General features: G+C 38.5%; 3 protein-coding genes across 6 annotated transcripts; 2 read left to right on the top strand and 1 right to left on the bottom strand.

The window, feature by feature from the left end:
- Positions 1-1,827: 1,827 nt before the first annotated feature.
- ARL13B (ARF like GTPase 13B) lies at positions 1,828-52,324 on the bottom strand. 4 transcript variants are annotated; one of them, XM_072885144.1, is made up of 12 exons: positions 51,942-52,324; positions 46,756-46,927; positions 44,916-44,986; positions 41,373-41,622; positions 17,534-17,639; positions 14,058-14,260; positions 11,531-11,627; positions 10,088-10,319; positions 9,484-9,600; positions 8,956-9,024; positions 7,311-7,354; positions 1,828-4,035 (listed from the first exon to the last, which is right to left on the bottom strand). In XM_072885144.1, exons 2-11 carry the CDS (start codon positions 46,812-46,814, stop codon positions 7,347-7,349), a joined length of 1,212 nt encoding a protein of 403 aa, XP_072741245.1. In that variant the 5' UTR covers positions 46,815-46,927; positions 51,942-52,324; the 3' UTR covers positions 1,828-4,035; positions 7,311-7,346. The 4 variants fall into 4 exon arrangements, with proteins under 4 accessions (XP_072741245.1, XP_072741254.1, XP_072741263.1 ...); XM_072885136.1 differs by lacking the exon at positions 7,311-7,354 and having other exon boundaries at positions 1,834-4,035; positions 51,942-52,322; XM_072885153.1 differs by lacking the exons at positions 7,311-7,354; positions 51,942-52,324 and having other exon boundaries at positions 1,830-4,035; positions 44,916-44,982; positions 46,756-46,888.
- On the top strand, positions 32,051-32,929 carry STX19 (syntaxin 19). Its single transcript, XM_072851526.1, has one exon. It carries the CDS (start codon positions 32,051-32,053, stop codon positions 32,927-32,929), a length of 879 nt encoding a protein of 292 aa, XP_072707627.1.
- Positions 52,325-52,838: 514 nt separating the features above from the next.
- On the top strand, positions 52,839-89,279 carry PROS1 (protein S). Its single transcript, XM_072885124.1, has 15 exons — positions 52,839-53,019; positions 57,595-57,752; positions 58,843-58,867; positions 59,199-59,285; positions 62,887-63,009; positions 63,169-63,291; positions 65,188-65,313; positions 73,360-73,481; positions 76,008-76,126; positions 78,217-78,406; positions 79,358-79,525; positions 80,851-81,019; positions 82,626-82,774; positions 83,610-83,823; positions 86,825-89,279. The coding sequence occupies exons 1-15, from the start codon at positions 52,941-52,943 to the stop codon at positions 86,968-86,970; spliced, it is 1,998 nt and encodes a 665-aa protein (XP_072741225.1). The 5' UTR covers positions 52,839-52,940; the 3' UTR covers positions 86,971-89,279.
- The last annotated feature ends 15,163 nt before the right edge of the window (positions 89,280-104,442 follow it).

Here is a 104,442-nt window from a genome sequence, read left to right as displayed (position 1 = left end):
ATGTGAACAGTAGGGGGAGAAAATAGAAAAAAAAAAAAAAAAAAAAACAACAAACCCACCCCCAAAACCCCTCACAAACCCAACCAAAAAAGAAAAAGATTCTTCTGTCCCACAACAAACTTGCCTCAAATTACACTTACTTTTAAAATGTAGTTCCTCACTCCATTTACAGGTCCATCTATTGACACACTGTGGGGTACATTCTGTTCAAAATAGTAAAGTACTTTAAGTTGAACGAATTCCAGAAGCTAGGAAGCTAAGAGACAGTATGCCAATTAGTGGATAGCATCCTGAAGTTACAGCACTAAGCTTTCAACTAAAATACTAGAATATCTAAGTGGAAAAAATACTGTTTGAATGTTATTTAAAGAAAAAAAAAAAAGCCTATGCTGCTTGCTTTGTTACCGTCCATCCATCTTTTCTAATGTGACATCATTATATGCAAAAATAACTGTTCTCAGGAAATATACTGGTTTCTACTGGAGAAGAAAATTGTCATGAGACCACTCCTGGCAACCTTATTTTAAAAGTCATCTAAAATAGCAGAACTGAGAAATCCATTTTTAAGTGACAGATGGGTCTCCAGAGGATAGAGTTACGGTTCTTTGGGTTTCAAGGAAAGGATAATCACCACAGCCTTTATGAAGCTTACACAGAATTCACAGCCCAGAAAGTGAGAGATAACACGGGCTTAAAGCCTGTTGCACAGGAGCTTCCGCGGCCCCACTGATAGCCAGTGGGGTGATTGATGTGCTCGAGGACTGCCAGTTACACTTGCCTCGCGGCCCTCTCTGCGGGTGCCTTGCTGCTTCCACCTTGATCCTCATAACCAGGGCTCACGAGGGCCATTAGAAAGCTGGCATCAGCTGTCTATTGCAGGTAATCCTTTTAAAGCTTTCTAATTCTCCATCAGAACTGTGGAATTGAAATAGAAATCTCACAGGATTATCAAATAGCTTCCTCTAAAATGGCAGTGTTTTTGTCTCACCTCAATATGAGTGTCCCTCACTTACTGTGCATTACTTACATGGAGACACCACGTCACAGATGTGAAACTAAACCTAATGGATATCAAATATACCTACCTTTAATAATACAATTATAGTTATTATTTTCTGTTTAAAACCTTTAAATCTCTGAGTAAGATCCTTCTGTGAATGCTAGGTTTTGGCTAAAAAGGAAGACAACAATGAGAATGACTTATTTTGAAGCACAGATTACCTTTTACATTAATTTGGCTCATGAAAATTATTATTCCTTATCTTAGAAGATACATTTAACTTACCTCTAAAATATTTCATCTAAAATGTATTTAAAATGTTGCACATAGATAATGCAAAATTTTCTGCTTATGTAGCATATTTCTGTGTACTTACCACTCATGTATTTAAGTACAAATACTTAGCTGAATGCACTGATACATTTTGAAAGTGACGTTATTGACAACGAAAAGCATCAGTACCTGATGAAATCTTCTAATTTGTGAAATAATTATTACCTCTCAACTTACAACTGTGCAACTTATTACCTCTCAAATGTTAAATGCACTATCAAAGCACTTTATATGTATACATACATACATAACTTAGTGCTAATCTATCAATTTATTCTAAATTTGATCACATTGCAGCTGCAAAAATATGCAAAGATTCCGAGTACAAGGTTGCTGTTTTGTAGATTTTAGCAATGTAAATGAGATTTGCAGCCATTAAACATTTGTGACTATACTTGCTTCCAAAAAACTGTACATTTATGATAACATGGGAAACATGTTGATGCTGTGCATTAGTTTTATTCTATGCATAAATGTCATCTTGAGCAAACAAGAAGTCAAGGTAGTATAAATTACTGAAAAAACTACTGTAGTAAATAATTACAGAGAATACTAATAAACAAAACTGTATGAAACATTTTTTAGTACTTTGGTCACAAATTGGTAAAATTTATTTTAAAAGCAGAAACAAAACTGATACACGTGCCCACACACATAACACGCATAACACACATTTTACATATAAGTATCAACATCTTCCATTTCAGTTTCTCAAATTTTGTTTCCACAGCAGTATTTAGCTTTATTTTTAATAAAGACTTCCATTAATTTACTTTAGATTAGTGTTAAAATAAAAGGGTAATACATTTCTAGAAACTGAAGCTATAAAAAAAATAAGCCTGCAAATTTAGAGCCTTTAAGCCAAAAAATTTAAGTGGTAACATAGCTAAAGACAGGAAGATTGAGATTGCACAAATAAACTTTTATGCACGCCCCCTCCACTTAACAATGTGTTTGTTTGAAGTGAAAATGACTAAATCCTGAGAATAATCAAACTGAACCAGATTACACTATTAGAATACAACAAAAGTATTCTCATGCTGACAGTCACATACAAATTGTTTCATCCTTACCCTAAACTAGCAAACTTGGAATATGCCTCTCCACCCATTCCAAACTTAAGATTCTTAAGATGGATTTCCCCCCCCACACATTCAAACGTACTCTTTTAAAAATCTTAGTTAATAATTTCATTGTCATTAATATGGTAGATGTTTATTTGTGTAACTCATTGCTGTAAGGGGTATATGGTAAAGATTTCTAATGTCAAAATGTTGAATATATACATTGCATTGTTTTAACATCTACTAAAACCTTTGGGAATAACATGTTATGGAAGACCGAAAGCATAATAGAAAATCATCAAGTAATGCTTCTTCAAAAAACCTTTGAATGGGGGTTTCGTCCTTGCTGTAACTAAGTGGCGTAACAATACACCTTTACACAATACGCCAATGGTTGTCTCCAATGTAAGAGGAAGAACAGCATATACAGAACATTTAAATAGAAATATATCCAATTGTAACCCTTGTTGTTTATGTATCTCTTGTATGTGATTTTTTTTAATGTAAAATTAACACATTACGTGGAAATATTATGTAAGTCCTTAAAAATCTTTTGTTTCTTTTGTTTTCAAGTTAGTGTTTTATTCTTACTGAGATTAAAAAGTGCTGGAGCTTACATGCATACTGGTTGATTCAGTTTTCCATCAGAACTGATGACTGAATTAGTGCAAAACTTTCACTATGTGCAATTTGATTGTATGATGTAGCAGACAATACAACATTCAGCTGTATTTTTCCAACTGCATTTTTTACCTATGCCAAACTCAGTTAACAAAACAAAGAAAACAACACATAAGAAAACTTCCAGACAATTCAAATAGCATAATTTTGTATAAAATGTATTTATCTTAAACTTCCCTTTCTACTTCCTCCCCCTTCAGATTACCAGAAATACGAAATATGCATCTGGTAATGTAATCCCTAATAAGAGGTATTGCTACTGTAAGAGAAACGTAAGAGTCAAACAGACTCTACTTGTATGCATTTGACTATCAGCTTTCTAGGTATAATTTTATTGGTAGTAGGTATGCGTGTCCACACAAACTTTCAAATAATTTTATAAAAAGTTAGAAAAATAGACTTAATATTTGTTGCATAACCTTCCTATATTCACTCTATCAGACATGAATCTTACAAAATGCTCTAGAACCATTTATTAGCTGCAAAAATACCAACCACTGAGCAGCACCTGGAGAAAGGTCTTGGTGAGAACATACAATCCAGTATTATGTGATCTTGAAGGTATTTTTCTTCAGGTTTACAGCTATGTATTTTCACAAGTGAACCCAATAAATATTCAATACCATGTTCATATGAGCATCCATGGACACATAGACCTTTCTTTATTTCATGCTAAATCCTGAAGAAGAGCTGGTGATGTGAAAAGTAAATGACAAAGTCTGATCAACTAAGTACAATCGAATGAACTCCGTGTTTAAATGTCACCAAGTTATTTTGAACAAGCTGGTAGACCGTCATTTAAAAAATTTTCCTTCGAGGGCAAAAAAAGTTTCTGATATAATTTTTTAATAATGTTTTTTAAATGCTATTTGTGATCCAGTTAAGCAATGACATCATGGGTATCACTGTTGGGTCTTTGGCGTAGAGTCAGCGGGGGCAGAGGCTTTCCATGGAAATCTGCGTAAGAAATGCCAGAGAAGAAAAACACATTAATCTGTTATTTACCATCTCCCTTGTTTAAAGGCTGTTTAAATAAGGTAAATTCTTGCCTCCTTAATGAAAGCTAGGTAGCCTACAAGTTTAGAGCTAATTCCTACAAGCAACTTTCAGACATAGTGCTAATTAATGTCTGGAGGTGTATTGGCCAAAACAGGGTTTAATTGCATTTTGTTACACATGCATCAGCATTTGCAAGATCAAGCCCAAAGGTAATCTGTAAACATCCCTAAAAATAGGAAATGAGACATCCAAAGTGTACAAATAATAATTGAAAAAATTAAGTATCAAAATTTGAATGTTGCTGTAGTCAAGTCTGCATTGCAATAAAGTTTTAAGTGACAGTAATGCTATGCAGCATCCAAAATTTTGGGACCATTTATGCATCTATCCTGAAAGCCATACTAACTTTCTAAAAGAACTATATTAAGAACTTTTAGATAAAAGTACAACATTTCCTTTTGTCAATAAAGGAGTTTAAAGTAGTTTAAATTGTTCAAGACAAAGTTATTAAGTACCCCAGAACAGAATAACAAGTATTTCTCAAACATTTGTAATTGATATAAAAGAAAAAAAAAACACATGCAGAGTGGTACATGCAAAGCATTTCACAAGCAAAATAATATAATGAAATATGGTAAGGGGAAACATGCAGAAATCAGAAAAAATAAAAGCAGCTTTTTGAAACATTCAAATCTCAATTTTGTTTATACAGACAACCTCCTCCCCAACAAAGCCTTGATGGCCTGCCAACACAAAATTCAGCTTTAATAAATCATAATTTTCTGAGAAAAATATATTCCACTTGTTCTATATATGCAATAACTTGTGTTAAAATTGCATTCCAGAGCTAAAATTAACAAAAGCAGGCAAGTTGGATTACATTACTCTAAGAATATGTGTACATGTCTGTAGGATCAAAGTTTTAGTCATCCTTACATTTAATCAGTAAAATAATAAAACTTTTATATTATTGTTGTAAACCCTTTGATTTTAATAGAGCTAATTCAGTGTTACAGCAGCATGTGAAAAGCAACAAAACTGCAACAAATGATGATAGGGTAAATGAAAACCTGTACAATGGATATTTTTATTAGTCACTTTCTTGAGGTCTGGCAAACAACTTTAGGACTGGCAGGCAATTTTATCTCCTATAATGAGAGAGGTTTATCTTTCTTGCAAATGTATCCTCCAGTGACAATAAATAGACACTCATTACCTAGTGTTGTGCTAGAATCATTAGCATGACTGGAAAAATTGCAGTCTTTAGTGAAAATAAGTGTATAATTAAAGATTTATATAATTGACTCTACTGCCTGTTAACTCTGCCTAAACATCCAACATAATGTTCTCTGCTAAGAATGACATGAAAATGACTCAATATATATACTAAACAGCCTGCTCACTAGCACTTGAATTTTTCAGTTTGCACATTAAATCATTAAGACAGATTTATGTCTCTGAGAACACCTAGCATTAAAAACCAGACCTTTGGAGGTTGTTTCAACATCACACTACACTAATTTTACATATTTCATCAGCAAGGTCTACCACATGTCTGTGACACTTTCAAAAAAATAATTTTTAAGACAAAACCAAAGGAATAACTGCTATCCTAACTAACAAAGACTTGTACTAGAATGCATGGGAATACTGAGAAACACTTGTTCCTATGTTTTTCCATGGACTAGCAGAAATCAACACTACAAAAAGTCATATCTGTTTTGAAGCTTAAGGGGGTTTCTTGACTTATATTGAGGAGCTATCAAATGTTTCATTGATACACTCTTGGACATAGACTTTGAGAGTACTCTTGAAAATAACCTCTATGCATAACCAAGGCTCTTTAAACTTTTAAAAGCAGACTGTTAAATACTTTTTTCTTTCCTTGCTCTTATGGACGCTAACAGTTTTACCTGGAGTCCTGACAAAAGCATCTACTGGACATTCTACTGGAATTGAGGTTTTACAGCCTCGTCTACATGAAAGTAGGTGCTCATTTGCCCCATATACAAAGACTTTTCAGCCACTTGGACAATCACAGTTTGTCAAAGCAAATTGTTCAACAGAATGCAGTATTGCTATAGCAAACAGTGCACTTCAGAGAATCCAAAAAACCCACAGAAAAGAAAGTCTTTCTAAAGTCCCAGCTAAAGGAAATAAAAAAACCCAAAACCCCAAACGTCAAGCTTTCACTGCAAATTGTGCCTTCAAGACATTTATATCAATTAATCACAAAACCAATAAGGAAACCAGGCCTTTTTATTTCACAAAGGTTGAATGGCTAAAAAACTTTTAAAGCCACCTTTACAGTGAATTTTGGGCAAAGCTGGGGGGGAAAAAAAAAATATCAAAATTTTGATTGGCCCCTCTCTGTTGAAAGGCCAGCCAAAAATAAGTTGGTTTTCAGAAAGATGCAGTTCAGGGAATATTCTAAACAATGGATCAAAGGTAGGCTCCACTGGTCTTAGGAAAACTCAAATGAGTTTCCAAGCAGGAGCAGGTTCTCCATCTGCAAAATATTTAAAAACTCATTGAAAAACACTGATGCATGACAGAAAACGGGCAAGGACAGATGGCAAGCTAAAATCGGTGCAAGATGGACTTGGTAGTGTTGGTAGTCAATGATCTTAAGGGTCCTTTCCAACCTAAATGATTCTATGGCTCTCAAATGGTCTGAGAAAAAAAAGGCAACTGCTTTAAGCAAAATAAGTAATTGATGCTCTTTGATATCAGGACCTAACTAAAGGTTTGACAATGCTGGACCATGTGTTTGAAGAGCTTCTTTCTATTATAAATAGTGCTTTCCTAATAGATGTTTTCTTGCTTTCTCAGTATTTTCTGTATCTGTGTGAATGTTCTGAGTGTCTCAAAATTCCTGAAAAAAAACAAATCTCAGCAAAGAGCACGCAATGTCTTGAATTCAGCTGCAAAGTTCTGAGCACTCCAAGTTTCCTCTGATCTCAATGGCTGCACCTCTGGTCAAGAGATCACTACCCTACCAACATTTTTTCCATTGTTAGATTCCAAAAAACTTAAATTATTATCCTTATTTTACAAATGGACTAAATTAATATAGATCTCAGGTTACTAACTTACACACCTGTGAGTAGGGAACCTAGCTTAAGCGGTTTTTTCCTCTTTGCCCCACCCATGCTCTTGCTACAAAATGCATCACCTCCCTTAGGCACAGATAAAAAATGGGTATCACTCCTTCCCTTTCTTCCCCTCCCTACCTCTTCATCTGGCTTTTCTTTCTTGCCGCCTTCTCTCTATATGCCTTTAAAAAAAAGAGCAAGATGGTTTTATGATTAAGACTACAAATTACATTTTATGCACATGAATTACGCTCCTGTGAAAATAAGTATCTAGTTTTTAGAGATCTTAATTCCCCTTTAGGCATCTTTTGATTCTTTGGCAGAGAAGCTCCAAGTTCTGTTGCTTCAGAACTTCAGCAGGTACGTCCACTGTACTACATGATACAATTAGTTCAAGACAGGGTTAAGCTCAAGGATCGCTATAGTCACACTGAGCTCCTTTCTCTATAAGTTCCTCAATTAATGTTCTCTTTGTTCAATTTGTATAAGTGTTCCCATTGCTTTAGTTTGGTTATCCTCCCCTCATATTACTCCAGATGTCTCCACTTGGCTTTTCAAAATTTGAAAAACAAAAATTTAAGAAAAATGAAGAAATTATAATCTAAAACTGAGAAAAAGATGCAATATGAGCATATGAAAATCAATCTTCCATGGTCTTTCAAAAATAGAAAATAGTCATTATTGAAGAGAGAAATCAAGAATCTGCTTGACATTTCCAGTTATTAAACTTATTTTTCCTATCAGTTTGTGAAATTTCAGGGACACTGGCTCTTCAGGTAAAGCAGCAGAGCCCAAGCTTTATCACTGACACCTCTCCCTGCAGACCAATAACCTAATTTTCAGTTGGAAGTCTCACTACTTCTGCAATCAAATTTATGTTGGGCTTTTCATCATAGCTGGGATGGCAGTCCCACATTCAGAGTTGCTAACATAATGCACTTAATTCAGAGGTGCCCACACGTCTTCAGCTTTCCTTCTCACAAGAAAACGCCCCCAAATCAATGACAAAAATCTTACAGACTGTGCTTTTAAAACCATCAGTAGCAGTGAACAGAAGAAATTTTAGACTATCTCAAGAGGCAACACAAGGAGTCAGCTTACACACAGCAAATTCATCTGGAGGTGGGCTATGGTTCACAGAACTACAAAAATACGCGGCCCGTTTGGGTTCAGTATTATGAAGTGATTAGCACTTCCAGATCAGATCATAAGATCAGTGTGGAAATAAACAGGCAGCTTAGTGCAGAACCAGCCAGCATGTGGAAGAGCCACTACGGATCCCAAATTAATAAGCCCTGAAATATCCTCTCTGCTGAGTGCCTCGGACTTCTTCCAGTGTCCAGGTAACTCAACTCCTGTCCCCATTGCATCAGATAATGATGAACTGTCTACATATGGATGATGGAAATACACTTTGAAAACTTTTATTTTGAATGCAATATGTGCTTGGACTCTTAAAGTAACTGGGTCTGTTACTCTTTGTGTTATGGCACATTATAATATTTAGGTGTATGCTGCTGTGCAAATAACTTCAGATCGTTAATAGCGTCTAATAGCCCGTGCCACTTTAAACTTCATAAGGGAATCTAAGATAACTTATTCTTTTTGCTAAGACTTGAAAAATCAAAAAGATGCTTTCTACTAAGCAAAGGGGTTAGGCTTTTGGTCAATGAAAATTGGCATTAAGAAACTAAAAAAAGATGAAGAATGAGATGAATGTAGAAGTGAATGAACAATGGAGAATGCTTTAAAAAAATACAAAACCCAATATATTTTCAATTACCAGCATGATGTGTTTCACCAAGAGGCTCAAGTTTTCGAAGTCTATTAAGTTTGGGAGTTCCCCAGCCAACTAAAGGAAAACAAAGACAGTCAAAACACGCCACGACTGCACTGGATTCTGATAAAATGTACAGAAGCCAGTTCTCTTTGGGAGAAATCAAAGCATTTAGAAATGCCAAAAGTATGTAATATATTGTATATATGGTGAATAATAATGAAATACTTTAAAAATAAACGGATTTACCCTTAAAAATATTGATTTTTTTAATCACTTTTTTAGTGAGTAGTCAAGTTTCTGACTCTTTTTTGTGAAAATAATAACATCTTCCCCCACAGAATAGATCAAATCAATACTGCTGAAAGTTCATACCATGAAGTGGGAAACTGCATCAAAGATTTCCTAGAGAGTAAGGTTTAGTAGCATATCTCTGTATGAAGACCATTCCAGTTTCATCATTCACAAATGAATATTTTAAAGGATTAATAACCACAAATTGAGACATTGATTATTGTTTTTTAGTACACTTACCTGGTGGAAGAGCTGGTGGTGGTGTAGGATTTTTGGGAACAGTGTCCTCTGCATTAATAGGTTCTACTCTGTGGCCCCTTTTTAATTTTGGCTTTTTATTTTTTTTCTTGCTGTTGTCTATACCAAACAGAAATAAAGCATTACCTATCATACAGTTATATTCAGAGAATCTCTTAGATCATCTTTTAATACAGTTGTTGGGGTGAGATACATCAGCGTTTTCAGTCCAAACAACACAAAATTATGTGAAATATAAAATTTACAAAACATCTTGCTACAGAAAATAAACTGTAAGCATAAAATATATGCAAACTTCATGTTTTAATAAAGAAATTCAGCTTAGCTTGGTACTCATGGGAGGTGGACCACATATTTGATTATGATAAAAATGAACCTAGTTTCAGCTACAGTATCAGTCACACCAACAAACACGCACTTTTTTAAAGCAGATTTTCCAATACAATAACCTAATTGTGCATTTTTATGTTTTCAATAGATTAAATTGACGTGTGGTATCATGATAAATGATAGCACAGAGGGAGACAGAGGGAAGAAGTATGTGAAAAATAACATTAAATGACACATTAAAAGGAAGCAGTTTTACCTGAGTCAAGGCATTCTGAGGCTTGCTGCTCATTCTCTTCTTCATGCTGCAAAAGCTGTGTAGTTGTAGAAGTGCATGTTTCTAGTATACTATCATTTGTATTTTGGCTACTGCTACTTGATAAGTGCTGGGCATCCATTTGTTCCTGCTCTGTTTGTGATTTCAAGACAATCGTAGCCTTTTCAGTCTCCAACCTTTGCCGCTTCTTTTCCTTTTCAATTTGTTTTTCATTCTAACAAAAAGTATAAGAAATTTTTTTAACAGCTTCTAATGCTGTAAACTGACTAATAAGACAGTAAGGTTATTTTAAAAATCAAAATATTCCTAAAATATTTTTCTGTCCCACATCTAGCATAGAAAATAATTTCCAGTATCCTGTCCAGAGGAAAGGGGTGTGGGGGGGAAACATTAACAGCAAAAGAAATGATCTTTAGGTTTATAGCCTGTTTTCTTGCTTTCTTTTTGGTCATATGACAAAAAAAATGCTAGCTATATAAACAACATCAACAGTCCTGAGCAAAAGGTTAGAAAACTCCTAATTTCTTTCTCCTATTTTTTTAAGTGTTTTAGTTAAAACAAAATACACATGCAACGAGTTTATGTATCCAGAAAGTGCTACCATGATTTGGTCAAATAAAATTGTGTCATACAGACTCAATGAAAGGCTGTTTCACAGGTTCTATATCACTAAATCACCGTCTCTGCAATGCTGGCCACTATACCCTTCTCTTCTTACTCTGTTTGTTATTATAAAACATATTATTGTGCATGTAGCTGACTTTACAAGATATATGGATATGGGTGCTTTTGTCCTGGAGAGGAGCAAATGTTTGAATTACTTACTGGAAAAGTCTCTGAGAGTTTACGTGTTTCTTGAGATTATGTTATCTCAAGTCAACTGAATAAAAAAACCAACAGTACAATAAATAAGAACTACCTGAACTCAGAAACACAGGTTAAGTAAACTTTATATATTAATATGCTTTTCATATTTCAAAGCTAAGAAAACTTTGCAATTGTCTCAGTTTTCAACAGAAAACAGGTTATGCTTAGAAATCTAAGTAGCTGAAGTAGTCAGGGAGATTTTATACGACTCACTAAAACACTTTACAAGAAACTAATAGACCTTGAATATTTTCTACTCCTGAATATCCAATAGTTTAATTAGGATATGTGTTCAGTCATCTGTTTACAATACCTTTATTTTACTGTGTCTACAAAACTTTTTGTGCCTGAATCAATAATAGGGTTTTTTCTTAACATGAAAGCATTGATTCAATGCACACAAATTGATTCAATGCCAAAATTTAAAAAATAAAATTAAATAATGCTGTGCATACAGACTTAGAACAATTCTTTTAAATGAACTATTTTTCTCATTACCTCTCAGACATTTGTTAGTAGTAGGTCTAAAATGATCCACATTTCCACATATTCTCATACCTCAGAGATTACAGCAGATATAGGCTGGAAGGGGTTTTCAGAGTTCCCAGGCTCAGGGTCTTCCTCATCAGGTACACTTCTTCCTTCTTCTCTTTCCCTTTGTTGTTGTTGTTGGGTTTATGTTGTTGTTGTTTTAGTGTTTTGGGGGGTTGTGCATTGTTGTTGGGTTTTTTTGTTGTTTTTTTTTTGTTTGTTTTTTGTTTGTTTGGTTTTTTTTTTGGGGGGGGGAGGGAATATGAACAAAGAATTAGGAAGAAGCCAAGCCATAAATTTCACATAATAGAGAACACTTACTAAGTCATCTAACTCATCCTCCAATTTATGCCAGCTGACTTTCACAATATGCTTCTGTATTTGAAAAACATTCTACAGAAATCACAATGACAGGCTTACATCAATAAAGCACAAGTATATGTTATGGCAGAGGTACAAACACATGCTGCTATGTGTCTGAAAGTTCAATCAGCACTTCAGGAAGCAGAAGCAGTTTCTGAGGACAGGATATATGACAGAATACATCTGTAACTGGAAGGTTTTGATTGTTCAACACTATGCTGAAATTTTCATGCTGAAATTTTCACCCTGGTAATCTTTTATAACAATTGTTTCAAGGTATTCAATCGTTAAAAAAACCAAAACCAAAACCAAACAACTATGTGGTGGGAAACCAGACTATCTAAAACCTGTTCTTCTATTTTTAATACACCTCCATTTCTTATAATTCTAGATTCTTCTTAATATACATAAGGCAGAACTGGTGCCAGACTGTTCAGTTTATGTAGTAACAGTTAGGGAATCATACTTGCTTCAACTAGATTCAGAAAAGTTCAGAAAGACACATAATGCTCAGTATACTGTTCTTGCACCAGCACTAGTTATTTTTTATGTACCAGATCTTTATGTAAGAAATACTAAATTACTGTGTATTAAATAACATCTCATTAATAAAGTATATGCTCATCAGATACTTTTTATCAATCGATCTGATGGTACTTGCGCATAGGAAGTGACTGTTACACCTACTTTACAGTTGCAAGTACTGCAAGAGGAAGTAACCCCATTGTTCAGAGGCACAGATGGGAATGAAAAGGGGGTCACCTATGAAACCATACTGCTTGCAAGGAATGGCCACTGCTATGTTAAAATTTATTAGCACTACCTTTCTCTCTGGTTTTCCATTTGGAACATGACGATTGCTACTAACATATTGTGGAGGAAATGCACTTTGAAAAAACATTCAGGGAAGCAAATCCAAACAAAAAGCAGTCTGAGGAATTATTCAAACACAGAATGAAAAAGAATTACACTTGAATCAAGATTAACCTGTTTCTTATGGTAAGAAATCGATTTGATGAAAAACAGCAAAATGAGAGTTAATGCCATCTCTCATATCTGAGACAAGCCCTCAGCTACAGGTAAAACCAGCAGAAGTTACTAGTTAGCTTTCCTCTAAGACACAAGAAGTTTAGCAAAACTTTAAAGCCTTTAATCCAATTCAGACTCAACCAATTCTTCCAGTGAACAAAAACAATCAAGATCACTGAGCGGGAACAGAATACATGGAAAATGCCCATATCATCAGACAATCTCTTTGAGACATGTTTCAAAGTCAGTCCTCCTCGCTTCACCTCTCAACATGGCATAAACCCAACACAATCCAACATGGTCAGAGGGTTTTGTCTATGCAGAGACATCTGGCAGACTAATAGCATATGATTTTTTTTTTAAGTTTGTGAAATATGTATGAAGACTGTGTCAAATTCCAGGTGTTTAAGATGTACTTAAGTAATTTACTTGCTGAAGTAAACCAAATCAGCAAGAGTACAAGCCAAGACACTTCACAGTTACTTCTCACAGTAACTGAGAGTCGCAAATCTCTGCATATATAGGGCAGATGGGGGGACAGGGATGCTCAGCGAATTTAAGAATGGCCCAGTAAAATTATTCACATCAGTCTCTAATAGGAACCGTGGTGGGCTGCTGATGATGACAAAGAGCTTTGAAGGGAAGTAATAAATCACTTATCCTTCTTGCCTCCCTGCATCATCTTAAGTCTCTCCATGCCTCACCTGCTGGATATCCTGAAGTTTATTAAGCATAGTGTTGAATAAAGTTTCACATCTAGTGTTTGATATTCACATATGGGTTACAAAGTCTAACTTAAGTTAATAAATGTTTATTTTAGAACACACTTGAAGGTAGCTTAAGGTTAATTTATTTTTTAGGTTAGCCTCCTGTGAAGTTATATTACCAAGGCCAAATTTATTCCACAACTACCTTGCAATTCTCATTCATGGTACATTTCCAGCATAGAGCGAATAAAATAAAGGGGATGAACCAGGCAAAAACTTGTACGTCTTAAAGAAAGGCTCTAGCATTCAGGTCCATACTTTTAATAAGGAGAGTCTTGGCTTCTAAGCTTTAAATCCTTGACAGCTTGGTTCCCGTAAGGTCTATGTACAGGAATGAATCAAGTGTCTTAGAAAAAGGGAGGAAGGGGAGGTAGGAGAAATTACAGAGAGAATACCTTTCTTCTCGTATCCTTCTCACTCGCTCAGCTCGTTCTAGTTTCTTTTGTTCTTCATATGCTTTTTGTTCTGTAGTGTCTCTTTGGATGCGCTCATTTAAGGCATCAAAATCTTTTGCTATGATATGTAGAAGCCAATATAAACCCTTTTTTATTGATTTATCAATTTTTTTCCCACAGCCCATGATAGCTGAACAAGGTTCCTGTAAATATAAGGAGAAGGAGAGGAAAATTATTTGCAGTTCAGATCACATTCCTTGACTGAAAACAAGAAATCAGCCAAACAATTACTGTTTACTGTGAAGCTTGCAAAACACTGAGAAGTATGGGAAATAAATTTGCATGTAGGTATTTTATAAATTTAGGTGCTTTTTTTGCCAAGATACAAATCACATTAGTTCTACCAAATTCCATTATTTCTAGTCCCATTTCAAAAATACTAGAATACTGCACAGAAGAACATGTTTACACGTCTATCTCTAGACATATATATATACCTGTTACGTATACACACAGCTGTTACATATACACCTGCTATGTGTTTATTTACACACCTGTTTCTATACACATCCATATGTATGCATCTATATAGAAATATAATTTATCAACCCCAAATATGTATGTTGTGTTTTGCTGCTGGTTTATAAATAGTCCATGTTATATTTATCTAGTAAAATGGAAAAAATGAGATGCAAGAGAATCAGCTTCGCTTCACTTCATGAAAGAAATGTTCAACTTGTTCATAAGCACCTAGGGAATAAATAAAATCCAGTGTGAATTTGTCAGAAAAACTGTCAAACCAATTCATTTTTTTAGATCAGAACAGGTATTGTGGATAGGGGTGAAGCAAAATATTAGGCATCTTGATTGGAGTAAAACTTTTGTCATGATATTCTCATCAGCAAGCAAGAGAAACATCATCTAGGCAAATCTATTGGAAGATGGGTGCAAAACCCATTGCTGAATTAGTTTGGAACACTTTATCTAGCTTGGATGCAACAATTTAAAGAAGTGGATTGACTGGAAGGAATCAAGAGGAGCAAAGTGAGAAAAATCAGACAAAATTGGTTATGAAAACACATCTGGTAAGAAAACATTGCAGGAACAGGAATGTTTCTCTTCAGATCAAAAAGCTTCAAGGACATATGATTATAGCCTTCAAAAACATAAGGCATAACTGCAAATAGGAAAAGAGTAATTTGCTCTTCATGTTCATTGTCAGGAGGTCAAGTATAATAGGCTTTAATTGGAACAAAAGAGATATGGCTTGATTCTAGCTTAGAACATGGAAAAGCACTAGATAACCTCTCAACATCTCTTCAGAACTACTTTCCAGTATGTTTTGGAGCACTGTATGGGTCTTTTTAAACTGTTCTCTGAATAATAATTGAATAGATCCAGCTACGTATTTGACATGAAGAAATGATACTTCACACTGATTGTGTTCAGGATTTGTGTTCATGAATGAAGGAAGATTAAAAAAGACTAACTCTCCGGTGTCAACACCTAAAAAATTCTTTGTGTTATCTTTTCATCTGACAAGCATTTAAATGGCACCATAGTCAGATATGGTATGTACAATTTACAAGAGAAAAAAATAATTCTGACCTGTTATGTCCCCCCAGAGTGCCAAACCTAGTTTGCATTTTAATACATTCCTACTTTATCTAAATTAAGGTTCAAACATGAGCGTTGTTCACTATGGAACATTACAATACTCTCTAGCAGAACCTAATCAAGGAGAAGATGTATAGGCAATAATACCTTGTTTCTCTGAGAAAACTAAGATAAAACAATAGACAGCCCTGGGGCGATTTTCTTCTTGGTTTGCACCAAGATTATTGTTGCTGTAGTTCAGTTATAAAATATAGAAATTTAGAAATATAGAATATACAGACACATTAAAAAAGAGAAAGAGGAAGGCCATTCTCACTGACACTGTGTGACAGTGAGACAAATGGCTCCTTCCATTTGCTTTAATATTTTGTGGGGAAATTTAAAGATCCAGAAGAAAACTAATTCCAAGAATAAGAACAAACAAAAGGTTTTTTGGTCCTTGCCTAATTTTATTTAAATCTTGTTTCACAACACCCCTGTTTAAATTCACCCCAGGAGTCATCATATTGAAATAACTTGGGACCACGTTTACCTTTTATGAGCCTTTTAAAGAAGCTGCCCATTTGAGTATATAAGACACTCAGCCGCTTTCAGCTAAAATGACTTACGAGTATGTGATCTAGTTTCTTAGTTAATTACACCCAAGATATAAATGGAGAACAAGAACAGCATTTTCCTGGAACATGTCATAAATTAAGTAATTCTAAAGTATTGGAAAAATACACTAGAATCTTTTAGGTCTTTTATATTGATAATGCTTTGCAAGAAAATATTTTTAAAGATTTCCCTTGGGAAAAAAAACAGTGAACTTGCAATTTTTATTTTTATGATTGCTACATATGCATAATGCAAAGTCCACTGACTGAAGAAAAGCACTCAGAGAGTCATGACATAGTGAACATAGCTATGCCCTGCTATAACTCAACTTTCTAGAGAAAATAATAGCAATATATATTACCCTATGAATTTTGCAACTCTCCCTAGGGAATTAAAAGTCTTTTTTAAATTTTAAAACCCGAATACCAGCTGGAATGGTTTTGCAAAATTGCCTTCTAATTTTGGTTAATAACAGCATAACTCTCATTATCTTTAAAAATGTTTCTTATTGCAATTATAAAAAGATTATAAAAGTGAAGCCCCTGAATATTTAAATAACAAACTGGTTGATTAAAACAAAGGCTTAAAGAAAACTTCAGGGACTACTGTTTTGGATAAATTATCTGAAATATTGACCAATATTAAAAAGCTTTCACACAGATTTCTGGTTTTGACCCCCCCCCCAATGACTGTGAATACTACATCTGAAATGTAGTTATTTTAGGACAAATATTAACTAGCAATTAGCTCTAACAGTGTTCTTTGGTGACTGTTGTGCTGGGAATTAGATGCCCTAGGAATTAGATTAAGTTCTCACTGTTTGCCAGATGGTGACTCAGACTAAACGATGGTTTTAGCTATGAAAAGAAATGAGACAAACATCATATCCAAACAGTGATCCTTCTTGAATGTCAACATAGGCAAATTCCATTTCCTGTTTCTTTTTAAAAAGGTGGAATACTAAACTTGCTGTCCAGTTAAACAAGTTTTAAACCACATCAGTAACTGATTATTCTTACATGGTTTCAGAATGCACCAGCAGGTACACTTTGAGGATCGTTGTTATAAAGATTTCTTCAAAAGATCCAGAAGCAGAACGTCAACGTGAACAGTAGAATTGCTTGCAGAACAGATATATGTACTGTATCTTTGCTGGGATTGCAGGGTTTTAGATTCAGTTTTACACTCTGAGGCACAATCTCCTACCTTATTGCAAGCTTTACATATATATTAGAAAATTAAGCATCTTAAAATATACTTACAATTTGACATAGACACTTGTGTTCATTGACAAGCTTTTCCAGAGATAAAGACTCTATTACATCTGCTTCTGACAGAGCTCCTTCTCTGTCCTGCTTATTTGCCAGCCTAAAGAAAAGATCAAAAGAAACACTTAGCACCCTGACATGAGAGAGATTCTCAGATCTCTAAAAGATAAGTTTTTGACAAAAGTAGGAAGAAGGGGAAGAAGGAGAAAGTAAAGGGAAAATGCCTTGTTTCAGCTTTAATTCTTAATTGTTCTTTCTACTTAATAAAAATGTTAGTCCATGCACTATTTTCAGCAGATACTAACATTAAATAATTACTAAGGTGCTCACTAATTATTTAATATTTATTAATAGACAAAGCAATTATATTTTACAGCTAAGAAGATGGATGTAAAAGACTGTACCATTCTACATCTAAAGCTACACAGTACAATCCGTTGGAGTCTATGGATCAAAGTTCAGAACTTTGCAACTTCCCAAACCATGCGCATTTCCCTGCATAATACTGCTTCATGATCATCTCGGGTCTGCCTGCTATCCAGAATTTCTCTCTAATGCCAAATAATTTGATATGTAATGTTTTGAACCTGCTCTTTGTAAGTAAAACTTAAAGCTTGGAGGGAGGAACTTGCATGAATGGCTCTAAAAAACACACTTTATTAATTAAATAGAGGGAAGCAAAAAAAAAAAAAAGGTATTTGAAACACATAGGTTACAAAGTAAGTATTCTGTAAGATGAAGTGCCATCACGGTCTTATTTCTTAGAGATATGGTAGCAAAGAGGACTCCAAAAGAGAAACATCTTAAGTTTTTTGAGGAGTGTTATTCTTTATCAGATTTGTCTTCCATATACTCTGTAACTGCATCCAATGCTACAGCCAATAATGTGTGTTTTTCAAAAGGCACAAACCAGATCTGTTTTACCACCCAAAGAATGTTATTCATTATTTCATACTTTAATATGGACATACACCCTGAAGCAGAGGCTGTTATGTTCCTTTCAACACTGTTATCAATAGCTACAACAAAGATAAGAGGGGTGTCCAGAATTATAAACATCCCAAATGCTTAAGTTCTTCACCTCAGCAAACTCCTGGTGATATCACATTCTAACCACAGAAATGAAAGTTACTTCCTTTTATCAAGACTAATTTTTTAATGTTTCACTGAAAACTCCTCTATATATGAGATGAAACTGGAAAAGATTCTGATCTAAAGCCCTAAAAGGTACGTCACAAACTACATGTTAGAAAAGGCAAGGGTAATTGCTAAAACCTGTATGGAACCACCTCTCACAGAAAGGCAAAATCTTTTCCCTTATGGGGATTTCTCTCAGCTATCCAGGTAATAATTTTCATGAAACTCACAGGATTTGACTGTCCTCGAGACCTCAATTTCTTGATTAAAATGGATTTAAATTGGTAAACATCCACGAAGGTAGGATGGATTAACAAGGTAAGTTTACCTAAGTATTTAGGAATGTGTTAGCCAAGCAGATGCATCCCCTAAGAAGAAACTTAAAAAAGAAAACTTGCAGTCATGTTGGTCAATGGTTTTCTGAGTTCACTTACAAGCAAATTTTAATAACAAATGGAGAAATTTAGATAGAAATCCAAAATATATATCTTAAACAGACCAACAAAGATGACAAAAAGAAACACATAGGAAATCATTCATGTTTCTTGAGGGTCTGAGAGTTTTATAAGGAATAAACAAAACTTCACAAAACAGGTCAAGTAAAAAAAGAGTTGTTCCCATCTTCCATAAAAACTCTTTGTGACAATAGGATATATGGTCTTTCCTCTCCCATTACCTGCTTTTAATTAAAAGCTAGTATGGTAAAACTCTAGGAACTATGAAAAGATATTAAATAATAGTTTATGAGCAATAGACTACTTGTGTTCAAAGTTACTATTTTTCAGCATGAAAACTGGTACTGTTTGCTTTGAACCAGTGTAGACCATTTTGGGATATAAGCATACAATGCAATCTTATTTTGCACTTTCTACAACAGTAATAATCCAAGCTAAGTGCAAAAGCTGCAAAGAGGAGTATTGCATAGCATTAGGAAATCTGAAAATTGCACTTGCCTCTCTGTAACAAAGGAATTCCACTAAAATAATGTTGTTCTGAAAGTTAGCAACCCTTCCATTATATGAGAACTCTGATTCAACTTTCTGGATAAAATCACCAATATTTGGCTTCTGTGAATGCAACAGCAGATGGTTTTGGAACCAGACATCATAGCCTTTCTTCTGAAATCCCAAGTCATCATCATTAACTCAAATGGCTTTTAAGGAATGTTAGGCCAAAGCTTGTACTTTGGATCTATCATACTCCTTGCTGGGAAGAAACAATGGTAAGAATTCACTCCATAGTTAGCAGAACTTGTCAGCACTTCAGTTTGACCTGAGACCTTATTCCTTCCTATTTTCCAGGATCACAGTATGAAAGCCTCAATTCTTAATTATTTTACTCCCAAGAGAGTTTTTAGCTTCAAAGAGACATAAAAAAACAAGCTGTGGTGCATCCACGGCTCAAAAAACATTCCTTGTTACCATTAACCTCATGCACTATGATTAATTATCTAATCTTTCTTTTCAAGAAGAGTTTATGAAGGAGACCATAGAAAGACAGCTTCTCAAATGTCCATTCTCTATCAATCTTCATCAGTTTTAACTGTTTGTGGTCCTAAAGATTCACTTATTTATCATAATCTTGGGGATAAAAACCCCTACATCCTACTGATAATCAAAACTTTTCTGACTTGCCTGCAGAGCTAGAAAGAGCATAAGGCTCTCCTCCCCGCCCCTCCTTTGATAATCCAGTCCCACCTCTCAACCAAAAGAGTACTTCTACAGTACTTTGTATGATTTAGTGCAGAGATTCCCTAACTGTTGTTCAATGCATATACAGAACCTATGACATTTTCAATATGCTTATGATACTCTGGCACTATTCCTTCTCACCAACCAGCTAGAACAAGTAATGTCCTCTCAGTGTTTAGCTATGAAATAGGGCCAAAGCTAAACCAGGGAAAAACTGAAATGAAATTAAAGAAAACTATAGAAAGTAATTAAAAGATTGGAAATTATTATCTCAACTTTTTTTTTTCCCACGTAACCCACCTTTGTTACAGTCTGAAAATCCTACTGTGCTGCCCCTTAGTCTCAAAAAGCATTCCTCAGCAGTGCTGTCAATTCATCTAGATCTAATTGAAGAAAATATTTCTGAACACAGAGTTTGTTGCCACAGCCTATTCCTTTCTCACCTGAAGATTAAATAACTGCATTATTTACTATGTTATTGGACTGCACATTCTACAAAGCACAGCTGAAGCAGAATGAAATGTTGGTAAACTGCATAGCTCAGTGTGAGTGTGACACTAACATCCTATAACTTGCAGTAGCTGCTGATTTGTAACCTCTAATACCTTGAAAGGTGTAAGATTTGTCTTTTTGGTCAATTAGCTTCCATTTTCTCCACAGCACTCCTGTTGCAATACTGACTGTATTCAAAAAATACAGCTGAAGTGCTGTGTCTGGAAAAGTAGTATATCCAAATAGCTGTCTCCACCTTATGCTCCCCAAGAACTGAAGTGGTTTTGCACAGGTCATACATTTCCTGCTGTACACCCCTGCCTGCTTCAGCCTTTAGGTCAAACTTATAAATGGATTTAAAATATTTTTAAGGTACTGCCTGTGATATAGGGTATTATTATGCTGGATTTTTTTCCCCCCTTTCAAGTAAATGTATGAATGAGTTAGCCTTGCTTCCTTTTTCCTTCGTGCTTCAGCGTAGAAGAAAGCAATCCCTGCACTTACACTTGTGCTTCATAGGTAGGTAGTGCTCCACTCCCAGCTTACAAGGCCTCTATCTACTAGGGAGCTGCTCCTAGACGCTTCCTGCTACTGGGCAGCTCCAGCAGTGATCCGCCTCTCAGCAAGGCTGGGTTTCAAACAGGCAGAACCAGATTCCCCAAGTAGAAAGTAATCAATTTGCCTGTCTACTGTAGTTGAAGAAGTCAGCTTCTCTCTCACACCACCGCTCCTGAGGATGAACCCTTGGACAATTATTTAAGAACTAGAAGCAGAAGGCATGCAGAAAATACTTAATGGAATGTCACTCAAGACACATTACTTAGGCAAATATTCGAAACAATGTTTTTCAGATTATATTGAAGCTCACCCTCAGGACTTCCTCTGTAAAGGATAAAACAGAAAGCCACCAGCACAAGATTAAAAGGTAAAGACTTTTCTTTTACTTAATGTTTATAAAGTTGCAAATATCAGGAAAAGGCTGTGTAGTGTGGTTTAGAATGGAAATGTGCCTAAGTGTCAAGACATACAAATAATGGATGTTGACCCTGCAAAGAATTGGATATTTCTCTGGGTGAATATAATCTCGGAGCTCTGCTGCTCATGCACAAGAACACTAGGTTTTGAGGCAAGTTTTATGCTTAAAACGTCCTTCTTTAGGGAATACGTCAGAGTTATCTTAAAGAATAGACCTTGATTTTAATTTTCCAAGTCAGTAGAACTTCATATATAGCAATTTTTCATGTTTAAAAAACTGTAGGAGGTATACATCAAAACATACTTGAAAGCACAGCAGAGTGTCTGTTGGTTTATCACATTAAGTTTGCTGAGTGAGAAGCTTTCACATATAAAATCATGCTTGGCTTATTTCAATTTCACATAAAGTATATTTGGAACCTTCTTAGTGTAACAAACTTTCTTTACGCAGGAAATAAAGAAAAGGTAGGCACCAACTCCTTTTATATCAAGTAGGAATTTTTAAGCAACTAGAGAGCTTTTGAACTTTATTTTAAGAGTCATGGGAAACAATGTGGAAAGGGAGTGTATGTGTGCCTTGGCACAACTGACATCTACAGTTCAATAACAATATTTCTCTTAGAAGCCAGAAGACATGCCAGACAAAAACAAGGTCTGAATGCCAACTATGTGTGTTCCTTGACCTGTTTCTAAAATGTAAGTTACTGAGCAAAGAGGAAAAAGAAAAAAAATAATCAGTGTTAAAGTTTACTTTACAATCCAAAAGATTTGGTGAAAAAAAATCCAGTATGAAAAGGACACATTTGTATCTCAGATTTCATCAAAAATCCAAGAAGCATTACAGAAAGGATTTATTTGGGAAGAGGGTATTTTGTGTGAGGGTACGTGCACACACATGTGTTTGTTTTCTTGTTTGGCAGACTTGGAGTTGGTTTTTTTTTGTTTGTTTTGGTTTTTTTACACACTGTTACTTTCCAACTTACACATTTCTCTCCACTTGTGTGGGATTCTCATACAGTAACATAACACTGAAAACTAAATACTGTAGAGGGTACACGCTGGGGGGGGTAATCTGTAAAAGTGTCTCAGAGATGCTGCTTTTGGGGTTAAGTTTAATCAGAGTCACTTATCACAAACAAAATTTTGGGTCAAACCTCCATGGTGGCCATCAAAATTAAGAAAGAGCAAAGCATCCCTGAGGTCAAAATATTACAGTATGAGAACTTAGATTAAATCAGATTAAAAGCAACTTAAAGAAAATGTATCTTTATGAGAATGATTTATCTAAGATCAAGAATGTTAGTCTTCAAGGCTACTTCAAGAAGCCATAGCTTTGAGTGACTGAATTAGCATTCCTGGGAAAACAAAGAAGAGAGAGAACCTTTGAATTTAACAGCAGTCTACACAAGGGAAAGAACAATGCCGTATTCTTCAGTCTATGGTCAATCTTCAATTTAAAAATGCTGTTCTACCTTTTTTCCTTCAGAAATTTCATCTCTCATCTATTAACTTTTTTCTTGGGCAATCCTGTCAACAGCAATCAGTAGGATGTTTTATCCTAGAGAAGTGAGGCCTCAGCAGATACAGCAAGAAAAGGTTTGTTAGCCTCTACATTTTGCTTATGTTAACATCCATGAAAATCAAACTCCTGATACACAAACAGGCAGAAAGTTGTCAGTTTGTCAGATTGTTTTGTTTGTTCTTTCCTCTTCAATTACTGCCAGTTCATTAGCTTTTCGAGGAAGTCACAGAAAACAAAACTCTTAATATTTTTGACAAACAAGCAGATAGGAGAACTAGCCAACAGTTTCAGGCCTCCCATGGAGACCATAAGGCACTCTAAGATTAAGCTCTGAGCCCCCTCTTTCTGCACACTTTTTGCAGATTGCCTTTAAAAGCTTTTAACTACACTGAAATAATCCAAATGGTGGGTGTTAACAGATCTTAAACTACATTCTTCTTTAGCACTCTAAAGCCCCTGCACCTTCTGGATTGTTGACAACAATTACAAACCCACCAGTAACTTTTTACTGATTGACACTAGGCTCTTTCTCAAATAAGCTGGCTTATTTCATTTCTCTAGTTTGCTTTTCATGCCTTCAATTCTTACGCAAAACAATCCTTTGACTGCTAGGGTAAGCTGTACTGAAAAACTGGTGAATAAAGTGCTACAAGATTATCTGCCTGCAAACATAAATTAAGAGTTTGCTTTCATGCAGTTGCAGCAAGATACAAGAGACATTTCTCTAATTCGACCTTTTCCCTAAACAGTTCCTCCAGGTCACATTAAAATAACAGTTAGAAACTCATCCTGTTTATAATATCTCTACGCAACTCTAGAGCAACTTCATTCTCATACTACCTTTTGAAGTGGTCACAAGAATGTCAACAATTATTTGTTTCATTTTGGTTAAGTGGCCTCATTCTCACCTCAGGTCTGAATCATCATATTCCTATTTACTGAAAACATATTTCTCTGACACACTCTGCTCTGCTATCAGTTTAATCATACCTATTGATCAAATAGGCTGCATACAAAGAGATGTCTGAGCTCACATCGAGAATATTAGGTTCAGCTTCCACATGTGTAACTCCAAAAGTAATGACAATAAATGATATTGCCATATATTTTTGTAAGAGATTTTAAAAAAATACAAATATTAATTATTTTCTTATACTCTATTTCACCTTGATATGTCAATACTTAGGCAAACATTAAAGTTGTTTAGTCAAAGTTGCCTATAAGACATGTTTTTAAAAAAGCTGCCTGGAAATCCTTACATTTTTTACAGGTGAGTTCCAAGGCTGTGATACATAGCTATATGGTCTGACAGAGATGAAATGGGAATGCAAAGTAGGTGGGATGTCGGACAGTACAAATTTTGAGCCTGCAATTCTACTGTCAGGAAGATAAAAATCTTGAACCTGATTTATAGCAATACAAAGTCGCTAACTAGGAGTTCAAACTATGTATCCTATTAAATGGAAAGAATTTCACCTGTCCTCTATCCTGTTGCAGCCCTTTCTCTTGGTCCTAATTTTATTTTCAAATACTGCTTTAAAATATATCAATATTTGGGCCTTAATTATGTGATCTTTTGGCAGAGGAGATTATGATTTTCTTTCTGGATTCCTGGGACCTGTAGGTGGCCATCATATTTGCACCAGCTAATTAAGTGAAGGTGCTGATTTCTAGTATTATTCTTGCTGAAAATAAACAAATAAACCCAGGTATCTACAAAGTATACATTTACTTCTCTCTACTGCTCATTTCTGAGGTCTCTTAAAGAGTACTACTGACAGTAAATCTCTAGTTTAATAGGTGAAAACACCATCAAAACATTAAATAAGTTCTTCACTTTTGCTTTTAATCAAGGCATACTCCATTCCCTTACCAATTACAGAGAATAATGTACAGACTAACTGATTTGCAGAGTGAGATCATTGTTTTGTCAGTCAGGACTTGTAGGTGCAGTATGCGTCACCGTAACTGTGACTTATGTCAGTGCAAAAGTATGAACTCACCACCTTCCACTACCCAAAGTATCAGTAGGGAACGTGAGAATTGCTGTCTGTACATGTGGAAGTGGTGGTAGATGCTTTTCCTTAAGTCTGTGGCATCTGCAGCCACACACTGGTAACAAAGGTTCCAAAACTCCAAGGTACAATCTCAGATTTGCCACTGATTCACTGTGCATCTTTGAACCAAATACTTAATAAAATAGCAACAAAACCATGTTTTTCTAATTGGAACGTAAGAGAAGTACTGACAATTGTAGAAATTTTGAAAGTATAAAAGCTTGTAATACAGATGATTCACAAACTGCTATATTCTCCCACTCCACTAATGCTAAAGTTTATACCTTGTATCGTTCCCGTCTTTTCTCTCTCAGGATTCTTTCCCATATCACACAACACCACACAATCAACACAAGACAGCTACATCTCCGACAACATGATTGTGTTACAGATTTCTGGCCAAATGCCCAAGAACATCTGAATTATTTTAAGTAACTAAGGTCTATTTTCCCCCTCTACATCCCCCTTGGAGGGTTTACTCCAGCAGCATGATTTGGTTACACTTTTCCAGCAACTTTGGACTCATTCTTACCCATCTTACGAACTCCTTGAATACTCAGACCTGTTTTATTCCATTTGAATCTCATGTTTTCATTCAGTATCAACATTTCTCCACCTCCCATGATCTATTTCACACTAATTAGAGAACTCCCAAGCTACTTTGCTTCAAATGCACCATTTCTATGCTCCTGCATATTGGTCATTTTGGGTTCACTGGGTAGCCTTATGGCAGTTATGGTCGGTAACATTGTCTCAGGGGGACAAGCAACCTGATTGTATTTCCTCAATGTTACGTAGTGGGCAATGCCAGAAGCAACATGCTACAGGTTATTTCCCAGAGACAAAGGCTGAAAAATACAAATGACCTTTGCATATTAGTATTTTTTTATATTAAGAATGAGATACCCATTAACACTTAAGTCCCCTGTGCTGAAAATGCTACTGATTTTGCACTATCATATCGTATATACTCTGATACAATTTAGCTACCTTCCACATCTAATGGCATCTTTTTTTAGGCTCATACCAGAGCAAGCTCTCTGCCTTCGGTATTTTCGTGTTGAACCACTCCCACACTTCCCACAAACAGAAATTTGAACTTAGAACTATTTTTAAATATGTTTTTCCAAGGACTAATCCTTGGTTTAAGCATGTTTGCTTACAAGGTATTTAAGTTAAAGGAAAATTTTTAAACAAAGGAGAAAATAAACGTAACCTGTAGCAAGATTGCTTACTTTAGTTACTTAAGATATATCTTCAGGTAATAGGGCAAGATTCCAAAACACCATCAAAGAAGTTCCTTCCTTTCTTGTGAGAATATACGAGAGCACAGCCTTTGGAGCAAACTGAAATTTCAACTCAAACTGAAATTTCAACTCAAACCCCTAGTTTTCCCCACAGACTACTATGAGTATCTTAAACTGTAGGTATTTAAATGGTATATGTGTCTCACTAATTTTTTGTTGCTAAACTTAAGACACTTAAAGCAGTAATCAAGTTCCAGACCAGAGTATGACTCCAAACATTACTCGGAGCCATTGTACTCAAAAATAACAGTTATATGGGCTTGTTGGCACATTATAAAAGAGCTATAATGTAACTTCACTGCAGCCTGGAAATGGACTAAAAGAAATAATAATAATAATAATAAAAAAATTACTGGTAACCTGAAATTCCTCTGGGACATGTTTCTTCAAAGTGTCCTCTACCCCGTGCCTTTAATTGACTCATAAAAAAGAAACAGGAAAACAAACTGAGCCTTATTTTTGTTGCAATCATAAAAAAAAAAAAGTAGCTATTTCAGCAGAGGTAAAGAAAGGAGTATGATGCAGAACACAGATCATACATCTCAAAAAAGCTCTTAAAAGAGAGAATTCTGTCCCTTGATTGTCTGCAAGTCCTCTTCTCCTGGTAGACTGCAGTATGTTAAAATTAACGTAAGAAAGCATGCAAATTGCATCAAAGATCAAATACAAACAGAGCCTTTTGTGTCAGGCATTTTAATGAAAGTGCTGAATAACCAAGAAATTGTGAATAAAACTATGGAAATTAAGAAAAACAGGAGTTTTTTGGTAAGTCGGGAGGTGGGGAGGAAATAAAACAATTCATCAAAGCCAAAGAAAAAGCCATTCAATCTAATTACAACCAGTAACAAGAGTTCCATATGATCAGCTTACCTACTTCACATACCCATTTATGCCTTTTAACTTAATGCAGCCCAAATCTCATTTTTGGATGTTGGCTCCATGTCTACTGATAAATTAGATAGGTGGAAGAATATTCTATGTGGCTGCTTTGCAATTAAGCAAAAGGACCTTTCAACTTGCTTCCTCCCCCCCCTAAAAAAATGGGAGGAAATAAAATAAAAATTTTCATTTCCAACAAATTCATTATCTTTGAATTTAGGACATACTTTATCATCATGACAGATTAATAACAGTAGTCCAGTCATGAGGATCTATTATTCCCCTAGACAGTGTGCTGAGGTAATTGTCATTATAAAGACTTTCCCAGCCACATATGTCATCAGTTTGACTGGAGAGATTCATAATCCTGATGAGCAACACAGTAGTTATCAGAAGGCAAAGACTCTTGCAATACCCTTAAAATGTATTTGTCAAGGATGTGAAAATTGTGTTCCTGAACCTGTCAAGTATAAATAAAGATGCCTACCAGAAGAATAAATACAAACTTAATCACCAGTGGATCTGCATGATAAAAACACTGTGAGGGGCAGGGGGGGAAAGCCTTTTAGAAGATAAGGTATGCCAGAGTGACCAAACTGAAATGCCGCATGTGCATTCCTACTTTTTCTCCCCAAATATGTGTATGAACGCACATCAATAATCCTTGAACTCCGCGTACAACTAAGGTACCGGGCAAAACTGGGCCGGATTCTTCCTCCTTTCCCTTCCTTACCCCTGCCACCTCCTCCCCAAATCCATCCTGTAGCCCTCTGTTCTTTGGCTACATTTTCAATCTTACATTGCTTCAAAGTATGAACAGAGAAAGCACAGTGCCACATCAGTTTGACTAAGTTATTGCAGCCATATTATTAGAGCAACTCCATTTCTACAGACTATCTTTTATTAAAGACCAGCTAGCAGCTTGTGATTCTGTCTCCAAACATATGGTTTCAGCATCAGTAACAGTTCAGATAAAAAGATGACACAGCAGCATGTATGACTGAAGAATGGCCAGAAACATGGGCAGAGCTCACCGATGCTCTTCAGATTTATATGTGTAAGAGCATTCAGGGCCATTTCTAAACATAGTCAATAATTTGAAGCTACAGTTTAACAAGCTAATGCTTTCCCATCCACTGATTTGTTTTGCCTTTACTGCCGTCAGTTTCTTACCTATTTAAACCCAAATTTTCCAACCTTCAATGAAGAAAAAGTCTGATGAGGACGTGCTAGGCTGTGCTACTTTATCAATTCAGAAGGATCATCTTTTAGATTTTAATCTTAGATTTTAAAAAGATTTTTATCTTTTTTTGAATGTAGGGGACACACTAAGTCACTGGAGTGCTTTCAGACCACATATTCCCTTTACTCAGCTCTAAAAGAATAGGCATATTCTCCCTTTATTGACAAAAACTTCAAGGAAATAGATCTTTCATCTCAATCAAAAGAACAACAGGACATGCCCCTATACATATACACAAACACGTAGGACAACAAGGACTCAGTATATGAACAAAGCTTGTTGTGAAACACTCAAGAAGTCAAGCCAACAATTTCCAAGGTTATCTTTGTCCTGAAGACATCCTTGTTTATTTGAAACCAGCATGTGTTTCAGTTGCCAGTATAATCAACCGCATTTATTGACAAGCACATTCAGTGGCAGGTTTTGAAGGCAAGCCCAATAGGATATAAGATATGAAACTACGGTTCAGTTGCTTACGTTCCACTCTTTACTGAGACTGGCATTTAAACATGGAAAAAAAAATCAATTAACAGCAATCTTAAGTGTTTTCTGCTTACTTCTTTGCAAGTTTGATATTTGAGAATATTTGCAGATTTGCAATTCTGCTGTTTTTTTTCCTCCCAACCCCACCCCAAGGAATACAGCTACTTCAAGATCAATGCACCCAAAACATTGAAAAGTAGATGTCAATCATTAATGGATACACAAATTGAAGATGAAGCCCAGTGTAGTTCTTGTGCTCCTGTGTTTAACTTACTTTCAAACCACAGGAGATTAATCATATGAAAAATTGGTAACTGCCCTTTTGAGAAATTTTACTGTGTTCTGAAGGAGTAACTGGATGACTGCACGCACGTTTTAGAGCTTTTCAGTAATTACTTGCATTCTCTTAGATACAAGAAAGTCTTGCCACCTCACATAAGCATTAATGGTGCCCTTATAACTTGCTTTTAATCACAGGCTTGTCAAGCCATGCTAAATTAACATGGGTCAACAGATGTGTTAGGCTATACCAAAACAGATTTTCAGGTCACTTCTCTGAAGCCTTGTTTAGCACTCCTGGTTCCTTTCACATGCCCCAGACTGAACTTTCCCTGCGGCAGTCTCAGTGGTGCCAAGCAGCTCTGAAACATTCCTAAAGAATGTTATCTTGAAGAAATTGCCTGACTTCTGCTGTAGGGAGATAAACAGCAAGTTAGGCAATGAAGAGGAATTACTGTAACAAAATTAATACACATTGCATTTTTCTCACCCCAAAGCAGTGTTTTCCAATAAATTACTTGCAAGCTTGCCTGATCACAAGTCTCAGTACATTACGGTAACTTCTAATGACTGCCAGGCTTTTTGGATTCTCTTGATGTGAATCAACAAACACTAAATTCAGATATGAAGGCATTAAGGGGGGGGGCGGAAAGTGGTAAGGGAAATCCACACTGGGGTAGAACACCAACATTCTTTCTCACGATTGATCTCTGTAGCATTTCAAGTTTTGTTTTTCAGCTAATCCTCCTGCAGACAGCCAGATTTAAGTCTGTGGAAGACATGTTCACACTGTTCAATTCCTTGATTTACATTATGCAAAAATCTATTTAGGGACTGTAAATATGCATCAGGGGTCAGAGATACCACAGCAGTATCATTTGAAGCTGTCCAAATGTAACAAAATCATTTGCATATTGACAGGTTACTGGATTGATCCTTTGCAGTTATTACAAACACATCCTTTTGGATACTATAAAGAAACACTGCATTTGCTTACTAAAAAAATAAAATAAACCAAACCCCCAGCCCCCCCCAACTTTAGAATTGGGGTTTAAGAAGAAATGTACTTATAAAACACTACTATTCCAGAAGACTGCCCTGAAATCTCTGAAAACAGCCAAAAGATACTATTGTACTGTTTAACATTTGTGCTTGAACAACCCTTTGAAAGATACACATTTGACTTAACCAGAAGACCCTAAGTAAAAATCCCATAATCTTCTAGTCCTCAACATTTTACTTTTTACTGAAATTTTCCATTCTCAATCATAGTCCAAGGCAAACATTCACGCAGAGTTTGAGGAAAATACTTTCTTCCCTATAATTAAAAATAGTTGAACTTAGATATTTTCTAAAACATACACATTAGAAACTTTCTCTTAATTATATCTTCAGAAAGCTTGCATAACAGCTAGGGTAGAAAACAGAACTAAATCCACTTTCTATTAAAAAAGAAACAATACCGAATTGTATCCCACTATGGTGTACAAAGTACATTTGCATAAATTTTATGAAGACTGCAAATGACAATGTAAGAATAAATGACAGTAATCCAAAAGAGGCTTAGAAAATCTTCAAGCCACAACATTAGTGATATGGATCCACCTCTATGAAAACTCAGACATTAAAAATAATATGTATTTTCATGCTAAATTATTAGAGTTCTGTTTTGCTGTAGAGTTAACTGCTTCATTTACTATCAGTTTAACTCTCCAGGCAAGGGAAGGCAAGGAAAACGGAGAAAGATTTTTCAGTGTGGCTAAACTAAAAGCCTAAAGTAGCTTATTCATGCCAGAACTCTGATTCATTAGATAGACTATCTCATAACCTCAAAAGCTGAAGTGTGTGTTTCCTACTGAGAATGTAAACATGCAGCAGCAGATTCACTTCTATTTCCAAAAAGATTTAAAAGTTGATTAGTTTTCATCAAATAAGGAATTGCGATAAAATAAGAATTTGAGTTACTACTCTCTTTCTCCCCAAAATAAAAGTCCTCTCCACATGCCATATTCCTTATTGTTCTAAGTTCTGGACCCTACACCACAAATCTACCACAAAAATGGGCTTGGCCTACAAATTGCTGTATGTGGAAAAAACACTATAGTGAAGAAGCTCAGAAAAGACTGTTAACCGTACCCATCTGAAGATAAATTAAAAACTTTAGGTTATGATTAAGTCCTACAGAAACTGGATTAAATGGTGGAGTGCACTGGCACCACCTATCTTGTACATTTGTTCAGAATACCTACCATTTCAAATTCACTGCTACTTTTCATTACTTTTGTGCAGAGGGAAGTAGCTCTAACCTCCAAAACTAGTTTTCATGTATACAGATAACTGCTAACATTGATTGTTGTTACACTTTGATTACAGTGAAACAAGAAAAAAGATACTCGAGTTAGCTCCCTGTGTTGCAAGAGGGGAAAAAATCCTGAACACAAAAACCATGAGAGACCGCCTCCAAGAGCTTAAAGTGAGAGCTAAGGAACTACAGATAGCTGGAGAAAACAACGGTGCAACTGTACAAGAAGAAGAGCAGGAGAAGTTTGAACAGCAGGCCATTATTTATGAAAAAGAGCCCATAACTGAAAGGCACTTGCAGGAAATCCAGAAGCTTCAGAATGAAATTAATAATTTGGTGGAGGAAGTCCATAAATTCAGTCAACAACAAAAAAGCCTAGTATCTTCAATGAGAAGATTCAGTGTTCTTAAAAAGGAATCTAACATAGCAAGAGAAATAAAAATTCAAGCAGAGCACGTACAAAAATGTTTGGATGAACTGTCAAAAACAGTGAAAAAAGCTGAAAATGAACATGGGCCATCACGTGCCACAGTAAGAATTCTAGCTTCCCAGCACGCTTTCTTATCCCAGTGTTACCTAAACGCTATGCTCTCATACAATGATGCTATAACTGCTAAGCAAGAGAAATGCAGAAGATTTATTGTCCGTCAGCTTGAAGTAGCTGGTAAAGAGGTATCTGAGGAAGAAGTCAATGACATGCTCCAACAAGGAAAATGGGAGATTTTCAATGAAAATCTGCTCACTGAAGTCAAAATTACCAAAGCCCAGCTTTCGGAGATTGAACAGAGACACAAAGAACTAGTCAATCTGGAGAATCAGATCAAAGACTTAAAGGAACTTTTTATCCAGATATCAGTTCTGGTGGAGGAGCAAGGGGAGATGATCAACAACATTGAAATCAGTATGAACAACACTCAAGAATACACTCAAATATCTAAAGAAAAATTTGGGCTTGCAGTCAAGTATCGAAAAAGAAACCCTTGCAAAGCAGTATGCTGCTGGTGTTGTCCATGCTGCAAATGACAAAATAAATGAACTGTTTGAAATATCAATGGTTCCCATTTAGTAAACTGAGCTTATAAAGCAGTCTCAAGATCCCTCAATTGCTTCATTTTTCTTCCCATTTCTCCCTCCACACAGCTCTCAGGAAAAACTGCATCAGTTTTTCCAAACAGACTTAGAAGAATGCAAAGAGGTCTTCATCTGTCCCTCACACAGAAACACACGAACTAGAGGAAAGGATCATAGGACACAAGTGACACTTTTTTGTTCTTCCATTAATAAGAAGCTAAAACAATGTGGCAACAAACCACCTGTGCTTTTGGGAAGCATCAAACATACTGTTAATCTCAAAGACAGGATTCATAAGAATGGTTTAGTTACCTTTTATAAAATAATAACTAGTGGGTTTAATTGCCTTGTAGGTTTTTAGCACTCATGTTTACTTGGTTCAAATTCTAATATTTTTTTTCAGGAATTGTTAGTAACAATCCAGAACCTGATGCCTAAACCAAACAACAAGTCAGAAAACAGTTATCAGGAGTGTTTCAATACTGCCTCTATAGGAAAAGTTACTTACAGGCTTACTTACCTACTTAACACCATGAAATAATGTTCATGTTATAGTAAGACAGCATGCACTCTCTTATTGAATGCAAACCAGACATTGGGTTATTTATTTTAATAACACCATTCTGTATTTCTTACAGATATGTGTTGAGCTGATATTTTCTGAACACATTAAAGATCACTAGCAGCAGAAGGTCACATCACCAAACCTACAGGGACATTTGTTAGCAGCCTGCTGAGAAGCCAAGCATTAATAAACTGACACAGAGATATTTACATTATTCAACTACACAGGCAGACCTCTAGCAGGTAAGGATAGGGGAATATGATACTTTATTATACAGTGATAAGACATGTTCTTACTGCTGCCTAGCCTATCTAAATATGCAGTTGCCTCTGCAGTCTCACTTTTGCTGGTACAAAAATGAACAGGGAAAAAAAAATAGAACTCCATCCCTATAAAAATAAACATAATCTAGAACCAGAGAATGATTTAGCTTGGAAGGAACTTCTGGGGGACATCCACACCAACCTCTTGCTCAAATCAAGACAGGAATTTCCCTGGTTGCAGCTCGTCACCATTTTTCATCCTACCACCACGCCTCTGAGAAGAGCCTTGTTCTGTTACCTCCACACCTTACTAGTAGGCAGCAGGAAGACCTCTCTCTTAGTTTCTTCATCTTAAGTCTGAACAAACAGAGCTTTCCGACTCTCCTCATATGTCACACGCTCCAATACCCGAGCAGTCTGGACTTACTATAGTATAATTAATATTTGTCTTCACGGTCTTCTTGTAGTGGGAAGTCCAGAACCAGACACGGTATAGGACATTCATTTATTTGTACCACTACAGGAGTGGCCAGAAGAACTAGTCAAGGGTTTCCAGAACTCTAAATGGTTGCATGAAATTCTGCTAATTGTAGAAGCCTAGGATCCTCATGTAGGTATGCAAGTCAGATGCCTAAAGTAGTAAATATGAATACCTCCCCTGAGTATCTACAACAGAGCAGCTAGCCATGGACTCAACCCATCCCTGAAGATAACTTAGATGTTCTTTATAAAATAGCTGAATTAGCAAGACAGGAGGTACACCACTGCTTTATTTTGCAGCAGCAGTTATTTCTGCAGTGAAGAGAAGCAAGCAGATGCGGAATGCTTTTGCTTTCCATAGTCTCAATGGTTGGCTTCTGCCCTGTACCCAACCCCTTTTGGAACTGAAAGAGAAATAGTGCTCTAATGCAATTTAACAGAAAATAACAAATGCAACTGAGATAAAGTTATTTCCAAAAAGAAAAGAAAAAACACCAAAACCAAACACCAAACCATGAACGTATTTCTGAACTCTATGCTGTGCAAAGACACAATCAATACCACTATATCTGGATACAGTCAAAGAAGGCAAAGCAAATTGCACTGCAATTCTGCAAGACATTAAATGAGCTAGATATCTTTGATTTTTTTTTCCACTAGATGCAATTAATTTTTCCACTAGATGCAAAAGGGACTACCGAATTATTTTCACATTGCAATATTTATAAATCCTTGCATTCCTTCCATCCCAGCTTAAAATTGCAACTGAAATTAACTGTTATCAAAGTACAATCAGAGGTCTGAACCTTAAAGTGAAAAAGATTGTTTACACAGTAGCGACAAAAAATGAAATTAGATAATGACACCTCTGATACTATTCCATTAAATAATCTCCCTTAACTGTTACCTATATGGAAGCTACCTTCACATTCCAAGGGCAGAGTAGAAACTAGACAATACAGAGAAAAAAGTTGCTATGGCCAACATGCTCTTTCATATATATATATGTATGTATATAAACATATATAATACATACAGAAATATGCATTACATAGAAACACCACCCCACCTTCTTTTCCTGTTTTTACTTTTAGGAAAAAAACAAGGGTACATCACAGATAGCCCTTTCCTTCTCTCCTGGGCCCTTAAAAAGAAAGGCATTACAGTACTTCGGTGAAGGATTATTGCAGCCAGCATTGACAGAAGAGAAAACAGAAATACAACAAAAACCACCTGTTTACACAGCATCCCCCATGCAGGAGTGTTCACACAGGCATCCTTATCTGAGAGAGAAATGTGTTCCTGGGCTAGCCCTTCCTCTTCAAACAACAGATATGTTTCTTTGAAGTAAATATGGCCTTGTTAAACAAGAGCTGTACTTCAAATCCTGGAAGAAAACTTGAGTTTCACTAATACTCAGGAAGGCCGCTGACCATCCATACACAAGTAAATAATTCAAGTAGTTTTCAGCTGTATATTGGTTAGAAAATGGCAAAACATAAACATGCATAACACGCTGCAGAAGAACTGATAGAAAACCAGAAAGACTTGTGGAAAGTTTTTTCTTAATACAAGGTGCTATTAACTGAAAGTAATTAGTATTAACTACAACTTACATTGACATCATGAGAATTTGATATTGAGCATTCAAAATGACTAACAGCAGAAATTTTGCAGTAATCATTAAAATAACTTTCCAATTTTTTTTTAGTTACATAGTTATGCAGAAGAGCAAACAAATTAACGCAGAGCTGCTAGTGTTCTAGTAAGAAATGTGAAATATTAATAGCTATAATCCCTCATCACCAAAATAACAGGTAGAAGGTAGCTTTCTACTAAAAAAAATACCTGCCCAGCAATTTCTCTGGTATGAAAATATCAGCCATAGCACATGGACTTGTATTTCCTTTTGCATGTGTTTCATGTCAAAGTAAAAAAAAACAAACCAAAACAAAACACCAAACACAACAATAACCCCAAACAAAACCAGTATTTGCCTACATAATATGAAGTCTAAGTGTTCCTTTCTGATAAAAGGAAGGAAAAAAAAATTCTAAGGGAAGAAAATTTAAACTTGCATACCTATATAAGTCTTGAGGATGCTGACAGAATTGACCCATGAACATAAGAACTTCAAGAACTCTTACTTTCTACAACTCAATTTCCCCATACCTAAGTGATTAACTACTTAAGCACTTGAGTGTTAATCGAGGCCTACATGAGCAAAGCAAACATAAATTAAGTAGTAAAACTGAACAGTAAAAAAAATGCCAAATATAAAGTTTAACGTCTTCAAGTAATTTGTACTAAGAGTCAATAACAGCCAATACCATCAGCACTTTAGGAAAACTGTCTTAAAATGATACTGTAATACTTCCATGGGCGGTGATAGATAATAAGATGCCACAGTACCAATTCAATTTGAATGAAGTACCACACTCAATAATATCAGAACTCTTATATTCCCATATTACTGTAATAGAGTGTCTTGTACCAATCTTCTGTCCATATTGCACAATTCAGCCTATTCTCTTTCCCGGCTGTTGGGCCTCCACTTCTCCCTGAACAGTGCCCAGGCTTGCTATCCATGCCTTTATCAGGGAGGATGAGGAGCAAGAGTTGTCTTCCCCTTTACTTTTCTTCTGTCAGCAGTGCATCTTCTTACCCCTGGCAAAAAGGAGAGTTGCCACATGCATAGGTGTACTATCAGATTAGGGCATACCATAATACAATAGATTGGGATGGAAGAAAAGATGGCAAAAGGAAGAGTGGGCCAGTGACTCCAACTCTACTTTGCTCTGTAATGAAGACGGCATCTCAAACTCTTTAGAGTAATGGATCCTGTTCTTCATTGTGAAATGAGACCCATCTACCCATGATAATTCACGGCGGTATCTTGCTAGCACTACTTTCAGTACGAAGTTGATTACGAACAAAAGACATCTAAGACATGCAGTGACGTAAATTGACATCAATTACCAGTGCTTTTCAGAAAGGACTGCTGCTTGTTTTGGCAGATGTAAAACAAAAAAGGAAAAATATTCTGGGGAAATGTTCTGTTATTCAAAGAAATAATAGAAATAGTATATTTACTGGGAAAAGCTAGCATTTAAAGAAACCCAGATTTTTAACTTTAAGAAAAAAAGTTACTTTTGCCAGAATAAAACACATATATTTTTCAAGGACCTACTCTTCTACTGGAAAGATTTAAAAGTATTTGTTGTGGATATAATTTCCCACATACTTCATGAAAGAAGTGAGGCCCTCATTTGCACACCTCCCTATACATTATGATTAAAATACTTTTACTGCGCACATCACAGTCCTAGCTGGACAACATATCCAAAATCGTTCCCCCACCTCTCCTCCCCTCCTTTTTCCAAATACACACATTAACTTAGTTGCTCACCTGGGTGATAAATTATAACTACACTGTCTTTGTGGACAGTGCCAGAGAGCAAGCTCTGGCCCCTGGATAAAGTGGTGTGGACTGGCACCCATGTACACTGTTCAGAGTGAAGAGCTTTTGGAGATCCCCTTCTGGAGAGCACTGGTCACATCCACACTACAGCACTTGACCCCAGTCTCTTGTGGGCTGCATGTGACATCCCTCTGGCCTTAGGACTTACATATATAAAACTATTTTATTTTTAATTCAACATGTCCAAACTAATGATCAGTGCAATGCATCTCATGAAAGAATTGTTCATGCTGATATCATATGCTTAAAGTTTTGGGACACAGCATGAGGGCATATAGTGTTCCAAGACCTGCTGATGCAGTGTTGGAGACCTGTCCTGATCAGTAGGAGCTGAAGTTGGTACGGTCTACGCCCTTACTACCTGACCAAACTACAGTGTTATACAGTCATGTCTTCTCAGGAAGAGGGAGGACACGCAACTGTTTCTCTCCAAGAAGGAACAAGTGAATCAGCTACCACATACACAGAATGGCTCATTGCGGTGACAGCACCCAAAGAACAACGAAAAAAAAGGGGAGAGAGGGGAGGAAGTGAATGACTAAATCTCAGTGTAGACAAACCACGTCATTACTGTGCTGTTCAAAATGGGAAAAAAAAAGAAAAAAGTTTGATTTGTCTACTTTAATTACTATCAGGTACACACAATGATACACCTGATACTGCATATATAGCAACTTGTGCTGCTGCCTTCAAAATCCAGAATGGGCTTGCATCCAATCTTACAGCATACTTATATATACTTCATTGTACAAGATACCTCATATAGCACAAGTTAGGGTAAATAACATTAGACTAAAATTCAGTGCTGACTGTTGAAATTTTGGTACACTGGTTCAAACTATGCTTAAAAAGAAACATGAATATCCAGTATAAAGATTTTAATTGTTTCATTCTGATCAAGTCACCAATACCTCTTTCATCATTCTTCAGCACACACACACTTTGAAATTCTAGCTCACTCCTTTTCATTCCTTTAGAGTCTAGTTTCTTTTAATAGTTTTTAAGATGATAATTGGTAATTAATAAAACATTAATGAATAAGCGCTTTGTATTTAAGCATACAAATAACATAGTAGAGAAATCTGTGCACCTACAGACAGCAGAGAGTAAACAAATTACACTTGTTTTTCTGCTTCTCCTTGTTTATTTCAAGTGCTGGAAGAACAAAGCAGTAGTCCAGACCAGAGACGCACCTGCGGAGCGTGGAAATCACAGAGAAGGAATCTCTCTCCTCTGGCATGAAATTATAACAGTATTCTGTGAAAAGAGAAATAGATTGTGCTCTGCACTGCAAGAGCATGGGAGAGAAGGGAGTTACTTAAAGTTCAACTTTCCTGGATGTAATACTCAGAGGTGACTGTATTGTTTTCAGTAAATACTGGCCTTCACACATACATGCATAGACTAAAATGCATTAATTAGAAACTTAGCAAGACATTAGGGAACTTATTGCTACATGGATACCAAGTACCTCATTATTTAAAAAAATAAAACAAAAAAAAACCCAAAACAAACCAACAAAAAACCCACACACACAAAACTAAAGCTGAACGTCCTTAGAAGAGGGAAATATTAAAAAAGGCTAACTCTCACCACAAATTTGGAAATCCACTGTTTCTTTTATTCTGCTCTTGATACATTTTCATTTTTCAGTTTTAGGGACTTAAGGGGAAAAAAAATTATGCCACAGAACTCTTATTTGGCAAGTACGAGTGACAGGGATTTGCATCTCCAACCAAAAGCATCTTCAGGGAAGGGAAGGTACATGAAACCGGTTCAATCTCATTTGCTAAGCACTCAATTTCCATACCGTAAACACCAGTGCTTACTGACCAAGCCTTCCTGTTTCACCACTTGCAGGCTTCACAATATAAGAAGTGCTTCAAGTACTAGAACAAATTCTAGGGTTTACATGATTTGAACATGCCAAGAATGGCATAGCTATGCCATGAACACAGAGACCAAACAGAAAACAAAGACTATACAGCAAGGAATTCATAACTCAAGATGCAGGCTTGTATAGGGAGCATAAAACAAAGAACTACTGGATCCCTTCAGAACTGGGACACTGCAAGAGCAAATTCTGTTCATAGGCTTGAGGCTCAATCAATTAGAAGGCAATAACATCAAGAAACTTAGTTTAGTCAGCATTAGACTCAGTTAATACACCCTGCCTTCTCATTAGCTACTGACATGGATCAAAAAGTAGGATCAAGTCCCAGGGAAGTGAGTGGGCTTTCTGCACATACAGCCAGCCAGCCAAATAAACTGTATTACCAGATTAGGGCACAGAGATTTCTATGAAGAAAACCCTAAAGTTGTATTTATTTAGAAATGCTGCACAGTTGTCAACTGTCACGGCTGCATTTTCAGAACAGATTTGAGTTAAACTAGCTGCATTAAGTTGGTTTTATTGCCTTCCCTGTACTAATAACATTAAGATAGCAACGAAAGTTAAAATCTAATCTATTTTTCAACATATACACTATTAGCTTGCTGAACTACACTCCACTTGATCAAAACAGATTAGCCAGTTCCACCCTCAAACCACCAGAGCATCACTACTTCTTAAAAGTAAGAGGCCTCTCCTCTTAGCTTTACAGTTTCTTTATGATATCATAAAAATGTTGTGTAATTACTGCATTATGGAGGTCTTACGCCCACCAGACATAAAGATATTGTCCTGATAAACCATTTTAAACTTTCATAGTTTATTTTGTAACTTCAAAAGGACGTTTGTCCTCACAGACCTTTTGTGTGGCTCAACTTAATAAAATGTTATTTCTAATATTTTACAAAACCTAATTTTTAAGCAGAGAAGTTAATGAATCTATCTGTTCTGTGAAAGAATGTCTCTAGACCTTTTGAAACTTTAATGTTGTTTTTTTTAATTAAAACACATGCACTGAAACAAAAGCACATGCCAAATACTATTAAAGTAAGCTGCCTTTAATGAGATTTTGCTCACTATGTATCAGCAGCACCACCGTGTGTTAAGTGAACAAGACATTTATTGCTGAGAGATTACTGGTATTGCAGAATATAATCAACCACTTACAATTTAAGTAATTGATGTAGGCCTAAATAGTAACAATATTTTTACACCATGTTGCCATGCCAAACTTGCAAAGCCTTTAACCTATCATACCATTTTGAGTAATACTAGAATTTTTAAGAGCTAAAAAAACCCCCAACCTTATTATTTTTCCACTGCTAATGAAAGAGAAGGGAAATAAATATCCCTGAGAAGGACTAAAGATCTAACGTCAGATGCAGTGAATGGATTCAGTGTATCACTATGTACAACTCAAGAGGGAAAGAAGAAGGGAGGGAAGAAGGAAATAAAGAAAGAAAAGGCTTTGTTCGCTAGTATGATACCAAGATTGGCATAAATAAATACTTCAGAAATAATGTAAAACTAATTGTAATATTGCTTAGTGCTAAAGTTACAGTAGTATTAGTGTACTTTGTTTATATTATATTATTTGTATAATATTAGTATACTTATGTTTATACTATACATAAATACTTCTTTAGAAGGTGTATTGAAGGTCAAAATTTACAAAATTTCAGATTATTAGGAGAACATTTATTAACATTACTTACACTAACACGGGTTTTCCTGATATCTTAGGGCTGTTTAAAACTTCTATCATGGCTTGTTTTGTTTCTTCCATTCTTGCAATGTCACTGGAATCCACAACAAATATTACACCATAGGACTCAGCATAGTAATTTCTCCAGATATTTCGAATTCGTTTTCCACCTCCTAAATCAAAGATGGTGACTTCAAAGCGTCCCTGTTTAAGGTCAATCTTGGAAAACCCAACTGTTGGAGCCACATCTTCAGGAGACTCTGTCACAGTTCAAAGAAGAAAGCCTTCAGTAAAAAGTGTCCTTACTAATTTAAAGAGGATTTTACATGTGATTTCTGTAGCAAAATTCATATTTAAAAACCGTGGAGCAAACCCTCCCTGTTAAGTGACACCATATTCCTAACCATATATTTTTTACATTAAGATTTTCCCTCTCCTCAGGTAATTTCAAATTAACACACTAGTCTCTCAACCAGTTACTTTATATTAATTTAGACAGGAGCACCGGTGGGGGGGGGGGGGGGAGGGACAGGGAGAAGAGTCAAAAATGCAATTTTTAATATTTAATGCCACAGTTAAATTGCAGTGGTGTTACTGAACTTTTTTCTGTACTGCAGTTTTTACTTTCCCCCTCACCACCAATGCTCCCATCTGAACAGTTATACAGCATTTGCATGGTATTAATCCAAGTTTGAGAAGGAAAAGAAACAAAACAGTTAATGCATTATGACCTGGGAAGCCTTGTGCTCTGCCAAATTTGTTCATTATCCCTCATGGTTGCCACAACAGCTTCAAAAGTTCAAACCAAGGCCTGAGGTGAAGTGACTGAAACCATGTTCTTCTGAGATGTAAACTACTTGATTCCCTTTATTCAAGATCAGGTTTTGGCCTTTGTTTGATTATTTTTATTTTCTGTTTTTTAGTTCGCCATGCAATGCGCTAAAAAACTACAGCTTTATATTTAATACTTTTGCTTGCTGTCTCCCTTTCCGGAGGGCAAAGAAAGCCTGTACTTGCCTCACACTAAGCTGTTTCTGCAGGGGTGAGTTAATTGGATCTCTGCAACTGTTTTACGTAGCTTGGTAGCACAAGGCGGGAGAAACAGATGTAAAATTCAGCTTGTTGAGAGGAAGAAATGAAGGCATGGTCAAAAGCACTGAGCTCTGAAGAGCAGGGCAGAAGCTAAATCACCACCACCCTTCTGCTACCGCGTTCTTTTATGAGAGAATGCTTCACACACAGCCGAGATGGAGACTCAGAACAGACCTCTCGGCCAGAACAGTGTAAGCCAAGACTCCAGCAAGAGAAGGGTCCGGCACCCCCATTTGTGAAAAACTACAGCTTCAAAACTCAGTAGACTTTATTTTGAAGAATGTTTTGCGCTGTGAGCCGAAAGTATGTGCTCTTACAAGAGAGAACAATGTGAACATGAAGGTTGGTTAAGCGTGAAACATTGATGGTGCTGAACGTAAGGGAATATTGCTGAAACATCTAGTCCTATTGTACAGTGAGCTCTCCAATAATAAACAGTCTTCAATGTAAAAACAGGGTCTGCCATATAAGCTGCAGATCCTTTTTGGCAAATATGACTTTGGTGACCATGCTGATTTGCCTAGGTTTAAGAGTCCTAAGAACTGAAATATATTTGGTTTCTGCTAAAACCCAGCAATTGTAACTGCAGTCTCTTCCTACAGGCTGTATGACTGCTGCACAGCCAAAAATACTGGTTTTATCAACCCTGAAGACTAACTGAAGGTTCTAATCTCTGGAAGCTCCGTTAAGGAAAAAAACAATTGCTTTCTAAGGCAAGCTCTATTCCAGCCCTGGGAAACAGCCACAGAAGTCAGAACTATCTTTTCCTGGAGTTTCCCTTTAGAAATAGCCATCTTTATCCCATTTTTTCCCAGAAAAAATGGACTTTTAGAAATAACTGTCACATTTAGCTGATAAAGGCATTAAAGTTGATTTTGAAACAGAATGCAAGGCTAAATAACAAAGCACTCATGTTTTCAGGGCAAAGATTCAGGCATGTAAATGAGAGAATATTCATAATTTTATTCACACTTTAGCAAGATCATGAACTTACATAACACACGTAAACAGAAAGTCAAGGTGGAGCCTCCAGTCTGCCAAAACACTACTAAGTACTCGCGTGTTATTACACAAGATGAAAGTTATTTAGAAAAACAATCCCACAAGGGGAAAAAACACCAACATAGAGAATTTTTGTTTTCATAAGCACAAGTTTTATCTCAAATTGCATCCTGCTTGCATGTGTCATTGGATGGTGCAAAGTACCCTCCAAAATCAAGTGGTCTCTTACTGAAGTAAGGGCATAGAAAATTGCTAGTGCTTTTCTGGTGATAAATAATAATATAAAATATGTATCACTAGATCCATCCTTTATGTTATACACATACCCATGCAATTTCCTTCTTTTGAACCTTTTCCTCATTATACATACTTACAACACTGATTTTTATATAAAGTTTACTGATGTATGTGCGTTACTGGATGGTCACCTGAAAGCAACTTCAGCACATGCACACAAGAAAAAAAAAATCAGGTCCATTTATTTCTCTAATGTATACTAAGATGTGAAACACATCATTAACCAGAATATTTTGTATCATTGCATTAATTCAAAGTAATTATTAACTAGAATGTGGTCTACAGCTTTCAGAGTTTTTGTCCTACACTTTCTTTCACTTAAAGCAATTGATGGAGACAGACGGCTTGCTTGTAGTTACAATGTTCCTTCAGCTATTTATTCAACTACTGAAAAAACCTTCCTCTAGTCCAAAAATATGCTATGATGCTCATGAAATTTAAACAAGAACCCAGAACAGATTCTGTTGCAATTTAGCATTTTGCACAGTTAACAATACAGTGGTCAACTCAAGGCACATAAGTACCAAGGTACTCTGAACATTCGGTCTTAGTGTTTCCAAGATAATTAAACACCTCTGTGGACTAATTTTTTCTGTCTCAGTGGACTAAGGGCTCTAATGCTGCATGGTGCAATGTCTTAAGAGGCAGCCCTCTCCACGCTATCTACCTTGCCTCTAACACCACACTATTACCTTTGAAAAACGTGTAGCAGAATGGTAGCAACTTTGTTGAACTACAACCAATTTGGTCTAAGTTAGTTCAACATGATGTTAAGTGCAGTGGCCAATGAGCAAACGCAGAGCTTGCTCTGCTACTTCTCCTGAGCATAAAGCACATGGCTGGGAGCACCTACTTTTTAAGTTACCCTACCATGACTTGCCAGAAATCAAAAAGCAGGATCTTTATGTTTCAAATGTAAGACCCCTTAATCTTCCTCTCATCTGCAGGTCTTCGCATAATAGGGCCTGTGACATGCTTACTTTGGCAACCATACTTGTACCATTTTTGGTGGTACAATCACCAAAATTTTCTTTCAATAATATGGTAGGGAGAGATAAATTAAGGGATGAAGCAATATTTTTAGATTAAAATTATGGAAAATTAGTAATTATACTCTATCTTTCAATGCTGCATTTAGACAATAAACAAATTAATTGCTTACCTCCTTGAATTCCTCGGACTGTAGCAGTTTTACCAGCATTATCAAGACCCACCATTATTAGTGTCACCTTCCTCCATAAGGAGAAAAAAAAAAAATTCAAATCTTTTTTTTCTCTAGCTAGACATCACTTTTTACTAAGTTTTTTTAACACAGGCATAGCAAATTTACCACGAAGTAGTACAAAGAATAGGTATCAAAATACCAAGTAGCACACATTGTTACAATTGTGTATCTGGTGTTCAGTATGTCAAACCATCTGATTAGACAGAACAGCAGAACAAGGTATGAAATGAGAAGTCTAATATTATGCTGTAAGTTTCACATGAGACAGACAATGATTTTGCTTTCAACTTGTATTTGCCTGCTGAAATTTAATTTCACGGTACTGTAAATTTTATCCTTTTTTTTGGTGTGGTCCTTGTCTCTTTAACAATTTATGTAATTTAATTTCCATTCCACTGTATTTTTACCATCTCTCTGCCTCAGAGTTGTACCGATACTAGAAATTTATTTCTGTCTCAACTAGTGCATCTGAACAACACTATACAGCATACAACACTTGTGTACACAACATCAGATGCTGTAAGTAAGTGGCGCTGGTACTCATCATGCCTTTGTTTCAAGCAGGAGCAATCTAGACTGCAAATGTACAAACCAGTAGTGTTGAGTATGTACAATATATTAGCAAACTGGTATACAGGTTAGGATTTATACCAGGATAGGATTTTAAGCAAAGCAATAGGAAAAACATATCTATGTGTATACCTCAATTGTTCCTTCTATTCACAAAGACTGAGAAGAGTCAAAGGAATTTGCTCAATTTTATGCCCCTTTACGTGAAGGAATACTAAAAACATCACTATTTCCAGTCTTAAAACTATAATAGCATCATACATGAAGTATAATTTATGCAAGTTCTTTCAGAAGAGCCACAAAGCTCTGAGAAAAGAACCTAAAAATGAACAGTAGGATCATAGTAAATTATACTTTAACAGTAAGCTAAAATCAGAACAGCCATGAACATTTATAAACTCACAATTGTCTATAATACATTGGTGGTGTCAGAAAGCTATTCAATCCAATATAGTTCTCTGAACAGCAGCACCTTCTGTAAAACCTAAACTATGTAGCACTGAAGAAAAGAGCAAATCCTCCTACATGACTGTGAAGTATAAATAAGTGTGGTGTACCCTTTATTTCCCTTCCTCATAATTTGTAAATAGTTTGAAACAAACTATGCACTATCTGTGCAGCTCTGCTAATTGGAGGGAAAAGGATGCAGGATGTCAAAGTAAAAGTAACAGAAACATATGAGAACAGTAGAATTCCGCAAGCGAGAATGGATCACCAGGCTACCTAGAAAATGCAGTATTAAGATACTTCGATAATAGTAAGAGAAGTAGTATTACACTGGGGCTACACACTGGGGCTACAGTCTACTCTTGACAACAAAGTGTTTTAACACATTCCAGTTCAGAATCTCAAAATGCAGAAACTAAATCAATAAGACAAAAACCAAATAAACTTTACATACACATTCTAGCATCACCCCATAATGCTCAACTTGAGGAAACAGTATGCAAAGGACAGTATTTTGAACTTCATACTTTCCTGGAGTCAGAAACAAGGTACCTGAATTAGAGATGATTAACATTTCATTTTTAAGTTCAGAAGATGTATTGATTCTCTCTTGGAGAAAAAAAAAAGACAGATTTTGTGTTGGAATTAAAAAATACGAAAGAATGTTATAGAGCAAATAAAGTAAAACATAGGTGAGAGGACATGAAATACAGTTTGGGAAGGTCAGTACAGAAACGTAAAAATACTTTCACATGTTTACCTGACAGGTTCCTGCCACCGTTTTAACCAGCTGCAGCAATTGGCCATTAGACTGAACATGCCTCTTCACTAGCCATCCAGAGCCACGAAAGCCACAGAAGCAACGTGGACAGGCCAGAACAACCCAAGAAGACTGGGAGAGAGACTGCAGAGGCCCAGATGTTGTCTTGTCACTGGCAGCAAGGGGAAAAAAATAAACCAAAAATGCACAGTTAGCCCCTCTGTATAACCAAGGCAAGCCAGTTCCCTAGTAGCAGCCTGACTATTCAGAGTGTGTCATATTTAGTCAATCCTATGACAGTCTCATTATGCCTTTCACTTTTCCATCCTCTCACACTTCATCTGCCCCAATTTTACATATCTGGGCAGCAACAACACAGTATTCGTACAAAATAATAATGCAAGACCACTGCATATAAGGAAACCTGCAAGTTAGAGCAGTAAGACAACCAAGCTATGAAATTCCAGTGCTTGCCTCGCTAACACATCCCACTGCTCTGCTGATTGACAGAAAATAAGGACCAATTTCAAGCATGAGTAAGTCTTGTAAGAACATAAGAGGATAAGACATTAAAAGCAAACAAAGAATGTCCTACCTGTTAAGTATATTCATTTAACTGACAATTTCTTTTACACAAAAAGATCCCACAACAAGGAAACTGGGTTCTGTAGAGAGCACTCTGAGGAAATGGCAACTTAATATCTAGTAATTGTCACTAAATTAAATAGAAGTATCAAGGACTTCCATCATTTTACAATCCCACTTTCTACTGTTCAAGCAGGAGAACCAAACAGAGAATATTCCTCTTTCTGATGTTGCACTGTGGAACAAACAATGGAGAATAACTATGTGATCGTGTGCATGTTTATTTCTTTGCATGCACACTTAGCTATGAAACAGTAAAGACTATACAAACCATGCAGTAAAGTACACAAAGATGCATAAGCTTTAAAACTCCCTTAGTTATTCAGCTACAATAATCCTACTGCGAACAACAGTAGTTATCCAGGCAAAGGCCTTTCACCAGCAAGGTTTGGGCAATTTTACTTCATAAGTTCAAATCCACAACCTCCCTGGTAGGATGCTGTACAGAGTCTGGACGCTATTTTCTTCACAGCAGCCTGTACAGTGCTGAGTTTTGTATTTTTGGCTACAACACTGCTGATAACACACAAATATTTTGGCTGTTACTGGACAGTGCTTGCACAGCATTGAGGCTTTCTCTCTTTCTCACTCTGCCCTGCCCTGCTCTCCCCTCAGCCAGTAGGCTGGGGTGGGCAAGAGGTCGGGAGGGGACACAGCCAGGACAGCCGGCCCCAACTGACAGGAGGCATATTCCATACCGTATGATGTCATGCTCAGCAAAACATAGCTCAGGCAAAAGAGGAGGAAGGGGGAATGTTCATGGTTATCGCATTTGTCTACCCAAGCAGTCATTAAGTGTGCTGAGGCCCTGCTTTCCAGGAAGTGGCTGAACATCTGTCCAGTGATGGGCAGTAGTGATAAATTCTTCTTTTTGCTCTGCTTGAGCATGCAGCTTTTGCTTTCCCCATTAAACTGCCATTATCTCTATCCATGAGTCTTCTCATCTTCCTTCTATCTTCTCCCCATCCCATGGGAGAGGGAAGTAAGCAAGACACTGGGAGCGTGTTTAGCTGTTGGGCAGGGTCAACCCACCACAGTCCTTCTCAGTGCTGAATGTGGGGCTAAAGATAATGACAGCTTTGAGCTGAGCACATTATAGTTGTTAATTGGCAGGCTCCTGTGCTGGTCACTGAGCTTGCTTACTTTACTGCATATTAGAGTCCAGCACTTGTTAGTGGCTGGAAAAGGCTGTGTAGGTTGCTCTTCTCTTGGGAAAACGCAAAGCCATTTGTGGGATTACGTTTGCTCAAGTGCACTTGGTAGGTAATGTGGAAGGATGGGGAAATCCAGTGCACACCTCAAGGAGATTTAAACCTGGGGGAAAATAACCCATGATTTGAGCTGTATGTTACAGGAACCACTTGAACCAAAGGAGGATGAGCCTCACGAAGAACCGGGTGAGTGTGGCAGTGACTCAACCCAAGTGGGTCTTGGCACCCAACAGTCCAACATGCCACTTCCCTGCCCTGCGTGACCACCTCCAGAGATGGAGCCGAAGTCATCAACTGTTCTTATTCAGGGAAGCAGTGTGGGGGAGTGGAGGCTATGGAATAGGGGAATAATATCCATGCACGTGTCATGGGAGAGGGGATGGTGGTTAATGACATACGAATCTCTCCTCCAGAGATTATCACAACCCTTGCAGAAGGAATGTGCACTATCACCTCAGCTCATAGGCTCATATCATCTTAGCTCACGTTTTGATCAGCAGCTTAAGCTAAAAAAATGACTGGATTCATATCAGAGCAGCTGAGAGGTAGACAGATATTCCCTACTGCTAACTTGCCTCCATGAGCAGATAGACTGAGAGTAGTGACACTTTTAACTACCACAGCAAGTTTCCTAAAGCTTGTTTCTCAAAATTCACTTAAAACCAAAAACAAAACCAAACAAATTCCTTTCATATTTTAAATGATAACTAACCTCAAACTAAGGTAATTTCCAATGATGCAGAAAACAGAATAATTACATATGATAACTTTCCAAAGTTGTCATCTTCACAATTTAGACCAATAACAGTGGAAAAAAAAATTTAGGAACTATCCCTAACAAACATATTTTGTCCCTAACAAACTATGACGGTTTAGATAATTTACACAGGTAGGAACCAAGAACTCCTTCTGATCTTATGAAGCTGCTGTATTCAAGGATGCCTTTGTGTGGATCTGCCATCATTAAATGTCAGAAACAGGTCAGATTTCTTCCATAGCAGAGACAACAGATACTCTTTAAATATTTATATTCCATTATACAAGAGCACCTGAGAATAGCTTCTCCACAGGAGAGCTTAGCATGTGAAGAAAAGATAAGTTCCTAAAAAGAAGAGCAAGATGATTACAACTATTACAAGTATTAAAATTGGGCTCTGAAGAATCTAAAATTAAAAAAAAAAATCAAAAAACCTCACATACAGTGGAGTATGGTGCCTCAACCCACAAGCAAGTACCAACAAAGCTAACTTTGAGAACATGGCTACACAAATTTTCAGCTAGTTCTGCCAAAAAGCAAAATGTAACAGCTCAATGAACAATGCACTGACAAAAGTGTAACATTTTCAGTGCCTGAGCATCATCACAGAACAAATCCCATCCCATATTATACAGATTGTCTAGCTTTGCAAATTGTCACAAAATTGCTCTAGAGCAGAGATATGGCCCATAGCATTCAAATAGGATTCATGAGATGAAGAAAACTTATTAGAGAGTGAAGAGCAGAGGACAACTATGTCATAGCAGAGGAATCTTGTTTAAATACAAAAACCCAAAGCGGGGTGGGCGGGAGGTGACAAATAAGACAAAAAATTTCCCAAACATGCCACTATAGAAAGAAAGGGCATTCAACACTGCTGAGAAAATTATGGTAGGGATGCAGATCACATTGTTATGCTATTTTGGAGAGACTGCATTTCTTGAACTAGCAATAGACACAAAAAAAAAAATCTCTGAAGTATGTGTGGAACATACTACATTACAGTATTTTACATGTTGCATTAACAACATTCACAAGTTGTTCCAGGTATTATATCTGTCAGCTTGAACTCTTTATGCTTGTTGAGGTGAAGCAAAACCAACATTCCCACAAGCTGTAAAACTGCATAGTTAGGCTAGTATACCATTTAGCTAGCAGGTCAGCACAAGTGTAAAGGACTAAGAATGTCAAAGATCCCATTTTTAAGTAAGAGAACAGAACAAGTGTACTACAGAGTCTAAGAAAAACATGATAGATAACTGCATTAACTCTTTACACTCTAGATTTAGATCAAGAGCTATTTAGCAGCCCGTATGTTACGTGATCCAAAGTACTGGGTACCAGCAAGTCCAGCATCCAAAGTCATCTGATGAATACGTTTATCTGCTTTCATATCAAAGTACAAAACAAGCACCTTTTTACACATTTCACTGTCAGAGTTTACATTAAATGTTCTGCCTTTGATAGAGGCTTTTGCGATAGAGAATTTTCTCACTGTCTTATTAATCTCTCACTTTCCTTAAAATATACTTTTCCTTAAAACAAAAGATTTAAAGCTGACCCTCCTCATAAAGTTTAATTATTTAACTTCCTACCATGATGTTCCTTGCCTGACTTGTGTGAATTTTAATTATAAGAGCATAGTATTTTAGTTGTATTGTGTTATATTTTGAACAGCAAAGTGATTGAGCAGTGAAGAAGGTATATTCAACAAAATTCTGAATACCATCCTCTCTGCCAAAATTGCCACGTACTTAACAAGTGCATGAAGTGCAAGCAAGAACTGTAACGTCTTGAAAGACTGAAGCATACAAGTATTTGTGAAAAATAGCTCTAGGACCATCAGTTCTTCTGTAAAGAAAAGTTACCACAAGACTAGCACTTCCAAGTGAGTTTCCACACTTTCCAGCCACGTTCCTACCCTTCTTGTGTTTCCAAAAAAGCAGCAGCCCTGAAACGCAGTGATTCAGGGTCACACAGGTTCAGGTGTGTTTTTTCTGCTTGTCTCTTCCACTGTGGGAGTACTTTGTTTTTTAAAATCAACATTTCAGAGAAAATCTACTCTGTATTGCTTGAAGACTTACACGCAGGCTGCCAAACACGCCTAGCCCGAGGCTGCCACTGCGGACACGCACCGATGTGCTTTATACGGCGAGACTGGAGCAGAGCTGGAAGAAACTCGACCCAAGCTCCGCCGACCGGGAGCCGAGCAGGACGCTGGGCCCGAGCCTGACGGGGCGACCCCTCCACGTCGGCGACCCACCCGCCAGCCCGCCCGGGAGATGCCCCAGCCCCGCCGAGAGCAGACTCACACCGGACCCTCCCCGGAGGCGCAAACACCTGAAGAAGGCGCCCCGCGAAGCCCCCGAGCTGCCAGCCTCGGCCCTGTGCCGCGGCACCGCCAGCAGCCGGCCGCACACGGCGCTTCTGAAAAAGCAGGCCCCGGCGGGGCCGGGACGGGGGCGAGTCACACAACCAGCCGCTTCACACCCGCCGCGGCCGCCAGCCCCGCGGAGCCGCCGCCGCTGCCTGCGCGCCCCCCGTCCCCTCCTGGCGCGCGCGGCGGCACATACCGGTCGCTCAGCGGAGGCGCGAGGCGATGAAGCCGCGCAGCCCGAGCGCTAACGGCTCCGCGCTGCCCGCTCGGGCCCCAGGGGGCTCCGCGTCGCGCAGCCCGTCCCCGCCACGGCGGCGGCCAGCGGGACTGGCGTTGTCCCGGGCGACAGGAGGCCGCGGCCGAACGCGGAGAGCGGGGAGAGCGGCGGCCACGGCGCTCCGCTGGGCTCCGCCGCGCCGGGCCCGACACGGCCGCTCCGGGGTCACGTGCCCGGCGCCCCGCTCACGAGAAGCCGCCCATTGGTCGAAGCCAAGATCTCCGAGGCAGTGGGGACGCGTAACCAGGCCGGTAACCCCTGGTTACCGCTAACGGGAGTCGGGAAGGGACAAACTTATCGGCAGCAGCGGAGCGCGAGGCAGGCAAAGCCGACGCTCGGGCGGAGAAGCGCGAGAGGGCAGGCCCGCGGCTAACCAATAGGAGCGGGCGGCTGCCTCGGTGCCCGCGGAGGATCAGCCAATCAGCTGCAAGGGGGCGAGGACAGAATGCTCCCCCCGGACTCCCCCGTCCGAAAGTAAACACCGGCGCGCGCGCCAGGCTGCGGCGCGACCCTACAGTAATGCCCGTGGGCGCTGCCGGGCCCGCTTTGCCCCTCTCCCGCTGGTGCGCGGTCCTGCTTGGTTTGCGCCCTCCCGCTCGCTGTGCGCTGGGAGCTGCTCCCGGGGAGGATGCCCGCGGACCCCCGCACGCCTAGCGCCCGTGGCCGCCCCTCGGCGCGGCACGGCACGGCCCGGCCGCGGGTCAGGCGCGAACCGCCCGCGGCGCTGCCCCCGGCGCCTTGCTGACGCTCCCGCAGGGCAACGCTGCCCGGACATGGCCCAGCCTCCCCCCCCCCCGCCCCGCTGCCCCTCCCTCCCGCCCCCAGAGGCTCGCCCGGCCCCGCCGCCCCGGCCGCCGCGCAGAGGAGCCGCCGCGCAGTCACGGCGCCGTGCCCGGTCCCGGCCGCCCCCCGGTAGCGATGAGGCCGCGATGCAAGCTGTGCCTCCCGCTGCTGGCGGGCCTGGCGGTGGCCATCGCCCTCGCGGAGGCCGCGACCTGTGAGTGAGGCGAGGCGGGGGGGGGGGGGGGCGAGGAGGGCTGGGGCGCGCGGGCGGTGTCCGTTAGCGCCCCTCGTGCTCCCAACCGCCCGCCCCTCAGCGTCGGGGGCGCCTGGGGCTCCTTGGGGCCGGGGGCGAGGGGCCCGCGGCGAGCCCCGGGCGCGTGGGGACGGGGTGCCGCAGGCGGCCGCCTCAGCACCGAGGCGAGGGGCGGCCCTCCCCACCCGTCCGGTGCATCGCGTCCTCCCTTCCCGAGTAGGTGCTGCTGAGCATCCGCGGTGGTGGGGCGCCTGGATCCCGTCGGTTTTGGCTGCTTTCTCGAAGCCAGCCGTTAGTGTTGGGGCAGCTGAGCTGTGACTTGGGGCTGGTCGCGGCTCGGAAGCTGTTTGAGGCCGAAACGCAGCTCTGCAACTCAAGGGAAAGTGTGCCTTCAAATAGCACTTGGTTCGCTTAGAAGAAAAATACTGGATAGATCATAGTCTCAAGAGAGTAGCATTATTGTGGAGTCCAGGCAAGCAGCCGTGACTCTCTTGGTAAGTTCAGACCTATAGCCTAGGTAAGAGCTGCTTGCTCTCACATATAGATTAAAAAAAAAATAATCAAAGCTTATGTCTTTGACACAAAAGTCTTTGAGCTTAGTACTGAAATAAGACAATGTGTATCTGGAACAAGCAGAATTGCAGCTCAAAGTAAGCTTGTTTCTGACGTGTTTTACTAATGATTAAACAGGCAGAAGAAGAACCTAATGTTTACTAGTCAGACTTCTGTGTGAATGCTAGGGATTCTGACTATGAAGGGAATGGTATGGAAAAATGAAAGTTCATTTTATAACTTATTTTTGAACAGGTCCTAAAAATAAGTCTTCTAATAAGTCTTTCGTTATGTTAATTTCTCTGTTTTCATCACGTTTTCTGTTCCATTTATCTCCCCCACTGCTTACCTTGTCAGTTTTCTCTTTTATGAACAGTGGGAAATTGGAAGTTGTCGTACTCATGCAAAGTTTCTGTGGCCCATGAAGTCCAGTTTCCTATCCCTGTCTCTGAACAGTGCCAGGGATTTCTGGGACAGGTAAAAAACCCAGAAAACAGAGAGATCTTAATAATGTAGCTTGTACCATTCAATAATTATAAAGGAAAGTTGCCTCTCTGCTAGTCTTAGTGCAGCTGCGTTTGGTGCAACATCCAGTGAGGGGCAAGTTTTGGATAAGATGGAGAACGAACAGGCAAACATTAGCAGTTGGTTAGCTTTATTTTGTTGGCTGCATAAAGCTTATGTCACCGATCAGCATTTTGGGAGATTCTAGTCGCTGGAATTATGGAGCTGATTGCAATATAACAGCAGTACCAATAAGATAATGCCACTTTCTACAGTGGCATCACATTTCCTTTTTGTTCAGTTTATTGAGTTTTCTGAGATTCTGAAACCAAGCACTGGTAGGCTACAACTGCTTTCTACAGCTGGGGTATTAGGTAAGCAGCTCTAAGCTGTGTTTAACTACCCCACTTAAGACAGGTTTACAGTTGCTTCTGCACTACAAAACAGCTGTAAGGAACCACTGAATCTCATCCTCTCTTCCCATTTCTTTTTTTTCTTTTTCAGTAGCATTACTTCTAAACAAGTGCTTGATAAGTAATCACTGCACAATGTCTGTACAACACCTGTTGAAATCGTAGCTGGGATTTCCATGAGGCTTCAGTGATAATCAAATTAAATACACTGAGTTCATTAAGGGTTAACTATTGGTTTGGCAGGGTCAAGTGTGCTGGAGTTTCCTGTAATCAAACTGGCAGCAGTAGCAGTGAGGATTGTTTTTGTTTTTTTAATAAGGGTCCTCATAATCTTTGTAAGGAAAAAACAGTTGAATAAATACACTACTAATTCTATGCATGTGAACCGAAATATTTGCAATAAAAATATGGAATTTGCGTTGAGTTACATGTCTTATTTAAACTCAAAGTCATAGGAAATCAGCTTAAGAGAAGGCCAAACTGCTGTGGTGTAGGGGAATAGGCCTGTTTCCATTACTGCACTGTATTCAAAACATGAAGTAGGTAGTGTTAGATTTGGTGTAACGTCCTCAAGAATGTTGCACTTACTTGGAATTTTCTTGCACTTTGTTTACTGAAAAAGTGTGTCAAAATGAGAATTATGTAGCTAAAGGTCAAAACAAGATTGATTGAAGTCAGCTGTGAATTAGGCCTCATCTACACCACAGAGCCTCTGCCCCAAAGCTATGTCAGGATGCTTGTGCTGGTAGTAACCTCCAACATAAACAAAATCAGCAGGTGCAATGCACAGTTTTACTATTTTGTTGTCACTCCTGTTGCCTCAGAACAGATGGATTTTCTGCATCCTTCTTATTAGTCTGCTTTTATGTAGTGACAAACACAGCCATTTACCCAAATTAATTAAAATGACACTGCTAGCAACAGTTGGTGATAAATAAATGATCAAAATGTTTTTCTGCTTTCCAGTGCGGTTAGGGCTCAGAAGAGTTCTCATGCAGCCCTTCTTGTCCTGTCATCTTGCTATGCTTTTTGCCAGTCTCCCAGCAGACAATATGTTAGTGGTGCCTCACGGATTGAGAGAAAAGATCTACAAGACCCACAGTTGCAGCAGTTTCCAATTAATTGCTCCCTCCTAACTGCTGTATGAGGGATATGTAACAACCAGAGAATCCAAATCCAGCTCTTGAAATATGTGGTTAACAGCCCTTGGGATGTGTTTATGGCATACCTTAAGATTTGTGAAAGTGGAAAACAGTAGGAGAGGAAAGCAGGCTTGAATAATTTCTTTTGTGCCGAGAGTGGGGGCCCAGAAAGTAAGATAAGACTTTTCTTTCTCTGAGCAGTTTCCTTGAGGATCAGTCTTCACCTTACAGAGTTCTTTCCATTCTCCAGTAAGACCACCATGTAGATCAACATGTAAATAAGAAGAAATGAATCCTCAAATACCAGATTGTTGCCTGCTCATATACGTAGTAGTGGGGAAGGGCACAAGCTGACTTCTCCGTGCATTTCTAAGCAACTTGCTGGTTGCTCTCCGACATAAAGATGTGCTTCAGAACTTTGGAGATATGCTGTAGTATGTCCACCTTATGCTCAGGAAATCTTACCTATTGCCTTGCCAGAAAGATTCATCTTACCAGAATGAAAGCAAGTAAATCAATTTGAAGTGACAAGCTTATCCCACATCAAACACATTTAGGATGCTGTAGCAGAAAGTTTCTTCAGGTCATTATCCAATGTTGCAGCACTTCAGACTGCTTCAGTTGTGTTCCCCATCACTTGACAGAGCCCTTTAGTAATGTGTTGAGGATGGTATGGGTTTAGTTACATCTGTTACCTGAAAGCTATTCTCGCTTCAAGTTCTGGGCCTCATTAGCTGCTCTTGCTAATAAGCCTTTTAAGTTTATTTCCTGTTAGTGCACAGACATTGGGAGGCTGTTCTTTGACACTTGGCTGCTGTCGTGTCTCATAAAGGTGCTCTGGGCTTGAGGTATTACGTGCTCGTAAGCAGTACTGAATTGACTATGTCTGCTTGAATTGATCTTCTTTGTAGACTACCGATGAATGTGTATGTACACCATATCTGGTTTGTATTGCAGGTGAGAGGTTAAGTTGTGCAAAGGCTGATAAAAGAAGGAGAGGTGTAGAAGGGTCGTGCTCTCTAGTTAACATAAGTCAGCCATGCTCTTTAACCCTATGAGCTGGACTTTTTCCAATTACGCTCATCCATTTTTCTCTTAATCACAAGGTATGTCCAAAAGTTAAACTAATGATGCAGTCTAATTTAGTTGCTGTTCCTGTAGAGTTGTGTGCTCTACAAAGAACATCAAAGCAAACAGAAATCTTTCATTTTTAATGTAATTTCTCAAATCACTTATTTGTTCATCATTTGTGTCAAAGTCAATTAAATGACAGTAAAAAGATACATGAAAATTAAGTAATTACACATAACATGATGGATCTGAAATATAAAAGTTAGCTAGGATTGTATTTTATCTTGGTAAAAAGTGAATATATTTGTAGGTGGTTTGCCTTCATATTTCTCAGGATATCGTTCTCACCTTTTAGTTTGTCTTGTTCTTTACAGTTCTGAAAAATAACATTATTAATTACATATAACAGGTAGCCTGATTTTATGACACATCTCTGGACTCACATAAGTTAAATAGGATCAGAATATTTACTGAAACAGGTAATACAAAAAGCTTCACAGCTTTTTTCCACTTATTGGTCACATATCTCACTTTGTAAAAGTGAGATCTCACATAGCTAAAAAAAAAAAAATCTCGTCCTGAATGTGACATTTAAATTATGCTTCAGGCATAGCATTGCATAAACTTTTTTTGGTGACTCAGGATTTTTTTGGTCAGAAGCAGCTATCCCACATACAGAAAACAGAATCCTGTGATTTCTTGCCCATTTTCCAAAACGATAGCAAACAGCAGCTATTGAGTAAGCATTTAATTCAGATTTTTGTGTTAGTTTCTCATATTTGTTCAGTGCTTACAGTGTTTTTCAGCTGTTAAAAATAAATAAATAACAACAGAGCTCCTTTGTTTCTACAAAGTTTTATCCCAGCAGTATGCCTCTCAGTTCCTGGTGAGGAAACGTCGAGCAAATTCTTTTATGGAAGAAAGTAAGAAGGGAAATTTAGAAAGAGAGTGCATTGAAGAATTATGCAATAAGGAAGAAGCCAGGGAAATCTTTGAAAATAATCCTGAAACTGTAAGTATCTGATGAATATCTACGAGGTAGATAGTAGTTCTCCGCAGAGGGAAAGCTAGGAGTATGTAGAATTCACACTGCAAAGCTAAAAAAAACCCACCATGCAGACCAAAAACTGGTTTGAAATTCTTCTGTGTATAGAACCTGCACAATTAATAATGAAGACTGTATAAGCCAAGAGAATAGTTGAGTAGATATTATTTTAAATTTCAAGTATGGATCACCAGTTTTAGACCACAGTTGTCTGAAAGCATTCCATGTGGGGAAACTGTTGACTTAAATTAAAATTTTACACAGAGGATGCATGGCAGTGCAGCCCTTTTAATGAAGGGATTGAACATATTACTGCGAGCTTTTTTCCTAGTGGGGACAACTCTGTTCCTCCGTTCATTCCCACTGCACGTTATTTAGTATTAGGTATATTTTATTCAGTATTAGGTATATTTTATTCAGTTTTGTACTATAAAAGGGTTATTACAAAATATATGTGGTTAAAACGAATTCTTGTTTTGCAAACTATATATCAGTTCCATGGTCTTTGATAAAATTGTATGTATTTGGATATTCTGATTTTTAAGATTAAATAGTTTCAGTAATCAATAATAATTTGCTTTTAACAATTTTTAACAATTAACGCGTTTCACTTTATTTGGAATTAACTGCATGCGAGGTGTTCAACCTATTCCAGGGATTTTTGTTTATTTTAGGGTGAAAAAGGGAAATAAAGGAAGCTGCTCTGCATCCAATAACAACATTGGGCAAGATCCTCCCATTCAAAGAGACAGTTTTCAAAGTCATTTTGACACCCAATTAATTTTAATTTCCTTCACTTTGAAAGTGCCCAATTCAGTGCAGTATCTTAATCTCTCCAGTGAGCCTTGTGTTTATTAAATAATCTGCTGCCTTAGCCTAAACAGTGGTGATATAGAAAACTTGTTCTATATTCTATGAGTCAAAGTGACTTTTTCTTTTTTACTTCTTTTACATGTATAATTCAAATATATTTTAGAATGTATTCAGTTATATATTTTGCTGTAATTCTATCTACCTTAGATTTTTCTTACTCTTTATTTTTCTTTTCCTTCTGCAGGAGTATTTTTATCCCAAATATTTAAGTAAGTATGAAAAACCTGAACAACTCTAGTATATCATTCACTGGTCTTCTTATTTGGGTAATACTAGTTTAGTTATTCTGCCCATAGCACTTGAAAGATTTCTGTGCTGATTATAATGCCTAGTAGCTCCTAGGCAGTTCTGTGTGCTTAGATCTTAGCAGAGGCACTCAGAAGGTTGGTCTGTGATCAGCTGTCCTTAATATGCCCAGGCAAGTTTTCTAATTCAAGCTGTGAGAACAGACTCTTTGAAGATGCCATGCATAAGCTGTTGTAATTTCAGTCTAAATGAGTGTTTGTATCATAAGCAGATTGTGTGGGTTTGCATTTGCAGGCTGCCTTGCCTCCCATCGAGCAGGGATTTTCAGGGTTATTGCAGTTACTCCAGATTCTCCAGCTGACCTGAGGGCTTGTGTCAATGGTAAGTGCTGCTGTTAGGTACTTTACCTAATGCACTCAGATCTAAGAACACACATGTACATGGCTCGAAAGCAGTTCACATATGCAGAAAAAGAGACATCTCCACTTAATTCAGGCAAACTCAATAATGTGGAACATAAATTGACCAAAAAATATTAAGTGAGATGGAGCATTTTCAGAGCAAGTGGTGTGACTGTTTTTAACTTTATAAAGCATGCCAGAAAAAAAACCATCATTAACTGCAAAATGGAAGGCAGAATTCTTCCGGAAACGTAGAAGTGTGTCCTACACCAACCCACCAATGTTCCCTAGTACGTCCTCTATACATGTCTTTAATAGTTATGAGTGACTCTGCATCTAGCAATTCCTGTTCTGTCAGTTAAGGGAAGAGACCATCTGGTTAATTCTCCTTTGTGTCACTCTTGGCCCATAGTTATGCTGTAGCCCTTCATGAAATGGGTGACATTACCAGCTGAAAAATTCAAATATTAGCTGGAAGACATAGACATTGACTCCAGACACATGAAGGTCACGAAGCATGAAGCTTGTGATGTTGCTCAAATATATTATTTTTTACACCTATACATTCTTTAGTCCAGTGTGAATTGTGATTTTTCTAGTAAATTCACAGGAAGCAATCTGTACTATATTCCCTACTTGTCACAGTTGAAACATCTCTCTAAACCTCTTAAACCTTTACAGCCTGGTTACATCAAAGAAGCTTTCACTTAGTTTGAACAGGGATACTTATCCTTAACGGTCCGACACTATTTTTGTCATTGAAAGCAACGGAAGGCAAAATAATCCTTAATAATTAGACTGCACATCGTCATGGATGAACATATTTTCCAGATCACTTGGCCAACGTGACTGCTGTCACAAACTAAAATGCACTCCCATTCATATCACTCTTTCTCACTCTCATTAGAGGTCCTCATGGGAGGAAAAGATTTAGCAGAGTTGTGTGAATGTGCAGTGTTTCTGTATTCTGTATCCCAGTGAAAACAACCAGTTTATTTGATAGTCATTGTATTTCTCCATTTGGGTTTACATCATAAAATCAAATTAAAAAACCTGTTACTATTGGTCAATCACCAGAATAAAGGAGAAGTAAGGAGAGTACGCATAAAATTTTCAAGTGTTTCTAAGGCTTAAATGTTCAATGAATTTTTTGTGCATTTCTGGAAAGGAGCCACTGCTGAGAAAGTGGAATTCTAAATTCCCATTAAAACAATATAACAATTTTTTAAAATGTTTTCATTGAGACAAAGATTTTATGATACTGATATTAACAGATTTTTTTTTTACTATTTTAAAAGTTTTGTCTTTCTGAATGTATCGATCCAAATTGTTTTGACATTGTCAAAATGAAAAAGCCAATTTTCCTAATAAGAAATAATTAAATAAGAATAAGAACTAGTTTATAATAATACAGTAACTAGTTAGTTGGAATCTCAAGCTGAAAAAAATCAAGGAATAAAAATAACAATGCAAGCAGAATTGAAAAATAATGTCATTGTTTTCAGATTTGCCCAAATGACTAATTTCAGAACACAAATGAACACACATTTCAGAACACACATTTCTGGATAAACAATTACAAAAATTAGTGAATATATTGACTTTTTCATCCCCATCAAGGAAGGAAAAGGAAAATTTTCACAGGAATAGAAGACCCTTTTTCGTACTTCTCTAATCCAAGCAGGTATCTAAGCTGCATCTTTTAAGTCTCTAAACATCTGTATCCCATAAATCTGCATACGTGCTTTTGAAAATAAGCACTTAAAAATCCCTGCATTTACATCTGTCCAGCTCGCCATGACACATCTCATGGATACCAGAGCCTCTGTGTGGCAGAGGATACAGGTACCACAACACATTTCTTGCCACCTCTACTTGCAGGCTGAGTATAGGTTCTGACATTTAGTTGTTGTGCAATGTTTATCAAAAAGCATTGCTGGGTAGTAGGTCAGAAGGCACCCTGAATTGGGAAAAGAGGAACACCAGGCCTGCTTTCGGAACAAATGGCTGCTACATTACTGTTCCTGCAGTGGCGTCTTAATCATTCATCTGTGGACATAACCTCTTTGTCCATCCAGTCCTGTCCATCCTGTCTTGTTTTCTTCCTCTAGTGTATTTCACCAGTTCTCCTTTTTTCATTCATTGGTTTCCTCATTTTGCCCTTTATATCCTTAATTCACCTCATTCCATCTACTCGTGTTTCACACTGCCAACCCAATCCATCATCTCTCAGTTCAGACTCTCACAAGCCATCACTGCCTGTTGCTCAGAAACGTTTAGTCAAGTTTGTTCCCCAGCTGCACTCTCTAAGGGTAACTTCTACATCTATCACTTATGAAATGCGTTGCTCATACCAAGCTTAGTTCATACTCTTGTTCCTGGACCTACCAAAGCAGTAAATAATCAAAAAAGAGGAAAAAAAAAATGTAGGGAGTTCTAAAACTTACATTTGGAAATTGCTGTGAAGGATCCATAAATAAACCCCATTCCTTTCATTTCTTCTGTGCAATTTGTTCTGTCAGTCTTCATCTGCAACTGGAGTCCTTTGGCCTGCAATATGAATATTACACTTGCCTTTCATTCCACTTTTTTGAATCTGAACATCACTAAATCCTTTCTTCTTTTCATTCTGCTGTCTGTTCTTTTAGGACACTACTTTTTTTAAAAGCATGCCTCAGAATGACATTCCAGAGCTTTATAAGAACATAACTTTAAAGTAGAAACAATATATTTGTAATGTTTGGAGGCCTGCAGAAAAATAGTCCATAAAGCTACCAGCATATTCAGAAAACACAAATAGAATAATGCCTTATGTGGTATGCTGATGTAAAACTATGCAGATGGTGGGAAAAGTTAAAAGAACTTTATGTATTTTGGTTAGAGCATAAAAGGCAGTGAATTCTGTGTTCTCTGCCCCAATCTATGTATTTTGAGCTTTGCTTTCTGAGGTCTTGCCAGCATGTATAAAGAGTGTTCAGTCACTCTTTACGATGCAGATTTGTTTGTCATTGAAGTTAATATTTGTAAAAGGTGACAGTATTAGACACTGATGTATCCAGTCTACCCACAGGACCTGGACAGCCAAGGCAACCTGAGGTGTTAGTTTCTCTGTAAATGTGACCCTCCTTGAACAGAGAAACTGATCTGTATAATCTTAAATTCTTGATATTCTTGAAACTTTGGTATTTCTAGTGAAATCTGTGGTAATATGATGGGGCAGAGCACTGTTCTTTAAAAAGTGAAATACCTACTTAAAATGTAATGAAAATAGTATCAAGTCTCTGTTTGGTCACATCTTGCAGGGATTAACATGGCTTAGTGAGTCATTTGTTTTCTAGTTGTTTTCTGTCTAACAAAGAAAAAGTACTGGTGGCTTTGTTTTTTCTCAGTCACTTGCAAATTCTTTCTAACAGAGTTAGTAGCAAGATGGTTGTATGGGTATTTGACGTTATGCATCAAGCCCTTTCCTATTTCATGAAAGGCGAAAGGTACCTGTGGGAAGAGAAGAAGAAAGACTAAACTGATCCTTGAGGAAAAATAACCCCAGATAACAAGTATTTCCAATGTTTTCTATCCCACAGAAATTTCAAACCAGTGTAGCCCTCTGCCGTGCCATAAAGATGGATATAAGGATTGCGTAGATGGACAAGCCAAATATACATGTGTCTGTAAACTGGGATGGCAAGGAGAGAAATGTGAAGAAGGTATAGTCTCTAATCTCTTTACAATGTTAGTTCTCAGGAACACAATTATAGTTCTACTATTACTGAATAGTATCAGATCTTTAAGTATATATACCCCCACACATTTGGTCAATGAATGCCTTCCCCTTATCAGAGATTTTTATTTTGTTTTCCTTGTAGATATAAATGAATGTGAAGACTTAAACGGAGGTTGTAGCCAACGCTGTTCCAATTTACCTGGAAGCTACCGTTGTTTATGTGAAGATGGCTACTTCATGCATTCAAATAAACGGGATTGTGGAGGTAGGAAGTGAGACTTAAGGAGGACATCATTACATGACAGTACATTGCCTGTTGACTAGAGAGGAAAGAATTTAGTCCAATAGTTCCATAAATGCCCTAAGTCAGCAGAAGCTTGCATTGCCTCTGAAAGATGCAGTCCTGCTTCAAGCTGGCTACTCATTCCACCTGCAGCCTTACACCACTGCAAGCATTTGAGCAACCATATAGCGAACCAGATCAAGGAACTGAGGTGGGTTGAAACCAATTCAGGAAAAAAAAAAGAAAAGAAGAAAAAAGAGAAAGACTATATATTAGATCCTGCTTCCTTACTAGAGCTCTGTAAAGCTTGTTTTGGTCACTAACCAGTTTCACATACCCTTTAAGCATGCTGAAACAAGAACCTAGAGTGGTGTGACCAGCTAACATTGTTACCATGGAAATCCTGTCTGGTAAACGCTGGTTTAGGCTGAATCACTCCTAATTAGTGATGCTGCTCTTTTGGGAGTTTGAAGTTCATCGGAGAAGAAACTATTAATGAATCTGAAAATGCTCTTAATGGAGAGAAAGATTTGTCTTTTACTCACCCAGCATAATGTTTTTTCTGTACATGCTTGTCTCTGTTATTATTGGCCACGACCTACGTGCTTCATTCCATTCCAGATAAAGACTATGTATTAACATAATTAACAATTCTTACTATATAGTTAGAAAAAAATAAAACCTCATTCCATTTTAATGTCATGTATTTTATTGCTGAACTATTCCAACAGTGGATAATGTCAAATACTATAAGAGGCCAGACATGAGGGCCATCTCCTGCTGTCACTTCCTTTAGTCTATATTTTTTTTTTGTGAATGAATAATTTCCAAAGAAATTCCAGAAGAACAGAAGATTGCTGTTTTGTCAAAAAGGGCAAGAAGATAAGTTGCTTGGAATCTCTGTAATTCTTGGAAAGATACGGGAAAAGTTGGTTAAAAAAATAATCAAAGATAAAAATACTCTATTATACCTTAGTACCTAGAGTATTAGTACCTAGAGTACTAGTTTGGTGATTTGATAAACTGGATTTAAGTGTTTAATTACATCCAACTACAAAATTATACAACTAGGAATTTGGACTACAGATGGGAACTGTAGAAAAGTAGGCCGAATTCAGGACAGCTTTGACTTAAAAAATGTTTTGCGAGTCCTAGCAAGCCAGTGGCAGAATCTGTTCTCCCTATGCAGCACCATTTCCACAACTACTACAAAACCACAGAGAAAACTAGAATGTGGACATTGAAGTACTACTAGGGATCTGATATTTCTCTGTCTATGAGGTATTTAGTAAAATTAATACTATATGCTGCATCCAGTTGTCCATCTGCATTTTGAAAATTACATTGAAAAATTGGAAACAACACAGAAGATAGACACTAAAATGATTTCAGGGATGGAGAGACAGTGAGGGACTTGAACACCTGTCAGCAGAGCCAATTAAAAGACGGTTGTGACATGAATGGATCGTAGCATGTAAGAAACTCTGACAGGATTATCTCTTGTCTTTCTGGATGTCTTTTTCTAAGGTAGGTTCTTATTATGCAGTCTGGTTTAGCTTATAGGAAATCTGCAGACTGTTTCTCTTTCTGCCTTCCTGGACATGCATCCATTTTCCTGTTATCTACAGAACACATGAGAGAATGAGAAAGGTAAGCAGGCAGAGAATTTGTTTTTCACTGAGGGCATGCAGAATTGCCTTTTGGAGACATCTGGAAATCTTTACAGCTATAGCTATAGTCTGCTATGAAAGCATGGTAGACCTGGCAAGAAAGAGCCAGTTTGCCAGCCTCACTCAGTTTGCATAGTTTTGGATAGGGTTAGGAAAAAATAGTATGTGAGAGCGTGACTTGTTTTTAATAACTTCTTTGTATTTCTAGATATAAATGAATGTGTGTTACATCCAAACATCTGTGGGACAGCCATCTGTAAAAACACCCTGGGGAAATATGAATGTGAATGTGCAGAAGGCTACACATATAATTCAACTTCCAAGAACTGTGAAGGTAGGTCTTCCCCCACGCCTCCTTTTTCTCTTTCTTTTATCCCCCTGCCCTTTTTTTTTTTAATCCACTGCTATGCTGAACTCCAGCATCTCATCTAGTCATGTATTTGTTCATCTCCATGTTGTTTATTACAATATGACCCAATTGTTTGTTCTTTCAGAGGTTCAGTCAGGCTATATTACATGTAGTGTATACAGTTGCAATGACTTACTCCCATGCGTTGGAGGGTTTTATGGTATACTCCCCATGTTGTGCGGTATGCCAGATAACTTTCTCAGTTCATGGGAGCTCTCCTGTCCCACTGTAGAGAGGACTTTCTGTCCAAGCTCTCAAACCAGCTAGCATGTTTCTTTCAGATAACTTGAAGCAATGTGTTGAGGATCTGGACATCCCTAGAGTGTCTTGTACCTTGTTTTTAAGCATCATTACAGTTATAAGGATGGAATATTTGATGGCAGTCAGTTTAATAAATACCCCTAACTTAAGCTGTAGCAACAGCAATAACAGCAGCAATTAAAAGTACTTACTTGGCAATTCCAAGCTGGGCAAGAGTTAGGAAGGTTCATAAAGAGATAATCGCCAGAAATGAAAACCATGCTTAATCAAGTTGTCTCAAAAACCTAAAAAGCTTGTCTTTATCCATCTGATAGGCTGTTTAGGTGCTTATTTAGCCTCCATGGCCAGGGGCTCAGTCTCTGTCCTTTATATGTCCTTAGATCTCAGATACTGGAAAGAGCTTTTCATTGGGGTCATTGAATCCCATTTAAAATAACATTCGTCTAATCCTTCCTCAAGGTATCTAGTTATGCTATGAAATAACAGTGTTAGAGTGAACTGATCTCCACTCTAGCCTGGAAATGACAACATGTGCTGGTTTTGGCTGGGGTAGAGTTAATTTTCTTCATAGTCGCTAGTATGGGGCTATGTTTTGGATTTGTGCTGAAAACAGTGTTGGTAACACAGGGATGTTTTAGTTACTGCTGAGTAGTGCTTACACAGAGTCAAGACTTCTGCTTCTCACACCACCTCACCAGCGAGTAGGCTGGGGGTGCACAAGAAGCTGGAAGGGGACACAGCCGGGACAGCTGACCCCAACTGACCAAAGGGCTATTCCATACCATATGGTGTCATGCTCAGCATATAAAGCTGGGGGAAGAAGATGGAAGGGAGGGACACACATTCGGAGTGATGGTGTTTGTCTTCCCAAGTCACTATTACGTGTGATGGAGCCCTGCTGTCCTGGAGACGGCTGAACACCTGCCTGCTGAGGGGAAGTAGTGAATGAGTTCCTTGTTTTGCTTTGCTTGCGTGCGCGGTTTTTGCTTTACTTATTAAACTGTCTTTATCTCAACCCATGAGTTTTCTCACTTTTCTGATTCTCTCCCCCATCTTGCTGTGGGGAGAGTGAGTGAGTGGCTGGGTGGTGCTTAGTTGCTGGCTAGGGTTAAACCATAACCCAGCATAACAGTTGTATAAAAGATTTTGTATAAAGACCCCACATTTAAAATAAAAATGTTCTTACATATTCAGAAAAGGAGCTATGAAAAAGGAGCTGCAGCAAAAGAATCTTTCCTCAGGAGTATTCTTTTCTGAAATGAAAATCTGGAAGCAAGAATTTCAAAACAAAGTTCTGTAACAATTATAGCAAAGTTGAAAAGTACTGATAGCTAGCAGTAAAGCAGCAAGAAGCCATTCATACACAGACCATAATAAAATAACTTTTTCAAGTATTGAAAGTATTTGCATAATTGTCCTAGAACATATTTTACTTCTCTCTACGTGTTAAAGTTTCTGTTTAGTACACATATCAGAAATATAATTTCAGTTGTAGAAGAGGTATATAAGCTCTTAGAGTTTTACTATGAAGAGGTATTTTCTACATTGCCAGTTTAAGAAAAATACATCAGCGCCTGATTTTTATTTTGAATGCTGCCTTTATGTTATTGCTCAAGAGGACACAAAAGTAGCTTCTTGCTGGCTATGAACCTTTTGCTCCATGGCTTTTCATGCAGCTTTCTTGTGACAAAGCTTTGCACAGTGGTAAAGATTATATATTCAGCTGTCTGCTCTTTGTCCAGTTACTATGGGATTAAAACGTTACTGACAATTTTGTGTCCCTGTGTGCACTGAAATGAGAAAAACTTCACAGTAATTAATCTAATTCTCACTCCTCTTAGTACTTTCTGCAGATACATGGGTTGCATCAAATTGAATTTAAGTATTGTTTTTCTTCTGAAACATGGATTCCAGAAGGTTGCAAGATGGGGACATTAAAACGAGCAAAATCTTACCCTCTAGAAGGAGGATTATTCTGCTAAGGTTTCAGACCTTGTTGTAACGACATTAAATGAGTCACCAAATCCTGTCTAAGGACAGGATTGTGCAGACTGACAGGAATGTAGCCTTACGGAAATACTAAATGACATTTGCTTTTCATTGTCATATTGCATGTAGGTGGCCAAATTCAATTATGCTTATTAGAAAAATCAAGTTTATATAAATTTATGCACAACTATCTCTATGATGACAGATAAAATTAGAGTGGAATAGAAGAGGGTTTGAGTTTTTTTCCTCACCCATTCCTAGGAGAATGTTGCTACAGTTCTTCATCCCCACCTTTTGGGAGACGCTATCAGTGGAAGATATCTGTACAGTCCAGTCTTTATTTCATAGAAGCCATACAATTTTAGATACAGAATTTGATTATCTTCTCACCACCTTTGCGATTTCAAACATCTTGCCAAAAAGAGGGATAGTGGAAAGGGGTAAGTACGCTTATTGTGCTAGAGGGGTCTGTCTTGCAGTCAGTATCGAGGAGACAAACCAAGCTGAACCCGTATTTTAAAGAATGACCTAAGTTTCGGCATGTCTTTCCCCATATTCTTCTTCCTTCTCTGAAGGGGGAAGTTCTCTTAAAGCAGTGACTGAACCAGTTAATCAAAAAGCACAGAGTGTGTCTATAGTTCAGGTATTAGTCCCTCCCTAGCACATAGTCTGAAAATTTGAGACAAGGAATCAGGGTTTCCCCTTCCCACATGAATTGTTTAACACACACAAAACCCTGCATATCCACATCCATGCCCTGAGGAAATCACCATATTTCCCTAGCATTATATAGAGTAGTTCCCTTTTAGGACATGGTATGCAGCTCCTTTGTGACTGATTTTATCGTATCTTAGCAACTTATCCAAAGCAAGCTATTTTAGCCTTCCGCTAAGAGCAGCTCTATGAAGCCAGGATGCTGCTCAGATTCATGGGTTTGCACGAATAGCTTCTGCTGACTGTTTTATGATGTGGGACTGACATTTGAACACATCTGTGGGAAGCCTTTGAAATAGCTCAAACAAACATGCAAAGATGCTGACTAAACTTGAAAGAAAAAAAAAAAAGCAGGATAATTATAGCATAAATTATTAAAACAAACCTCCAAAGAACTTGGTCCCCTCCAGCCTGTGCATGTCAGCATTTCTGTAGCAGGACAATTAGCTCCACATGGGGAGATCCTGCCATTTGCACTGATCAGGGATTCCAGAGCATCTGCTGAGGAAAGAGACTTCATACCTATCCGAGAAGCTTGCCTGTTCCTCTGCTTCTATAGTACACTCTGGAGGGAGACCTTACCCTTGAGCAGTAGGTTCATTTTGGTAATGGAAATTTATACCCCCGCAAAACTGGTGCAAGTCTCTGAGTAATTGATTTAATGATAGAAATTCATCTGTCAAACTGTGTGGTAAGCGTTCGTAATAAATTCCTAGGTCTCTGTCTGCAGGCCCTGGGCCTGAGGAACATGCTCAAAATTAACTGCTGCTTTCAGAGGATTCAGCACTCATTTGCTCTAGTGCTACTGGTTAACCAGTGCTTGTACTTTTACTTTTGTACTGCTAGGTGTTCAAGTACTGGAAGGGGTACAGGATCTTTCTCAGAGAGCAATGCCTCCTAAAATGTCCACACAGAGTCATGCTCCTCTGGGAAGGGCGTGGGAAGAAAGGTGCTTCTTGGAGTCTCTCTACTCCAGTTTCTTTTGGGAGGTGTTAAATGTTTTATTTCCTTTTACATCTCCACAGTGAAGTGGGCTATAGGGTTGGGGTTTTTTTTCTTCTCTCTGTGTGCCTAGTCTTAGATGGATTTCTTGGCCTTTTCAGATCCCAAAATGATCATAAACTGAATGAATTTTTAATTTTTATTTTTTCCCAAAACCAGCAGGATAGGAAAGGACACAGGAAGTGTTCTCCTCACCCATTGCATAGTGTGGCTGGGCTACATTTTGGATTTTGTCATTGCCTCATTTGCATGCTTGCTAGGATGCAAAACAACAGTGGCAAAAGCAGCTTCATGTTGTAACACATCATCTTGTAGTCTTATTTTTAAGTAGACATCAGGTTGCCAGTCACCAGAAATTATTAGGAAGTGACTTTCACAGCAGAATCCCTTTCACCAAGCAGAGCTTGCAATCTACTGGGTTAGGCAACCCCCATCGAGACCATGAACAGTTTAATGATTTCTAAACAGAAAAGAGTACACATGCCAAACAAAAGAGTAAGATGTAATCTAGCTGTAGCTGGAGGAAATGGAGGGGTCAATCAGTCGCACATAAGCATCAGCAAAATATTTCTTAACAACTGACCAGATCCTGCCACATGACTAATTTGCAAGCATTATCTCCGAAGCATGTAGAAAGAAGTTTGAATAAGAGTCAAAAATATACACTTAGATGTTGCAACCTCCCCTTGTATCTTACTCCCCTAAGTAGTACTACGGGTAACAAGAGGCCAAAATGAATGCAATAAATAGGAATTAAACCATGAGTAGAGGGTTGGCAAATTTACAGTTGCAGGAGTCTGTGCATGTGTGCATACATATATACATGCAGAGTAACACTTTGTAATAGGACAGCTTTCTCACATGTGAGCAAAGATAAAACTCTTAACACTAGCAAACATTCACCTCCGAAGAGACTAATTTCATACACAGTCACAGTTTAATTTGTATGCTCATTATTTAAAACTAATTCAAGTTAGGATGCAACACAGAAAGCATTTGCAAAATGTCAGGTCAACTTGAAGAAACATCCAGTACTATATTTCTGTAGTAACAACGCCTTTTACTCACTTGGCTGACATTTTGGATGGATGAGGCACTTGAAGGAGTAGAGAGAAGCAGAAGAATCTCCTTTGTAATCTTTTATCCAGCTATGTACCTAAGACCAGTTAGAACTTGAACAATCCAAAAAGCCAGTCATCAGCTCTCCAGTTATATTTTAGGAACTGTCTTCCAATATGTATCAAACCTTTCCCCAGAACAGGAGAACATTCTGGCAACACTTGCTGGTCAAAGGCTTGAGGTCTTCCATGTGTCTTTATGACCCAGTATAACCTCAGAGAACCCTCCCAGGACAGGCAGTGGAACTGTGTACAGAGCAGTTGGTTTGAGCTCACTGTTAGTGATCTAATAGGGATGAAGAAAAAGCAGAGGCATTCAATGCATTTTTTTTGCCTCAGTCCTTAATAATACTGATAGATCTTGGGCTGCCCGGTCCCCTGAGTCAGAGGACCACAACTGTCAACAGTGACTTTCCATTTGTGGACACTGTGGAAGTTGTGTGGATACATTGTGGAAACTGTAAGGGAACAGCTGTATCAGCTGAATGTTCACAAGTCCATGGGGCCTGATTGGATTCATCCCAGAGTACTGAAGGAGCTAGTGGATGTTACGGCAGGATCCCGCTCAGTCATCTACCAAAGGTGTTGGGAGTCTGGGGAGGTCCCTGCTGACTGGAAGCTAGCCAGTGTTATTCCAATCTACAAGAAGGGCATGAGGGAAGACCCAGGGAACTACAGACCTATTAGTCTAACCTCAGTTCCTGGAAAAATTATGGGGAAGATTATACTGGGTATTATTATTGAAAGGCATTTAAAGAATAATGCAATCATCAGGCACAGTCAACATGGGTTCACAAAAGGAAATTCCTGTTTAACTAATTTGATATCCTTCTATGATAGGGTCACCTGCTTACCACCTTCACCACCACCAGTAGATGAAGGGAGGGCAGTGGATGTAGTTTTTCTGGCTTTTAGTAAGGCTTTTGGTACTGTCCCTCACAGTATCCTTCTGCACAAGCTGCCCCGCTGTGAGATAAGCAGGTACACGGTCCGCTGGGTGAAGAACTGGCTAAGGGGCAGAGCTCAAAGGGTTGTAGTGAATGGGGCTACATCTGCCTGGCAACTGGTCACCAGCAGTGTTCCTCAGGGTTCAATTCTAGAGCCAGTTCTGTTTAATATATTTATCAATGATCTAGATGCAGGAGTTAAATGCACCATTAGCAAGTTTGCTGATGATACCAAACTGGGAGGTGCTGTTGACTCTCCTGAGGGTTGAGAGGCCTTGCAGAGGGATCTAGATAGATTGGATCATTAGGCAATGACTAATGGGATGAAATTTAACAAGTCAAAATGCCAGATTCTGCACCTGGGGCAGAGTAACACTGGGCACAAGTACAAACTGGGAGAGGAGTGGCTGGAGACTGGCCCTGCAGAAAAGGATCTGGGGGTGCTGGTCGACAGCAGGCTCAGTGTGAGTCAGGAGTGTGCCCTGGCAGCCAAGAAGGCAAACTGCATCCTGGGGTGCATCAAACACAGTATAACCAGCTGGTCAAGAGAGGTGATTATCCCGCTGTATTCAGCGTTGGTGTGGCCTCACCTTGAGTACTGTGTGCAGTCTTGGGCCCCAGCATTTAAGCAGGATGTTCAGGTCCTTGAATGTGTCCAGAGGAGGGCAACAAAGCTGGTGGAAGGTCTGGAAGGAATGTCCTATGAGGAGCAGCTAAGGACTTTGGGCTTGTCTAGTTTGGAGAAAAGGAGGTTGAGGGGCGACCTCATTGCTCTCTACAGCTTCCTGAGGAGGGGAAGTGGAGAGGGAGGTGCTGAGCTCTTCTCCCTGGTATCCTGTGATAGGACACATGGGAATGGTTCAAAGCTGTGCCAGGGGAGGTTTAGACTGGACATTAGGAAGCATTTCTTTACTGAGATAGTGGTCAAACACTGGAACAGGCTTCCTAGAGAGGTGGTCAATGCCCCAAGCCTGTTGGTGTTTAAGAGGCATTTGGACAATGCCCTTAGCAACATGCTTTAACCTTTGGTCAGCCCTGAACTGGTCAGGCAGTTGGACTAGATGATCATTATAGGTCCCTTCCAACTGAAATAGTCTATTCTGTGTAGATTTTTTAAATGCCTGCGTTAGTACAAAATTGTTTATTACCACTAGAAGGGCCATTTGTTTCAAAACAAGTATTGCGGTTTCTTTAATCTGAGGCCCAAAATCACCCTCATTAGTCTCTTATCCAGGAGAGATTTTGTTTGTTTCTATATTAGAAATGTAACAGTTACATTGGTGTTTTACACAGCCATTTATTTCTAAATTATTTATTGTGTACAGCCTACTAAATAGAAAATGAAGTTCCTTTACTTGGTTTAGCTTATTCACAGCTCAGATCAGATTGGTCTCCACAAGTAGATGCTGTCTGAAATTTACTTATTTATGAGATTATTGTATGTTATTTTAAAAGGCATTTTGCCCTGAGATTATTTTGGTTTTATGCTAATAAAGCACATCCTTCTCCACACACTTGCCATATATACTCTTAATACTCTAAGTTCTCATGACATCTATAGGGAAAGGAAGAGATCTGACTCAGAATGGCATTTCTGCCATAAATGGTAGTGATTTATTGAGGTCTCTCTCCCTAATTCAGCCACCTTACAGCTCAGCTTCTTACTGCTTTACAAATCAGACCAAATTTTCTCCAGCTCTGCACACAAGGCCTCTATCAGATTACTAGGTCTTATACACCCAGCAGGTAATTCTGGAGTGTAAATTTTATATAGGAGACATCCATTAGCATTAGTTTAGCTTAGCAGCAGTCACCTAGTGGATTCATGTTATGCCAGAGAACCCATCTTGTCCATTATTCCATTAATTTATTGTGTTTGTTTTCATTTTGTGCCATGAATAATCTGAATAAATCTTTCTGTATGCTTCCATTTCTCCTAGATATTGATGAATGTGCTGAAAATGTTTGTGCTCAACTCTGTATAAATTCTCCAGGAAGTTATAGCTGCTATTGTGATGGCAAGAAAGGGTTCAAGCTCTCTAAGGACATGAAGAATTGTGAGGTAAAACTGCACTATGTAAAATTCCATGCGGAAAATCACGAAGTTGGATATTTTCTTGATGACAGGATAAGTCAGATTAAGGAAAATAGGAAGCTATTTGAGAACTGACTCAAAATTTCTGAGAAAGTGCTGGGGACTCTGAGCTGTGTTTTGACTCACAAAGCAGACCTGGTAGGGATTTGGATGCCATTCAGTTCATTCATGCTCATTTACAGGAATTCTGTCAAGAGAAGCTTACCTTAACCAGTCATCTTTATTCCCTGCTGCTTCAAAAATAAGCTCCAGCTTTCTCCTATCAAACAAATTCCTGTTCAGCTTACTCAGAGCCAGAATACTGCATTTGTCCATATGTTCCCAGGTTTTCCTTAGGCTGCACAAAAGTTTTCACTCAGTCTTTCAGAATTAATCTATGTTTTGCCTGTTTGGGTTAAAAAACTGTATTGTTTTCCACAGTTCTCATGTGCCATAGCTTAAGAAAAAGCACTTAGTAATACTTGCCAGTTGAAGAGCATCTCACAGTCAAAATGGGCTGTTCCTGTTCAGTTTAAAAATTTATACTTCTTAGTAGCAGAAAATTTGGAACTCTGGAGAATCCCAGTGCAAGAATTTTCTTGTGAATGGTTCTCTGTATACTTTGAAAGGCTCAGGCAGGCTAAGACTTGTTATGTGAGGTGAGCTTAGATAACTGCCAACAAAAAACCACCTCTAACACAGTATAACAAAATTGGGCTTAAACTGTAGGAACAAGGTCTGACACAAGTTCTAGCATGTGTGTATTAGATCTTGTTTGTACTTTCTGAAATTTAATATCTGAACAACACTTGCAGTCATTATATTTAATTTTGCTTATTCATGAAATAGAAAGAGCATCTTCTAGCCTCATTACATGTTATTTTCAATACTGTTGTTCAAAAGCGATCAACTCTATCTGGAAGTTAGTTTCAGGCCTTTTAATTGGGAAAAAAAATAGTTTAATCAGCTGAAAATATATGCAGTCCAAAGACTAGTGACACTAGCAGACATAAAATGAAGTAGCCATAAAATTCAGGACGAACACCTATACATTTAATGAAACTGCTGCATTGTGAATACAGAAGTCAGAGTTTGGGAACTGCATTGTTAAGTTTTACCAAAGTACAGCATGTCTTGAGAACAGAAAATCCCTTCACACCTATTCTTGACCGTTCTCTTCTGTAGGACTACTATACTGCCATCATGTAGAAGATATTCAAGGGCTGTTTTGAGGAATAACTTTAGATCAAAGAGACTTTTAGGGTCCTACTAGTCAATGAGACAGGTGCTCTATACCACATTCTGGAAGAGTCTTCCAACCTCTCTCCACATGCAGAGCCAAGTTCCCGGTACCTAAAGGAAATCCAACTGCTTTACTTTTAAAACAAAACTGTAGATATTACTTTAATTATAACATCAGTTTCAGAAGATAAAGAAGTCAGCAATGCCTTAGAATGGACACCTGACATTTGTTTACTGAATGTTTTACTAGTTTAAACTTGCACCACACATAAAATATACATTATTCCTGGATATAAATGTCTTTGTTTAAAACTTCAGGTAGATGAATACCTGAAAGAATAAGCACCATTTCCCCCCCCCCCCCCTTGCAACTGCAGTTGGCTGACTGTGATTGCTCACATTGACTTTGGCTAGATTTTCTTTGGCTAGATTTCATTAGGATTAATCCCCGTTTTACATATTGTTGTAGGCCTTTCAGCTGCCACAAATACTTAGTACTTCTTTTACAGTTTTCCTGAGAATGTAGGCTTAAGAGCTTCATATCCCCACTAACAGTTCTCAGAAATATTAATTCAGTGCTATTCCAGCAGGAATTGTGGTGTTCATTTCACCAACATTTCTTTCCGGAGTTCAAATAGGACAAGTACATTCAAGGAACAGCCAGATAGAAACATTTTCTATTAATCTGTTACTTAATCCACTTGTAAATTGTTACTTTTTATTTCAGGTAAATGATTCTAGTAGTACTAGAGCTTGTTCAGCTATGAGTAGTTGTACATCAATATTGATAAAGAAAATAAAAGGTGATTTTTTTGTTTCTTTTATTAAATTTTCTCAAGACACAGCTCTGGCCCCATTCCCTTCTAACACTTGATCAGGTTTGGATTCCAGACAACTTTAATAATGGAGCCTGGCAGGACCCTAGTAGGTGGGTGTCACAGGTCCCTGGTGAAAGGCAAATGCCTGATGGAAGATTTGAATTCTTGATTCAAATACCAAATATTTAAATATTAGTTGCAATCCACCAGAACTCTGTTTCAACCTGAATTATTGCCCAACAGCATAAATAAATGGACATTTCAAGCAAAAGGAAAAACACACCCCTTCATTTGTACATAGCTATTCAAGTTTTAAAAAAGAAAAAAAAAACCCAGAGGTAAGCCATTGCTTTAAAAAAAAAAAAAAGAGGACAGGCTAACAGCCAACAATAGGAGTTGCTTCATGAACTATGACAATGCATTCACAGCTTTTTTTATTCTCTACCATTTTCAGTCTGTTACTGCGTGTGTCCCACTGAACCTTGAAAAGAATTATGAACTGCTTTACCTGGCAGAGCAATTTATAGGAATTCCTGTTTTGTACTTAAAGTTTAAATTGCCAAATGTCACGAGGTAAGCATTTGCTATTGATAAAAGTATGCATTGAAATTATGGACATTTGTTTCCATTAATTTTCTGAGGGTTTAGAAAGAGTGCATTGCATGCATAAATTATACCACCGTCTCCCCACTGGTTAAGATACCTTTATATGGAGAATGAATTAACTCCGGTTCCTACATATACTAGCACTTAGAGGAAGCTGGAGTCATTTGAAAGTGGACAGGCAAGAGTAATGTGTCTGGTGTCAATTTACAGCATCTCTTATTGGTTTTACCATGTCCTTGAGCCACCTCATCAGTACAGACAGCAGCTCTCACATGGCAAAACTAAAAGGTCAGCAAGTTTCTTCCAGATGCCTCAGAAGCAGGTAGGAGGCAATAGCAGCTGTGTCCCAGCCAGGAAACAGTGCACAGCTAGGGCAAGACATGCACCATTGGTATTCAGATGTGATCATATCTATGAATAACAGAGTTGGAGTCTTCCAGCCATTACAGTCCTGGTTACCAGTGCTGTTGTAGGGAGAGGTATGTGGACTAGGAGAAGGAGTTCAAAGAGATCCAGACTTGAATGGGCAAAAAAGGAAGAGGATTGAGGGCAGTAAGTTTAATAGGCAGTAGGTCCCATAGGTTTGTGGACAAGAGAGCAAAAAGATTGGTGCTTCCTCATGACAGAAGCTTACTCTTCCCCTGAAGGAAAGAGCAGGGGCTGGGGAAGGTGGTGATACAGATACAGGATGACATTTAGAATTCTCAACATAAAATTCAGATGTTATAGGGAAATAATTACTGTACAGCTTCCAGTTATATATGGGAATGGCTTTCATTTAGATGTTGCTGCTACTTCACTTCTGCTCTGGGTAGAAGCTGTGACATGCTATACACATAATGCTGAGAAACAAAACCAGGCCAATGTTTCCCCCTGCTCTCTGTGCTTCCTTTCACAGGGTGTTCCAAGGACACCGATAGAGCACAGTACCTTGTCTAGAGTGCCATCTGTATAATTTCCTTTACAGCTGTCAGAACAATTGCTAATGGTAGCAACCCCTTTATTACTCTTGGATTTCTTTGCTGCAGCAGCTGAAATTGCAGCATTCCTTGACTTACTGACAGAACAATTTGAGGGTAATAGCGGCAGCAGCTGTTGAGCAGGTGATCCCCAGAACCTCCTTACAGGAGGACATAAATTTTGAGAACTTTTTCTTCTGCTCCCATTCCAAGTTGACCAGGCATTAATGCTCTCGTGGAAGACCTTTGTAAGATGATAAATGTTTGAAGCTATCTTAATAGTCTCTGTGTAAATACAGAATGATTTTTCTGTGGGTCTGCATGAGAGACAATGACATCTAGTGGACAAAGAACAAGACAGAGTGAAAGCGATCCAAGTTCTTAATTACAGCTCCCTTACTTGTTTCTTTTGTTGCCTTCATCAAATCCTAACTTCCAAATGCTTTGTTTTGTCCTTTCATCCTTAATCTATTTTATCTAGTCCAAAAGTTCTGGGAGACAAGGCCTGTTTTTTGCTATACTTATACTCTCTGTCTTCCACTGTACAGGTACTATAATGTAAACCATAATTTTGCTACATATACACGTTCAATCAACTGCCAAGATCCAGACAACAAATCGTCAAATTAGAGAATGACATAGAAAAGGCAGCAGTAACCCAAGCAAGTTGCTAGGTTATAATTGTTGTAGGACAAAACTTGGCAACCCTGTTGTACCAAAGCACATCATAGATCATATATTTGTTCCACATTGCATCTCCACGAAATGCCATAGGAATATTACATCTATCTTCTTACTCAAGAGGGTGTGATATCCTTCACATGTAAAGCTCATAGCAGATTTGGGAACTGAACCAAGACTCTTTCAAATCCCAGCTCAGGGCATTAATCTCAAAACTTTTCACTGGATTCAGATGAGCAAGGCTTACATTAGATTCTGCTTTTGACTAATTGTGTGCAAATATCACAACTGCTTAGATACAGAGTTACCAAAAGGTTAATATCTATGAACTTTTTTACCCTATTAATGAGTTGTCCTAGGCTATACAGTATTTCATGTTTGCTGTCTTCTTATTAAGATTCCTTCTTCACAACTCAGATTTACAGCAGAATTTGATTTCCGGACATATGATGCAGAGGGAGTTATACTATATGCAGAATCCCTTGACAATACAGCATGGATCTTGCTTGCTCTTCGTGATGGGAAGATTGAAATTCAGTTCAAGAACGAATTTGGAACAAAAGTCACCAGTGGAGGCAAAGCCATTAATGATGGGCTGTGGCATATAGTAAGCTGGGTTTTCCTCTCTCCTTTCCTTCCTTTAACCCACTATGGGAATATGCTGTCTTAGTGAGTAAAGTAGGGAGAAACTAAGCAACTATTAAAAAGGCTTAAAATGATGCCCTCAAATCCCAGATTTAAAAATCAACTAAGAAATGCACAAGAATGCCTTACATCTGGGAAATCGTGGCGCCTGTTTACAATCGAGAAAGAGGTAATTACCACTAGCTGGCAACATAGGAATTGCTCTTTGTAATAATGAAAAAGGAAGCAGGAAATATTAAAGAGTGTGATTGCACGGTCAAGTGCATAGTTATTAGATACTTTGTCTAGAGAGCAAGTTTTAAATTTGCTAGACCAGAAATCCATCTTGTTCTTCAAGCTTGCGTACCTAAGATGAAAGGCCTTGCTCACTTACACCACCTATAAATCACACCAAATTATTAACATCAGTTAGGTTTTGTTTGTTTGTTTTTAAAGGGGGCGTGAGAGAAGCTAGGATTCTGCATAGACCTCCTGTTTCAGTTCAGTACAACTTCCTTGAGATTAAAAATCTACTTTGATGCCTAATAATAGTGGGAGCAAGCATTGAACCTATTTTGTCTACATCCCATCTGAAGATTCAGTCCTCTGTAGCAGGTTGCAGTGACATGGAGAACTGTATGCCGAATGTGGATTGGATATAGAGCACTTGTAGAAATCAGCTTCTTGCAAACTCTATAGCACATACAGCAAACTAATCAGCTGCATGGGTTTTCCCAGGGGCAGGATGGGGGTGGAATGGAAGATCATCCTCAAGTTTAAATATGCCGTAAATGTTTACTGCATTAAAACTATTTTACAAGTTAGATATTTAGAGAAACATTAGTAATGCTTCATACAGGTATATGTAATTAGTATTTAAAATATTCTACATGTTTGTGTGTGTATATATGTAATTCTTTGTATTTAATTCTAGATATCAGTTGAAGAACTAGAACACAGCATCAGTGTAAAAATAGCTAAAGAAGCCGTGATGAGTATTAACAGCCCAGGAACTCTTTTTAAACAATCACAGGGTTTCTTGGAAACTAAGGTGTACATTGCAGGATTACCTCGCAAAGTGGGCAACACTCTTGTTAAACAGGTAACTAAAATAATAAGAGTAATGTTGATTAATACTGTTGTGTTATTTGTTTGTTTTTGTATTGTTTACTTAGAGGAAGGAAGAGTGGCATGGAATCCATTTAGAAAAACGAAAATCAGTTTATTAAACCACCCTTTTGAAAATAAACATGCATGAAGCTTTGTAGTCTGTCTTCAGTTAGGTTTCAGTTATAAAAACACAGCACTTACGGTCTAATCTTTCAGGATTCTGTAGCCTGTTTCTTAATACAGCTTAAGATTCCCTAAATCACCACCACTTCTGCTGCAAGAGCGTTTCAGAGCGATTCATGTTTCTGGTGCTGCCTTTTGCTAGGCTCTGAATAGGTATGGAATTCACTGTGCAGGCAGCACAATGAGCTTTCATTTTTAATAGGTTTTATAATAGCCCAGGCTAGACAAGACCCATGATTCTTTCAGTCTTCCATCCTCAACAGCTCTGTCTTGTGCTGGAGATGGGTACAGTCAAGTTGTTGCAACTGTCTGCTTCTCAGTCCAGGAGCCCTCAAACTAATTTTGACTGGATATTAGGAAATATTTTGACTGGTTTAGACTGGGTATTAGGAAATTTTACTTCACTGAAAGGATTGTCCAGCATTGGAACAGGCTGCCCAGGGAAGTGGTGGAGTCGCCATCCCTGGAGGTATTTAAAAGACATTTGGATGAGGTGCTTAGGGACATGGTGTAGTGGTGGACTTGGTAGTGTTAGGTTTACGGTTGGACTTGATGATCTTAAAGGTCTTTTCCAACCTATACAATTCTGTGTTTCTGTAATTGGCAGTCTAAACAGAGAGGCAAAAAGTAACTGTACGGTAGAGGCTGCACCTTTTTTTTTTAAATCCATTTTTGCTCAAAAGTGAAGCAGAGAGAAAAAAATATGAAGTATGAAGCAATACAACAACATCCCCATGCCCAAAGTAATTCCAGAAATTTCTTTGTACTTTGGTACAAGGAGAAGATGAAACCTTGAACAAGGAACAGTGCTAGTGATCATCGTCGTTCCGCTACAGAAAAGCTGTTGTGACCTAAACAAAAGGACAGTGTGAGCTTTAAAAATTGAAGCAATCTATTTTGTACAGATCACTAGCATCAAAATGGCAAATGTTGTTAAATCAGAAATACCTTTTGAAGGCTGAGCTACTAAATGCATGCCATTTCTTTTCTCCCAGCATCAGTGCTGTAACCTATATCGTTGATAAGGCTATTAGTGGCTACCCAGAAATAAGTTGATATGAAAGTAATGACTTATTATTAACATTTTTAAAACAACTTTGAATGCAGACATCTAGTGCTGTAATTCTTCTACAGATTAACCCTCGGCTAGATGGGTGCATTCGTGCCTGGAACCTGATGAATCAGGGACATTCGGGTGTAAAAGAAGTTATTCAAGAAAAACAAAGCAAACACTGTTTAGTAGCAGTGGAGAGAGGATCCTTCTACCCTGGCACTGGAATGGCAAAGTTTCAGATAAACTATAGTAAGTATTTTTCTGTCTATTCCTATAATTTTTGCTGGACTGGTGATGGAACTGAGGAATTGTTAAAAGAAAGAAAGAAAGAAAGAAAGAGACACACACAAACTAAGCTATACACCACGGCATCCAGCAATGATTCCCATAACTTCTGTTAGAAATTTGCTTCAATGAGAATTCTGATCCCATTGCTGTCATGCATTCAATTTCTGAAGTGCTTTAGGTTAGGAAGTGTATTCTTTATTTGCAAAGGATGGGCACTGTTGAACACATTCACTTTCCAAAGATCTAATTCTGTCCCCTGTTCATCAATGGGGAAAGCTATCATATTACTGACAGAAAAAGAAGATGGAGGATGGAGAAAAGGATCGCTGATAGTTTGAGTATGCAATTCTGCTTCTAAACAAACATCTTACCTAGAGGTTTTAGGTGCATCTCTTGCTCCTTCCTGAACCCAGAACTGTCTTGCCTGACCTCCTGCCCTAATTTCAAGATTTCCGATCCAGGATCTCCTTGTGCACACCTTACAGCCCAAGATGAGACATCTCTTGAGCATTGTCCCAAATTCTGTTGTCATTATTCTCTTCCCCATCCCAAATGCTATGCTACCCTTCAGCCCTGCTCTGATCCCCAATCCTTTTCATCCCAGGCCTTGCTATTCTTTCCCAGGCCTTTTCTTTAAATTCCCTAGCCCACTTCAAAAGATTTCTCCAGCTTTTTATATTCTATTCTTCCAACCAACTTATGTCAGAGTTTCCTGTGCCACTCAAATGTCCTTAACTTTCCTCCCATTCATTCACTAACACCATGCTGCCATGACTCCTCCTGACCTTTGTGTTTGGGGCTGCTGCTATGACTTCACCCCCTCTCCTTTCTGTTCTCACCACCCTCCCCAAATCCAAGAGGCTGCCCACACCTACTGCTGTCCTTCTATGAGCTGTTGTAGCCCACTGTCTCCCTGCCCATTTGGCTTTGTGTAGGAATATAACCTCACCTCATATTTTAGGATTTCTGCTTCCTCAAGAAACTACTAGAAATCAAGAAACTACTAGATTCAGCTGGGGAGGGGGCAAGGGGGTGGGGAAGACACACTGGAAGAAAAGATACAAAAGATGAAAAAAACCTCTTTAAATAGTAATTTTTATATTAGCTTCACTATGAATGCATCATATGAAATTATATTTGCACCATCTACATATTTACTTTACACACCTGCATATTCTCATTTTAATAGTGGAACTGCTTTGGAATGTAAAAGTGTATGAGAACTGCCAATCTGCTACTTGGTGGCAGCAACTTATGAGTAAATCAGTTTTTTGGGTTTAATTTTGAACTGACCTCTAATGAATGTGGCACTTATTCCACATTAGAATGGAGACGGTAGCAAAAAAAAAAATCCAATAAGCACAGAAGATTAGGGAAGATGCAGGATTATATATTTTCTCTTTTTTTAGCCTTATATTTACTTCTAAAAGTTCCAAAGTTCACATTTTTTCTGGAGTTTAGTACTAATTTTTCCACAGTGGGAGCAGATTAAATACTAATTTTTAACACTATATTAATTTTTCGTTAATGGATGGTTTATTAATTTCAATTATTCTTTTTAAAACAGATAATCTTGACAGTGCTGAAGATTGGCTAATAAATGTGACTATGACTATTCGCCCATCCACAGACACTGGTGTTATGTTTGCCTTGGTTTCTAATGAAACAGTGCCTCTTGCTTTGTCCATAGTGGACTCTAACTCTTCTGACTCACAGGTGATCTTACAATTATCATAGCAGCTGATATGCATATAAGTCACACCTCTTGTATTTGTCTCGCTTAACTTACTACTCCATTTGTGAAAAAAAAATCAAACTAAAAGCAGCTACTCACACTTACTTGCAGTGGAGCTGGTAAGCTGAATGAATATTTTGAAAAACACTTAGATCATATAGTGATGTGCAGAAACTATATTACTATTAACGATTGCTACAGCAGTGACTAAGCACTAAGCGCTTATGTCAGGTACTATCCATTACATCATGTCTTCTTTAACCTTTCCTTCCAAATGCAGAAAGCAGAAAGAGGAATATGACAGAAGTAGAATGATGATATTATAGTAATGACATCATGTTAATTTCAATTCATAACCAGATCTTTTTGTCCTTAAGTTTCTGTTTACATCTGTTTACATCAGGCATCCCAAGACAAAGCATGATTATACACCATGGTTAATCCATGCTTTTGCCCGAAATAAGAACCTATAGTGAACACTTGGTTACCTTTGAAGCTGTATCAGTACTCCTTTTTCCTTTAAGAGAAACAGGACTTCATCTCAGAACCATAGCTCTTTTTTTTTTTTTTTTTTTTTTTTACAGTCAACATTCTCACTTACAAATTTAAGAATATAAATGAATGACATTCATCTCCAAAGGTGATGATTATACATCAACTTTGGTAACTTTTCCGACTTAAGGTATCAGTTTTTAAAATGTGGCTCTAACATTTCCTTTTCTTCTACTTCCAAATATAAGATGCATCAGAACTAAGTAAAATTGTGTGTTAAAGTTACATGTGACATCTTTTGTGACCTACCATTCTTCCATTTAGAAAATAATTGTGACCATTGGAAACATCACTGTTGCACATCTGGAATCAAAGAAGTTATGTACACCCAGAAAAGTGCTGGTTGGACTTGTAGTAACCAAACAGCAACTTGAACTCTCTGTTGATTCACACACAGACAGAAGCAATTCAGAGAAACTGTCTATCCTGCATCAAGCAATGATGGCAAGTGTTGTTACCTACTTGGGCGGCCTGCCAGGTGAATTATATTTCTTTTCATTAATTTGATTATTTGTACAAGCCTGATTATATTCAGCCTTACCCAAGCTAGAAAAAGCCTACAACTGTAAAAAAGTGAAACAGGTTTCCCCCCCACACCCCCAAGTGCTTCTTGTTTCATCCAGTCTATTCAGCTTTTAAGGGAGCCTGCTTTTCACCTGCAGCATTATTAGGCTCATTAAAAGGCATGAGTCTCTCTCTAGAAGTTTGAATTTGGAAAAATGTCTTGAGGTTTGAGCTGGGGAGGAGTGAGAATTGCGTATTTCTGAAATGCCACCAGCTGGCACAATTTAGGAACTGCATCAAGCATGTAAAAAAACCAGGCATTTGTAAGTAAATTAAGTGTCAGAAGTGCAGAAGGAGAAATCAGGAATATGGTTTCAACAATTAACTCTGGGCAGTAGATGACTGGCAATCTTTAGGAGACAGAAAATGTGTTGAAACAGCAAATATTTTGTTTAAAGGAGGCTGCAAGCGTATCCCCAGTCTTAAGACACATACAAGCATTATTTTTTACAGGAAGTGTACACATGCTTGTCTATAAAATAATTTGACTTCAGGGTGAATCATGAAGAAAAACAGCATTGCCACAGATGAGAAATTTTCAAAGCCTAAGATCCTCAAACTTGAAAAGTGGTAGAGGAAAGACACCATGTTTACAACGTTACTACTGGCAAAGCTTTTCTGTGTCCTCTATTAAAGTTATTTTAGGGAGAATAAGTCACAAGTACTAAGGAAATTCTAAGAGTTTGACCAACGCAGTCTTGAGTTAACATCCATTTTACATGTAGGCTGCAGTGTCATAGCGCTGCCCCAGATATAGCTGGTCTTTATCTGCAGTGTGTTTCTTCTGCAGGAGACAAGGATGCACAGGAGTAGAAGGAGGGGAGGAACTGTGTATCCCTTGGAGATGATCTCTTTAGGCATTTCTTCCAAGGTAGTGTACACAGGGGAAGTTGGAATTATGGTTCCACCTTCTAGACTTGCTTGTCAGAATAGAAGCAAGGTGTTTAGGGCAGCACTGCAGGTACCACAGCCTCTGTCTGAAGCGCTGGTTGCCTCAGTATCCAGGCCCATATGTTGGAACTTACTTGTTCTCTACAAGTCTTCATACACTGGTAATGAAGCATGTAACAAGATTTAGGCACCAAATATGAAAATCTCTCCTCTAATTTTGTTTTTGAATGGATATGCAATATCTTGGAAACCAGATAACCAGGTGAGTTCAATTCAAATTGAATGTGTAGAATGAGAAGAATGCACTAATGGTGCAGTACCGTCACATACTGCAACAGGTAAGCATCAATGTTTTTGTAATACCTGCTCACTTTTAAAAGAGAGATGAAGTCAGTATTTATTTAGTAGAGGTGAGTCAGTAGGTTAATTGAGCCATAGTAACTTAACTAAGATTCCGGTCATTTTTTAGACCTTTTCATCTTTGTGATTTTTAAATTATTCTTTCTAGTACATTACCAGCCACAGAGTAATTGGCATCTTAAGAGCTAAGACCTTGGCTTCAGTCATGCATCCCAAATAGATAAGAAGCAAGTATTAGTTACTTCCTGCTCCTTAAAAGTAAGTGTAATCTCTCAGTTTTAAAAGGCATCTTCAACATGCAAATTAACAAAAAAAGACTCTGTATGCGTAAACAGCTTCTACTTAGAGGTCTCAAAGAAGCAACAAAAAACCTCACGTTATCCAAAAGAGCCTCTTCTGCCACAGCCTTTGTTACCAAAGAGAAAAAGTAATGTAGGAAAACTACTTTAGGTCCCCGTGTGCAGCCAGTTTGGCTTACACAGATTCATTTACTCACTCTAACTCACCCCAGAAAAGTATCTGGGATTACTGAGCAGTAGAATCTTACCTAAAAAGTTAGGTAAGGATCCCCACACTAAGCTACACTGCACAGAACTGTATGGTTAAAAGGTGCCTAACAAAAATGTCTTTCATGAACACCAGAAGTCCCCATTTTTGATACACATTTCTTCAAACTAGTAACAGCGTTGGGAGTATGCCTCTTTGTTAATTAATTCAGCACAACCAGTGCAGGCTAAATGAGACTTGCACAGTTTTATGACAGCAGCGTCGTCATCACTGGAGTAAAGAGAGCAGAAGGGCACGATTCTACAGGACTGTGTGCAGTACGTCAGCTTACAGCAAAATAAAAATCACAAGGAAGCAAGATTTCTTGTTCCCCAGACAATCAAGGCTACCTTCTAGGAGGGATAGGATGATTAACATCTGGAAAAAAAAGATGGCGCTCTTGAGATCAGCTTCTAGGCATCCTCTTTCTAGTTGCTGAAGGCATTTGGATCAGCTTATGTCTACCTTATAAGAATCCAGTTGTACCCTAAGACCTCAGAGCAATGCCTGCTTTATTTTGTGCTTAACATATTGTTTCCTGGAAGCGTATGCATGATCTGATGTTGCCATAACCCAAACAATACCTTAATGAGCAACAGATAAAGTGAGTCTTTTACAGAGAATTCACTTCGAAGAAGCAGTAAGGAAGCAGTAAAATGAGTGGAGTTCCCAGGGGTCCCCCCTCTGAGAACTTGCAGATTTGAATCCAGAGTAGCTTTCTGGCAAAAGCAAGATGGTTCCTTCTGTGACCTCTAAACCCATAAACATCTGTTTGTAGGTCAGGACAAGAACAGTGGACTCCAGGAAACAAGCGATTGGTTCACTGTTGTTAATACAGAAAATGCTACTATGAAAAACATTCATGTAGTTAGGTTTCTGGATGGGAATAGACTTCTAACGCATATTTCAAACTTTACTGACCTTTCTCAGCTTTGCTGACTTTATCTCAATCTTAAAGAAAAGGGAGAAGAACTTAAGTGTTTCCTGCCAAATTGCTCTTTTCTCCGGTGGCTGGCTAATGGACGGGGAATGGAGTATTCCCCATGTTTTTGCTAATCTGAAAAATACATAAGAATTTGCATGTCTTGGCCTAATAAATTGAATGTGTTTCTGTGCAGATGTTCCTCTGGGTGCTACGTTAGTAACCGCTTTTTATAATGGCTGCATGGAGGTGAAGGTCAACAACAGACAGCTGGATCTGGATGAAGCCATTTCTAAACACAATGACATTAGATCTCACTCGTGCCCACTGATTATGCAGTAACCGTTCAATTCTTAATTTAACTTTTTTCTTTCAGTTATAATTTGTGTAATTAGTCTCATGCCATAATGAAGCCTGTATTATTTTATTCAAGATGTGCCAGGAAAATAATCAACAGCCTGTTTTTCCTCCCTTTTATATAGAATGGAGGAAAAAATCGCCTCTCTTTCCAGCTGTAAAGAGACAATCAAAATCAAAATTCTGTAAAAAGTTATTTTATTCATATCAGTGATGAATCTTAAAGCTAGATTTATCTTCCATGTTCATAGTATGCCCTTGATATATTTAGTTTGGAGAGAAAGTTCAGGAAGTTCTGTTTAGAACCAATTGTACTTCTTATTTTTCATATATCAGCACAAAGTTACACATTGCAAATTTTGGTAATGTATTTGAATCGAAACAAACCCAGTCTCATTAAACTTTTCCAAGCATAACATACAAAGAGAAATTTCTACAGGTTTTGTAATATGTGCTTTTGGTAAAGGAAAAATACCCCAGAATCCGGAGCCCAAGCTCTCTGAGAATATGTTTACAAGTTGTATCAATATTGGTAAAGCAACTTCAAAACTTAAATGTTTTTGTAAGTAGCTCAATTTTTTTAAATAGCTCTTGTTATACTGTGCCAGCTTTAATTCTACTATCTGAGGAACCCAGCTTTAGACTTTTAACAGAGTTCTGGATTAGGTCAGGTAATTTACTTTCAAAGTTGGTTAAAATACACCCCAGGCAATTTTGGAAAACAGAGGAGATGGCTTGAAAGAAGGAGCTCTGGTCTTCATCACAGGATATCAAACTGGAATTTGCTAAGTAAAGCTGAGAAATTGCAGCAAACATTTCTTCCATTCGTGACACATCTAGCACTCCTCAATATGGTCCATGGCAACTCCTCTACTGGTCCATCATATTCCCTTTATTTAGGTCAACCTTGTATTCACAGAGCCCCAGAAGAGATTTATTTTTAAGCCTGTTGCAGTTGTGTTTCTGACATACTTGAAAGCCTAAATTTTGCTAGTAACATCAGAATGTAAAGCCATATTCTGCTCAGCCAACTTTAATGGAACAGGTAATTAGAAAAGTATTGTTTTCCTCAGTTGTGCTCATTTCAAGCATTTCTAATATTTCTTTAGCATCCTTTGAATGTTCTTTCCACTTCCAACCTCATTTTCACACAACCAGAAGCCTCCCTGTGCAGCTCACCTAGTGGTTTTGTTAACCCCAAACCAAATAAATAGCAAGAGAATTGCTGTAAGCGATGAATATATACGCTCATCCATCAGCCAGAGAGACATTTATCTGCCAGGATTCTCGACCTGAGATTTGCTTTCTTCACTTGAGACATTGAAGTGGAAACGTATGTACAGAAGGATGGATTGTGACAATATTCATTTTGAGAATTGCTTTTCTCCAGAGATATTCCCAGTGACATTAGTGAGGTTTCTTTCATTGTTGAGTACTAACATTAGTACATCAGTATTGCAGAATCTGAACCCATCTTTCAACATTATTGCTTTGTCTGAGGTTATTGTTAACTTCACTTCCCACTTCTGTAATGCAATACAGGATTTGCTCTGACTTTCACACCAGCCAGCCTCAGTACAGTCTCCAAATCTGTCCAGCACTGGTTCATACGTAACTGCTTATCAGCAGGAGTACCATATGGCTGACACCCAGGGGCTAACTGCCAGTAAACTACTAGTTTACTTTTCTATGATGCCATGTAAAAAAAGCTTTGATTTCTCCAGACTCCATGGAGGGGAAATAACTGCAGGAAAGCATCCCTCCCTGCTCTCCTCCCATCCCAACACACACATTCTTCATTTGGGCCTAAGCTGAAGAATAACTTGACTGAAATAAGCAGGTTTTGCATGCAAGGCGGAGCTTAATTGGGACTTTTGACAACAGATACACATGATTACTTCATTTATGATATCTCAGCAGTACCCACTGAATTCTGGAAAGCCCTTGGGTCAGCCTCTTTGCCTTGTGCAACAAACACAGAAACGATGAGATGACGAACACAAAGTAAAGTGTCAGCAATACTCTAAATGCTTATGTCGGCCTGTGCAAACAGGAGAAGAAAAGGTTTGGTTTTTAGGTTTTGTTTGTTTAAGTGTAATAAATGGTACAGAGGTGAAATTAAAGACGACAAAAATCACTTAATTTTCCCACACAGACACCATTTATTTTTGTTTTCATGGAAGAATGTTTTAGAGTATTGTAGTTATAATTAAACCTCTGCACTTTTTTTTTAATGTAAAAGTGCCTCCCTATTGTAAGAATTAAATAAAGCAGCATTTGCAAGTTTCTTTTCATTTTAAGTTGTATTTGCATATCTTCATGTCACTGTACAAGACTTGTTCTAGTGGTCAAATGGCTTACTTAGGAGATTGTGATAATCTTCAGCATCAAAGAAAAGAATTGGCTCAAATAATATGCTATCCAAATAGGCATCCATATTTTCTAGATAAATTTTTAAGTTTATTAATAGTTTAATATTGCCTGAGGAAATTAAGCTTTGCTTAAAACTACATGTGGAAGAAAGGAGATCAGTGAAAGTTATTGATTCCTATGTTTTTTCCTTCATCAGATGTATTTAATTGTATTTTTAGGCATAATCATTTCAGCAAGGGACATTCAGTGTTCATACAGAACAGCTGGACCTGCTCTGTGCTTTTTCAGCTCCTGTGCACCAAGTGTTACAAATCAGTATGTCCTAATTTCCTTGAAAATGAAATCTTTTCATGGAATTGGTTCTCATTTATACTACAGCAGCTTCCTGCTTATATGCCTGATCTAAGCTTACTTTACATGCTTTAATGCCTGTGTGTCTCCTGGTAGAGATAACTGGCTAGATTGTGTGCAAACACCTTCACTATTGATAGTTAAGATTAGCTCTAGAGCTGTCAAAGAGAGGTCAAACTCATTTTCAGTCATTCTAGTGAATGACTTAAATTCACTTCTTATCACTGAACAACACACTGATGTTGGTCCTTCGATGTCATTAGTCATATGTACATGCTTAATATTTTGCTGCCTCAGCAACCTTGTTATATCAAAATAATCACCCTGATTTGGGAGCAATTTCATGTTGCATCTGCCAAAAAGAACAGTTATGTACCAAAAAAATTAGGTACAAGGAAAACCATAGGAGCTAATACCAAAGGGGTAAGGCAGGCATCACTTTCTGAACAAAAAAAGAACCGAGAGACTCAGACTCTGGTTTTGTCCCACATTCTTTTCCTGACCACAGTGCTGCAGCAGCAGTTCAGAGCTAAATGACCTTGGTTCCTGTCATTTTAGATAGCTTATTACCTGACATGTTGGTGCAAAAGTGCCAACAAGATGGAAATACTGTAGTGCTATCGTTGGAAATCTAAAGGAGCGTCTACAGAAACCTCCATCCAAACAACCTATGACAACTTCATAGTAACAGGGTTTACCGATCAAGTTTTTAAAAAATCCTTCCTATCCACAAAATGACTGTACCCCCGTTGTTACACTGGTCATATCCTTTTGCTCTAAGGATAGTTAGATTTCAACAGGAACATGTGAATAAGCAGCTAAATCATAAGCTGGTTCCAAGTAAGGGAGCTAGCATGTAGCTTACAGCCACTTGTATTGAATCGATCAAATGGTCACAAATCACACAGCTGTATGTAAGTCAGGACTTAATTATGTTGCTTTTTTAAAAAAAAAAAGTTTGGGGGTGTTTTTTGGGGTTTTGTTTGTTTGTTTGAGGAATTCGTAGCATCTCAGCAAACTAGGAAAGTGGAAAAAACACAAGTAACAAAAAACCAGTATCACGCAACATAGGTTTGCAGAGCCACAGATTTCCCCCCACCGTGTCATTCAGGATGAGGATCATGGGAAATGCAACAGCACATAAAGCAAAAAACACACACCACACCCCGCCCCCCCCAGCAGTTAGGCGCATTTTGGGAAAGTCAGATATGTGCAAAAATACTTTAAAAAGTACTGTTGGCATAATTAACATTTTCATACACAAACATTAACATCAAAGCATCCTATGCAGCAATCTGTGCCAGAGGATTTTCAAAGTAGCATGGTGCCTTGTTTCTGTCTCTTGATTTTGGAAGCACCAAAAGCATCTTGGTGCGCTGGCTTCTATCCAGTCTAGCTGAACACTTGGGGGAAGGACACAAACACACACACAAAAAACCCATCAGAAACAACACTAACCAAAAAAAAAACCCAAACTACAAAACAACATACATGCCAAAAACCACAAGCCAATTTGATCCAATAGATGTTTTCACCTCCTTTCCTCTCTCTTCCACTCTACGCTTCTCCAAACACATAAACACCTCTTTCAAAAACATGCAGCTCACTTTTTAACCTCACTTGGCAATTTTACATCATCCAGCATGCCAACAGTTTGCACAGAAGTTAGGGCTGTGTCCCTGCCTCTCCAAGGCCAGCTTTACAAATGCATGTATTTGAACAGGCATGCTTGCATGTAAACTGGAGCTTAAACAAGAACTTCAGGTTGCCCTTGAGCATCCGTGATTAGAAGAGTAACCGGAGACACTGGAAGTACAAGACTCTAGTTTGCGATGCCAGCCCCGCTATAGATTGAGTCTCTTGCTCACCTTTCCTCATAAGCAAAATAGGTCCTTAAAGCACTTCTGAAAATCTTGCTTTACTTTTGCAAGCCTTAACAGTTCCAAAGAAGCGCTTTGGTTCTTAGTGCTCATTAAGAAGCTGTGCTTCCCTTCTCTCCCACACCCCAGTTAAGAAGTAAATAAACCCCAACACAACGATACACTACCCTGCAGTTACAAAAAGCCATGTAGTTAGCTTTTCTAGAGGCAGGGCCAGAATCAGCTTCAGATTCTGATCGGGTCAAACTTTCTGTGCTGAAGGCCTGCCACAGCACTAGTGGGGGAAGCACGTGCTAACAGCAATGCTGACACCCAGCATAAGTAAACTGAAGAGGTGGTGAGGGCCACAGGACTGGAGAGCAATACTTCTAGAACTTACTAGTGGTTTTATTTATGTTATCATAAATAAAATATTAATTGAAGGTAAGGCCTTAATTAGTAGGACATAAGAAGACCACTGTAAGACACATGCTAAGTGATACATGAATTGTTGCAAGCTTTGGGTAGCACAGAAGTTAGAGAATAAAAATGGTTTTGCTTAAAACAAACTTGAAGAAAGAACAGTTCATGTATAAAACAGCCAATATTTCCAATCACCATTCAGCAGTAGCTTACCTTTCACAGGAAAGGTTTTTCCCTTCTTCAGGTTCTGGTATGATTCCCATCAACCAAGACTCTTGTCTAACAAAAACAAAAAACCACCACAACAAAAAGCTGTCATTAGAGCAAGCCTTACTCTTTTCTAGCCTATCACAGAGTGCTTGATCATTCCCACCAGCTGGTCACAGACTCCTGCTAATGCAGACCATTGAAAAGCAATCTTCTCTTTTAAATCTGGGCAGAAGCCAGCCCTTTGCTTAAAGGGTTTCTTCTGGAACAGAAGGTTGTGTAGATTTAATAAACCTGTTTGCCTGGAACAGGCCAACCCTATCAACTTGTAATTCATGACTTTATATTACCACACTGGGCAATAGCAGCATTAAGCAAGCTGCACAGATGAACTGAAATTTGTGTCTCGGTGAAGGTTTATACATGCTTTCACAATCTGTCAGAGGATTCATAAGTAGTTCATTGGCAGCTTCACAAAATCCTCATAGTGAAGTCATTACTCTGCATTTGCTGTTTTCCACAGATGTGAACCAGGATGACATCAGGATCTGCCCCAAACTGTCCTTCCATCCGCTGGGGTGGGCCAAAAATCCCAGTCCTTGGGGTGCTCCACCCCGTACGGGAAATGAGATTAGTTCGGGTCAAACAGTCAACAGAGGGACTGGTGTCCTGTCTTCACAAGTGAAGGCTGCTTTTGTAGGCATTTAGCTTTTCAGATACAGATAAATAAACAATATTTCGAAGCATCTCCATATAAAAAAAGATTTGTCTCTTTAAATACACAACAGATAAGAACAAACATTTTAAGCAAGATGAGCATAGTTACTGTAGGTCTTTTTAAAGCAAGATGAGCCTTGCATTATTATTTTCTGAACTTTATTTACATGGGGAAGACTTTAAAGAAATAACCTGACAAAAATTAGAAATACAGGCTGAATTTTTTTCAAACAAGCAGACAGAATGTAATCACAATAATTTGGGGCAAGGTGGGTTGGTAAGTTCTTTACATGTCACCAAAAAGCCCAGTCATTGACTTAAATGATGTGAATCTTCATATTTTGTTCCTGCAGAAAATAAAATGGTTTTTACTGCTGTTGTAAAGTACGTAACTTAAATAGTTACTCTCTCACCTGTTTGCACTCTGTAGCAACTTTTCTTCTGAACTGGCTTTGGACTTTTATCAAAAGGTGAAGATACCAGGAGTCCCAGGTTCCCCACCACTAAGTATATCAGCAGTTGATGCATTCAGCAGTTCCTTGCTCTGTTTTGGGTGTCAGTGACATCATTAGCTGAAGCTGGTGAAGCAGAGCTATGACCTATGATCTCAAGGGCTGAAAATGTAGTCTAGCTCATCTATAAGAAAGTAAGAAAAAACTTTGCCAATATTTCAAGCGTCTGGCTACTACCAGAAGCCTGAAGAAATTGTTGCTAACCAAGGATGAAATCGATTTAATCAGTCTTACCTTACACCCTGTTGTAGGTCTTGATATAATCCCCCTCTACCCCCCCAAAAAACCCCCAAGCAGTGAAACTTTAAAAGTGGACATTAGTTCCTCAGGAATATGCACGACAAATGTTAAACCAGCCCCCAAAGAACTTTGTGCCTTTGCCCAGAACCAATTGGTTTTTCGTCATTATGTGCACTGATTTTTCTGCTGCTAATGTTGGGTTTAACTCCTAAATTGCAGAGTGTTTGTGTAGGCAGGTGGCAAAACAATACATGAAGGAATGATCTCCAAGGGTGCGAAGGGACATTAGGCATCTACCCACTGTTGAAAGTCAACCACCCCACTACCCTTCATGCCTCTGAAAAGCTGTCTTGTTACACAGCCAGAAGAACCTTATCTACAGACAGTATCTCAAAGCCAAAACTTAAATTGTGTGCTATTCTTTACCAGAACAAAGATCTACCTGGGTACGAATACAGAGGTTTATGTTTGCAGTCAGGGGAGAAATGCAATAGGTCCAAAGATTCTCTGACTTCAAACAAAAATAAAACATGCTTGTGACAGTACTGCATTGGGAGACCAATCTTAACCTCTCCCTGCTAAGGGATGTATACAGAGAGTGAGAAAGCAACTTTCCAGACAATCCAGAAATCTGATGACTTCCCATACCTGTTGTACATTGTACTATATATGAATGCATAGCATAACACATTTTAAGTATTAAGTGTTGAACATAAGCCATGTAGGCAATGCCAAGTTTAAAATCCTGCTAGAAACTTTCTATCCAGACTTTCAGTTCCTAGTGACAAAGAAAGTTGCAGTGACACTAAAGTCTTTTGCAAATTGCAGCTAGGTTTATACGCCACTGCCTCAGTGAGAGTGTTGGGGACTCCAGTGTGCTAGCAAAATTCATCTCCACGTCTGTTCTACCAGAGTTCAAAAGTCCAGTCACTTAACATGGCTATGTCTGAGCCCTGGAGGAGAGCTAGCTGGCTGTTGCTCAGTCCTGCTAGCAGGAGATGCTGGCTGGCTGTGCGAGGCAAGTGGAGGAGAGAGAGCAGATGGTATGTGTCTGGTTCTTTGGAGTTTATGTTCAACTGCTGTTATGAAGGCCTGCCGTCTAGAGGTATCCTTGGATGCTCAACTGTTGCGTGCTGTGGAGCGCAGAGGACGTGTAGCCTATAGGTGATAGATCTACACTCCAGGAAGCAATGACATGTTATAATAACCTGTCTTTAAACAACCTGTATTTGACACCGGCATGGAGCATGGTGCAAGCCCATTTTGCTGCTTCATAAGGGGGAGAGAAGGCCCAGGTAGCACTGCAGCTGTTCCGGCTACCTGTCCGTCAACTCCACAGACACTGCAATGTTTATGAGTTGATTTGCAAATATACTTACAGCAATTCTCCATCTTCATATTAGCTACAGGGATCAGTCTTCTCAAAGACTTTGGCTTTCTGCTGCTGGTCCCAAGGTTGACTTTTCACTAGAGTACAATGCCAGTTTTGTTACCTTGCCTTATAGGGCAAAAGCCAATCCTGCCCCCCGACCCTTTTATTTTGCCTTTACAGCAAGAAGATGTTTGTCCAAACACTGTCCCAGAGGCAAATTCTTCATTCTATGTTAGTCCCCTCCTTCCGTATGTCAGGTTTCCCATCCATCATCCACACCAGTGAAAGCAGATCTGTGGATGTGCCGCTACTCACTGAATGTTCACACAGAAGTTCTTCTGAGTAGAAATGAAGCATTTTGAGATCCCAGTGAATGTACATGTCTGACCTGCTTAGCTTAGCAGTAAAATAATGGCTATGATAGCTGCCAGCACAGCAGCTTCACTTGCAGTGTAGTAGGCATGCTGGGTTCTTCCAGGCTGAGGCACCATCCACACTGCGGAGCCCTCCACTGGTATTTCACAGAATCACAGAATCGTATAGGTTGGAAAAAACCTTTAAGATCATCGAGTCCAACCGTAAACCTAACGCTACCAAGACCACCACTACACCATGTCCATAAGCACCTCATCCAAACGTCTTTTAAATACTTCCAGGGATGGTGACTCAACCACTCCCCTGGGCAGCCTGTTCCAATGCTTGATAACCCTTTCCGTTAAGTAAAATTTCCTAATATCCAGTCTAAACCTCCCCTGGCGCAACTTGAGGCCATTTCCTCTCGTCCTATCAAATGATCATTTAGTTATCATTCCCTTGCTGTTTCATAAACCAGAAAAGAATCTAGCTCACTTTCTTATGACTGGGTTGGTCATATAGAATTCTACCTCTTTGCATTTGTAAAACCTCCTCACTTCTAGCCCTTTCATTCAGTTTTTGTCAGCTCCAAGCTCTTCAAGTGTCCTCATGCTTCTGGATGAGGAAATGCCTACCTGAGCCTCCTTTTCTGATTTGCGTCACACTTATTTCTCTGCCTCCGTTGTTGATCACAAAGTGGGATTCAAAGCATCTGGTGCCATCCAACAACATTTTAGTCTTAATACTTAGGTTATATAGCTCTGCAAGCTGTACTTGCACTTATGGGAGAACACGATCCCCTGCTGTTCCCCTGGACCAGTCTGTGGTCTATCAGAAGGGGATGTCCTGCTTTAGGGTTGCTGTGAGATGTCGTATCCCTCTGTGATGTAATTTTGAAGGGAGAGGTGTTAGCTATTATGGGGAACCTGAATTTTGAGCACTCTGAGGGTAGTGACAGTGCAGCAAGGCTCCTGTCTAGCCCTCTGAGGTGGCATAACCAGCTGTTGTTGAATTCAAGTCTGACTCTGTACCTGGACTCACCTTAATAGCTGCACTTCCATCTAGCCTGTGTGCAGGGAGTTGATGGTGCTATGACTTCATGGACACCAGGGTCTGCTTTCAGGCTCTCTGACTCTGGTTTTGGGAACTTCTGTTTCTTTGCTGAGGGGTTGAGCCCTTGTTTTAGAAAACACAGGTCTTGTCGTGACCCTCTCAATACTCTACTACCCTGGCAAAAGGGACCCTAATGTCAACACCGATGTTAGACAGGGTCCTGCATAGCACTGCAGGGGAGAAGTGTTTTCCTGCTGCTGACCTTTTGGAGCCTGACTCTTTATGTACTGTTGGTTTAAGTGCTGGTCTTCAACAAATACCTGGAGAAAGCCAGGGGTTTGGATCCATTACTGGAAACAGTCTGTAGATGGTCATGCAAATTGTTTTGTTGCTACACTTATTAAATATTTAATTATCTGCTTTGGAACATTATCACTGGACCTGCCCTCTGCTTCTCCTACCTGCTGAGGGCAGAGGAAGAGAATAAAACAAAATACTCTGATCCTTCCAGGAAATACACATCTGAAGTTGATGGTCTTACAGGGATGCTGACCAGCTGTTTGTTTATTATTTCTCGGGAAATCTTTGTCTTGTTTCCAATAAAACACTTTCTGTCATAGGTTCACTAGGTTCCGCTAAGTCTGAGGCACTGTTTTTCATTTGTATTCTCTGTTTCCTGGCCAAACATTGCATTACAGCCAGAGAAAGCTTGCAAGAATGTAGCAGCATATTGGGGTGGAAAATAAACATTCTAGGGATATTGCAAGTATTTCCAAAGCAAGCAATACACCCTCAGCAGGGTCAGAATTAAAGTTCATCTGAAAAGGAACACAAATACATGACGGTTTGAGACAGCAGAAATAAGATTTCTTATACAAAGCACTCCGCGTTGTGAGGCAGGGGAGCTTCTGCTTACAACATGACAAGAGGTGATGGCCCATATTAAGATATATCTGCCATGTAGCACTTCCGTCTGCTTATATCAGCTGCGGCGACGTGTCCACTCAGCCACTCTGCCTTTGCCTCATTGGTCAAATATGTTTAATTAAGACATTAAACCCAATGAGAAATGGATGTTTCTCACATGGCTAACTACTGATGTGCTGTGAATGGAGTGTGTATGTGTGGAGAATCAGATATTTTAAGGACCAAACATTCCCCCCCCCCCCCCCCGAAAATTTCTGCCTTAGCTGACAAAAATCCTTTCACATCAAACTGCATTATTTTGGATGACCTATTGCCAGTTTCTCAGTCAATGCTTTGATACAATGTGATACCAGATCTTAAAGAAATACTGGTATCCGTTATGTTTATGTAAGCTGTTAAAACCAATATAGTTACCAGGGAACACACAAGCTAAGCTTATATAAAGTATCTGCTAATACAGTTACCAGCCTGGCAACAGCAACTTGGAATTTGGTGCTCTTTCCACATGCTTGTCGGTGATGACTTACATTTTTTCCCTAGGAATCAGCTATCCATCCATCTGCTGTTCCATAAATCGGGTTTCCAGAAATAAAGTCACTTTCTAAAGGTTATGCAAGATCTGCTGTAGAGAAAATGCATGTGCATGCATTGCTGTTTATGAAAAACCGCTTTGATTTTTTTTTTCCTCCAAAATTATTTTTTTTTGTATTGCAAATGAAATCCAGAATTGCGAAGGAATTACGGAGAAGGGGAAATTGCGTGAAATTTGGCTTTGGAGGACATAATTATGCTGTGTTTAAAGATGATTCTCGTAGGCGGAGAGCAGGGCGCTGGGTTTCCTGGGCAGGCAGGGCAGCAGCTGCCCCGCTGACGACTCTGCCCCAGGCGGGATGGCTCCGGGGGCACCGTTAGCAATAGTTTGTTCCCTATGAAATCACAAGACGCGATGTTCAGCTCCTCAGCCTGGAAATTCCCAGTCAACCCCAGCTAGAAGAGGCAAGAGACAAGCGTGTCGGTGGGGCAAATCGAAGCAAGAGAGGGCAGAGCTTCTGAATGGCACGGTAAGGTCTTACTAAACCCGCCTCAAACACCCTGCAAAGGCTCATGACGCATTTTAAAGATTTTTAACATCCCTACTTCCCGTAGGTGAGGAACAGCGAGGCGTGCAGTGATTCTCCTTTCGCTCCGCCCGCGGGGCGACGCCGGGGCGGGGGCCGGGAACCGCGGGGTGGCGCTGCCGCACCGGGAGAGCCGGGGCGCCCGGGGCCGGGCGGGCAGGGAGCCCCGCCGCCGCCGCCTCCGCCGCCTCCTCCGCCTCCTCCGCCTCCTCCTCCTCCTCCTCCGCCTCCTCCTCCTCCTCCTCCTCCTCCTCCTCCTCCTCCTCCTTCTCCTCCTCTTCCTCCTCTCCCCTCTCCCCCTCCTCCCCCGCAGCTATAATCCCCGCGGTGTTTTAAGCAAGAAAAAGACGAGGGCAAAACGGTGATTTCTTCTTTTTACAGCAACACCGTCGGGAGAAGCCGGCTGCGTTTCATCTTCTAGAAGAGTTATAGTACAAAATTAAATAAGTCCTGACATTTTCAGACTTGTGAAGTCCTGTAAACACACAGTGAACTTTTTTTTTTTTTTTTTTTTTTATGGGCAAAGAGGGTTTCTCCCCACCGTTGTAAAAAGTAGACATTTAGTTTGAAGGAACATTTGAAATGGCATTTGAAGATTTCGTGAAGTAACTGTAGCAAATCTGAAGTGATCTGGGTAAATTCATCCTCCCTTCTGCTAGTCATATTGTCTTTAATTCAAAGGGAATTAAGAAGGTTCTGTCTCAGAGTTTTAACAATTACAAATTATACATAAAACCAGAAAAAAACCCTATAAATTGCAAATAAGGATAAAAGCAGAGAATTCATTAGTCTGGATAGCTATGAACTTCATAAATGGAAAAGAAATATTTGAAGTATATTGGGCAGAAACTACCTACTTTTCTTTTTTAGCTAACCCAAAACGTTTCATAAAAAAATATCAGCAATATACTCTGATGGTAATCTCAGATAAGCGGGGGATTCTCTCCAGTTATATTTTCAAGTGTCTCTAAACGTCTGGTCATTCCTGAAGGCTTTTCAGGCAATTCCAGCACCCACAGCACCCAAACTAAGGTTTTGTATCTGCCTGTAAAGGAGGCTGAAAGCAGTCGCTCAAGGTCTAACAAAGGCAACAACCACCTTGAGATGCTCATTTACAGTTGCACGGCTCCATACACTATTCATGACAAAAGCAAAAAAAAAAAAAAGGCAAAAAAAAGAAAGAGGAGTGTTAAGGGATTAGAAATCAGTGCTTAAGATCCTGTTATGTACAGCTGGATTCGCATCCACCATTTCTGGTAAAGGTCTCCTATATGTTCAGATAGGTCTGTCAAAGCTTTCTAGCTAGAAACAACTACCTTATTTCTGAAAGCGACACCAAGACCCTGGTGTGAAAAGGAAAAGTAAACCCTAACCCAGAATGAAAGTAACAAGTCCACATATTATCATCAACAATATTCTCTGTAGTCAAAATGCACTGGGATGAAATGAGCACATCTGCTTTATATCAACAGGCATTTTGGGTAGCATCTTCACATGCAAAATGTCTCTAAACTCATAGCCCTGTACCACGCAGACAGTAAGAATTTTATTGCACAGTAGTCGGAGCTTTGACTGTGCTATTACTGAACACAGCCCTGCCAACATAGGTCTTACCTATTCACAGGTCATATGAATGTTTATCTGTAGTCTGTTTATGCCACTGACTGTAAAAAAAGAGGGCAAAAAAGGGCAGATGAAATAATTTTCTCTGCAGAAGCTTCTTAGGAGGCACAAGATGGGCAAAATGGGTGTTGATCCTCAAATGTTCTTCAGTCCCCCATGCAGATGCCAGGTTTTGCACCAAGGAATGGAAGAGGGAGTGTTGAAGAAAAGAGGAGATGAAGTGCACAGCTCTAGGCTTTTTCATTGCTTTCCAGAGCTCCAAAGGGACCAGGGGAAATGGGATATAAACTGGCTGTTCTGACTTATGCTGGTGATCAGGCAGGGACCAGGTGGCCCTTGTATGTCTTAACCAAAAATATCACTTACAATAACCTTAATCCTTATTTTTCCCCTGAGTACTAGGGATGGGGAGCAGAGCTGAGGCCAGTCTTTCAAATCAGCCACACTAATACCACAGGGAAGTGGGAACACCAGCTTTTCTCCCAGACATATGAACCACCAAATGTCCCTCAGTCCCTGTTCAATTTTTAGGTAGTATTACTTCTTCCTCTCCACTTCTTACCCCAACTGTGCAGTGCATGAATCGGATTTATACTGAAGAACCTGGTAAGACTTCAAGCTAGAATAGAAGGTAGTCTCCTGTCAAAAGTCAAGCAACGATTAAAAAAACAGTATTACCTTTCAACTGAATTTGGAACAATTATCCATACAAAAGAAATGAGGCTGTAAATTTGATCTGTTTTGCTCTGTAATAAGCATGGGTTTAGGGTTTTGTTGTTGTTGTTGTTTTGGTTTTGTTTTGACTATAATAAGGGAAGATTATACCAGTTTGGAAATATGGAAGTCATACACACGTTTGTAGTTTCCTGGTTGTCCTGAAGCCTTTCCGAAAAGCAGCATCAGATACAGAATGTCATAGATCTCTAAAACAACACTGACTTAAGTGCTAAGATGCAAGAAGAGTTGACTGCTCTTTGAGTTTCTTCAGAGCTTTTGCACAATTTGCACACTTACTGCATGGCCTTTGTCCCTGTTGTTGTGTTGATTTATTCTCATCCCCTTTACTATCAGACCACTTCAGTAGCAGCACTTCCTCAGAACAGTCCCCAACAATTAGCTCCAACAGGGAAAATTCCTTGAGCTCCTCCATAATAAGCATTCGCAAATGTAATACTTTCAAGCTTTTCTGCTATAGACTTGTCCTTCTATAGCGGTCTTTTTATATGTCAGTAATATATTGGCCCCATCAACTTGCTGGCAAACTTCCTGCTTCTGATGTATTTGAAAAAAAAGTTTTTATTGTTAGATCTTGCACACTTACTCCTCAGAATCTTTTTTGGCCAGCTTTATTATGGCTTCACATTTAGCTTGCCAGAAGTTTTATTATCTTTTCTAGGTTCTTCATCTGGACTTCCTAAAGTCCACTGAAGGATGTCTTTTTTACTTCTAATAACCTCCTTAGTCTGCTTTTAGCCATACTGGTTTCCCTTCTCATCCCCAATTCTCTTAGACTTCAGGAGTATTGGACCAGACTCAAACACTCTCTCTGAAAATGCCAAAAGAAAAAGCAAAAATTACCCAACTTCTTGAAAGCTGCCAGACTTTTTTTTTTTTAAATTAAGTTTGAAACTGAAAAGCATGCCCACCCTGTAGCAGAAAACTGAGGTTTAAAGTAACTTCCTTCCTCTTAGATCCCCCCTAAAGTCATCATAGTTTTCCAGGATGAAAATAGAAGCATCTGAAAAGCTGATGGAGAATACATTTCATGTGGGGAACCCCAGGAGGCAGAAAGATTTAGGTATGAGATTAAGTTCTTCAATATGCAAAACATCTACTTGCAGGTCTAAAAGGTTTAATCAGATCTTACGAAGTGATGCAAGTTCAAAGAATTTAACATGAGCATGTACTGCAGTGCTTGGGAAAAAATACTGTGATGTTGATAATGCAAGAAGCTCTGAAGTGAATAATTCTCAAAGCACATGCGTTGAGCTGGCAAAGATTGTGCCCTTAAAACAGTGGTCGAGAGGGAATGTGTGATTTAGTAAATCAGTCAAGCAGTGAGCTTTCATCTTTGGAGCCCTGGTTTATAACTTACTTAAGGTGTTAATTATAAGTGTCTTGGGTATCCATCCCTCACTTAATTAATCTCCACACTTACGTGAAGTGTGAATCCAGATCATAACCAGAAGCTCTTCTAGCACAGACTGCCTCATCTGACTGGAAGAGAAGGAAAGCCACTTTGGGATCCGGACGCAGTGGAAAGACAACCCACACCTAAAGACTTACAAATACTTGTGCAAAAGAGATGGTAAAAGATTTCACTATTTCACCCAGCAGTGATCTTCTGAGTCTGAGAATCCTGATCTAAACAGGGATCCTCAAAATTACTGCACAGTGTAACTTGCCATCAAAGAAGGTGTTGCAGGATTTAGTGCACATCTATTCTGCAGACTTTTCTTAGGAGGTTACATTAACTCATGCTGATTCATATGGTGGCTAGACCTGTATTGTAATCCAAGTGACCTGTATTGTTAACCACACTTTAAAGCTATTGTGGATATCTACGTTATTGTCCTATGACTGTAGAGTAGACATGCCTTAGGGTGTCTGATCCTTCATTGTGCAGTGGTGTTAAATTTTTGATTCAAAGAATGTTGTCCCTTGGAACTTCATTGATGAAAAGAAAAAGAAGCCGAAAGCATTAAGAAAGATAATATGAAGATGAAAGAGAACAGAGACAGAGGAAGAACCAGGTACCAAAAAGAGAAATAGATCTTGGGGAGAAAAACACGAAAAGCGGCAGACATGTCAAAGGCAATTAGATTGATTTAAATGCTTCAAAACCTGGACTTTCCTCATAAAGTACATTAAATGGAGAAACACTAGCAAACACAGTTTGTTTCACTGCACTACACAAAGCACTTGCTAATTAAAAATAAATAAATCAAAACTTAGATTTCTGTGCACATCCTGGTGTTGTTGCTTGTGTAACTTGATTTTTAAAGATTTTTGATGTCTTCTAGTGATGAGTTCATATAGGATAAAGCATCAGTGGATTAAAAAAAAAAAGACAAAAAGCTTTTTAATTTACCATTGTTCTTTTCAACCAACTGCAGCATGAATATCCTTCATATGATTAGTTTTGCACGTGAGTTAAAGATATAATTCCATAATGCACTCATCAGGTTATGGGAGCTTCTATGTGTTGCATTTAAGCAATCTGTTTATTATTGAAAAGGTAGAGATGCACAGACATTGCAGAGCATTATTGAACACTATAACATTTAAACATTAGATGGTAGTACTTGTTTTAGTTTTTTAAGATTTTTCTGGTTTAGTTATTCTGCCCATAGTCAATCTTAAATCAAGATTACAGTTAACTGAGGCATTACAGGCTATGTCTGGGTCACTGCTTCAGTTTGGAAGCTCATTTGTGTCTATCATCTTCTAGAGTACTACAACACAACCGTGTTCAGAAGTCAAAATTTTGTAGATCAGGGACTGTTATATGGAATATCCGAATTCCCACCTCCCCCCCCAAAGGACAAATGATATTTCTCAGATAGCACAATTTTTGTCTGCAGACTTGCTGAATCTGTCCCTACAGCTCCAGGTGATAGTCATTCTTGATGAATAATCACAAGTTTAACATCATCAGTCCAGCCTCACTTCTGCTCAATATTTGCACTGGCTAAAGTGTAGTTAAGTAACTGAGTTAAATTGAAAATACTGCTATTGAATGAAACTATGAATAGCTTTATCATGAAAATTTTTTCCTGACTGTAACTGCATAAGTTTTACTGCTTACAGTGAAGCTATAGTTCTACTATTATTATTCTAGTAGAGGATAAAACTATTCCACTTTTTGAGCAGAACCAAATGTGTTACAGTGACATCTGTTTATAATTGTCAAAGATCTGGCTTCGCAGCAAGTGCGAAATCACCGATAACTAACATACCTGCAAATTCCAGTCACCTTTTTTATATAGAAACAAGCTGGTCAATGATGGAGAAATCCAATGTAGAAAAAAGGCAAGGGGTTTGGGAGGGCAGGGACCTGGCTAGAGTTCATCAGATAACCTAGAGGAAATTTCTTTTGCAGAAATACAATTATTATTAAAACACAGTAAAATATATATTTGCCATATCACACTCAAGGCTGTTGAAAAAACCTTGGAAATGTACTGCTTAATAGCTTAACACTGGAATCCAAATAGATAGCATCTCTTTTTATTTAATTTAAAACTTCTGATTTGGTGTTGATTTCCTAGCTTTTAGGGACTAGCTTTTGAGTTGTGAGCGCTTGAGAATGCTGGTGTTTTTATCTC

The sequence above is a fragment of the Ciconia boyciana genome, chromosome 1 (genome assembly GCF_034638445.1).
Source record: "Ciconia boyciana chromosome 1, ASM3463844v1, whole genome shotgun sequence".
Classification (NCBI taxonomy): domain Eukaryota; kingdom Metazoa; phylum Chordata; class Aves; order Ciconiiformes; family Ciconiidae; genus Ciconia; species Ciconia boyciana.
This window is presented reverse-complemented; position numbering and strand designations above follow the sequence as displayed.

What these genes read in the sequence shown, in the direction of transcription:
- STX19 (XM_072851526.1), top strand. Translation starts at nt 32,051, where the DNA reads ATGAGAGACCGCCTCCAAGAGCTTAAAGTGAGAGCTAAGGAACTACAG.
- ARL13B (XM_072885136.1), bottom strand. Translation starts at nt 46,814, where the DNA reads ATGTTCAGTCTAATGGCCAATTGCTGCAGCTGGTTAAAACGGTGGCAG. An exon ending in CGGTGGCAGGAACCTGTCAG is followed by an intron (nt 44,987 to 46,755) that starts GTAAACATGTGA and finishes CTCCTTATGGAG; the next exon opens with GAAGGTGACACTAATAATGG. An exon ending in CTCAGAATGCCTTGACTCAG is followed by an intron (nt 9,601 to 10,087) that starts GTAAAACTGCTT and finishes TGTTTGGTATAG; the next exon opens with ACAACAGCAAGAAAAAAAAT.
- PROS1 (XM_072885124.1), top strand. Translation starts at nt 52,941, where the DNA reads ATGAGGCCGCGATGCAAGCTGTGCCTCCCGCTGCTGGCGGGCCTGGCG. An exon ending in TTGAAAATAATCCTGAAACT is followed by an intron (nt 57,753 to 58,842) that starts GTAAGTATCTGA and finishes TTCCTTCTGCAG; the next exon opens with GAGTATTTTTATCCCAAATA. An exon ending in AACTTCCAAGAACTGTGAAG is followed by an intron (nt 65,314 to 73,359) that starts GTAGGTCTTCCC and finishes CATTTCTCCTAG; the next exon opens with ATATTGATGAATGTGCTGAA.